This window comes from Gossypium raimondii, chromosome 5, assembly GCF_025698545.1.
Source record: "Gossypium raimondii isolate GPD5lz chromosome 5, ASM2569854v1, whole genome shotgun sequence".
Lineage (NCBI taxonomy): Eukaryota > Viridiplantae > Streptophyta > Magnoliopsida > Malvales > Malvaceae > Gossypium > Gossypium raimondii.
Genome location: NC_068569.1, coordinates 11,262,914 through 11,365,692, shown reverse-complemented (window position 1 = coordinate 11,365,692; position 102,779 = coordinate 11,262,914). Strand labels below are relative to the sequence as shown.

The window sequence follows — 102,779 nt, the reverse complement described above, 5'->3', positions numbered from 1 at the left end:
TTTGTATGATTGAATTAAAATTAGAGTTTTATGTGTATGTATCGGATCAAAGTTCATATATCAAATTGTATATTGAATCAAAATTCAAGTATAATTTGAGATTTATTAAAAACGTAAAAATATTTTTATTTAAAATAGTGAAAATAATTTTAAAATGTTACAAATTTTTTAAAATATTAATATTATATAATAGTTATTGAATATTATTATTCTTTGGAAAAATTTCAAATAATTAAAAAATTAAAAACTTACCAAATAATATAAAAAATTAAAATTTTCAATTCATCAAAATAAAATCTAAAGCTCAAATAAATTAGTATGACAAAATTGAAATTTAAATCGAATTATCATCAAGGATTCAAAAATAAAAATAAAAAAACTCCATTAAACTTTATACGCAATCCTCACAACTGAAATTTGATTGCAAATTAAAATTGTATTTCAATCCAAGTCTTTTTGTTATTACATCCCAAACTTGATTTATTGTGGTATTTAAAATTAATAAATCTTGTGAGATATTCGAAAAAAAAATAAAGGGCTTATGTTTTGAAATGTACAAATCAGCATTAACCAGCCCAAAGCGACTCCAATCCAATGGACCACATTGTTTTTCCTTTCTTGCTCGTGTTTTTTAGGCGTGTGGGGATGTCTAGCACATGGGCCAAACTTCAAAAGAAAAACACCTTTTATCTTGTGACATGGAATTGAGTCAAGATATTAAAATATTGATTTTATTTATTTTTCTACAAATTATATTAAATTTTAAAAAAATATTTTATTAATTTTCAATATATCTATTTATTATCATTATTATTCCCATAATGTATTTATCTTTTATAATATTTATTCATTTAATATTCTGTAAATTCAATAAATAATCATTGGTTTTGATCATTGTTATTCCATCCATAATACCATTCAAGCTATTTGTCCAACACTACTAACTTATGTGGTGCAAATTGAGATTAATCAATAATTCAATCAATAACACTTTTGGGCTGCAAGTATTAGTTCACTCACGAGTCATGTTTTCTCTATAACCTTACTTCTTTAATTGTTTTGTTATAAAATTATTTCGTTGACTTAAATATCAAATATAAATTTTATCATTTTCTAATTTACTTTCACTTTACGAATTCTAAAATATTTTAATCTATTTCCAAACCCGATCCATAAACACCAAAAGGAAAGATAAATATAATAATAGATTTTTTTATCAAAATGAACACTTTGATAATTAACTACTCAACTTTATATTGCTTGCAAGAAAGAGTATTAATATGAGTAAAATCTAAATTTAAGATCTTAACCTAAATTTTATGTCACAATCATCATTTCTAATATAAAACTGCATACCCTTATTTATGTCACAATCATCGTTTTCAATATAAAATTGAATATCTCTTACTGATACTAAATACAAAACATAAAAATAAATAAAAGAGTTAATTGCATCAGACATCTTTAAATTTAAACTTTAAAATATTTTAATTATACTTTAAGCTATCAATGATATATTAAAATCGTTAATTTAACCATTAAATGACACGTAAAAATTATATGACATAATTTAAAATGAATATTTTGAAAAAGTAAAATGTTGCCGCATAACTTTTAAAATTAATAACTAAAAATAAAGTAAACCGAAAAAACAGTGTGAATGATATTTTCTATAAAAGTTTTGAAAACCACAACCAAAAATTTACAACATCCATTTTACAATATTCATTTTCTTTAAAGTTTTCATTTAAATTATGTCGTGTGAGATTGACATATTATTTAATGGTACATTAACAATTTTAATAACGGAAGGACATTATTGATATAACATCGATAGTTTTAGAATGAAATTAAAATAATTTAAAGTTTGAAGACCAATTTAAAATGAAGATCGTAGTATAGGGATGTTTGGTGCAATTAACTCAAAGAAAGAAAATATGTAACACCCCTACCCTAACCCGTATCCATTGCCAGAACAGGGTTATGGAGTATTACCAGAATAAACAGATTAAATACAAACATTTCATATTATTATTTAACATTCATGCCAGATACTATTCATAAAGTCCCTTATGAGAGCCCTCGAGGCTCAATTTTCACTTTAGAATCGAATCGGGACTAAATCGGAAACTCAGAGAATTTTTCACGAAATTTCAAAATTTTCCAATGTGCACGGGGCACACGCCTGTGCGGTCAAGCCGTGTGGCTCACACGGCCGAGTGACGCACCCGTGTCTCAGGCCGTGTGGTGTTTGAAATAGAGCCCACAGCCGTATCCCCAGCCAGTGTAACTCTCTAACTTGCAATTCATTTTGGTGCAAAAGTCAAACGGCCAAGCCACACTCTTGTGTGCCAAGCCGTGTGAAAATTTCTGAGCATTCTGTTTTAAATTTTTAAGTTGCAGGGGACACACGGCCTGTGTAACAGCCCAATTTTTAGTGGTATCAAAAACAGTGATTTGGGATCACTAAATTCGACAAGTAAGCTTGAAAATTTAATAAATTAATAATTATGGGTCAAGTTTGAATTTAGAATAATTTTTGAATTAGTGAATTTTGTGATTTAAAAAGAATTTAATTGGTAAATTGGGTCTAAAACGAGGTATCGAGACCTCGAATTCATAAGTCGAGCCATAAATATTTTTACAAATATTTATGGAGTGTCATTGAGTTAGTATAAAAGTTTCGTTAGAAAATTTTAACGTTTGGATAGTCAATTAATTGAAAATGATTAAATTGAAAATAGTACAAAATTTGTTAAATTGTGATTAAATAGTTTAAGTGACTAATAAGGAGGGATTTAAAAGGCAATTAGGCCTAAAGTATATGGGCTGGACGGTTTGGGCAAGAAAATCAATAAGAAAACAAGGAGAAATAAGGGCAAAATTGGAAATTTTGCAAATTAAACATATAAAATAAAGACAATATTGAAAAATCTAGAGATATCATCATTTTTCTTCAGCCAAAATGCCATAGGAGAGATTTTTAAAGCTGGTTTTTCATATTTTTCATCATGTAAGTTCAATTCTTGCTTTTTCTTTGTAATTTTTCATGTTTTGTGACTTTTACAATTAAGTCCAACTATTGAATTGATTTGTTTTGATTCTCTGAATGATTTTGAAAGTTACCATGAGTGAGTACTGGAATTTCATGATGAATTATCACAGATTTGAAGCTTTAATTTTATTATATTATGATTTTATTAAGTGATTTTAGTAGAAAATGATTTTAGGACTTAATTGTGAAAAAGCTAGGAATTGGGGTTTTGTACTGAAATTATGAATATCAAAGGTTGTATAATAGCCTAAAATTATTAGATAAAGTGTTATTTGAGGAAAAAATTAGTTCAATTCAAGTGTTAAATGAGTAGGGACTAGATTGTAAAATTGTAAGTTTGGGGTAAAAGTGTAATTTCAAAATTGAAGGGCATAAATTGTGAAGTGAATTAGTATTGAGTTATATGCTAATGAATGGAAAAATTTATATTATAGATCGGGAATCTGAAGATAAATGCGGAAAAGAGAAAGTATTAAAATAGTCTTTGAACTTTTGCAAATCCTACAAATTGGCCCATGTAAGTTCATACGGCTGAATTTTTATGATTAATTGTTAATATGGGAATGATATATTGTATCAATTCGTATATTTTTTTTGAATTATGATTATGGTAAAAATGAGAGAAAAAAATGAGATTGTTAGTTTAAATTAAGGGATACGCAAGATTGAGTACATACATTCTGTAATCAGTGATGAATTAACGAATAAGCCCATGGTGAATCCATGGAAAATTGTGAAATGTAGGCATAGTGTTTCAGTGAAGAAAACCATACTGAGTTGTGAAAAGTAGGTATGGTATTTCAGTGAAGGAAACCATATTGAGTTATAGCACTGTAAAATATTCAAGCAAATCGTGGCACCGGGCAAACGATGTACTCAAATCCGTAAGACGATCCTTAATTTGACAAGTATTTGTAAGTTCAGTTGAAGCTAAATGTTGGAATATAAGTTGATATTTGATATTGAGCTCAATTGAGTAAATTCATTGTTTGAGATTGTGGTTGGCAGGAAATGTTGTATTATACTTTGAAATTTCATGAATGCTATGGTATGTTATTTTATATGAATGTTATTAAACTGAAATAATTGTGAAAATATAAATGTTTGAATAAAAGTTCTAATTTAGTGGAACATTGGATTGAAATTTCATGAATGCTATGGTATGTTATTTTACCATACCTGCTTTTCACAACTCAGTATGGTTTTCTTCACTGAAACACCATACCTACTTTGCACAACTCAGTATGGCTTTCTTCACTGAAACACCATACCTACTTTTCACAAATTTCCATGGATTCACCATGGGCTTATTCGTCAATTCATCACTGATTACAGAACGTATGTACTCAATCCTGCGTATCCATTAATTTAAACTAACAATCTCATTTTTTTTTCTCATTTTTACCATAATCATAATTCAACAACAATATACGTATTGATACAATATATCATTCTCATATTAAAATTTAATCATAAAAATTCAGCCGTATGAACTTACCTGGGCAAATTTGCAGGATTTGTAAAAGTTCAGAGCTTATTTTGATACTTTCTCTTTTCCGCATTTATCTTCAGATTCCCGATCTATAATATAATTTTTTTTTCATTCATTAAAATCTAACTCAATACAAATTCACTTCACAATTTATGCCCTTTAATTTTTGAAATTACACTTTTACCCCAAAACTTATAATTTTTACAATCTAGTCCCTACTCAATTAACACTTTACTTGAACTAATTTTTTTATAAAAATATTTATGGCTTAGTTTATGAACTCGAGGTCTCGATACCTCATTTTAGGCCCAATTTACCAATTAAATTCTTTTTAAATCACAAAATTCACTAAATCACAGAATTCACTAATTCAAAAATTCTTCTAAATTCACACTTGACCCATAATTATTAATTTATTAAATATTCAAGCTTACTTGTTAGATTTAGTGATCCCAAATCACTGTTTCCGATACCACTAAAAATTGGGCTGTTACAAAAACATATCATTTAATAGACATTCCAATAGCTACTTTTAACCAACATTAAATTGCCATCATTGGTAACAGTAAACCTATACATGTCATTATTACCAAAATTAGTTTACTATTTACATATATACTAAAAAAAATTTGGGGGATAGTGTGATGTAGCTCCGACCAGCTTCCAACCTTTATAAGCCTCCGAATACTATAAAACAGAGGAAATAAGAAAGAGTAAGCACTTAATGCTTAGTAAGTTCGTATAATGGGAAATTAACTTACCATTCATTTACTTATATAATGTACATGCATAATACATCCAAAGCAATTTGGTAATTAGCCTAACACATATAACCTCAACAAACATGTTAGTCATGTATTTCATGTGAATAACAAGAACAAGGAAGAGCTCATCAGGTATCGAGTTTCCAAGTATTTCATGCATATACAGATAATAGTTTCATTTTGATTTCACATGTTCTCATGTCAGAATTTCACCCGTTGAATCATTTGAAATCTCGATGGATACTGGGGTAGTACACTTGAAGTGTACAATACTATAAATCCATCAATTCATATCCGGGAGTGCTTTTATGAGCACTTAAACAGAAAGTGTAACAGCCTAATTTTCAGTGGTGTCGGAAACAGTGATTCGAGATCACTAAATCCGACCAATGAGTCTTAAAATTTAATAAACTAATAATTATGGGTCAAGTGTGAATTTAGAAGAATTTTTGAATTAGTGAATTTGGTGTTTTATTGAATTTTGTGATTTAAAAAGAATTTAATAGGTAAATTGGGTCTAAAATGAGGTATCGAGACCTCGAGTTCATAAACCAAGCCATAAATATTTTTATAAATATTTATGGAGTGTCATTGAGTTAGTATAAAAGTTTAGTTAGAAAATTTTAACGTTTGGATAGTCAATTAATTAAAAAGAACTAAATTGAAAATAGTGCAAAATTAGTTAAATTGTGATTAAATAGCTTAAGTAACTAATAAGGAGGGATTTAAAAGGCAATTAGGCCCAAATTATATAGGCTGGACGGTTGGAGAAAAATCAGCAAGAAAGTAAGGAGAAACAAGGGCAAAATTGGAAATTTTACAAATTAAATATTTTAAAACAAAGATAAAAGTGAAAAATATAGAGATTTCATAATTTATCAGAAAAAACGCCATAGGAGGTCTGAAACAAGCTGGTTTCTCATATTTTTATACCATGTGAGTTCAATTCTTGCTTTTTTTCTTTGAAATTTTTATGTTTTGTGACTTTTACAACTAGGTCCAACTATTGAATTCATTAGTTCTTGATTCCATGGGTGATTTTGTAAGTTAATATGAATAATTTCTGGAATTTTATGATGAATTAATATATGTTTTAAGTTTTAATTTCATTATATTATAATTTTATTAAGTGATTTTAGCATAAAATGATTTTAGGACCTAATTGTAAAAGAGTTAGGAATTGGGGTTTTGTACTGAAATTATGAATATCAAAGGATGTATTGTATTCCAAAATGGTTGGATAAGGTTTTAATTGAGAAGAATTAGATCAATTGAAGGGTTAATTGAGTAGGGACCAAATTGTAAAAATTGTAAATTTTGGGGTAAAAGTGTAATTTCAAAAATTGAAAGGCATAAATTGTGAAGTAAATTAGTATTGAATTAGATGCTAATGAATGGAAAATTTTATATTATAGATCGGGAATCTGAAGATAAACGCGGAAAAGAGAAAGTATCGAACTAGTTTTTAAACTTTTACAACTTTTACGAATTGGCTCAGGTAAGTTCATACGGCTGAACTTTTATGATTAATTGTTAATGTGGGAATGATATGTTGTATCAATTCGTATATTGTTGTTGAATTATGATTATGGTAAAAATGAGAAAAAAAAATGAAATTGTTAGTTTAATTTAAGGGATACGTAGGATTGAGTACATACGTTCTGTAATCAGTGATGAATTGATGAATAAGCCCATGGTGGATCCATGGCAAGGTGTGAAACATAGGTATGATATTCCAGTTAAGAAAACCATACTGAGTTGTGAAAAGTTGATATGGTATTTCGGTAAAGAAAACCATATTGAGTTGTGAAAAGTAGGTATGGTATTTCCGTGAAGAAAACCATACTGAGTTATAGCCTTGTGAAATATTCAAGCAAATTGTGGCACCGGGCAAACGATGTACTCAATTCCGTAAGACGATCCTTAATTTGACAGGTATTTGTAAGTGCAATTGAAGCTAAATGTCGGAATAGAAGTTGACATCTGATATTGAGCTCGATTGGATAGATTCATTGTTTGAGATTGTGGTTGGTAGGAAATGTTGAATTTTTATTTGTTTATTAATGTTGTTAGTGAAATTTTGGTAAGATTTTATTATGAGCCTATGAACTTGCTAAGCTTTCTGTAAGCTTACTTGTGTGTGTTTATTGTTTCTTGTAGATTGACATATATATTTATTTTTGGAGGATCGGATCTACATCAACGATCACACTATCCAGATTTACTCCGGTAGATTTTGTTAAACAACTTTTTAATTTATATGGCATGTATAGGGAGTTGGTCAGTTTGTGTGTATTCTTATGATATGGCTAAGAAGTAGCAAGTAAATATTTTATAATGATTAAATATTGAATTGACTATATAAGAATGTGTTTTGGTATTGTGTATGCTTAAATGATAGTTAATGCAAAGAAATTATAAAAGAGTAAAATTTGCAATGGAGCAGTTTTTGGACAGCAACATTGATATGATTTTGAAAAATCACTAAAAATGGTGGAAATTGAATTAGAAGTTGAGTGAGATATGAAATTAAATATGAATGAGTTTATTTCACATGAAAGAAATAGAGTAAGCAAAAGCGTTGTATATTTTAGATATTTTAATTTTAGTGAGACAGAGTCAAAATAGTTTTTAAATCCCTTGTTCTGAATTTAGAAAATAATTAAAATTGTACAGAAAGAATTGAGAGTTATAATTTATATTTCTAGAATCCTTAGTGAGTCTATTTTCAATAGAAACAAATTATAATGTTATCCAAATTTTTAGAATGAGATAATTAATTTTTAGTGAAGAGGGTCAGAGCTGTCGAATAGTGAAATAGGGAGACTTTAAAGAATAAAATGTACTAATTGGCTAAACCAAAAATTCTGAAAATTTTATGGTAAGAATATATATGTGTCTAGTTTTAGGAAAAATTTACGGATCTAAATTTCAAGTTTCGTAACTTGTGTTATAATTAAATTAGTGACTATTGCGCAGGTGGACAGTTTTATTGTGAATAATGAAATGAACTGTTTTAATTTGTTTTAGTATTTGAAAAATTATTAATGTTCCCGGTTTGGACTCGAACTGTTTCTATTGCATGATTTAGGGTCTCGAGATTCCTTTTTAGGGACATATTGAATGAACGTGAGTGAATTATTTTTTTTAAAAGCAAATTTTTATGCTCCGAACTAGTAAGTTAAGTTAGGTAATGCCTCGTGCTCGACTCCGGCAATGGTCTCGGGTAAGGGGTGTTATAGAAAGCTCTCTCTCAAACATTATAACTCGAAGATCATTGAGACTTGTAATGGGAAGCTTATTCGGGAAATATAACGAGAAGCTCACAAAGAGCCTATAACGGGTAGCTCAAAAGAGCAATTAACGGGTAGCTCCGAAGAGCAATTAACGGGAAGCATCGGATAACCATATAGCGGGAAGTTCAAGCGAGCACTAACAGGAAGCTCACAAAGAGCCTTTAATCGAGAAGCTAATGAAGAGCCATATAACGTGACGCTCATAAGAGTTGCAGTGTGCCCACAACACATGTAGGGTCACAACCGATCGGGATGCTCTGAATAACATTTAAAGGGAAGCTCACAAGAACACTATAACGGGAAGCTTGAAAGGGCTTGTAACGAGATGCTCTTTCAAGCTACGGTACGTCCTCAACATCTGCATGAACACTACCATTTCGGGAAACGGAATCCTGTATCCATCGAATATCGTTATCCAAACGGGACTTATTTATTTATCAGGAATTTTCAGTTAGGAAATCAATGACATACACATATATGAAATTTACAAAATTTACATATTCAACACTCAATATAAGCGTATAAATATACACAATTAAGTTACACGAACTTACCTCGACAATTGTTCGTGACTTATAAACTACTAATCTGATACTTTTTCTTTTCCACGATCTAACTCCATTTTTGATCTATCCGGATCTATACAAGTAAATTTAACATCAATTTAATATAATGTACATTCAATTCAATCCAACTCACATCTTAGGCAAAATTACCAATTGCCCCTATACTTTTAATTAATGATAATTTCGTCCCTAGGCTCGGAAAATGAAATTTATGCAATTTAATCATTATTCCAAGCCTAGATATTTTCATATATATATCAATAGCAGCCCATGAATTCCATGAAATTTCATAATCTTCCATGAATTCAACAACTTTTCAATTTAATCCCTAAATCATGATTTCATCCAAATTCCTTTAATAAAATACCTTTAAATATCCATCAACATCTCAATTTCATCATCTAATAACTAAAATTATATAAAATTATCAATGGTGTCTTCCAAAACTTTCAACAAAATAAAAACTAATAAAATGGTTAGTTGGACCTAATTGTAAAAGTCCCAAAACATAAAAATTTCAAGGAAAGAGCAAGAATTAAACTTACATGAACCAAATATTGAAAAAACAGCTTAAAACCTCTTCAATGGCTGTTTTATAATTGAAAAATGATGATGAAAATGCCTAGAATTTCAATTTCCCTTTTATTTCATTTAAATTTGGCAAAATTTATAATTTTGCCCTTATTTCACATCAATTCCTTGATTTTCTAAGCTTATGCTGCCTCAGCCATCCCATGTGGGTCCAATTGCCCTTTTAGTCCTCCTTTATTAACTATTTAGGCTATTTAATCACTATTTCTTTAATTAGCAAGTTTTGTACAATTTTCAATTTAGTCCTTTTTAATTAATTAACTACCAAAACGTTAAAATTTTTTAACGAAGCTTTAATACTACCTTAACGACACCCCGTAAATATTTATAAAAATATTTACGGCTCAGTTTATAGGATCGAGATCTCGATACCTCTTTTCTAAATCACTTGACCTAATAAAGCCTTATAAAACACAAATTACTAATTCCAAAATATTTTAAAAACCACATTTGGCTCGTAAATATTAAATAATAAAAATTTACGAGCTTATTTTCTAGATTTGGTGGTCTCGAACCACAGTTTCTGACATCACTAAAAATCGGGCTATTACAAAATATGGTAGAATATATTAGGATTATAAATTGAAATACAAATATTGAATTGAGACATTCTGATAATGTAACTTAATTAATCTGGATTACGTTGTAAGAATTGCCAAATCTTCAACAAAATCCCTCAAAGTGAACTACACCTAATGTCATCAAACAAATAGTAAGTTTACGTTGTGGTTATTTATCTTTAAAAAATTATAAAATGTTCATTGAACTATTTGAAAGTTTCCATTTAAGTCACTAACTATTTGAAAGTTATTGTTTAAATCACGAGGTGGTTAAGTTATTTTTCTTATAAAGTCTAGCTAACGAGCTCTAAGCGACAATTTGATAATGAATATATTGGATTAGTACCCATTAACAAGTAGGAGAGCATACCTTAGATTTGAGTCAATTTGACGATTAGTGTTGAAGGTCAGATGAAGAAAGTTGTTTGGATTTTGATTTGCAGATTTGTGACATTAAAAAATGTTTCATGAAAAAAAAATAAACTATATAAGAGAAGGAGAATGAGAGTTTTTTTATTAGTATAGGCAGTGTAAACAAAGAATACCATATAATAGCAGTTTTAATAGCTCAGTGAGTTAAATGAAAACCTTTAAATATTTTAGTGACCATTTTGTAAATTTTTAAAATTATGTGATCAAAATATAAAGCTACTAATAGTCTAGTGAGCTTTAGTGTAATTTATCCTCATAAGAACTTTTCAAATTGCCTTTTGCGCCGCTGTGGTTTTGACTTTTGACCCGAGAAACTTTTTTTGCTTTTAACGTTTTCTACCGCTTTTTCTTTTTATTTATCTATTATTTATTTACTTATTTCCAACTAATAGCTCTTTAATTGAACAAACCTAGAAATCTAAAGATTAGATTTGAAATTAGGATCTCCTTTCATGATGTAAAATGGTGGGTTCTAAAGATGAAAGGTAAATAGTAGATTTTGTTATTGAAAATAATATAAGTTTTAGTTTTATAAAGTAAATAAAAATATGTTAAACATTTTATTGTAAAATTGGAAATTTATAATAAAGAATAAATATAGAATTTTTATAAGATAATATGATAGAATTCTATAAGCGAATTAAAAAAAATCAGGTCAATTCTTATTATTTTACGCATAATTCATAATTATATTTTAAAAACGATCCGTTTATCCACGTCAGTATTTGTGTTTTACAACTTGATGTCATCGATTGGTCATGATGAGGAGGAAAATCATTGGTGGTTCATCATATTGTCTAGCCTTAATTTTCATTATTTTTGGGTATTCTAAAATGTTGAAAGTTTAAAAGCCCCAAATCGTGGACAAATCATGGTGATTACTAGATTGTTTCGATGTGGCAACAGCGGTTAATTGCACGCCGAACGCTCTTAATACTTTCCTCTTCTACAAACAAAAAACTAAACCAATTTTCTAGATGTTGGAATGGTTTTGGAACTTGATTGGTTTCAGGTCCCATTCCTAAATTTGTTTACAGTTTATTAACCCCCAAGACAACATCATGGCCTTAGCTGTTATTACACTGTTCTGGAGGTGGAGTATTTAAAAAAAATAATCATTTTGGATACATATATATAAGCAAGTAAGTTGAGTTTTTAAATTTAAAAGCTAAACATCATTTAGATCAAGTAATTTCAATTCCTGAATTTTATGATATGCTTAAAGATATCATACAACAACAAATTTATTAGTTGAACCTTCAAAATAAAGTTTGAAGGGTGGCTAGAGATCTAGATTTTAGTTGTAAGATGGTGCTTAACATTGTATTTCAAGTCAATGGAATTCAAGTTTGATGAATTAGAAAAGTCAAATTAAAACTAAGCATGCCAACTTAGGTTGGCTGAACATCTTTGATTGTTCTTGGCTGGGAGAAAATGAATTGAAACTCCATTTGCATAATTTTCGTAACCCATGTGGACCATACGAGTAACCAAGTTTCAGGGTAGTTATTTTATTACTCTGTGTAGTTCACCATTTACTCTTTTTTGTTGGCGCCCATGCACCGGAGTAGAATTCTATTAATTTACTGCTGGCTTTTGAGTTAACAAATCTTTAAAACAAGTTATAATTATAACTGTATATCAATAATACATTCAAATCACTAATGCTATGCTAGAAGAAAACATTATCAAATATGGTATAAATTTTAATATAATATATATATATATATATATGATGGGATTTGAGAAAAAATAAAATTCAAGAGGTTAATATCCATGCATGATTTACTCAAAATAAATTTTGCACTTTAAATTTTAAAATTTTGGAAGCCTCAAAATTTTTTTAGTATTTTTCATGTCTCATTATTCGAAGGTTTATGATTGTCCTCTTAATAATAGTGTTTTAAAATTAAAATCCGATTTAATATTTGCTATTTCATCCAAAATTAATTTGTATATTAAACAGAAAAGAACTGCCCTTTTATGGTTTTTTATTTTTCTGTTGAACGAACTTATGTTGACATGTGGGATAAGATATTTTGTTGGCGAACTAATTGCTCCGAAAAAATAGGGTTCAAAAATGCAATAATTTTGAGTGATAGTTGACCGAGTTAATTGTTGCCCTAAAATTGACTGATTCAACTGGTGAAGCCATAGGATGAGGGTCGGCGCTGCCCCTGAGAAGGGTCGTCGCAGTCATAGTCGTGAGTCAAGTCTTGCACTTCAAGTTGGGGTTTAAGACTTTAAGGTTGTTAACTGTTAGTTCACCAATGCTCCAATTATGAAGTTTTTTTTTCTTTATATATATAAATAAAATAAAATAAAATAAAAAGTGATTGTAATTGGAGGATAAATAAATTAGTTAATTAAATTTGGGTTTACAAATCAAATAGATTATATTTAGATTTGACAAAAGACTGTATTGTTTACTAGTCAATGACACAAACAGAGTCAAAATTTCTTTGTTCATAGACAAAAAACAGGAAGAAGAAGAAGGAGAAGAAGAAAACGCTGACCGTGGCTTTTCTTGTAAAACTTGTGGACGTTATTTGTTTAAAATCACATAAACAAATTACTTTTTGGTTTCTCCATTGTAAAAATCAATGGTTGGTGCGCATAAATTTGACTTTGAGTCCTACCCACTTTTTATGTTCGCCATGACTCACGTAAAATGGATTTGCTTAGACGAATCGTAAAATGGAATTTGATTCTATATATAAACTAAATAGTATTAAGGTGAAGGAAAAAATGGTACCCTTTTAATTGAGCATTAACTATACTTGAGAAAATGAAGAATGTGAGATAAGAGGGTGAAGAGATGATGGAGAGGCAGTTTCCCAGAAATTGACTTTGATGTATGGAATTGACATATGATACTAGTAAAGTTGAAAAGAATGAGAGAAAGGTAAGATGTAAATAGAAATGGAAATTTTGTTGGTGGGAAAGAGGATCCATTGTCAAAAGAACCAGTAACCGTGGTGAAGTTTCTTCTTGTTTTGGATTATTCCCCAAAACAAATGAGTAGTAGTTTGATGACCTTTCTCAACACCAAAAGTTTGAAAAATATTTTAAGTCACAACAAGAACAGGGATTTTTGAAACTTTGAAACTTGGGGTGTCATGTAATGGCATGAAATTTCTTTAAAATGTGATTAAAGCTTTGATAAAGACAGGATTACAGTAATTTAGGGAATACTTTATTGTTCTACCCGAAAAGGAAAAAAATAAAAAAAGAGGAAATGGTAGAATACAAGTGCCTCATACGAAGCCAATCATGTTTAAAGGTCATTAACAAGAGTCATAAAGTTGGACCGAAGAAGCGTCATCTTCTTCACTTGTTGCAGCTCAACGCCCTCTGCCCAACTTCTCTTTAGAAGGCAAACTTTTTTTTTTCCTCTTCTTCTTTGATTCTTTCAGCATCAACTAGTCCCTAAAGTGGACGTTTTCTTTTGGGGATCCCTTCTTTGAATTCTCTTCAAACTTGTATCTACATTTTCCTTAACCCTCTTTTAAAACCCCACTTCTCCAAGTTGCTCTCCATTGCCTCTATTGGTTTCAGAATTTGAGCCCATTTTTTTTTCTGATTTGTAGTTTCCCTCATCTTTCTTTCATTTCTCTATTATATATTTGATTACTTTGTTTACTTGTTTAAACCCAGTTTGATTAAGAAAGTTTATACCTTTTCCCATCTGGGTTTCCTTTCCTTTGCTCAGAAAACAAAATCTCAGTTGAGTTCTGCAGTTTTGGACTCTCATCTTTCTTTTTTAGGCAAAATTTTACTTAAAACTCTCGTTTGGGTATCTCTCATTTTCCCCAGGAAACAAAAATCTCACTTCGATTCTTCAATTCTTTACTGTTTCTTTTATAGTTGGATCTTTTTCGTTTGCTTAGTAGAAGCAGAAAAACCAGTTTTTTTTTTCTTTTTTGCAGAATTTCACTCAAATTCTCATCTTATATACTCTCATTTCCTGGAAAGTTAAAAGCTTTTTCGTTTTTTTTTCAAGTCATGGATAAACCCGGGTTTAATGAATCAGCAGCGGTGGCAATAACAGGGAAAATCATGATCATAGCCATAATAATTCTCTTCGTAGTGGTGGTTTTCGTGCTCTTCCTTCACCTTTATGCTAAATGGTTTTGGTGGCGCATCGAGGAACCAACTCCTCCTTCGGCTTCACGCCGCCGACGTCGTTTCGTTTTTGCTCCGGGGCAAGATACTGCTCATCCTCTGCGAGCAACAAAAGGCCTTGATCCCGCAATCCTTGCTTCCCTTCCCGTTTTAATGTTCCGCCAAGAAGACTTCAAAGACGGGCTCGAATGCGCGGTCTGCTTGTGTGAGGTTGTAGAAGGAGAGAAAGCAAGGCTGCTCCCTAAATGCAACCATGGCTTCCATGTTGAGTGCATTGATATGTGGTTCAAATCGCACGCCACTTGTCCTCTTTGTAGAAACTCTGTTGTTAATGCTGAGGCTGAGAATTCTAGTTCTGTCATGTCGAGAGATGAAGCTGTTAATGCTCATCATCTTCAGTCTCCTTCACATGATGGTTTGGGTTCTGGGTATTCGACAGATTCTCCTAGTTTTCCGACAAATGTGTTGTTTTGGGGTGATCATCAAGGTCAGGTCAGCAGCGGCGGTGCCAACGTGGAAGAGGGTTCATCGGCATCAGCATCAGCATCAGCTTCTGGTGCTTTCGCTTCGTCTTCAGTGGCATCGGGTAGTGGCAGGCAAGAAGGCATGCTGGTGATTGACATTCCAACGAATGTGAACGAGAATTTCCCAGAGGAGGAATCAAAGTCACCAATGCCAACAAGATTGAGGTCTTTAAAAAGGCTTTTAAGCAGGGAGAAAAGGACGATCCCTAGCAGTTCAGGAAGCAGTTCCATTGATGTTTAAAGTCACAAAATTAGATGATCAGAATGGAATCGAGCATCCCTTAAGAGTGTTGGAGGTCTCTAGGGAACCAATGGCTTTGCTCAATGATGTGCATTTTGAAGCATTGAAACTAGTGTACAAAATGTTGATAATTTTTGTTACTTACTGAATGTTTAGAATAGGTGGTGGGTGTTAATGAAGAAAAGAGTGGGGGGCTTTTTCTGCATTTGAAGGTGAAAGAATTGATCTTCTCCGGTCAAAAAACAATTTCTTCTGTTGGTGAAGACTTTGTTTTCAGTTTGAATTCTTCTACTGTAAAGCTATTAATCCAATTTCTCAATATATTTTTTTGTTGCTTATTTATTGTCCTAGTATTGATTTTCTTCTTAAGATTTACCGACTATTGGATAGAATGTTAATATAAAAATGAGGTGGGAACTGGAAGTTCAGCTCAATCGATTAATTGAGGAAACAGGAGAGAGGGGTCAATGGTTTTACATGATCGGCTGAGTTGCTGAAAGTCCTAGGGATCTCAAGTTTGGTATGGAGTAGTGCAATTGACTTATGTGATGGACAAAGGCTTATAAAATTAACGAATGCCTGGTTTCATGGGATAAGGTTTGAAAACCAGTGTAGCAACTCAATTAAGTTAAAGGCTCTAATGTCTCATTCTGGTAGACATATACCGACATTTTTTTTAAGGCTGTTTTCAGTCACAACACCAACTCAAACTTTCCCTTTTACATTCCTACAATATCATGTGCTTTGGTTTAAGACACCCTTTCTTTTTTTAGTATTACCTTTTATTAGTTTTTGATGAACAGTCTGCATGAAGGCAGAGTAAACTTATGTTATAGGCATATTATATTATAATTAAGGCATTTTTTTTGTTTCGAGATTTATGATTATTTTTTCAATAATAGAAAATGTGATTGTGTCTAATACGTAGGTTGGAGACAGGGGCGAAGTTAGAAAATCTTTTTTAGGGGTCGAAATTAAATTATAATTTTTAATAGTCTATATTTTTATAATTTTTAAAAGATTAAATTAAATTTTTATCATTTTTAAGGGCGGTCAAAAGTAATTTTAACTTTATTAAATTTAAATTTTAAAATTTTTAAAAGACGTAAATGAATAATTTTTCATTTTAAAAGGGTCGGGCTCTCCCACCCCCTAATACGCCACTGCTTGGAGGATAGTGTAAGTTAGGTGAAAGTAAATTGAGAGCTCCTTTATCATAGTGAACTGATCAAATTAGTCCTACTATTAAACAAGATAAATTTAGTCTATATAATATTAAAAAGAATCAAATAATACCAAATTTTAAAATAGTGAACCATTATTGTTCTGAAAAAATGTCATTTACTGATCAACATAGTAAATGTTTTTAATGTTTTTATAGTTTTATAAATGAAATATTTTGTTTGGAGTTGAATTGCAATTGAAAAAAATAATTCTTTATGTTATTTTTAAACAGAGAATAATAACTCTATTAAAATTGGACTTATTTGATTCTTTCTAATATTACATGGGCTAAATTGATAGATTTAATAATAGAGGACTAATTTGATCAGGTCCCAATAACAAAGGGACCTCCCCGGCAAGTTCTAAATTACCAAACACAGAAACGTATACAAGAACCAGTTTAGGCAGGTGGGGCGAGATTTTGTTGGCGAATCTAAAGCGGAAGCCCCAAGGTCAAATCTTGTGTAATTGATACACTATGTCACCAAATAGACAAAGTCCATGGTCGTTGATATGATAAAAGATGGTAGGCTGGTGAGTAAGTTACCTCAGTCTCTACTTGTGGGGTTTGAGAAAGATGGAGAGTGGCCCTGATGATGGACGCCGGGGGCGGTGTATCGGCTCCCCTGGTGGAATCACAACCTTTAGTTGGCTTGGAAATATTATGACCATCCACAGGATGGGAACTTGTTTTGTTCCCAGTCCCACCATGACAAGACACTACTTTTCCATGATCTCCTTTGCTTAAATCCTCGGATCATGAAGATGACCGCTGGAAGTTTATCCATTCTTTGAATGTTGTGTTCTCTTTTAGAAACTGATCAATGAGGTCAAAGGAAGCTAAAACCAGATAAAAGATAACCGACAAACACATATGACAACTTCTATTGGCAGACAACAAATCCTATAAAGATCATTATATAGGAGTTGTGATTCTGAAGCATCTTAATTCAGAACAAATATGGTTTTTTGTTCCTTCTTTCAGTAAGTAGTGAAAGATTCGTCTTCTGTCAAAATCAGGGTAGTTTTTTTGTTGCCAAAGAAAACTGTTGTGTTTTTTTACCTGTGAAAAAATCAGCAAGCATTTATGAAGGATCGAATTCACAGCAAGCATTTATGTATCACATGTACTGGAGATTTGCTTATGGTTTCCTACAAGTTTAAAGGGATTAATCCATTTAGATCATCTCAAACCTGTTATTTGGTTGAATACTATAAAAGCATAAATGAACAATTTATGAAGGCCAGAAAACAAGGAAAGGTGAAATGGTATAATATGCCCACCGACAACCATGTGATTTGTTGGTAAAATGCTGAATTCTTAGTTACATTGTTCAAGGATCAAATTCAGCAAAGAAAACAAATTTACTATATGTCAATCTCTAAAAAGAAAAGTCAGAAGCATTTACATGCGATTGCCATGTAAAGTACAGCAGTGGGGTAGATTTACCCCCTGTATTAAATTTTGTAACCTGTTAGGTAATACCAAAATCTTAAAATGATGCTGCAAAAAAGAAGGTAGCTCGCCAGTCAGCTGTGCTAACCAACTTTTTAACCAAAGAGGAAAAACAGATCTAATGAACGGAATGAAATCATAAGGCCTTGCCCCTAATTGAACCTACTCATCAAGGGTGAGGTAAATTGGTTTTCAGGTACATTTGAAGAGGGGATATTTACATTTCATTGCACCTGAAACAGACCATTACGTGACAGATTTATTTACATAATCTAAACTTGAAACCCCAAAGAGCGGCTACATTCTTTTTTAAGGGTTTTAGTCACCATTTTAGCTGAAAAACCATCCAAAACGGAACTTAAAGAATCATGTAATGGAGAAAATGGAAAACGGAAAATGTAAACTGAGTCCAGAGAAAACATACTACATTTTAAAAATGATTAAACGAGCAAACTCTGGGTTCCAACTTGGGAGAGACCTCCCAAGCTATTCAAACCCTATACAGAACAAGTAAATTTTATAATTCACGTAAACAGTTCATGCCTTCGTACCAATCGCAACCCTCCACTTTTAAGGAGATAAATGAAGAAGATAACAGGATCTCTAAATCATTAATTCTTTTTCTATTTAAATAATTTCTTGTTGCATTGGCTACTAATAAGAGTCATAGCTTAAAGAGAAACATGTATTGAAACCCCCAAAAGAAAAGAAAACAGTTTTGGTACCGTAATCTGTCAATTTCTATTGCCAAACTGCCATAATTTGGTATAAAATGATAGGATACAACAAGAAAGGTTCCCACTTTCCCAGGAAGGTTTATGTTTTCTACCCTAGCCAAAATGCTTGGCACACCCAAAATTTATCTCAACTTGGAGAATGTAAACAGAAACAAAATAACTTTCAGTCTTAGCCTATAACATGATGCAGCTCAAGTCGGCTATCAGAAACCGTCAGCAAAACGCATTGTATCCTAAACGTTCAAATTTTCAGTCTCTGGTTTGAAGCATTGTGCCGTTTCTTATCTGGTGTACTGGATGAGAGAAAATTCTTTACAGCCTTTTCTATTGCCCTGTTAGAACCAACTGCATCCTCAGAGGCCACATCTCTTTTTCTCTTCTTTCTTCCTTTCTTCTCTGAAGAGGTATCATCAACCACGGAAGTGGAAATGAGAGACCCGTCTATATCTTTCTTTATGTTCAATTCTTCATGCTCTGATGTGTCCATAGAAGCATTATAAAGGAGTTTGTTACTTTTTGTTGATTTAGACTCGCTAGAGCCAAAGGCAACAAAGAATTCATTATAGGCTGATTGTTTTGATGCTTGTTTTGACCTCCACTGATCAGGTTTGGTAGCATATCTGTCATGATGGAGCAAAGATGATGAAACGTATGATAAAAATAAAACACAAACGGCAACATTTCTTTAAGAATGTAGCATATAGATGGGACAACATTTTACCATGGAGCAAACAAATATGTGACACAGATGAATCAAACCTCTAATTCAGTAATCTAAATAAACAAATTAAAACATGAACAAACAATTGAAATTTATTTTGTTTTTCCTATCAAACTTGAGCCCAAACTAGTCTAAGCTTCAGCATGCATTACATTTTAGCCTGTGACATAACAAAAGAATTAATCTCAGATTACCAGACCAGCAAACTGAAATTTACTTACCTGTCAATATCTAATGTCCTAAGCAGATGCGGGCCTTGTTTGGTCTTGGAGAGTTCAGTTCGTACAGCTAATAGTTCAGAAGCTATGGCTTCCCTTAGTGACAAGTTACCAGCATTGAAGCATCTTTCAACAGTAAAAGAACCAGATAGGTTCATTGCAAGCTCCCCAAAATGTCCACGTAACCTTCATAGTTAACAGAAGCACTGGGGTCATTTACATTTGATCATGCAACAAAATAACAGTTGGAATCTCAGGAGAGTAGAATATTATTCCATTTAGAAAAAAAAAGGGCCAGGAGGCCAGAGTTTTTTTTTTTTTGGTGCAGACAAGTTCCATTGATGTCACATTAAAACAATGGACCAAATGAAACAAACACCGAGAACTTCCATAAAAAAAATAAAACAGCCAAAGCAGTAGCTTGACATACTTCACAACTAATCTGCGCTTCTGCTTTGTTGAAGCATCTGAAGCAAGAAATGCTTCAATAACCCGCGCTCCTCGAGCATCTTGAGCTGCCTCAAGAACATGCTCAGCGTCCATGGATGTAATACTCAGAATATAAGGCTGTATCCATTCCTGTAAACAAGAAACAAGAGATAGCATACTAAAGTTAGAAGCCAGATATTCACACTTTTGTTTTAAGTAACCCCAACATCATAAAGATTTCTCAAGTTCCAAAAACAATCAAGATACAGATGAACTGATCATAACTAAAGTATCACATCTCTCCTCTGTAATGCCAGATCATATTTCTCACTAGAATATCTTGTTCGTCATTTATGATCAAACTAAAAACACCAACATATAGGACATTGGTTTAGAACTGAGAAATTTTAGTGAGTAATATCCATTCAATTCAAGAATTCAAACTACAACCTCTAATCAGTCAATCATCCGGCATTTCACCTTTCAGAAAATTTCATTTAAAGATGATCAAATCTGCTTGAGTATCAGGCTATAAGCTATATAAATAATTTCCTGCACTTACTGTTTAGATATTGCTACACTAATAAAAAAAACTCAGCTTAAATTTTGCAGTACTATTACCATATACACACATCTTAATCAGAAGCTTGAAGCTCACAACTTTAGTTTAGTTAATGCAAGGCAGAAACTTACTGATAGCGCATGATATATCTGAGGCCAATAATTTAATTGGATAGAAACAGAATGATACAACATATTCAAGAAAAGAAACATACACTTTGGAATTTAAAAATAGCCTGCAGAATCAAAGAACCCATAACATGCATCTTAGCACCGCCAGGCCAGCTCCAACTAGACTTATCGTCATAGCTGAAGTAACTGTCAAGAAACAGTATCCGAGGAACAATGAACTTGGAAGTCTCATTTTTTGAACCAACAGCGGTAGCAAGTGCCTCGCAACACTGAAAAAAAAAGAGGGAAAAGTAAACAAGGGTTAGGACAAGACATCTACATCAAAGGGAAGTTTTAGTATGATATAATTTCCATTTAAGAGTTCTTGCCCAGCTGTTTCAGACTCACATGTACAGAATTACTAAACAGCAAGCATTAAAGGAATGAATCTAACTACTAAACCTTATATTCATGAGTTTGAAACCTTTGACAAGCAGCAATAAGGGAAGCAATAACTCCTGATCTCCCCATTCTGAGAAGATCTGCAAATTTCAACCCAAGCTCTTCCCAGATCAGCTCCATCTAATAGACAAAATCAAGGGAGGTTTTTTTCAAATGTCAGAACAGAGCTTAGCAACACATCTAGCACCAGAATAACCTCCACAAACTGAAGAATTAAACAGCAGTCAAGGAGTAAAACAATGAGTAAATATATACCAATAACAGAAATTCATAGATGGAACACTAGCATCAATTGCAGTACCTTATTTCAACAAATAAGCATTAACCTAGAATCTTGTAACGCAAATAAAGAATACGTACTTGATCTTTTGTTCTTGCATGGGAAATTAATGCTTGAACAACAAAGTTTCCACAAGGATGGGATGAAAGCTCAAACAATGAATTCTTCAAAAGCTTTGTCAACATATTATTATACAGGCTTTCAGGTGCGACCTCCAGAATTACCTGCATTTTGCAGAAAAAGGAGCTAAGACCATGAAATAAACAAAAAAGAAAAAGCGTAAAGCAGATTATTTAACAGCAACAAGCAAAATAAATGATGAAGTAAGGAATCAACTGCTTTTTTCTCTGCTTCATCTTTTATCCAGTTGTGCTTCCAAAAGAACAAGACTGTTTGGAGAATAGATATCACAGTGGTAGCAGCTCTTGAATCTTATGTGAAATTAGTATAGCAGGAGTGATGAAAATATCCCACTTCACTGCCAACTTTAATCATCGATTAAGGGGATTTAACTAAAAGAAAAGGAAAATTTGACTCATCTAGAACAGTGTCCAGACAGTTCTAACTACAAGAGTTAACCTGTAGCCTTGCAATTACGAGCAGAAGACATCTCTTGGAATGTACTTTATAACAAGCGACAACATTAATGACAACCAGAGGTTTATGAATAATATAATTATGAGGCTACAAAGGAAATTAGGTGCAAAATTTTATGTTTGTCTCTTGTTTTTTTAAGACTAAGTCTAAGATAGCATTGTTATTTGGGTTCATATCCTTGAGGAGCTAATCAAATGGCTGCCTTCCAAATTGCATTTTTATGACAATGGTTCAATTCAAATGCAGTAACACCTCAAACATATAGAGATACGAACAATATTATGATACAGAAAAAGAAAATGTTTCATAGGATAAAATATAAAGTACTGCATAAATAAACTATAATCTATTAGAAGCTGCTTACTTCCATTAAATGGCTAAATGCGGGTTCTTTCATTGATTCTACAGTTTCACCAGCAATGATCATGTCAATGAACTTTCCTTCAGCTAAATTTTCCTTGTTGCAGCCAAGAAGAACTGGAATTATGTGCAGCAATTCTTGATCATTCCCGCCTAATAACTTCAAAGCTGTCTGCCAAGTGAGAAGAACTAAAAGTTCAGTGGCACGTCAATTCATTACATTAAAACCTCATTTAGAGAAAAAAACCCTTCAAGGACAAGGATAAGAACTTGAAAACTCATGGAAAGGCTACAAACACCCAGCAATCCATCCCCTAAATTACAACACTCCACATCGCATAAAAAGAGAATAAACAAATTAGTCATATGTAATAGACAATGTTTGTCAGAATCTACAAGCACAATCAAAAGAAGTAGACAAATTAAATGAGAAATTACCCGAAAAATGAGAAGTGTCATTAAGTAGAATGCAAATAATGAAGTTTCAATAAACCAATTAATCCAGGAATTAGTTATCATCTTCTGCAACTCAATACATGGTTGCATGATCCAATAATAGATGGAATATCTTAATACTTATCTAACTGTGCTCGTCAACAGTGCAAAAAGCCATAAGGCAAGGGAGTCTACACTTACAGTGCTTTTGCATACCTGACACTATATAGTAGTGACAAAATTAAATAATATAAAATAACTGGAGAAACAAAAACATGCCTGCAGAACCAAACTGCTATACTGATCAACTTGTAGGGTCTTCATATCTTCTTTTGTACAGTTCATCATCCCTGATACAAGAAATTTCAATAAACTTGGAAATCCTTGCTGGAGGTGCTGGGAATCATTCCCATCCAGGTGAGATACTTTTAAATTTAACCGCTCTGCTAGAACTTTCGATCCCTTTGCTCCATGAAACTCTGGGGAGTCCAGTGGTACTCCTTTACAGAGACAAAGAAGACTTCGAAGAACGTGAGATCCATAGCAATTGCACATTAAATCAAGGGGATTGACAACAATAACCTGAAATGGATCAAGGAAAGATTCAGGGCTAAGTAGCAAAATTTAGCACATTATCTTAGTTTGCCTCCAAATAAAGTCTCTTGAAATATTTAGTTGTATCTGCTAATACACTGAAAAGAAGGGTATGTCAGGCAGGCAAGGCCTCCAGAAGTCCTATAACAAGAATATGCGACAGAGTTTGTTTCATTTGCCATTAGAGTACAAATCAAATACTTGATACCTTGCATATCATTTTCAGAGTCTCTTCAATAATGGTGTAGGCTTCTGTGTCCTGAACATGCCTGGCTAATGACTTAAAAGCTGTCTCAGCTACATGAGAACCAGACCTGTCCATTGCAATAGCAGGAATGATATTTGCACAGCCTCGAAGGAAACTGCATAGATTGTCCAAATTACAGCCGTCGAGTAGAGTCTGAAGAGTATTGCTTATGATATAATCTGTTGCTAGTTCAAATTCCTTTCCCCTAGCTTCTTCAAGAGCATTACCACATATAACTGATCGCTCCTCCACATCCACTCCTTGGCTTTCAAAAAGGTTTGCAATCTCCGAAAAGTACTTTGCTGTTTCAGGCTCAACCTGTTTCCTAAAAGGGTAATCATATCAGTTAAACATTCCAAAACACAACTTAAAATTTTTTAACTTGGATCACAAAGTAATGATACCTGATAACTGGTGCTTGTGAGTCCGAATTCTGGTGATGCTTGAAAGATTTCTTAAATTTCCCAGTCCCATCAGTCACCTGGCTCGTTGCATTCTTTTTATAACCATTATCATCAAAACCACTATTTCCTTTCTTTGCTTTTTTCCCCATTTTCATTTGCTTCCAAAGCCTATAATAGTTATATAATATTTAGGGACTTTTCAGGTCCTCTAGCCAGTAAAGCTATCCAAAGTCCAAACCATAAAAATTAAAAAAAAATAAAAAAAACTATACCTTCCTCAATGCTTTTCTAATGAAAAAAAAATTATTAAGAAATTTTCAACACAAACAATAGTTTTAACAACTAAATTCACAGTTAATTCACTTCATATATGAGAGATAACCAAAAAAAAAAGCAAACACTGTCCAACGCAAGTTAGAACTGTCTCAGCTATATCATTTTACGTGTACGATAACATTAATAACAACGGACTACAAAAAAAAAAAAAAGGAGAAGAGAATTATTTAGCTTAGCTTACTTCGACTTACAGTGAGAGGCTAATTTCCGGTGCTGAAACCTAACAGCAACAGAGAGCGAGCTAGAGAGAGAGACTTTAGTCGTGCTCCAAAAACTAATATATATATATTTGGTGGGTTTTGATCTGTTGTTTCCGGCCATTTGGATAAAAGATGTTGCAACACCCAATGGCTGGATCAGGCTTTGGAATAACGAAGTCCTATGGGTTCTAATAGGCCAGATCTATAAGCCCATATTGCCTCGGTGCATTCTCAAATCTCAATTCCAATATATTTTTAATTAACAACTGCTCCTGTTCTCCATAAATAGAGCTGATTTGTGCGTTAAATTAACATAGCTTGATATTAAAATATTTGGAATCATTTCATCCCACTTTTAGCTCCAATTACTCTACACGGATGTAAGTAATGTTAGCTAAAGGATACATATGCGGCATTGTTGTAAACAAAGGTAGCTACATTACTACACAAAGCCAGCTATGGTTTCCAGATCCTTGACTCAATTTCACTCATATCCATAATCTATAACTATATATTAATTAAACCAAGATACAAAGCGTGCCGTAAAATTTAGGCTTCTAAATGCTGACACATTTTCACCTTCTTCTTCTTTTTTTTCTTTTCGGAACGTAGGGGAGGAGAAAAAGTATAATTACCCGCCACTCCCTATACTTTTTTAACTTTTATGATTTAGTCATTTTATTTGCTTTTAGTTTTAAGAATTTAGTCCCTCTATTTGTTGAAAATTAAAGTTCAATTGATAACATTGTTAACTGACTTCTATAAATTTGAATATGAGTTATCAATTTAACTGTTAACTTTAAGAATTTAGTTCCTCTATTTGTTAAAAATTAAAGTTCAATTAATAAACTTTTATAAATTTGAATATAAGTTATCATCAAAATTGATAGAAGTCTAACAAAATGCTATCAATCATAAAGGAGTTAAATTCCTAAAATTAAATTTCAAAGGTTGGAAGAGTATATGACCGAAAAGAAAAAGGAAAGCAATGTTCAATTTTTTCTAAAATATTTATATGCTTTTTTTGTTAAATAATGTGTTTAAAAGTGATTAGTTTGGATGTTAAATTGATTTAAATTTGATATGTGTTAAATTATTTAAATATTTTTTTGAATAAAGTATTTTTAATAATTTTGTTTGTGCATCTACTTTTAAGTCATGAAATACACATTCGATTTGCTTGTTTGTTCTTAAGATTATTATTAGTCTAATTTTAAGATTTCTAATTTCACAAACAAAATTCTATATCTAATATAATCCTTACAAAAATCTAAATCATGTATCGATCGAAATAGATATTGTGTTGATGTATCAAGTTGAATTTATTTGGGAAGAATTTCGTTCTACATTATGACTTAAAGATTAAGTAGATGGTTTATTTAAAATGATTCTCTTTTTTGTGATGGAATGGATTTAACAGTTATTTTAACTTGATATTAGAATGATGATTCCGTTTCAAACATTTTCTCTTTTCATCCATAATCTTTTGTAATTCATCTGAATTTATTTTTCATGGCATTAACTACTGTAGAGATTGTTTGGTTTTTGGGACCACTAAAAGTAAATTGGAGTTAAGAAGATGAGACTCGTCAAATTGCATTTTCACACTCAAACAACAAAACAATTTGCATGTATGAGAGAAGACAGCACAACAAGATTGACTGACATATTTGATAAGGGAGACCGTTGATGAAGGGCCTACTCAGACACATCATGTCGCTTCAAGAAACACTTGGCGGAAATTATGAACATAGTAGTTCTAATAATCCTCTAATTCACTTCAATTAAAACTACTATCGGGTAAAAAAGGTGTTCCAAAAATCCACAATGGATATATCTTTTTCACTACTAATACACAATAAAGCAGTTGCTTTTCTAAAAAAAAAAAAAAATCTGCTTGCCGCCCCTCCATACAACTCAATAATTGCTATTATTAGAACATTAGTTATTAAAATAAAATATAAAGAAAATTAAAATGGGACACTGTAATGATGATGATCCAACTGGTTAAAGAAAAAGCAACATACTTTTTTTTTAAGGAGAAATAAAAGCTTTAAATTTTTCTACATGAATGCTAGTACACCTTTTTTGGTAAAACTACATTTAATATCATAGTAAATTTATATTTTAGTTATTAATTTTAAAAAGTTATAACGATTTGTGACGTTTAATTTTAGTTATTAATTTTAAGATCTAAGTCGATATAACGATTAATGTCAGAAATCAAAGAAAAAAACTGTTTGGATTTTGGTTTGTAGATTTGTGACGTTCAAATGTATTTCATGGAAAAAATAAGTTGTAGAAGAGAAGGGGGATAAGAGCTTTTAATTGGTGCTCGTTGACAAAACTTAAAAGAAAGAAAAAATTGGCAATCCCATAATTTAAATTAAAACTTTTGAATAATTTAGTAACTTAAGTAAAAACTTTTAAAAAATTTAGTAACTAAATTATAACTTTTTAATTAAGTGATCGATATAAAATTTTACCCATAATTTAATGATCAATAGTGAATTTACCCTAAAATATACTTACACTTTGATTTTTTTTTTTTAAATTTAAAACCTTGTGTTCCGTATCATTTGCCAATTCGGACCAAAGACTATTGAGAAGAAAAAAACAAAGCGTGATTTGCGATGAGAATATGAACGGTGTCTATTTTTTTATTTTTTATTGGTGAAATGAATGGTGTCTATTTAGTTAACAACGAAGCCGGCAATCCACACTTAACTGTCTATTGATTTTGATTTTTTTTTTTTGCTTTAAAATTATGCTCAATGACTCGAAAAGGTTTCTAGCATTTAAAATATAGGGTAAACTATTAAAATAGTCACTTTTATTCGACTCAGATTATATTTTAGTTACTTATGTTTGAAATGTTACATTTTAGTCACTTACGTTATCGTGTTGTAACATTTTAGTCACTGAGTCGTTAATTGTCGATAATGGTGTAACGGAAAGTTCATGTGGCACGTTAAATCATCATTTCAAACAAAAATTTTAGGTTAAATTCTACAATTGGTTCCTATATCTTTTCATTTTCAACAATTTAAAATTTTTCTTTTATGTTCTTCTAACTTTTTTTTTCCATTCTCTTATGCTTCTCCCTCTATTTTCCTCCCTTCCTCATTTCTTTTAACATAGTTTTTCTATGTTTTCCATTTGTAACTTGTCCACAAGCTCGCCTCACTCTAAAAAATTAAATTGTTCAAAAAAATAAAACATAGAAAAACTACGTTGAAAGAAATGGAGAAGGGAGGAAAACAAAGGGAGAAGCATAAGAGAATGGAAAAGAAAGAAAGTTAAAAAAACATAAAAGAAAAAATTAAATTACTCCAAATGAAAAATATGGGGACCGATTGTATAAATTAACCTAGAATTTTGTTTGAAATGATGATTTAACGTCCACATCGCCATCGTTACAGAGCTAATGTAAACTAACTCTGTGACTAAAATGTTACAACATGATAACATAAGTGACTAAAATGTAACTTGAGTCAAACAAAAGTGACTATTTTAATAGTTTACCCTAAAATATATTATATTAATATTTATATATTTTATAAATAAATATAAATATAAATAATTTTATTTATTATATATTTATTTTGATCCGATTCCATATTTAACTAGGCTTGACTCAATTTAACTAGAAATAATTCATAGAATCGAATGAATTATTGGATATGGTTATTACAAGTAAGATTATTTTGATGAATTTTGTTATATCAATAAATTCAAATGTTTCTCATGAAAAGCTAGAGTAAATTATGTAAATATATCCTGTTTTGATCACACAATTTTAAAATTTTCAATTTAGGTATTAATGTTTGAATTTGTTCCCATTAAGTTGACAACAAGAAACTTTTCTCTAACTAATATAGTAACACATTTAATCCTCAATACTTATATATTCTATCAATTTGATCCTAATTCTATATAATTCAATAAATTAAACCTTTCACATTTACAAATTTTATCAATTTAATCCTTAAACTTCTTAACCAAAGTTTTCAACCTTTAATTAAAACAGAGACATTCCACATCTTATTAGCTAAAACTTCTATTTAATTATTTTATTTATGATTTAAATTATTCAATTCAAGACATAACCCTTTTTGCTTATATTTTAAGAAGTTATAGTTAGAAGTTAACTAAAAACTTTAAAATAATAGCAAATGTAAATTTTAAAATTCAAATATATAATAAAACTATATAAATAATTTAATATTTGTAAAAATATTAATTTTTCATTATGATTAGCATAATTTTAGTTTTTAATTAATTTGACAAATGATTTAACACTAAATCAGATTGTTAGTGATATGTATTGTTGATTAAAAATTAAAACAGATAATTAAAATTAAATAGAACACATAATAATCTCTTACTTGAAAAGTTAGAAATTTTTTAAGTTGAGTAACCAAAAGAAACATGAACATAGTTGGATGATCATTTTAAAGTTTACCCAAAAACTAAAATTAACAATTTTATTTTAAAACTAGAATCAACCCCACTTCGCTAGGGTTTTTATTTTATTAATTAATATTTTTAAATTAAATTTTATTTAAAAATTAAAATTAAAATTACAATAATCATTTTTCATATTTTTGTGTTACAAATCTATATTATTTATGTGAATCTTTTGATATATATATATATATAAATATTATTGTTTAACATATATATATTTTACAAGAGGTAAAAAAAAAGATTGAAAATATTTGTTCACATAAGTACTTGTAAGTAAATTTTGTTTCTAAATTTTTGAGCTGATTAGGTATGAACAGCTCAAGATGTGCACAAACTCATTTAAATATATTGTCTAAAAGTAAAAATAAAATATTTAATATTATAATTTGATTTTAGAGTTTTCTACTATGAAGGCTTAGTATGGATGCTAAACCGTTGTGCATGTAAATGTTCAAATCACTCTCACAATAGTGAACTTTTAGAATTTAAAAATAAAATAAAAATCTATATTTTTTTTCAAAGAGATTGAGTATGAATTCCAACCAATATATGATTTAATTTGAAAATAAAATAAAATAATTTAAATTTTAAAATTAAAAGAATAATTTTAATTTTATATTTTCCAGCGAATACGACAGATACCTAAAAATCAACTAGAGTGTATCATTTAAAATACATAATTTTAAAATAAAATATATGTGATATATATAAAAAGTAAAGTAAAATAGACTAAATAATAATAATAATAATAATAGATCGGATACACAAATTAAAAATCAGCTTGAAAATAAATATAAAATAAATTAAAAAATATGGCATTGTATTAAATTTTAAAACAAATAAAAGAAACCTCAAAAATATGTGTCCAGCATTTATCCCATTAGGAGATTTTTTCAATATAAGGTATAGATGATGGAGGTTTATTTTATATTTATTTTATAAAAATATCATTTTAGTTTTATTTAATTTTATAATATTTTAAAAACAATAACAATTTTTTGAATTACTTAAAATTTTAATTAATTATTGATGTGACATTCACGTGATAGTCCACATCGGTGATTTGACGTTTGTTAACTTTTTATCCATGTAAAGTGATTTGACAAAAAAATAAATTTAAATGTAAAAAAGAAAAATTAAATAAAATAATATTTTTATAAAATTAGAGGACTAAATAAGTCATTATACAAAAAAAAAACCAATGTTTATTGATTTTGAAAGATTTTGTTTGTATTTCTTATTGGTGTATGTCTTTTGTAATTGAAACGGAGGTAAATAGCTAAGCAATGTATACTTTTTAAAGGCTTAAAATGGATGTAATTCAAATGTATTCTAACACCTATGCATGTCATTACAAAAGAACAAATAAATTAGAGTACAGGCACCTGCTGAATGATAAAAATTTACATATAAAAAATTAAAATGATAAAATTAAAGGTTTAAATTTAATTATGTTACAAGTTTAATTTAAGTAATTTGTAATTTTATTAATTAATAAAATAAAAATAACAAAACACTCTTCAAATAATCTAACTTATTTTATAAAATAAATAGATTTTTAATAAATTTTAACTGAATTAATACTTAATTGACTCGTAACACCATCTCCACCAAAACTTAGATATAAGTATTAGTTCTATAACACGTGGTGAAAAATAAAAATCTATAAAAGATATATTTATACTTAGTAATGTTAATGGATTCACTCATAATACAAGTAAACTTCGCAATTATGATTTGCCTTATTGGTAATGATAAGTTGTGTTATGTATATATAGATTCAATTTTCTAAGAAGTTGTGTAAATATAAATACAATATAAGTTATTAAATTAATAAATATAAATATTTTATTTGTATTAAAGATATTGTATTAATTAATCGTGATGGAATAAGTGGACTCATGTTTATTAACTTATTATAATGTTTTACTTCGGACTTGACCCTTCATTACGTAAAGTGTCAACTACAGCTTAGATAATCCTTTTGTCTAAACTCAGAGAGAGCATACATAAAATTAGCTGAAAAGCAAGATGCTAAAATTCCTCTTTCTTTTAGCCGAGACAAGTCCCTTTCCCACTTATCTTTTAATTATACGAAGCAACGAATATATACACACATGAATTCATTTTTATTACACTTTAAAATTTTTGTAATGAAATTCAAACATTAGCACGTGTCTTTCTTATGTTTTGATTAGTTCTTTTTTTTCCATTTATTTTAATATTTTAAAATTTTACATCATGATATTAGCGTGGTTTATGGAATTTAAGAACCCTACTTGTGGTGGTAACGTTTTTTTCTTTTTATGAATTATTTATACGGACAAGAATGAAATATCCAGTTCATGGTGTAGGTTTCGTGTCTTTTAGCTTTTGTCCCCTTCTCTGGCACAAACCGACGTGGGATTTTTTTTAAAAACGTTTTCTTGTTTGACATCCAATAAGGTATCATTATAACAAAGTTTTGGATAATATTTTGGGTTATTATTCTATCCAATAGAATTTTCTCACTCCACAATTTTTAATTACACATCACAATATTTAAATATGATCAATAACCTAAAAGAGTAAGTGATTTTAAGATTTAAAATTGTAATTTTAATTTCACAAATAAAAATTCAAATACTATTATATATTCCATTATATTTTTATTATTTTCTGTCACTTTAAAAGGATATGTATCACTCATTTAATATTGTTACAATATATGAAATGATTTTTGGTAGGGAAACAAATGATGATGCATAGATTTTATTAAAAGGTCAAAAAAAAAAACCGTGATTAATTAACTTAAAAGTAATATGGGTTTGATGTATTTAATTCAATGCTTGAATTGGCAACGGAACGAGATTATCTGTCGTGGTATAAAAAAACAAAAGACATTCTACCTACTACTTTGGGAAAAATAAATGAGGAGTAGATTATTTAAAATTAATGTTTTGATTTATTTAATTGAGATCAGGGATATGAAATCTATTTATTTAAAACTGCGAACGGCTGGCCACGTTCCCTTTGTCTACGTTGTTCTGATCTCTTTAGGGCAAGTTGTGTTGTAGTTTTGTTCCTTCCAGAATCCATGGCTGCGCTGCTTTTGTTTGACTCATTTGGAAATTTAAGGCTGGTTCAATCAATCAATCAATTCAGGCGCTAAGCAGTTTGGATTTAATTAGTACTATAATCTTCTTTTTGTTGACATTAACGTATAATCTTAATTAAGAGAATCGAATATACATAATTGAAGATGTTAAAAAACTTTTTTATCACCGATATGGAAAGTAGGATAAGATGAAAGGGTGATTAGGGGGGGTCATGTTAAAATGAGAGTGAAAGAGAAAAGTGGAGAAAAAGAGACGAGTGGATTATTTTTAAAAAAAAAAGGTAAGAATCGTACAAATAGTTATTAGCACCGACACTCTTGAAAGAGGCATACATGACCCTAATCTGGTAACATGTTGGTTTCTTTGCAAGACTACTTCAAACGGAAATCATGTAATTCAAGGGTTAAATTAGAAATCTAAAAGGGTTTTTGAGCCTGAGTGAAATTAGTAAATAAAATATTTTTCATTTTTTAGGAAATGGGCGAGAAATCAGATACTACTTATCCAAGGACAATCAAAGTTCTCTGCCATTCCAGTAACCCATAAAAATCACGTTAAAAAAAGGAAAGAAAACCACGTGAATGTGATGCAAGAAAAAAAGAAAGGGACAAAAGTACCAATGAATTTTTACTTTAATATTTCAGGCATCCGTTTGTTTGTTCTTTTGTAAATAAAATCATAATTGCAAGTTGACAGTATAAAACCATTGCAAGTTGTGTCCGAGACTTTATTATTGGAAAAAAAGAGAGAGAATTTAGTAGTTTAAGGAAAAAAGTGAAAAAAGTAAAAGATAGAGTACCGAAATTAAATAATAATAGATTACTAGGAAGTCGATAGTTACAAATTTTGGAGAAAGGGGAGTGTAGAAGAAGAGACTTATAAAGTAGTAAAAGAAGAGAATCCTACATTTCTTTCCAAGAGAACTTAATGGTCAATTAATGAAGTAATTGAAGAAGACAAGAGATGCATTCAACCCTTCGGAGTGAAATGAGTAAAGGAACGTAGAAGAAATTTCTTCATCTTTCTTTATGACCGAAAATGTGCAATGCATAATATTTTCTTTCTCAGAGATTCCCAGTAAAATGACAAGTTTTCTAGTATCTTACAGCAGCCTATCCAAAAAGATAAATAAATAAATATAATGAAAAAGAAAACCAATAAAACTAATCATTAATAAGAAGAGAAATTATCTCAGTTAGGGTTTTAAGATTTCGTTCCGGTGGTTATTTGGAGTGAAAAAACTTATGTTCAGATTTGAATGCATTTTATTAATCATTATTTTAAACAAATCTCGAAGGAAACTATTTATAATTCCCAACCAATATTATATAACAAGGATAACGAATCTTTCAGCCATTGAATTTGGTAAGTAGCTTCAAATTTGTTCTTGAATTTTTATTATCTATGTTTACCTTTGAATTTGAAAACCATTATTTATTCAAGTCTATTTTGTTAATGACCGTGAAAAAGAAATGAAATGATGTAACTTTTGGCCATTGAATTTAGCATGTAATTTTTTGTACTTGATAATTAGATTCACTTTGGTACTTGTAATTTTTTGTTCACTTTAGCACCTGAACTTGACAGTTAGGTCCGTTATAATCCTTGAACTTAAAAACTCTAAAAGTTTGATGATGTGACACTCTAAGTTCGAAAAATAATTTTTTTAGATGATGATATGATGCAATATCAAAGTGTTATATATTCAATGTCTTAATAACCGAATTGATTGTTGAACATGTTAGACCACCAGTTCAACCGTTAAACCAATAATAATTAATTAAATAATTGAAATTTTATAAAAATCTAAAAAGATAAGTAAAACTGAATTTATATATATTTTTTTACTTTTTTAAATTTTTATGAATTTTTAATTATTGTTGGTTCGACAATCGAACTAGTTGAATTGAAAACTGATGGTCTTGTTCAACCATGGGTTTGGTTGTTAAAACATTAAATATGATATTCTAAGATTTTACCACATCATCATCTATTTTTTTTTAACTTAAAGCGTTACATTATCAAACTTTTAAAATTTTCTAAGTTTAGTGATTAAAATGGGCGTAATTGTTAACTTCAAGTGTTAAAGTGAAAAAAAATACAAGTACCAAAATGAACATAAATGTCAAGTTTAAGGATGTGAAACTTAAGGACCAAAATTTTTTATTTTTTATTTTTTTACGATATTCAAAAAGTTACATTATCCCTATATCATATAGATTTATAAACGATATCTAAGACATCCCCTGATCCCCTCCTAGTTTTAAAAATTTTGCAAGTTGCAAATATTGTAAAAAATTTCATGTTGCATCATGTGTGTCTGAAGCTTTGGGAGTGAAAAAAAGAGAGTGAAAAAGTAAAAAAGAAAAATAAAAGACATGTGGACTTATTAATCATTGAAAATTGCAAATAATTGAAATGCAAAAAAGAATATGCGAATTACCTGTGCTGAGTGTGCACTCAAAGCTCTTTAAATCCTCCAACCAGGCTGCCGCTTCTCTTCACAGTTCACCCTTCCAACTTCTCTTCTTTGTAGCCAAAAAGAAAATATGAGCCGAATTAAAGAAACTTTATCCAACATTTCTGATTCTGCCAAACACATTTCCTTCACCAAGAAACACAAGAAAATTTTCTTGGCACTATTTGCATCTTTAGTCATTGTTGCTGCTATAATCGGCATTGTTGCTGGAGTGAGCTCACGGAATAACTCCGATGAGTCCGATACTTCCCATCATGCCATTGTGAAATCAGCTTGTAGTGGTACGTTCTACCCTGATTTATGTTTCTCGGCTGTTACTACCGTCCCTGCTGGTACTGCCAAAAAGGTGAGGAGCCAAAAGGATGTTATCGAATTGTCTCTTAACATCACCACCACTGCTGTCGAACACAATTACTTCAAGATTAAGAAGCTGTTGGCTCGAAAGGACTTGACGACGCGTGAAAAGACGGCTCTCCATGATTGTTTGGAGACTATTGACGAGACCCTCGACGAGCTCCACGAAGCTGTTGAGGATCTTCATGAGTACCCCAACAAGAAATCTTTGACCCAGCACGCGGATGACCTCAAGACCCTGATGAGTGCCGCAATGACCAACCAGGAAACTTGCTTGGACGGGTTTTCTCACGAGGGTGCCGACAAGAAAATCCGTGAGGTCCTGATCGATGGCGAGAAGTACGTCGAAAAGATGTGCAGTAATGCGCTTGCCATGATCAAGAACATGACGGACACTGATATAGCAAACGAGATGATGCTCAAGTCATCGAACAGGAAGCTGAAGGAGGACGAAAGCGGCATTGCCTGGCCAGAGTGGTTGTCCGCTGGCGACAGGCGCCTGCTTCAGTCTTCTTCGGTGACCCCTAACGTAGTTGTGGCGGCCGATGGTAGCGGGAACTTCAAAACGCTGTCGGAAGCGGTGGCCAAAGCACCGGAGAAAAGCAGCAAAAGGTATATTATAAGAATCAAAGCAGGCGTCTACAGAGAAAACGTGGAAGTCCCAAAGAAGAAGAGCAACATAATGTTCATCGGAGACGGGAGAACTAAAACAATCATCACCGGCAGCAGGAATGTGGTCGACGGAAGCACCACTTTCCACTCTGCCACAGTTGGTAAGTCTATTTTCATTTCCTATATTTACATGAATTTACCTTTTCTTTTTCAATTAAATTTCATTATATTAATTTTTCAATAAATTCTCTAAAGTTCCCGGCCACCATTAATGGATCGTCGGTTGAACTACTACTGGCCAAACTGATCATTTACTGGCCTCAGATTATTAATTTAGCTGGGTTGAAGAGAGTTTGTTTTCTTTTTAAAAAAATGGTTAAAATATGCCTGTAATTCCTGTACTTTTCAAAAACTAGGAATTTAGCCCATATATTTGTATTTCTATAAATTTAGTTCCTCCACTTTTCAAATTTTAAAATTTAGGTCAAACCATTAATACCTTTAAATTATCCGTGTTAACAGTTGAATTTAAAATTTGAAATATGAAAATTAGAGAATTTAAATTTCTAAAAATACAAATATATGGACTAAATTCCTAGTTTTTGAAAACTACAGGGATTGTTAACCTAAAATATTGATAATCAACTCGGTTAAGTACGAAATATCTCGAGTCAGTCCCTGATCACACTGGAGCCGAAGCTTGGGCCCCTGCTTATCTCTTCTCAGTGATTCATGTTGTCAAATCATATTGGTTGAGCTTTCCTACATTATCTCATTAGATTTTGGGAGCACATGGCCCGGATTACTAAAGGTCAATTATTCAAACAGGATATTCTATTTTATATACAATATTTGAATATAAAAGATATCATTAGCAAAATGGACAAATAATCCTACGATTGACTAGTTGTCAGGTTACAACGTATGCTCCTCGTTTTGCCCATCGTTATTGGAATAGATCATAATCAACCCCGCCATGACATTTTTCAAATAAATCCTTTCTCCTTAATTTCGTAGATAGATGGATAAATAGAGAGGCATTGAGTTAACTGAACACTCCACTTCCTGTTTTCACCCAAAATAACAACAGGGAGGTTAATTTACAGCTGACCCTGGAATTTTCTTTTTCTAGATAAGCTTTTCATCTATTATTATGTTCAATGAAATTTAATTGTGGGGATTTGGTGGCTTCCCTCTTGTTTCATCTACTTGTCTCATTGGGTCATATAACAACTTTTTCCAGTTTCCTTTCGTGGATGGTAGCTATTATTTTGACTAATTATCATGCATTCAACATCGCACCAGGCACGCCAACCCAACGTGCAAATAAATTTGATTCTTTTATTTATACAATTTTAACCCATCCTAGTAAGGGGTGTTGAGCTCCAATGACTGATGTTTGAAGGGCCCAACACATGCTTGGACGAAGGGAATCGACCAACCGATTTCCAGTTTTTGGCGATGTTACTGTACACTTATTGTGCACAGTTGAGCAGCTCCGTACTGCATCATAGCAATAGCTTTTCTAAATTCCTTTTGATTGGTCCCCAACTAAATAGTGTCGTCCTTTGCTGATGCGTAAGGGTCGGTGTTGGTTTACATAAAGCAGCTGCCTTTTCCAAAAGATACCAAATAGTTTTACTTTCGTTGCAAATTGGAATAGTTCAAGCCTTCATAGGAGTAGCTAGCTTCGCTCCCCTCGTAGTCCTGTTGCCGCTGAAATCATAAAGTTCAATAAATTGATTTGGTGCTTACCAATATTTTCTTAATTAGGCAGCTAGCGTCATTAAATAATAGAAACAAGTGTTGTTGAGCCAATTTATAGTTGTACATTACATAATGCAGAATCACATGGGTGCTCATTAGGTATTATACGCCAGATAAAACGTTGAATTATTACATTGGTAGTTTAATGTTATATATTTGAAGTTTGAACTTTATGCTGAACATGCTTAATATAATACATGTTCCCATGTGGTTGGTTGCAGCTGTGGTTGGTGAAAAGTTCCTTGCCCGAGATATAACCTTCCAAAACACAGCAGGCCCCTCCAAGCATCAAGCTGTTGCCCTCCGTGTTGGCTCTGATCTCTCAGCATTCTACAATTGTGACATGCTAGCATACCAAGACACTCTCTACGTCCACTCCAATCGTCAATTTTACGTTAACTGCCTCGTAGCAGGAACAGTTGACTTCATCTTCGGAAATGCCGCAGCCGTGTTCCAAAACTGCGACATCCATGCTCGGAAACCAAACTCAGGGCAGAAAAACATGGTGACAGCCCAAGGCAGGACCGACCCTAACCAAAACACAGGCATTGTGATCCAGAAATGTAGGATAGGTGCCACTTCTGATTTACAGCCTGTTCGTAAAAACTTCCCAACATATCTTGGCAGGCCCTGGAAGGAGTACTCGAGGACTGTGGTAATGCAATCAACAATCAGTGACGTGATTCAACCTGCTGGTTGGCACGAGTGGAGCGGGAGTTTCGCCCTGAAAACACTGTTTTATGCCGAGTACCAGAACACCGGGGCTGGTGCCTCAACTTCTGCGAGAGTGAAATGGGGAGGGTACAAGGTGATCACTAGTGCAAGTGAAGCTCAGGCTTTTACTCCTGGCAGGTTCATTGCTGGAGGAAGTTGGTTAAGCTCTACAGGCTTTCCTTTCGCTCTTGGGTTGTAATAATTTTAAAGATTGTATTGTCAATGTAGCCACCTGCCGACTTCATTGTTTGGTTTGAGATTTGCTTTGCGGCCATGTATCTGTTAAATTATTACTAAATTAATAGTAATAAGCGAATGCCAAGGTTTTCTTCAAATTTATCTGGTGACACAGTTTGGTTTCATGTCAATTAATAATCATCGTCCAAAAAAGAAATCAATAGATCATCAGCCCTTGGGAATGTCGGCAATGAGTTAAGGGCTTGACGTTAAGTTCGCGAATGGGATGGCTACGAATTCGGCCATTGTCAGAAAGAGAGATCGAATACCCGAGGTATCTGGTTCAATGTCGACACTTGGCCCAATGCTGGCACCTGGTTTTCAGTAGGGGATTTCCAAATAAAATTCAAGGGAATCAAAAGCTAATTTAAGATGGAAACGACACTTGGGAAGGACAAAATGTTAAATCCCAATTGGCTATTATTTTCATAAAACCAACCATTTGTCAAAGGAATTGATGCCCCACAGTTGCCCACAAATCTGAGTACAAAGCATCCCTCGAGATAGACTTTATTCAAAAGTCCATATGTTCATTACACTGTTTGCAGGTTATTTCTTTCTTTTGAGGAGCACTTTCATTGGTCGGGGCTATTTTCCAGCTATGGAGTTTTGAATAACTCAAAAAAAATTTATCGGAAACGCTTAATCATATTGACAAATGGAACGTTGAAATGCTGCCAACGTCTACATTCCGAAAATCATGCCGGAAAAAACACATTTTAATTTTTTTAATATTCGCTTGGAAGAGTGAGCTCATGTTCATACATTTTATATACCTTATTCAAACAAAAATTAAGTAAAAAAATTGATAACGCCATTTTAAAAAATTACTTATCATGAGAAAAGAATATTCCTTTTGGCCAAAGAAAAAAAAAATTATTGAGAAAAAATGTTGGCGCAATCAATGGCATAGCAACGCGTCATGATGTTTCACATTGTATAGCACATGGTAGACCTGTCCATGGGCCGGGCGGCTCGACCCGACCCGACGGCCCGCCCGAAATATAAGAGGGTTTGGGTAAAAATATAGGCCCGAAATATGGGCTTTGGCAAAAATTTAGGCCCGTTTTAAAAATGGGCCAGGCCTCGGGCAAGGTTTTTTGGCCTGGGCCCGGGCCCAGCCCGAAAATATTAAATATATATATTTTTATTTTTAAAATATAATAGTTTTTTATTTTAAGTTTATTTACTTTTATTTCCTTGACTAGTGTTACAAAATAATAATAAAACATCAAGTTTGTTTTACTAATCAAATGTTAGATTTTGTTACAACAATTAATACAATTAATACAATTAATAATTTGATAAATTTACTAATCAAATGTTAGATTTTATTACAACAATTAACACAATTAACAATTAATAATTTGATAATTTTACTAACAATTAATTTTAATAACAATTAGTTTTAATTTTATTAAAAAAATAATTTTAATTTTAATTAAAAACGGGCCCATATTTCGGGCCGGGCCGGGCCGGGCCCGGGCCTAGTAAACGGGCTGAAAATTTTTTGTAGGGCCCGGCACGGCCCATAGACAGGTCTAGCACATGGTAATCACCTTTAAATACGTCCAAGTGAGCAGGACAGGCGGACGGACGAACCCAACCCAACACGTAATAAAAATCTTTTTGATATATAAATTTTGATTTGGAGTAATTATATATATATATATATATGATATTTTGATTATGATTCAAATATATATATGAAATTTTAATTTTAATTCAATTATATAAATTTTAAAAAATAAATATATCAATTTATTTTTATATTGGATAAACATAATTATTTGTGTATGTAATATATAAATATAAGATAATGTTATATCAATAATTGTGTTAATAATTTGTGAGAATTTAATCAAATCAATATTTCATGTACAAAATTGCACAAAATTAAAGTTTATGTATAAACGCACATTAAACCAAAGTTTATATATAGTTTTGAGATTTATCTCATTGTATTAAATAAAATTAGGGCAAACTACACTAGTATCATCCAACTATTAGTAAATTTCTCTTTTATCACCAAACCATGAAAAGTTACAAAATGATTACTCAATTATTCAATTGTCTTTTTGTCACAAGTGACTAACAGTGGCAATTTTAAAATTGGCATAATATCAATTTTAACCCCAACATTTATAAATTATGTAAATTTAATCTTGATTCTAAAAATTAACTCTCAACATTTACACATTGTGTAAATTGGTCTCTCTCTCTATAGTTTTAATTTTTTGTGACATTGAAGGTTAATTTTAAAAGAATGAGAAAGAATAAAATTATTATCTTGCATTTTGGGTGTTTCTATTTTTTGTATATTTATGATCAATTTTAGTTGATGATTTTGTTTCTTTAGCTTTTTAGGTGAAAGGGTCACAAAGAAAAACAAAACTACAAAAAGATCACATTAGACAATGTGTAAATGTTGAGGTTAGATTAATTAGAATCAATACTAAATTGACAAATTGTATAAATATCAAAGGTGAAAATTGCTATTATCCCAATTTTAGAAGTTGTCATTGTTAGCCAATTGATGACCAAAAGATAAAATTGTATAATTGAGTAACCATTTTGTTATTTTTATAGCTAAATGACTAAACAAATTATCAATAATTAGGTGACTATTAGTGGAATTTACCCATAAAATTGTATATAGTTTGACCTTGGGGAAATTAGTGCCATCCAACTACTACTAATAAATTTATAGTAATTTGATGAAAGGGAAAAAGAAAATTTAATTAGTTTGATCCAACAAAAATAATGAGAGTTCACATGCTCCAAGTGGTGATTATGGGGGCTGACTAATTAGAGGTTCACATTACATTTGCAGCTGAAGCTTCCTTGCATATCAAGTTTCTGTCCTTTTCTAATGGGATTTTGTTAGGGTTAATCAAAACTTGTAAGAAATCTTTTGAGCAGGAAAGAGGGGCTGTTACCTCATGATTAAAGTATTTGAGTAGTAGTTATTGTCTTTAAATTGATTTAAAATTTCTTTCACTTTTTAACTTCACATCCACATATTTTAAAAGTATCTATTAAGTATTAAAAAAAGAATCAAATTATTCATAGTTTTCAAGTTTAAGTATATGATTTTTGGCTCTTAAATTTGGTAAGGAGGTTCACTTTGATCGCATGACTTGAAAAATATAAAAAATTTGATGATGCACATTTTAAGATCGTGTCACATAATTCCTTAAAAATAAACAATATATATAAAATTTCAGGTGATCATATGGTATAATTTTAGAAGATCACATCTAGTGTCTTAATAATCGGACCGGTGGTTATAACAGCTAGACCACCCATTCCTGATTCAACCGGTGTGACCAATTCGACTACTAGATCAATAATAATTAAATAATTAATTAAAATTTCATAAAAATTATTAAATCGCTTGTTCAATTTCCGATTTTTGTACCAATTTTTATTTTTATTTTATCAATTTCAAACATTTTCCGATTTAATCAATTCAATCTCTTTGTTCGAACTATTATATTAATCAATTCTCCATCCAATTGATTGATTTGATCCTATTCTAGTAATATTGGTCATATTATGTTACTAGATTTAAGTACCAAAATACACACAAAAGAGTACAGATACAAAAGTGAATTTAATTAACAAATTCCAAAATTTGTACTACAGTTTTAATTACATTTTCCACCTCATTTCTCCTCCAAAATGATGAATCAAAGTAACATGTTGGTAATAAGATGACAACTGCCAACAGTTTTGATGATTAAAAAAATGGGATACTTGCAACTTTAAATATTAAGAATAAAATTACAAAGTATGATGTACAGTATGAGATTGAAAGTTGAATCTCTATAAAATGAAATATATTTGATAAACAATTTACGTCAAGAAATGGTAAACTTGATGTGTAATTATGGCAGAAGCAATTTAAATGCCAGATGTGTAATTATGGCGGAAGGAAAATAATGATGTTGATTGTATAATAAAATAAAACAATTTATTTAAATAAAGATCATTAGTACTCTTCCCATTTGATCGATTATAATTGTCATATTTTAACAAAGAAGCATCGAAGAGAGGTCCTATCTTTTCATCTCGTTGAGCAATGGATTCAATCAAGTCTTTCAAGGGCTATGGCAAAGTAGACGAGGCTGAAGAACGAGCTTTCAAGCGAAAGACACGAAGGCGTCTCATCATCCTCGTCATCTCCATTATCGTGCTGTTAGCTGTTATCATTGGCGCAGTTGCGGGTACTTTGATACATAAGAGAAACAACTCGTCTCCCGATACTGCATCCCCAACCGAGCTTACTCCAGCAGCTTCATTGAAGGCGGTTTGCGAAGTGACTCAGTACCCATCTTCCTGCTTCTCCAGCATATCCTCTATTGCATCGTCGAACGCAAATGACCCAAAGATCCTCTTCAAGCTGTCTTTGAAAGTAGCTATCGACGAGCTCTCTGGGTTGTCACAGTATCCCAAGAAGTTACAAGCTGAAACCAATAACAGCCAAGTGAAACACGCTCTAGATGTATGTGGAACCGTGTTTGATGACGCGTTGGATCGACTCAATGACTCGGCAACTTCCCTCGAAGTTGGGGAAGGAGAGAGCTTGTTGTCGGATTCCAAGATCGATGACTTGAAGACATGGTTAAGCACAGTCATAACTGATCAAGAAACATGTTTAGACGCCCTGGAGGAACTGAACACCACAAAGAACTTCAACGCCACACTGTTCGAAGAACTGAAAGCCGCCATGCAGAACTCAAGTGAGTATGCCAGCAACAGTTTGGCCATCGCTGCTAAATTCTTGGGTTTGTTGACCAATTTCCGTATCCCGATTCACCGGAGGTTGCTTGGGTTCCAAAAAGCTGCACCTTCAGAGTTCCCAGCTTGGGTTAGTCCCACTGAAAGGAGACTGTTGCAGGAGTCCAAGCCTACCCCAAATGTAATTGTGGCTAAAGACGGTTCCGGCCATTTCAAGACGATTAACGAGGCGGTGCAATTGGTGGGAAAGAAGAACCAATCGAGATTCGTGATCTATGTGAAGGAAGGCAAGTATGTTGAGAATGTGAATCTCGATAAACACAAGTGGAATGTCATGATTTACGGTGATGGCAAAACTAAGACTACAATTTCCGGTAGCCGCAACTTTGTTGATGGAACTGCCACCTTTGATACAGCAACTTTCAGTAAGTAATTTTTCAATCTTCATTTACCATGATACTATTTAGATCCTTAGTTTCAATTAGATTTGATCATCTTTATTGTCCTTGAAAGACATTAATCGATATCCAAAAGCAAACCCTCAATTTCTTAAACTTTATAAACCATGATGAAGCTTAAATCAGCAGACTGTGTGGTAGATTATGAATAAGATTCAAAACACACACATACACACACATTGTGCTTGCGTGTTATCATGTGGAATTGTTGGGTTACACTTCCCAAAAAAATTCTGCTTTTCCCACTTTAAAGTTGGTTGCACACCACCATGTGCCTGTCTGGACTGTGATTTACAAAGATCTGGCCATGTGGTCCCAGTGATCTAAATAATTTAAAAGGCCTGCAACTGATACATTCTACCGTATGACTAGGTCTTGGTGTATTTAAAGATAATTGACTAGGGTATTGGTGTACCTAATGTTGATTTTTCTTCAATGCTCCCCTCAGGTCCCATCCATTAGATAGAAGATCTAAACTGATCAATTTGTCTTATTTTGATAGCCAATTGCTCACTTTAAATGATGTCATTGGAAGCCTGAAAAAGGTTTTGAATAGCTTGCTTTTAATTAGATGAATGAAGAATATGATAGCTCTTGTTTGAATCACCAGCTGTGGCAGGAAGGGGATTCATTGCAAAGGATATAAAGTTCGAAAACACAGCAGGTGCAGCGAAGCACCAAGCAGTGGCTATGCGGTCCGGTTCCGACCGCTCGGTATTCTACAGCTGTGCATTCGATGCCTACCAGGACACTCTCTATGCTCATTCCAATCGTCAGTTTTATAGAGAATGTGACATTTTGGGTACAATTGACTTCATTTTTGGGAATGCAGCTGTTGTCTTCCAAAACTGCAACATCCAGCCCAGGCAGCCTTTGCCTAACCAGTTCAACACCATCACAGCTCAAGGCAAAAAAGACCCTAACCAAAACACTGGCATCTCAATTCAGAAGTGTACAATAACTCCATTTGGCAACCTTACTGCCAATACTTACCTCGGCAGGCCCTGGAAAGAATTCTCCACCACTGTTATTATGCAGTCCAACATTGGGGCGTTCTTGAACCCTGTGGGCTGGAGAGAATGGGTCACTAATGTTGATCCACCCAGCACAATTTTCTATGCAGAATATCAAAACACTGGACCTGGATCAACCGTGGATCAAAGGGTGAAATGGGCTGGTTATAGGTCCTCTCTCACAGAAGCTGATGCTGGAAAGTTCACGGTGGCTAACTTTATACAAGGTCAAGATTGGCTGCCTGCTGCCACTGTAGCGTATGAACCTGCTTTCTGATTTTCATAATGATTCAAGGGTAGGGTTGTGAAAAGGTCGAAGATCAAATATTAAGATGTTGTTTTTATTTACCCTTTTTTTGACATTAAAATTGCTCTGTAAGACCGATATATTATATGTATAACTCAAATGACACGAAGAGGAGGTTTACATACCATAAATTTGCAATATATTGAACCATAAAGATTGAACAAAGCATTTTGGGATAAGGATACATGGATGGATGAGCTAGCTGAGTTAGCAGCCTTTGTTCATTGTACTGAACCAAGTAATAACAACTTTCATATTTAACTGTGAACATGGATGATGAAAATTTTTGTCCCCGAAATGCAAAATCAATGCCCACTCTGTAAACTTTCTTTGTGGAAAAAGGAAGCAAAGCCAAATGAGGGTTGTAGTTTGGGGATGAGGTGGAAGGTTAAAGCTACGTGATAGAATGAAATTCCTCTCTGAGATGCAATTGGCATATTGTGCATACGTAGGATGGAGAGTGGAATGACTTTGTCAAACCAATCAATATTATAATAAATTTTCGTTAGAGAAAGTAGTTAATTGATAGGATAAACTATTAAAATAGTTATTTTTGTTTATTTTAGATTATATTTTAGTCATTTATATTTGAAATATCATGTTTTAGTCACTCATGTTAACGTGTTGTAATATTTTAGTTACTGAGCCTTTAATTGCCGTTAACAGTGTAACGGTAAGCTGACGTGGCACGTTAAATTATCATTTTAAACAAAAATTTTAGCTCTTTTAACTTTTCTTTTTTTTTCTTTATGTTCTCTTTATTTTCCATTCTTTTCTGCTTCTCCCTTTGTTTTCCTTCATTCTCCGTCTCTTTTAAGGTAGTTTTTTTTTATGTTTTCTATTTATTAAAACTAGTCCCTATACTTTTATTTTTAAACAATTTAATTGTTTTTTTATTTTCTTTTCTTCTTCCCTTTAGTTTTAACAAATAGAAAATATAGAAAACTACATTAAAAGAGATGGAGAAGGAGGAAAAGAGGGAGAAGCATAAGAGAATGAAAAAAAAAAGAAAAAAAAAGTTAAAAGAACATAAAAGGAAAAATTAAATTGCTCAAAATAAAAAAATATGAGGACAAATTGTATAATTTAACCTATTTTTTTAATGATGATTTAACGTGCCACATCAGCTTACCGTTACACTATTAACGACAATTAACAGTTCAGTGACTAAAATGCTACAACACGTTAACGTAAGTGACTAAAATGTAACATTTCAAACATAAGTGACTAAAATGTAACTTGAGTTAAACAAAAATGACTATTTTGATAGTTTACCCTAATTTTTAATGTGTTCTTAAATAATGCTTTTATTAAGGGTTTTTTTTTAAATAAATAAAGATTTATCTTATTATGCATAGCAAACGTAATACATCCTAATTCATGACCAAGAAAAAAGAAGCATTTCCCTTAAACAGATGCATCAACGCTAATTGATACTTACATTTATTTGATATCGAAGTTGCAAAATTAGAATCCAGCGTGTCTGGAACCTAATCCGAACATTGATAATCCTTCCTCCTTTGTAATCTATACAAAAAGGCTATGACATCAGATAAGATTTTAAAGCTGAATAGATTAATATTTGGACACCATATCATAAATTCTCAAGAATGACTCGGGCAAAAGATAGAATTGTCCTAAAAAGATTTAGTTGTTTATTCACTTTGTTCTTATCTCATTCCTTAGTTTGTTTTTTTAATTAAGAGTTTATCTTCTTATGTGGATCTGGCAAATAAATACATCCTAATCCGTTTCCAACTACGGCTAAAACAATTTCATCCATTTTATATCTTTAATCTGTCAAAGCTAAGATGTTAGGCATGTCAAGAGTGACGAGCTTTACAACTTGGGTAAAAGGTCTTTGCATTTATTGAATAAAAAAAGGAAAAATAAAAACGAACCTTAAATCTCTAGTTCATCGTCCACATGATTAATGCATTTCCTAGCTATTTGTAATAATGATATTGGACTTGTCAAAAAGATTGGCTGCAAGGACCAAAGAAAAGCTTGCTCAGTTTTTGGTCGTGTTGATAACATTGATGCTCTGCAATATTCCATACCACAAATTCAAGGATTATTTCTTCTGATTCACAATGGGAAGTTGAGGATTAGGCCGGATAAAATAAATGCCTTGGACTTGCATTCTTATTCTAACTCAATAAAACAGATCATCAGCCTTCGTTACTTTAATTCTAAGTAGAGTCAAATTTACCATGTGCTATCAGTTCTTATTAAATTTGGTAAATGGTAAAAAAATAAGCCAACTCGAACGAGCTACTTGGGCTCAGGGAGAATCAAAATTCTCTAACCGTGGGCGAAACGGAAAGTTTAACTATAGTTTCGATTCTTTCGAAAAAAGTTGCCCCAAATTGCTCATAGAAGGACAGCATAAAATCTCTATATCTCTTTCCCTACTTCCAAAAAGTAACTCTACCATTTTTTGCCTCGTCTCTGATTTTGTTGACGAGTGTGGATTTGTCTATATAAATAGACAGATATGCGGAGATTTGTGATTGGCAGTGCTAGAAACCTCATTGAAAGTTCGCGTCAAAAGTATCAGTTTGAACGGTCTATACTCTCTTCTCCATATCGTTTCTTATCCTCCTCTCCTGCTGCTGATTCCCCTTCTTCTTCTTCTTCTTCCTCTTCAACAATGGCTCATCCAGTTTCTCTTAATACTATTAACCCCAAGGTATACTCTCTTTTTAACCTTTTTTTTATTTCATTTTGGAGCGGTTCTGAATCTGGGTTTCTTTCTTTCTTTTGTTTGATTTGATTGATGTTGGGTATTGATTTTTTTTCTTCTTTTCGTGTTTCTGAATCTGGGTTTTATGCTTTGTATATTGTGTTTATCATGTTATTTCAAAAAGTCTATATCTTTGACCGTGAAGACCGGGCTTTGTATTTGTTTCATTCCTATCCCATTCTCAGCTCTTCTTTCTTTTTGGTATCTGTTAACTAAGAGGCAGCAATCGAGTTGCTTAAGGAGTCAGGGGAGTTTTCCCTTTCTAATCACTGGTTTCTTATAGCCATCTTTTAGTACTCAAACGATGATATTAATGTTGTGCTTGTTTATTCGTTTCCTTTATTATTGAGTATTGATGTGCAAGTATCCTTTAATTCCTCTTCCTCTTGTAGTATTTGTCTTTCAAAGGAATGGTTCATTTTTTTTTTCTTTCTCTTGCATGCAATATGATGGTTGCTTTACAATGAGCAGGGATCTATTTTTTGTACATGCACTGAATTGATGTACTCCTTTTGAGTTCAAATCAATCTTTATAGTGTCTATTTAGCACGCCAATTTGGTTAAAGCTCACCATTTGCATATTAGAAATGGATTTGCTAATTTTTGTGATTTTAAGAAAAAAAAAAGTAATGGCATTAAGTGGAGAATTCGAGTTTCTTAACACTTCTGTGTTTTCGTTTAGGATATAGAATATTCTCGTTCTAGTATGAGCGAGCTTCATACTTTTTTTATGGTCGGTCTTTTCTTATGGCTAATTTTCTCTTTATCATCAGGTCATAGAGTGCGAGTATGCTGTCCGTGGTGAGATTGTCACCCTTGCACAGGTAGTTTGCTAATCTGCTTCATCTTTGATGTATTTTTACAATTTATTTCTTGAAAGATATATTCTCATGCTTGTGTTCACATCCGAGTATAATTGGAGAATGGATTAAAAGGTGACTTTTGGGTAATTAGCCATTGGTGTTAATGTTGATTGACTGTTTTCATTACGTTTTTAGAGAATTTTATGTAAATGCTGCTGATTTAGTCTTGTATATAAGCTGGATGTATTTAGTGTAAAATGTATGGCATAGTGCTTTAATTATATTTTCTTAATACCTTTTTCAGAAATTGCAAGAAGAGATACAGACTAAGCCAGATGCTCATCCCTTTGAAGAGGTATATTTTTTTAATTCCTTGACAGTTTTGTAGTGGACACTTGGAGAATCAATCTCATTTATACTTTCTTTGAGACAATATTCTCCTCCACTTTACTTTTGTTCTCCATGGTTGAATAGCAATGTCATGCTGATATCGTATTACCATTTGTGAATGATGGATTCTGCAAAGGTTTGCTACAGTTGCAGTACTATAAAGAGACTTCTTATGTTGGTGTTTTGGATTTCATCTGGCCAACATAGATGGTTGTGGAACTCTGTTGGCTGGATGGTGTTCTCACAAAGAAGTAATTACGTGTATCTGAACACCTCTTGTCTAAAAGAGGCACAATAAAGGTCCTGTAGAGAAGTGGAAATTGGGGGGGGGGGTTGATTGTAATACAAGAACGTTTATTTGACACTTCTAGTTTTATTATTTTATTTATTTGGCATTAAATGTTTATCATCTGTTACAGATACTGTACTGCAACATTGGAAATCCACAATCTCTTGGTCAGCAGCCGATAACTTTTTTCCGAGAGGTTGTTTTTTGTTAGTAGGTGATATTCATTACAATAAAGTTGCATGTTAATGAAGCCATTCTAACTAGGGCATCTCTGCAATAGGTTCTTGCATTATGCGACCATCCAGCCATTTTGGACAAAAGTGAGACACAGGGTTTATTCAGGTACAGAGAATTACTATTGGCCATCAGCTTTGTGGTTGTTTCTTTTAAATTCTATTATTGTTTCATTTGTTTTCTTTGACCTGATAAAGATTTCAGGTTTGTGTTGGGTGTTTAATTTGGCTTATCCATGGCTTTAGTTACTCTTAATTTGGCTTATTCATTAAGCCCAGTGAAAAGGCAAAATATAAAGCGATGGTCTCTTTTGCTAACTGTAGAATCTTTACTTTGGCAGACTATAAGTTTTCTTTGACTATTGTTCCTTTGCCTCATGTAATTTGGCTTGTGGCCTTTTGCAGTGCTGACTCCATTGAACGTGCTTGGCAAATTCTTGATCAAATTCCTGGAAGGGCAACTGGTGCCTACAGTCATAGCCAGGTTGTGATCATTGCTCACATTTTGGAACTTTGACAATTTATGCTTGCATGTTATTCATAATTTTCCATTTTTTCGCTGTCAGGGTATCAAGGGATTACGAGATACTATTGCTGCTGGAATTGAGGCTCGTGATGGTTTTCCTGCTGATCCAAATGATATTTTCTTGACAGATGGTGCGAGCCCTGCAGTAAGTTTCTATCTCAAAGCTGAATGATGAGTTTTTCATGAAAACTTGTATAACGGAATGGATTTTATCTCATCTACAGGTGCACATGATGATGCAACTGCTGATAAGATCTGAGAAGGATGGAATTCTCTGTCCCATCCCTCAGTATCCTCTATACTCTGCTTCAATTGCTCTGCATGGTGGAACTTTGGTATGCATATCATATGTCCATGTATTGTTTAGAATTTTAGGTATTTATAAGCTATCTGGATTTAGCTGTCACTGAAGTACTTTTTGCTGGTTATTGGCCAAGCTTTAATTGACCAAAATCAAGTTGCTTTATGTTTCTTGAGGATTAGTTTTTATCTGCCTTTCTTTGTAGGACTTGTACAATACTTGGAAATAGAGAATCTTTTATTATTCAAAGATTTGTTGTTGATCGGCAAGTTCTTGTGTTTATAGCTTTCTTTTGGCTTGTGCAGGTTCCATACTATCTTGATGAAGCCACAGGATGGGGTTTGGAAGTATCTGAGCTAAAGAAACAACTTGAGACTTCTAGGTCCAAGGGCATCACTGTTAGGGCCTTGGTTGTAATCAATCCTGGCAACCCAACAGGACAGGTAACAGATAACATGTTTTTCAAAATTATATTTAGATGAAGAAGAGTCCTAAGTTTCATTTTTACTTGATTTTATTCTCATTGTGGTTGCAGGTTCTTGCTGAGGAAAACCAGAAGGCAATTGTGGAGTTCTGTAAACAAGAAGGTCTTGTTCTGCTGGCAGATGAGGTAGATCAATTTCCATATATTCTGGCTTTGCCATTTCTTGCCAATGGCTTTTCTTTCTAGGTTTGAGTCCCAAGGGTGATATTAACCACCTATGGTTTTACAGGTTTATCAGGAAAATGTCTATGTACCTGAAAAGAAATTCCATTCTTTTAAGAAGGTTTCCCGGTCCATGGGTTATGGTGAGAAGGATATAGCCTTAGTATCTTTTCAGTCAGTCTCCAAAGGTAAAATTTTGTTTTGTCTTACTTCTATTATCGCAGTTATAGAAGGTAAGAGAGCTTATGCAAAATTTGGACTTTTGACATAATGAATATACAATTTTTTACTGCCTCCAGGTTACTACGGAGAGTGTGGAAAAAGGGGAGGTTATATGGAAGTAACTGGGTTTGGAGCTGATGTCAGGGAGCAAATATACAAAGTGGCATCTGTGAATCTGTGTTCCAACATCTCGGGTCAAATTCTTGCCAGTCTTGTCATGAGTCCACCAAAGGTCAATCTTTTGCCATTTAAAATCAATTTTCTGTGTTTATTCCAATAACATTGGATGTTTGGCATAAATATAAGAATATAAGATGCCATTGGTAGGACGAATTGAGAACTTTGCCTTGCTGCTTGTAAGCATTGGTTCTTATAGAAGAAACACATACTTGCCAATAACATTAAGTCTTTGAACTGGTATCCTTTATCGTGGTTGGTTGGTAATTTGGAGGCTGTGTGGTACACAATTTGGGCTTTAGGGAAGGGCTTTCCTTGGATAATGGAGTGAAATATTATGTTTAGATGGGTGGAATGTAAAAGCTCGTGTTGATTGAACTATGTCATGCATGCCTTGTATATGCATGTGATATTTGTAGCCAATGATAAAGCAAATGACACTTGCAGGTTGGAGATGAATCCTATGAATCATACAGTGCTGAAAGAGATGGAATCCTCTCATCTTTAGCCAGGCGTGCAAAGGTTAGGCCTCTCTTAGGTTTGATTCGTTTAATTTATATGAGCAAAGGGGCATTAATATTTAATTGTAGCAAAAGTGAATGCAAAATTCCACATTCTTACATGGTGCTTTACCAACAAATTTTGGAAACTTGAAGTTGATAGCCATTGTAGCAGAGTCTGATCTAAATTATATTACTAACAAAATTATTTCAATTAAGTCATACTCAAATGAAATAGTTGGCATTTTTTCTATTCATCGTCCCTTTTCACCCGTTCCTCAATTCCATCCATTCATATCAGCTTGATATGTTTTTGTTACAACGGTTGTTATTCCAATTGCAGACACTGGAAGATGCATTCAGCAAATTGGAAGGTGTAACATGCAACAAGGCAGAAGGTGCAATGTATCTGTTTCCCAGAATTGACCTTCCTGAAAAGGCAATCAAAGCTGCCGAAGCTGCAAAAAAAGCACCTGATGCATACTACTGCCAGCGCCTCCTCGCTGCTACTGGAATTGTTTTTGTTCCTGGTTCTGGCTTTGGGCAGGTGAGTTGGTTATTGCAATTACATTGCCTTTATCCGGTTAGGTGCTTTGTGGACACTTAAAATTGCAGTTGTTTTCTGCTTTCAGAAGTTAACAAATCTTTTAAGGCTCCTCGACGTCTCTATTACTTGATAATTATCATTATTTCTTTGGTTCATCAAGAATTTATTTTATTTTACTTTTTAATGCCAGTTGATATGCCCTTTTTGTTATTTGTTCCATAGGTTCCTGGCACTTGGCATTTTAGGTGCACAATACTCCCACAAGAAGAAAAGATTCCAGCAATCGTCACCCGTCTAACAGATTTCCATAAAAGTTTCATGGATGAATTCAGAGGCTGAGTCTAAGGGAAAGAATTCAGCTGAATCAGACGTGTCTCTTTTCCTTTTCATACAGAATAAATCGACCGTGTTAATGCTTGTACACCCAAGTCTTCAATTGTAGCTGGAACTGTTGTTGCTATCTAGGGGTCAATATGTCAAAATATGCTATTTGTTGCTGCTCATGCTGAAAGTAGAAGTTCTAATTTAATGCAAATGCTGAAAGGTGATGTTTGATGCCATAAAAACATTAAAAGGTATTCTGAGTAGGAGACTGCGTTGAACCATCAAACGAATCTACATAATTATGACCCTATAACATTGATATCTCATATATGAGATTGGACTGACATCAAGGCTATTAGATTTAATCCCTAATAAAACTCAGTATGACATTACATACATCCCTAACAAAACCATCAAAGCTGTTGAGAATTGGTACCGTCACTTTGTTTTAAAAAAAAACCCTCTTTGAATTAAGTAGATTTTAGTTAAACAAAATTTTACAGTTTAATATTAAATAAAAATTAAGTAAAAATAAAAAACGAAAGGTCGAAAAGATGATGGAGGAAATGGAGAGAGAGAATGAGTAAATGGCAGCACAAGGAGATATGCATCCCTATCAGTACCATGGCAGCCAAAATTTTGAATTGAGTTTACCAGGAGCCGTATGCTGCTTTCTCACGTGTTTTCTATAACTTACAAGCTTGGGATCAATTATCCCTACACATGTTTAACAGAAATGTCAGTCCTAAAGGTTTAACCATTTATCTTTCTCGTGTTGTTAAATAATTGCATACTTACAAGCTTGGCCCATTCTCATCATGACCAGCAATGAGAGGAGATACCCCGAATGGTCGAGACTGCAAAGAAAAATGTTATTGTATGTGAATTAAGTATTTTCAGATAAAGCTATTGAAACAACCCTATATTAAATGGCAAAAGACACTGAATGCATACAAATAGATGTCATACGGGGAGTAGCCCCGTCTTTATTGGTTGCTAAGGTGAGCAAAAAAGAGCATAGACCAAAAAATCAAAATAGCTGCAACCATACAGAGAAAAAGATATGCAGCTGCACCATGGATTCTTCATCTCGAAGGGCCAGATCACAACGAGCTTTGTGTTGGGTCATTGGTCCACCATATGAGAATCTATGGTTCCGTGTGAATCAAAGAGGTATCAGCATAAAGGTTCATTGAATTACAAATAAAAGGATAACGGCAATAACAACAACTATAGTACCTGAGTCTCGACTAGTGCATCAGTAATTAACCTACTCATAGCACATCCTATATACTCTTATCAATTTCCATAATCTTCTCAACAATGCTGGGTTCCTGAAATAGAATCCAGTACCTAAGAGGTCTGAGATAAGTTGCAACAACTACATTCCCACAAAATCTAATATGCATGAACATGCTTCATACTGAAAGAGATTTCAGTACCTAGAGGTCTGGGCTAAGTTTCAATCCTAGAGTATTGACCCAACCACTCAAATGTTTGCAACTGAGGTCTTAGTAATTTGTTAAAACAAACCCCCTAAGACCCTAACAGCTAATCATCATTTCATTATTATTCATGGAACTCTACATCTTAAAAACGCTTCCTTTATAGTAAATGAATAACATTAGATAAAAGTAAAGAGTGCAGACCAACAGGGGTGAAGTACTGCGCTTCTCGACGGCCAGAACGACACCGTCTTTGGTCTTTATTCCAATTGCAGTTGAACCCAGCTGCAGTTCTTTAAAAAAAAAAAAAAACCATTTACATTAAAACACGAGTAAAAGCAAAAGACTACACTTAGCTAGCTGACATAAATATGATAATAAAAACAAAATTTTCCCTTGAGAGAACTTTAATCAGTAAAGTGATTTTCCAAAGAAACAAATAGAAAAAAAAAAAAAGTAATTTTACATTGATGGCCTCCATAGCATATTCCACCTTCCCTACTCACTCCTTCAGTTCAGAGAACAATTACCAAAAGAAATTTATGAAAATTTAACAGTAAATAAATATGCTTTTATTTGGTGAGAAACATGTCGGATCGACTAGATTTATACCTAATCCAACGAAAAACTACTACGTGCCCATACAAAGAGAGAGACATTCGTGCTTGCTTTTGTCGTGAAAACAAGCCAGGTTAAAGCCGGCACCGTTTTAATGTAGTAATTTCTACGTTGATATACTAACGGAGAAATGTACCGGTTTAACTAATAAGTGGGTAAGGGTTGAAAAAATATGTTGGCAGAAGTCATTTTCTTTCCATCTTTTAACGGAAAATCAACTAACCTTATTTATACATTATAGAGAATTTAATTATATTATATAACCACCTAATTAAATACTAGGAAATTTTGGTTATTATAGTTTAAGAGTAAATTTGACGGAAATGATTTAAAATTTGATAAATTTATTATTAAAAGTAATATTCAAAACAGAAATTAATAAATAAAATATTATATAATAGATTAAGTGTTAACTTTTCTCAATTTATAATATAATAAACAAATATATAATTAAAAATATATGACTCGAATAATTTAATTCATTAAGATTGATCATTATTATTTTATTTTGGTTGGAATTAATTTCATTAAAATGAGTTAAAATTATGAATATCACATTATCACCCGAACGTATAATTACTTAAGCAAATAAGCTTACTAACTTAAGAAAATGTTACAAATCTCATATTAGAAAACCTTACATTCCTGGGATTAAACACAACCTTAAAACAAACTAACTAAAAATACATATAATTACAAGCAATTCTAAACGGCAGAAAGAGAAACAAATATAATTTATTGTGATAATTGAGTTGCAAAATAATTTGATTAAAAATATTTATTATTAGGCCTTCGAATTCCACCTTTCAGTTGATCTCTACTAAATTCAGAAGTTTGAAGACATTTTCCTTGTTTATAAATAATAAAAACATGAGGTGGGTTTAAGACGGACTTCAAATATATAAAATCTGTTGAACCTATCAACCTTAATGATAATGGATTAAAGTTTATTATCTTCAAACCCTGACCTAATTAATGCCGCTTGATGATGGCCACGGTCGTGGAGCAATGCCTTGTTGCGATCTCTAATCATCATAACCACGTACTTAGGGTTTAATTAATTAATCAATTTAATGAGGTAATGCTGCAAGGTTTCAGGTAAGGGATGAAGTCGAAGCGTGATTCACATTCCTCTGTTCTTTTTTGGCTACTACATTATTCTTCTTATTGTTAGTATTAAAAAATGGACATAGGATTTCAGACAAAGATTCTACTGTTTTTTTGGCAGTATCAGATGATAAACTTGGTTAACACAGCAAGTACGAGTACGCTTTATTCCCCCCTCTAAATGCTGATTGAGGTGTAACGCACTTCTGCTTTTAATCTTAAGTTTTGGGATTAGGAGTTAGTTTCCAAAATGTTTTTCTTTTGGGTAAATATCACATACGGTCATCCAACTATCAAAAGTTTCATTTTAGGCACCAAAAGTAAAAAAGTTTGTAATTTGAGCACCCACATTACATAGTTTGATCATTTTAGCCACTCATGTTAAAATCACATGCGGCAAGCTGATGTGGCAGTAAAAAAAGTTGGTATAATAACAAATTTAGCCTTCACCTTTTATATATTATATCAATTTAGTCATAATTTTATAAAATTAGCCCTCAAAAATTATAAATATTCTCAATTTGATCCTAATTCTAAAAAATTCAAGAAAAATACATGAATATTTTCCATAAATATAATAATAAATTTAAATTTTATATTTATATTAATGTTAAAAAAATAAAATAAAAATATTCTCACTCCTTCCCCCTCCCCCGCCGAACCTCCTCCAAGCATCCAAACATAAGAAAGAAAAATTAAAGTCAAATAAAGCATAAAGTTTTACAATTCGAAGCAAAGTTTTTTTTTTTATCTTCATTCCTCTTCAAATATGAAACAACCAACATTACAAATCGTGTCTCATTTCCACCCCTTCTTTTTCCCATTCACAATCTTCAATGCCCCAACAATATCGACTTTTGTAATGGCAATTCTAACCATTGCCTCGGCGCAGGTTAGTGAGGCGCCATCACCGTCGTTGGATGCTGGAGCTGGACTCTCCGTCGGCATTTCTACAGCCGCCATTGGCTTCTGTTTGATCATTTATTTTCTTGCTTTCTTCAAGTATTAAATTTATGGGCTTGTTTGGCTCTCCTCTCCAGTGGCGGAGCCACTAAGAGACCCGGGGACGATGGCCCCGAAGTCTAAGATTTTTCAATTTCTCCATTTATATACATATTATAACCCTCCCAAATATAGAAGTAGACCCTTCAATAATTTTATACTATTAAAAGAATTATCCTTTAATAAAAATAAAGAGAATCTTTTTGAAGAAGTTAAAATTGGGGAGTAAAAATTAGAATACGAAAAGAGCCATTTCACTCTTGGCACTCAAACTATTTCTCTCGTCCCTTCTCTTTGTAGCTGTCTCCACTTGCAAGTTGTGGAGATTTCGTTCCCACCTTAGTCCTCTCAAAGTTAACATTCTAGTTCCGCCACTGCTTATTTTATGTGATTTTCATATTTATGATACTAATTTTTTAGTTGGTTAGATTTATTGTAATGAAGTTGATTCTTTGAATGAAATGTTTACGTTATCATTTATGTTATTTTTGTTGAATTTCTTTATTTTTGCAACGTGAAAGAATTTATTCTCATTTAGCGCAATAAAAGCAGAAATTTAAATAAAAGCAAGATTCCATAATGAGAGTAGATTGACGAGGGCGAGAGACGCTGGTGGGGAGTTCGGAAGGGGATTCTTATTTTATTTTATATTAATATAATTATATTTATTTAATATTTATATAAATTTTAATATAAAATTTAAATTTATTATTATAATTTTTTAAAATATTTATATATTTTTAAAATTATTAGAATTAAGATTAAATTAAAAATATTTGTAAATTTTGAGAGTTAATTTTTAAAATTATGACTAAATCAATATAATATGTAAAAGTTAAGAGCTAAAATTATTATTATATTGATTTTTAACGCCATGTAACTTTATCGTTTGTGATTTTTAACCGGAGTGACCAAAATGATCTAATTATATAATGTGGATGCTCAAGTTATAAATTTTTATTTTGAGTGTCTAAAATAATTTTTTTATAATTAAATGATTATCTGTATATTTTACTCTTTTATTTTACAATTATAATTCCAAGTAAAGGTTTTCTTGAAAGGTGAATATTCAATTAATAAATTAAATACTCCAGGTTCTTAAATTTTTAAATGTTTGAATAGAATGAATGGTTGATAAAATTTTACATGAATTTAAATATATAAAATAAAAATTATTAGAGTTGTAATAGAAACATTAAATAAAAAATAATTCGATTCAATTAAATTTTTTGATATAATAAATTTAGTAATTAATTTAAATATTTCAATTGAGGAATTTTGACAGTTGTCTAAGTTCATTTTCAAGATAAAATAGTGAAAACGCTACCTTTATGAAATTCAATGCAACTGTGAAAAGTAATATTATTTGAATCGGACCGAACCGATAAGTTAATTCAAGAATCGGTCGGAGTATTAATCTAAAATGTACTTTTAAACTGACTAGATCAATAATTGACATGAAACGATTAAACCAATTAAAAGTAAGTTCAATTAGTAAAATATTCTAAAATTAATTAAACTAAAATATTTTAATTTTTTAATTCAACGGATGGGACCAAAAACTCAATAACTTCGACTAGTTGAAGAAACATGAGTGAAAAGAATAAAATATATATATGTCAACATTCATGAAGCTTAATTATATCACATTTTTCGAAGCTTTATCTCTTAAATGTTTAAAGAATATAAGTCAAGAAACACAAAAACAATCTCTGAAATTTAATATACTTGATATGGCAAAGTTGAGTTTTAACTCAAATCATTTATATATATATTTTAAAAGATACTTGCATTTTTTGAAACTATATATAGGTATTTTTCTATAGAATAAACATTACCCCCACGAACTAGTGCTCTAAAACGTCGAGAGGTTTTTAGGACAGAAAGTCCAAACCAGTAAATTTATTGCAGATGTTAAAGATCCATCCCCAACATGTCCCATATGTTCCTTTCACCACATCAACGGAAGAAACTTTCACGATTTGGATGAAATCTCTGATTCTTAGCGGCAAAGGCTGCACCGTGTTCGACTCAAACGGCCGGATCGTTTATCGTGTTGATAATTACAATCGCAAGTACTGCGATGAAGTTTACCTAATGGATTCTACCGGAAAAGTTTTGTTCACCATTCGAAGAAAGGTGAAGCATTATTTTATCAGAATCATATAATGATTTTCTGAAAACTATATATAATATGGAAATCAATTAAGTTATTTCTTTATGGGTTGCAGAAATTTAGGTTGATTAAATTCTGGGAAGGATTTAGAACATTCAGTGGAAGAGTTAACGATGAAGATAAAAACCCAGGTTTTGAAGTACGAAAAAGTTGCAGGATTTTAAGATGCGACTCCATCTGTGAAGTTATTGTCAGGTTACATGGGGATCAACCGTGTCAACATTACCGGATTGAAAGCTGTCCAGGCAAATCAACGTTCAAGATTGTAGACAAGCTCGGCAGGCTTATTACGGAGGTAAAACTGATAACAATAGCTATAATTATTGAATGCTTTAAAGTATTGTTGATTAAATGGTGTTATTGCATGACGATGAAACAGGTGAAAAGAAAGCAATCTAAAAGTGGAGTTAGTTTAGGAGAAGATGTATTGACAATGGTGGTGGAACCCCATATCGATCACTCTCTTGTAATGGGCCTTGTTGTAGTTTATAGTCTCATCAATGGTACAATATTGTGAAGTAGTCAAAACCCTTGTTCATGTACATCTTACTAATGTTTTATATATCTAAATCAAATCCAAACTACAGTGGTTATTGTGATTAAAATGTTGATAATCACTTAATCTTCTATTATTCTATCCAAATCTACCTTTTGTTTAAAATTATGTAATAATTACTAATGCTAGCGAATTATCATACTTTAATTTTAAATCTATTAATAACATAAATAATCGCCTGATTACCTTTCCTAAACAGTAAACAGGCGCATAATCAGTCTCTCTCGCTGCCTTTACCGATAAGAGAGCCTAGTTTTTTTTTCCTTAAATCTCCCTAATTTTCCTTCAAATTTTCCGGAGAAACTAACGCTTCCAAATACCAAAAAGAAAAGGAAAAAAACTCAAAGTAACGGCCTTAAAAATACGTATCGAACAGAACACACGAATTTTATTCAATGTGGTGGAGATCGGCTTCTTTCATTCTGGACAGACAGCAACATCAAAACCGCACCGTTGCACCGAGTCCCGAATCCTTCCTCCTGTCATCTCCTCCTCCCATGGCTGATTCTCCCCTAAATCCTAAATCTAACATTTCTGCCTATTACCAGACCCGTGCCGCCCACCACGCCGTTGTAACGACCGATTGGCTTGCTCAGGCCCAGGCGGCTGTCGGCCGTCATTCCGACGACGATGGTTCGCTGGGAGGTGATAAGGGAGCTGCCCGGATTGGAGGAGGAGGAGGAGGAGAAGAAGAAGGAAGCGGGAAGGCGTTTAGTGTTATTGATGAGTTCAATAGCTGGAGGAAACAGCCTGCTTTGGCTGAGGCTGTGGCGGCTATTCGCGCCCTTGCGGCGGTTATTAGGACGAGTGGGGCTGCCACTATGATGGAGCTTGAAATTGAGCTTAAAAAGGCTTCTGATTCGCTTAAAGTGAGTATTTTGGTTATTGTTTTCATTTTTTAAAAATGCCTTAGAGAGTGGCCATTGTTTTGATCATGTCTGATGGATTTAATTATATTGCGAAATTTCGTGAAATGATAAATTTTAGTTTAGCTTTGCTTGTTTGAATAATTTTTAAGCTTATTATATTTGTCATGCTTTTATAAATCTTTCAGTGGCATTTTTTATTATTTCGTCATCGATAGGTACATTAGGATCTTAAGAGAATTATATGTATATTTATGTTCCTCGTGGAGGTACAGTCAACATTGATTTTATCCGTTGGCACATGAATCCGTAGACAGTTTTCACTCATAATTTCTATGTAAAGGAAGGTGTGCTTTTTGCTAGTTTTCCGTGTCTATTGTTTATTCTATTTTCAGGAGTTAGGACGCTGAAATTTGCAAGAGCCACAATTTTTTTTTGTGCGTTTCTACTTCCCAAAGCAATAAAATGGTAACACCATGATGCAGTATGCTTGTCAAGGCCTAATAATTGTACATTTTTGAGTTTATTCTTGAGTTCCCCATGGACATTATGAGTTGTATTGGCACCCTAGTTTCAGAAGTATATTATAAGTTTGTGTTTCTTGATACAAAAGCATTTCTCTTTGTGATTTTTTTTTACCTTTGGCAATAGGCTTAAGTCCTTTAGAGTGGCTGGATAGATCTGGTACTGTTTGGCCAAAAGGATATGCATGTGACTAGTCCGGAAGCAATTCTTTTATGCTACTTCCAATTCTTAAATAATTGTTTGCTTAATCATATTGTTAATTATCCAGTTAAAGAATGCCTTTTTAGGTGTTGAGCATTATCAAGTGTTGAAGGGATGTTTTTGGTGGCATGCCATATCTATGAGGAAGTTTTGCACACATCTGTTGCCAATACTTGTAGTTATGAGTTATTGTATGCCATTGAATTTGTGTTAGATACATGTTATATGCTAACTCACTATGTTTTGGAGAATTTTAATGTCATGGTAATCAAAGAAGCAAAGCATTTTAATGGCATCAGCTTTTTTACAATTAAAATGTCCACAAGCTAATGTGTATGAACTTGGGATGTGGAGTTCAGCTTATTGGGATGTGGAAACTAAATAGTAAAATGTTGAAATTGTCCCAGTTAATACCACATTACGGTTGGTTTCCATGTTACAATACGAAATCCGATGGGAAAATTGAATTGCTGTCTGCTAATCATTTTCATTTAGTTTGCTGTTTAAATAATGTTGCCTCACTCTCAAGCTTATGTTTGCTTTGCCAGTCGTGGGACACAACCTCTATCTCGTTGACAGCTGGTTGTGATCTCTTCATGTTGTATGTAACAAGAACATCAGCTTTAGAGTATGAGGACTTTAATTCAGCTAAGTCTCGCCTGATCGAACGTGCAGAGAAGTTTGGGGAAATATCTTGTAAGGTATTTCAGATAAATTGTGGCTTTTCTAGTAAATTGCTTCTCTACTGTTTCATTTCATTTTAATTATACTTGAAGCATTCCTGTTGTTGAAAGACATTATTGCCAAACATTGTAGGCTCGCAGGATTATTGCAATGCTAAGTCAAGATTTTTTTTTTGATGGTTGTACCATTTTGGTACATGGTTTCTCTAGAGTTGTTCTCGAAGTATTGAAGACAGCAGCTGAAAACAAGAAACACTTTAGAGTTCTCTGCACAGGTTTTACTTTCTATGTACCTTGTCATGTGCATGCAACTATTTCTTAACAGGATTAAACCAAATGTGCTGTCATAAAAAAAGAAGTCTAGTCATTTTATCTTTTTTTTTGCAAATGTTCTACTAAGTCATATCAGATGGCGGTGTTTATGAAAGAGTTCACATTGTTTTAATACAGAAGGAAGGCCAGACAGAACTGGATTACGATTTTCTAATGAGCTGGCCAAGCTTGATGTTCCCGTAAAGCTTTTAATAGACTCTGCTGTGGCATACACTATGGATGAGGTGGACGTGGTACTCTTTGGAGCTGATGGAGTGGTTGAAAGTGGAGGTATCATTAACATGATGGGGACATTCCAGATTGCATTGGTGGCACATAGCATGAACAAGCCTGTTTATGTGGCTGCAGAAAGCTACAAGGTAACTAAAAAGCTTCATTTCTTGCTCTTAAGTATTTGAATCCGAACAAATAAATACGCTACATACAACGAACCTAGAAAGAAGGGTTCAGACTACCGCCTAGCATAACTCAGTTGTGAATTTCTTCTTCCTTGTAGTTTGCTCGACATTATCCTTTGGACCAAAAAGATATGAGTCCTGCGCGACGCCCCATTGATTTTGGGGTACCAATCCCATCCAAGGTTGAGGTAGAAACATCGGCTCGAGATTACACTCCTCCTCAATATCTTACTCTACTCTTTACAGATTTGGGTGTGCTTACTCCTTCCGTGATTAGTGATGAGCTCATTCAACTATATTTATAGTGGCGCTTCAATGTAACTTCTTATTCTCAATGTGAATGTCTGTATTCAATGCTTTAGAATTCATTTTGGGGCTTTTATTTTTTTTATGTATTTGTCGATTGTATTTTGAGCAAAACAGTAAAAATTTTGTTTAATCCTTATAATATTGACAATTTTATTTTGGTTTTCTATGAAAATTAGTTTTGTACGTGTTAAGTGAAAAAAAGAAGTCTAGGTTCATGTCAGTGGTTTTAATATCTTTTATTAATTTTTAATGATTTTAATAACTTATAATTATTAAAAAGTTTCTTTTATATATATTTTTAATTTTTAGTAATTATCAAAGGAATCAAGTTCGGGATGAGTCCGGATAAATGGTTGTCTAGATTCAAATGAATGTGGATAGTTGTTTATTCAGTTCATTCTAGATATATTATTTTAAATAAATTTTTTTAAAATGTATCTATTTGTCAACGATTTTTTAAATATTTGCTTGATGCCGCAAAAATGCCATGTCAATATGCAGTCCATGTGATATGTTATGTATCACTATTTTAGTCAAGTTAATAAAAATGTCACGATCAACATTAGTTAAAGATTTCATTGATTAATTTTTTCAGGTACAAGAGTTGAATTGAAAGTTGAATTGATATTTTTATTTCTTATTGATGGTTTTTTTTTTAACGATTATCCCATACTATCTTTGAGGGGTGATTAGACCAGAAGAAATAGTAAAGGTGGTATTTTAAAATGATGCTCTAAAGCTGCCGGGATTGATAGCATGTTCTGGAATATTGTAGGTCCTCTCATAACTGAAGCATGTTTTGGTTTTTTATTGAAAGAATTTAAGATCGTAGATCACCCGTATCTTGAGGATGAAGGTAATGTCCAATTGCCTCTATAATGTGGTTTATAAAATTTTAACAAAAGTTGTAGTGAGTGAGTAGATTGAAGGGGCTAGTCAAGATTGATTACACCATAAGGGAGACGTATTATTGATAATATTTTCTTAGGGGTTGAACTTATGCATGCAATTAGGATACAAAATAAGGGAAGGGAATTTTGGAGGAATATCAAGTTTGTCCATCAATTATAGAAAATCTTTATTTATATCTTAGTCCATTAAGTAGGAATCAATAAAAGCGGTGGTTTTCGAATATGTAAGAATCAAAAGCGTAAAGCGACCCCAAAACTCTTGGAATCTAGTTGGGATCCCTTTGTAACAAGAAAGTTTTTCCAACCCCTATTGATATATTGCAAAAATAAATGAGCACATTGGAAACCTTTATGCTTAAGGCAATGGTTGTAAGACCTTGCACCCGACCCGGTCGTTGGGTCCGAAACATGAAATGTCACATTTGTTGCCGAAGCAATTATGACTCGTTTTAATATCTAATCGACGATTCATACAAGCAAATAGGTTTCCAAAACTTAATTAAAATACATTAATTAAAACTCTTTTCAAATTAATGGTTAAATAACCATTTGGTCCTTTGACTAATTGTTAATTTGGTCTTCAAGCATTTTTCAATTTAAAATTCAACAACGATTGCAATTTAACCCCTGAGCTTTAATTAATAATTTTCTCGGTTAAATTAATTAACCGATCTTTAATATATTTTTTATAAACTCCATAAAAATTACAATTTTATCATTTCGGACTCAGTTTACGGAAATAGAGTTTCGAAACCGTATTTTCTGACATTGACTAATGTCAGGCCGTTACAATGGTATACTCCCAATTTGCATCTCTCCCTTTATATTGATTGTCTTATGTTAAAGTCCCATGGTGTATCAATCAAAGTGCTTAGACTGGTTAGGGTAAGGAACTAAGTACTCTCCTAGTGAAGGGAAAGATGAATTCATTTGAACACATTCATTGATATTCCTTGTGAATTCATATGAAGTCAGTGTATGCAAGCTTAGACAACTTCCCTAAACCCTAAATTCCTTATGAATTCATATGAAGGCATAGAAACTACAGTAAACTTTGATTGGAAGTGGTTGTGGAATAGTGATATTCCTTTATGAAATTGTGATTTTTCTTTAGCACTTCTTTCAAAATATAATACTTATTTGTCAACTATGTAAGCAGAATCACTTTAATAAAGGTTTGTTCGCACGCTGTATAGTTTGGACTGGGTTTAGGCATTAGAATGGGAAGTATAAACGTAGGCAATGTAAAGAATTGGATGCTAAACTGAAAACAATGGAAAGGGGTAGACGATGCAACTTGTATATATAGTATCGGTGCGAAGACTATGTGGTTGATATGGAAATGCGGAATGAGGTGATATTTAAAGGTGCGAAACTTGATCTTTATAAACAAGGAATGAGGTTCAGAAATTGTCTACAACAGCTATGGAGGTATTTCAAAATAGAAGTAGTAGAAAAAAGAAGGTAGTTTGGTTATAAAAGGATGCTCTAGTCATAGCAACTCCAGTATAGATTGGTCAGGAATGACTAATGAGTAGTAGTGATATTTGTTTAGTTGGCAAGAGTAAGATGGTACTACGGTAGGGATATATAGTAATTGCTCTTAGAGATTTTATGGATCATGTAATAGTTTGTCTGTCTTTTACTAGTATATAAATCCAATTCATAGTCCCTTCTTGTTTTTTGAGAGCTATTAATTAAGAATAAAAAACTTAACGTTGATTGCTGTGTTTGTTATGATTTTCACAATTGATGAGGAGGGTTTTATTGAGCAAGTGTCAAGGTACAGTGGAAGTTAGAGCCGATTAGCTTGGATGTTTGCCAACTTAGTCAACAATTAAGGGTTGTGATATAATAAAGACAACATCCATTATCGGAGTCTATGTACGGTTTAACCTCTTTCACAATCGATAAAAAATATGTTTTTCTAATCTACCTGTTTATTACTATCTATTGCATACTTCTATCTTTTTTATAAAAAAAAAATCAAAATTATAACTGATTGTGGAATCTAAATGTTAGATCAAGGAATTCCATCTCCCTGATGCCATTGAAATACGGAACATTTGACCTTTTTAGTTGTTAATTAAGTTGGAAAATGGTGAATTATACAACAATTGAAGGAAAGATTACTATATAGACAGCTTTTGTCTCTTCAATGTTCAGACAATCTAAAAATAACACTGTCATTTCAAAAGGTGTAGCTCTAGGGATAAGACCATGACCATGCAAATAATATAAATTTAAAAGCAAGATTTGTCTTAATCATAAGCTTATGAAATGCTTTTAGGTTGCGTTAATTTAGATTCATAACAAAACCCCTTTTTGACTTGAGGCCCATAACCCACATTCGTCTCCCTTTTTTACACTAATATGTTGAAGTTAATAATAATAATTGCATTTGCATGTGATGTTTACCAAACCCCACTTCTCTCAACCTCGTTTCAAATTGGGGCCTCAATGCCTCTCATTTATCCCTTGTTTATGGCAATTAAGATGCACGTAGCCGACATGCTTTATCCAAAATCAATAACACTACTCAGCTCATGGACTGGGTAAACACCCACATCCTCAGTAATTAAACCTTTATTAAAAGACTAAACTTAAGTTGTTATATAGAGTAAGTGAACACGTGGAATGCCACTTTATTAATTTTTGCATTTCATTATTACTGTAGATGGGAAAGAGAGAGGGCATATAAAAATAGAAAAAGTGGGGTTGGAATTGAAACCAGAAATATTGAAATAATGGAAACTTTGTCTTGTGCACTGAAGAGAGTCAGATGAGTCCCCACCCAATGCCTTGGCTGTGCTGTGCTGTGCTGTGCTTCACAGAATATGCATTTCACCACTCCCTCAACTATCCATAGATTTCAATTCATAACGCAACAAAAAAGTTTTGGTTTCATTATATTTGTATTTTTCATTATGATATCACACTGTCACTGACCTTTGATTAAAGGCATAAAAGCAATGATTCCAGATCCACTCACTTGCCTTTCTTTTTTATTTTCAAAATATTTACATTCATCTACATTTTGATTCATTTCATCAATATCTTAAAAGTGCAGATTTGTTAAAGTACATTTAAATTACATTTGCTGTATCAGGCTGTAGCATGAACAAGGCGTAACCTATAATCTCCCCACGTATGTCTATCAGCTTTTAAAGAGGAAAACCAAAACAAAAACTTTAAGCTACTATATGAAAGCAATTTAATTAATAGTTATCGGAAAGTGTGAGGTTTATTAGTAAAATAAAAGAAATTCGTTCATTCATTCGGATTATACAATTTGGGAGAAGCAAATAGTAAGTTTTTGTCATTAGCTCTATCTACATATGATCAAGGACTGTCCAAAGAAGGCCGCTCTCAAGGCGATGGAAGCGAAGGGGGAGTTCGATGAGGAGGATAACAACCTTGGATCGATACTAGGGGGTGTCGAAGATAGAATGAGCCATGGTTTGATGTTTGTAGACATCATTGTGGCCGGCAGAAAATTGAATGCGCTCGTTGACACAGGCGCTTCCGATTTATTCATGTCTGAGGAGGCTGCTTGTAAACTGGGCCTCAAGATAGATAATGATAGGGGTCGAATCAAAACAGTGAACTCGGAAAGTGTTCCAATCAAGGGGGTTGCAAAGGGAGTGGATCTTCAGCTCGGCAATTGGTCAGGGAAGGTATCCATTAAGGTAATACCACTTGACGACTATGATTTTATGGTGGGACTAAGCTTCCTTGATCAGGTTAAAGCTCTTATTGCCCCTTCGAGCAATTACTTGGTGATCTCGGATGCGAAACATCAATGCATGGTGAAAGTGACAAGGAAGAGAAGCTTTGAGGAAAAACAACATCATAATTCAGTTTGCTAAAGGTGTACGGAGAAATGAAGTATCATATTTAGCCACCTTGAAGATCGAAGAGACCGCTGAGTCTGTTAGTGAGACCCCGAAAGAAGTGGGACAATTGTTGCAATCATTCCGAGATGTAATGCCTGCTCAGTTGCCTAAACGTTTGCCACCCAAGAGGGAGGTGGACCACAAAATCGAGTTAGCGTCCAATGTGGTGCCGCCAGCAAGGGCCCCCTATCGTATGTCTCCGCCAGAATTAGAAGAGTTGCGGAAACAATTGAAGGAACTTTTGGATGCGGGATTCATTAGACCATCTAAATCCCCATATGGTGCGCCAGTGTTGTTCCAAAAGAAACACGATGGGTCTTTGAGAATGTGCATTGATTATCGAGCTCTAAACAAGATCACTGTGAAGAATAGGTACCCTATTCCTCTTATTGCAGATTTGTTCGATCAGCTTGGTAGTGCAAGATGGTTTACCAAGTTAGATTTGAGATCGGGTATCATCAAGTTCGAGATAGCCAGGGGGACGAACCAAAGGCGACTTGTGTGACACGGTACGGTTCATATGAGTTCCTTGTGATGCCTTTCGGACTCACGAATGCTCCAGCTACATTCTGCACCCTAATGAATAAGGTACTTCAACCCTTTCTTGATCGTTTTGTGGTTGTTTACCTTGACGATATTGTGGTGTATAGCAAGTCGCTCGAAGAGCACATAAAACACTTGAGGGAGGTGTTCCAGACTTTGAGGGAAAATAAGCTGTTCGTCAAGGAGGAGAAATGCTCATTTGCCCAACAAGAGGTGTCATTCCTAGGCCACATTGTAGGAAGTGGTAAGATCCGAATGGACAAGAGCTAGGTTCGAGCCATTTCAGAGTGGGAGCCTCCAGCCAAGGTAACGGAGCTGAGATCTTTCCTTGGGTTGGCAAATTACTATCGACGCTTCGTCGAAGGCTACTCCAGAATTGCCACTCCCTTGACAGACCTGTTGAAAAAAGGGAACGTATGGGATTGGAATCCGGAATGTGAGAAGGCATTCAATCAATTGAAGCAAGAAATGACGAGGGAACCTGTACTTGCCTTGCCAGATTTTGCAAAGCCTTATGAAGTACGCACAGATGCATCAAATTATGCTATTGGGGGAGTATTGATGCAAGATGGGCACCCCAATTGCTTTCGAGAGTCGAAAGCTTAATGAGACGGAGCGTAGATATACGGTCCAAGAGAAAGAGATGACTGCGGTAGTACACTGCTTGCGCACATGGAGGCACTATCTATTGGGTTTCAGGTTTGTGGTCCTTACCGATAATGTTGCCAACAGTTATTTCCTAACTCAGAAAAAGTTGTCTCCCAAGCAGGCTCGTTGGCAGGTTTTACTAGCGGAGTTTGATTTTACAATGGAATATAAACCAGGAAGTGCCAACATTGTGGCTGATGCACTCAGTCGCAAGATGGAATTTGCAGCAATTAGTCAACCTGAGGGTTCTTTGCTGGAACGCATTCGAGAGGAATTGTCCCATGATCCCACGGCCAAAAATTTGAGTGAGCTTGCCAAGGAGGGAAAAACGAGAAGATTTTGGCTTGATGGGGAGCTATTATACACTCATGGACACCGCCTCTATGTGCCCTATTATGGGAAACTCCGTAAGGAAGTAATGAAGGAGTGTCATGACTCGAAATGGGCAGGCCATCCAGGGATGCATCGCACTTTGGCCCTTTTGGAGGATCGTTATTACTGGCCTCATATGGGTGCTGATGTAGAATCCTATGTGAAAACTTGTCTAGTGTGCCAACAAGACAAGGTTGAGTTAAAGACTCCAGCCGGCTTGCTTCAACCCCTGCCAGTTCCAGAAAGGCCATGGGAGAGTTTATCCATGGATTTTATTGTTGGTTTGCCTAAGTCTGACGGGTTTGCTAGTATTCTTGTTGTGGTGGACAAGTTTTCAAAGTATGCGACTTTTATTCCGGCGACCAAAGAGTGCCCTGCTGAGGAGGCAGCTCGGTTGTTCCTTAGACACGTGGTGAAATATTGGGGAGTGCCACTGTCTATTATCAGCGATCGAGATGGGCGATTCATGGCGGTTACAGACGAGTTGTTCAAGTCAATGGGCTCGATTTGAACTTCTCCACAAGCATGCATCCACAAACCGATGGGCAAACCGAACGAGTAAATGCTTTGTTGGAGACGTATCTTGACACTATGTGAGTGCCACACAAAGGATTGGCCAAAGTTCTGGATGTGGCCCAATTTTCATACAACTTGCGACAAAGTGGGGCCACGAATCAAAGTCCATTTGAAATAGTGACGGGTCAATGACCACTCACACCCAACGTTGTTGTGACCAAAGATCTGAGACCAAATCCGTGACCTATCGATTCGCAAAAGATTGGCAAGAGAAGAATGACTTGGCTAGAGCTTGTTTACATAAGGCAAGTAAGCGTAGCAAGAAGTGGGCCGATCGAACCAGAAGGATGTACAATTTCAAGTGGGTGACTCATCCTTGCTAAACTACACTTGATTTTACGATATCTTGGCTTGCATAAGGGTCTTGTGCGAAGGTATGAAGTAGTTTAAAATTGTGAAGAGAGTGGGCAAGGTGGCCTACAAGCTGGAGTTGCCACCAAAACTTAAAGTACACTCAGTCTTCCATGTAAGCATGCTTAAGCCGTTTCATGGAGATCAAGAGGATCCAAATCGAGGCAAGTCTGAACGAGCACCGATGGGGGTAAAGGTGTCGTACGATCGTAAAGTTGAAAACATTGAGGCGGATCGGATAATTAGACAAAAGTACCACCGACCACGGCATGAGTACTTAGTTCGATGGAAGGGACTTCCTGATAGTGAAGCAAGTTGGGAACTTGCCGAGGCATTATGGCAGTTCCAAGAGAAGATTGACCAGTTCCACAAAGAAGATGCGATGAGGGCGTCGCTAGAACAAGTGGGGGAGAATGTCATGGGTTGCGCATGGGAACACGCAACCATGACGAACTTGTGCGATCCATCGTATTTGAAGGAGGTCATTTGGCCCAACCAAACTGGCCCGTTGCCTGAAGAGATTAAAAGCCCATCCCAAGAGTCTGATAAATAAGGGAAGAGACCCAAGAAGATATGATTATTTAATCTTAGAGTTCTAATTGTATACAGCTTCTAATTATGTCTTAGAGTTCTAATTGTATACAGCTTTTAATTATAGCCTTTGATGTACTTTGAGGCTCAACTATAAATAGAGACCTCTTTACTCATTGCAACTCACTCAGTTATTAATAAGAATTTTGAGAGTATTCCCTCAAACTTTTCTCTCAAGTGTTCTTGCTTTTGTTCATCTTTCAAGGCTCGTTCTTACTTCATTCTTCTGCTGTTCTTAGCGAAAATCTTAAGGGAATTCTATTGAATCCTTTATTGTTGTGAGTTAAGTTGACTTGGGCGTTTTTGCTGTTGAATCCTTTTTCTTTGCAAGTTAGGCTGACTTAGGCGTTTTAAGCAGAGAATCTGCCTAAGGCCGCACGGATCGCGTGGGAAAGCTCTAAGTCCGTGACAGTTGCTTCAGTCTCAAAATTAAATGAATATTATAACACGTTGATAATTGGTTTTGTCACAACTCAAGCACGATATATTTAGAGTGATTGCAAGCATTTAATACGATAAGAAAATCAACCTCAAATGGTTCAAGATGGTGGAAAGAAACAGCAAAAGAACCGAGCATCTACTAAACTGGAAAGGACAACGACAAAACCATCCTAAAATCATTTGTAAAAAGAAGACTACATGCATAAGCAAGATTAAGAAACGTGCTACATGAGCAGACAAAAGCTTCTAAAAATAAATATTTATTAAACAATGAAAAATTTTAAAAATATAAAATTTAAGAAAACATGAGTCAAAACTGACTTATGAAATCATTTATTATTCTAAAATATTCTTAAAACAGAAACATATTATGAGATGGACGGAGAGCTTTCCAAGAGAAATTATTGGTAATCAATGATGACAGACATCATCATTTATCTATTACAATTTGTGAAGACAGTAAATATATCTACAAAATAGAATTGTAAAACGAAAAGAGAAAAATCACATGAAGTGAATGAAAAAAAGAAAGAAAGAAAGAATTGGTGGAAGAAAAAGACGAGTAATAGGTAACGGGGACTAAGACCGCGGTTGGGAAAAACAAAAGTGAAGAAAAAAAGAAAAAGGGTTTTAGAAATGGTATTAATTAACATTATATATTAGTTTACCTACCTAGTGTCACGGACCAAACTTGTGTTTTCGTTACTAAATAAAAATTATGAAGAAAATTTGAATATTTTATATTGAAAGTTAAGTAATACCAAGCAAGCAAGGTGGGTGAAATATAAGGGGACTGTGAAGTCACGTTAACATAGTATATGATGACATGTAAAATGCGGGTCATTCTTAAATCTTAATACAATGCAACATTATTAATTGCATTTTTATTTGTATCTGATTTTAATTTCTTTTTCAGAAAATACAACCAATTAGACTTATTTAATAAGAATTTGAATAAAATATAGTGATAGAAAATAATGAAATTAATTTATTTTTCTTGGCAAGAAATCAATAAAATTTTGTCGGATTTATCTCAAAACGTCTATGGCATTACGAAGATTTGTCATTGTTTTTGTAGTAAGGACATTGGAATGTCGAAGTTTACCGACAAAACAACCATAGCACCACAGCACAGCAAAGCCAAACCCCACCTCCATTACTGTTTCTCCTTCTACTCACTGCTTGCCCTACTGGACTCTGCATAGTAACGGCCACACAGTTCAAATCTCTCTCCTTTTTATGTAAGTTTTTGGTCCTCCCTCACTCTCCCCACTTCTCCATTAACGGACGGTCTCAAAGCTCCAACCTTTCGCCCACCAAATGGGGTTCTTTCTTTTCTTTTTCCTTTCGCTTCTCTCTTTAGCTTCTTCAGCTTCCAGAGTGGATCAGAAAACTTTCATCGTTAGAGTCCAAAACGAAGCCAAGCCTTCCGTTTTCACCACTCACAAGCACTGGTATGAATCTTCACTTTCCTCTGTTCTCTCCCCATCAACTCCTATCCAACTTCTTCACGTCTACGACAGCGTTTTCCACGGTTTCTCGGCTAAGCTTTCGCCGACTGAAGCCCTCAAGCTTCAAACGCTTCCCCATTTCATCGCCGTCATACCCGAACAAGTCCGGCACTTGCAAACCACGCGTTCTCCTCTCTTCTTAGGTCTCAAAACCACCGACAGTGCTGGCCTTTTGAAAGAATCCGACTTTGGGTCGGATCTTGTTATCGGAGTCATCGACACGGGTATTTGGCCCGAGCGTCAAAGCTTCAACGACCGTAACTTGGGTCCTATTAATTCTAAATGGAAAGGCCAATGTGTTACGACAAATGATTTCGGCTCCAATTCTTGTAATAAAAAGCTTATTGGAGCAAGGTATTTTTGCAGTGGTTACGAAGCAAGTAACGGCAAAATGAATGAGACCTCGGAGTTTCGTTCCCCACGAGACTCGGACGGCCACGGGACCCACACTGCTTCCATTGCCGCTGGAAGGTATGTGTTTCCAGCTTCTACATTAGGTTATGCTAAAGGAGTGGCTGCAGGGATGGCACCTAAGGCAAGGCTTGCAGCTTACAAAGTATGCTGGAATGCTGGTTGTTATGACTCTGATATTCTCGCCGCCTTTGATTCCGCCGTGGCTGATGGCGTTGATGTGATTTCGTTGAGTGTTGGTGGTGCTGTGGTGCCTTATTATCTTGACGCCATTGCGATTGGTGCTTACGGTGCTGCTGAGAAAGGGATTTTTGTGTCGGCCTCTGCTGGCAATGGAGGTCCTGGTGGACTGACTGTTACCAATGTGGCTCCATGGGTGGCTACCGTTGGTGCTGGGACGATTGATCGGGATTTTCCTGCTGATGTTAAGCTTGGAAATGGGAAAGTTGTGACTGGAGCCGGGGTTTACAATGGGCGGGGCTTGTCTCCGGGTCGGATGTACCCGTTGGTTTATGCCGGATCCGGTGGTGGTGGTGGGTATTCTTCTTCTTTGTGTTTGGAAGGTTCTTTGGATCCCGACTTTGTGAAAGGCAAAATCGTTTTGTGTGATAGAGGGATTAATTCCAGGGCTGCCAAAGGGGAAGTTGTAAAGAAAGCTGGAGGGGTTGGAATGATTTTGGCTAATGGGGTTTTCGACGGTGAAGGCCTAGTTGTCGATTGCCATGTGTTGCCAGCTACTGCTGTTGGTGCATCAAATGCAGATGAGATTAGACAATACATTGATTCCGCATCGAAGTCCAAATCATCAGCCACTGCCACTATTCTCTTTAAAGGGACTCGGTTAGGTGTGAGGCCAGCTCCTGTTGTGGCCTCATTTTCAGCTCGAGGGCCTAATCCCGAGACCCCAGAAATTTTAAAGCCTGATGTGATTGCTCCTGGATTGAACATCCTTGCTGCCTGGCCTGATAAAGTTGGTCCTGCTGGGATTCCATCAGATAACCGAAGGACAGAGTTTAATATTCTTTCAGGCACTTCAATGGCTTGCCCTCATGTTTCAGGATTGGCTGCTTTGTTGAAGGCAGCTCATCCTGATTGGAGCCCTGCAGCCATTAAGTCTGCCCTCATGACCACTGCTTACACAGTTGATAACCGTGGGGAAACTATGGTTGATGAATCCAACGGGAATACTTCAACAGTTTTGGATTTTGGATCAGGTCATGTTCACCCCACAAAGGCTATGAATCCTGGTCTGGTTTACGATGTAACTCCGATGAATTACGTGGACTTCTTGTGCAATTCAAACTATACGATTAACAACATTCAAGTGATCACCAGGAGGAATGCAGATTGCAGTGGGGCAAAAAGAGCTGGCCATGTTGGGAATCTTAATTACCCATCATTTTCTGCTGTTTTCCAACAATATGGCAAGCACACGATGTCGACACATTTCATTAGGCAAGTGACTAATGTTGGGGACCCAAATTCAGTGTACAAAGTTACAGTTAGGCCACCTAGTGGCACACTGGTGACGGTAGAACCAAAGCAACTTGTTTTTAGGAGGGGAGGCCAGAAATTGAATTTCCTTGTAAGAGTGGAGGCCACGGCAGTGAAGCTCGCTCCTGGAAGCACTAACATGAAAAGCGGTTCAATTGTGTGGTCTGATGGGAAGCACAATGTCACTAGTCCCATAGTCGTGACAATGCAGCAACCTCTATAGTAATGAGATTGTGCTGCCGTTTTCCTTCTATAGAACTCTCTCTATATAAATATGTAATGAGACTGCTGTCTTTTGCCTTATCACAAAACGGGTGGTGCTTGCATGTAATGCAAAGGAGAAGTTATAATCTGCACAGTCTACTGGACGGTGCAGGTCTAATATATATATATATATATATATATATATATATCTTTATTGTCGATCCAGAAGAAAGAATGTTTTGTAGAAATCGTGTCTTGAGAAGATGCCGAGGATAGTGTATGAAAGAAGTTTCCTTCTTTTTTCATATTTGGGACTCAATTCAGTTTTTTAGTTTGATGTAAATTTGTGTATTGCTTACGTTGGTGAATGCACGTGGGAAGTGGGGGAAGGTGTGTCTAGGTAGGTAATTGTCATGTACTGTTGCCGGTCAAAAGTAATATAATGCATGTAAATTTTAACCGCTCTACAGAAAGGCCATCATAACAATGACAATGGTTAAGACAAAAATCATGTGGGTGGTTTTGAGCATATAGGTTTGTCTGCAGGTATTGGTGGGGGTGTAATTTGAAACCAAAGAAGATGATGAGCAAAAACGAAACATCCTTCTCAAACTGACACCGCCTTTAGCTGCTCATCATATTTCAATCATTATCAATTGAAATTAGAAAGCATTGCAGTTGAACTATTTGGGAAATTTTCTGTTTTAAATGTTATGCATTAGTGGCACGCATGGAGCAAACCAAAAATGTGGAAACAAGCAAGTGTATTTGCCAAATATAGGAAGATCAAAACCAATTACTTGGGGAAGAGTGTTTCTTCTTCTTCTTTAAACAAAGTAATAAGGTGTGTTGTTGAATTTGTCAAAATCCATGGTGTTAAATTGGCTGCACGATCTATTAGGCTGCCTTTCTAAAAGCTCACATAGTTCAGAGGATGTTCTTAACGCAATCGGGCTTTTAGAAACATCATAATTCTATATACCATTAAAATGAAAAAATTACACTGATGCAACTCAAATACACTAATGAATGGTGAGACCTATCAAAATAGAAACCGATCAGCTTAGATGGTGGAGGTATAACCATGACCGGATGCATGAAACAGTCAACAAGTACAAAACAAGGTCCACACTCACATCCGTTAATTTAGAAATTTAAATTTTATAAAAATCATAATCTGTAATCGTGATGTCTGAGTTTTCACCCTTCAATTCCATTTTCACAATAACAATGGATGGGGAAGATTTTGAACCAGACTTAGCATTATAGTTATAAAGTAGGCTGCTTAATGTAAAACCAAGCCCATGCAGAGCCTACATTGCTCCAATATCCCAATGATTGAATGCCTCTTGGAACGTAAATAATTGAATCCACCATATCACTTTACATCTAAATTGGGCCAAATCCAAGCGATTGGCTATTTTTCTAATCTTCATATCTATTCTTTTTCAAATGATACCTAGATTACTTTTTTTTTTCTTTAAGTCGGTATTTTCGTTAATTAAATCTATTCCTTTTAAAAAAGATTAACCAATAAACTGATATTTAAATTATATATTTTTTCTTATTTTGGTACCTAAATCTTTTTATCATAATTGGTACCTAAATTATATTTTTTTCCAAATTGATACTTTTATTAATTCAATCGATTGTTACTTATAAGACTTTTTTTAAAAAAAATAATCAAATAAAAATTGACATGTAGCAAACAAGACAAAAAATATTATTTTCTCTTAGATATATTCTTTTTTTCTTTCTTCAAAACTAGACTGATGGTCAAACCAGTCAGGCCACCAATTCCTGACTTGATCTATTCACTCAATTTAATCAAATAAATTATATAAAAATTCATAAAAATAAAAATAAATATTTAAAAAAAATAGAAAAATCGGTTCAACTGATTTTTTAAGTTTGGTTCAATCAGTCTACACTAGTTCGCAAGTCAATCAGTTAGGCAAGAATTTTTCTCAACGATATAACATTTTGATGAAAAATGAATAATGGAAGAATAATTAAAGTACCAACTTGGGAAAAAAAAATATAATCTAGGTACTAATTTGTGAGTTAAAACATTTTTAAAATAGATTTAACGGTCTGATTAACAATTGAACTAACAAATGTATCAACTTGAAAAAATTAGTTTAAGTGCTACTTGTGACAAAAAAAAATAGATTGACAATAAATATCGTAATTTTAACCCAAAAAAGAAGAAAAAAGTCTAATTTATGATTTAAGCCTTTTATTAAAAAATGCATCCAATAAATATAAATTCAAATTTATCAAATAAACATCAGTGAAAAGGCTTGGAATGGTGTAGTTTTCCGCTTCTCATCAATTGGACTTGGGGAAATCGCTTTGAAAACAGCAACGAAAGTTGCATCATACCATGCATTTTTGTCTGTTTAAGTAGATATTTTCCTCGTATATATCAATACTTTGGTGTTGCAAAGCCGCCTGACGGCCGATCCTTTTGCCCAATTACTGTAAAAGAGTTTGAAGAAAACAAGTTGAATGCAAATTCTAGAGCTTGGTTTAATCAGTCAAGCGGGTATATATTTAGCAACGCATGGCAACTTTTTTTTATTTAATATTAATATTTATTTATTTTATATATATATTTGAAGTTTTAGAATTAGGATTAAATTTTAAAATTAATTTTTAAAATTACGATTAAATTGATATAATATGTAAAAGTTTAGAACTAAATTTGTTACTACACCGATTTTCTTTAATAGTCACGTCAATTTACCATTTGTGATTTTAATAAAAGTGATCAAAATAATTAAATTATATAATGTGTGTTTAAATTATAAAATTTTATTTTAAGTGTCTAAAATAAAAGTTTTAATAGTTGAGTGATTATTTATAATTAAACTATATTGTCGAAAAAGTTTGTAAAATATATAATTTTAAATTTAAATGAATACTAGTTTTAAAAGTTGTGTTTGAAACTATTTAATCTTCTATAAGAAAAATGGGATACATTAAACAACACAAATACTCTATAATTAATAATTTATAGAAAAAATAGTTTTGAGCTCTGAATTTGTGTCGGTTAATTGGTTGATACTAAACTGAATCAAAAGCTTAAAAATATTTAGAGTGCACTCATTTAATAAAATTCATATTTATGGAAGCAACAATGGGAACGAAAACTTGAAGAAATAAACTAAAACCCGTAGTTTGACATGTGAAGAAGATTCAGCAGTCTTATCCATCCAGATGTTAGATAAGATCAAAGGGAATACTAATCATGTCGTCATGCCAAGAGACAGCTCCAAAAGCGATAACCCACCCTGGTCTGGTCCTACCTAAAACACTAAAAAACAAATTGATGAAGTCATTTCTTTAGCTGTCGATTGGTCATTTCTTTGCTGCAACTTGGGTTTTAATTCATTGTATCATTAATCAAGAATAAAATATGGGTCACGTATTGGTTATGTACTTTTTTCTTTAACCAATATTAACAATACTTCTTTTGTTAAAGTGAAGCATTAGGTAACAAGCTTTGCTCAAACTATTCCTTTCAACTTTTTAATTAAGGTTGTTAATTGGATTAAGTTACTTGAAAGGATAATCTACCCGTGGTAGATCAACGAAGAGGAAGACTTCATGGCTATTAAGCCTTTTGAAAGGTCACTCCTCATTATGACTAGTCTGTTAATTAATAATAAAGAATTGAAACAACTTGTGTTCAGTGGCTGAACTCTTTCTTTCGACATGAAGAAGGAAAATATTGTTTTGTTGAGAAAATAATATCAATTAGCAATAAGGATAAGAAAAATAAGATGTTGATTACGGATAATATATAATCGGGTCGGATGATAACAAATATTGAATTACAACTGCCGTATGATGAAAAGATTTTGTTTTTTTTTTTTTGTAGAATTTAATTGGTTGATATAGAAATGAGGGTGCTTATTTTGCAAAATAGAAACTATGGGCTAAAATAATGCTTGAAACTGTGACCACAGTTTCAATCACAAAATCAAAAGTGTGTAAAAGATAAAGATGAACACTGAGATTCCTTATGCAATTTAACCTCAATTTACATTTGCAGGGCCTTACCCAGAACAATGATTCACTATCTTTCTCTTAGTATAATCAATTATTTAAGTTTTAACACGGTCTAAACTTAGCGACTTCACCATTGTATAAAGACTAGACCAATCTCCCACTAAGCTTCCCCCTCGAAAGCTTAGTTTTGCAACTCAAGAGACTCTTGGTTGCTTACAAAAACAATACGCACATATGCGTTCCTAACTTGAATAAATTTGTGCTCTCTCAAATTTTAGGTCTCTTGGTTACTCTCTATATTCACATCAACCTAAACAAAACTTAAGTTTATATACTACTAAAGTTTTACTTACAAAAGAGTTATAATCTAATCAATTTTCTATAAAGTAAAGCTAAAATCAGCATAAGATAATATTTTCATAAGAGTCCTGATGTGATCCAATGTTTTCAACTATAAAAAGTGATTTTACTAGTTCAGCAAGTGACTTAACTTAATCCGCAAGAAATCAATTTTCAAGTCTTCAATTTCAACTCAATTGGTCTTCATGTTAGGGGTTCTAATTTTTCCAAATAATTCCACAACATGTAGTTCAATACTTTTTTTTTTCTAAAATCTGTTAACTTTGAATAATAGGCAAGCTTGGCAATGAAACATTGCCTGAAGTTGTGGCCACTGTTTCAGCCACAGAAACAGCCTCATAATTAACCTTGCCTTCAAATGTGTCGACAATCTTCCCCTTTGACAATTTTTGAACAATACATATACAGGGAAAATAAAACATCACAATCACATATTTCCCTCTAAGTAACTCTCCCTTGGCAAAAACAATCTTTAATTATTAAAATAAGTATTAAGTACAAACTTGTTAATGTGATCCAAAACATGTAAGGGTAGGTGTACGAGATTATTGGACTGAGTGAACATTTGAACAGACAAAAGAAGAATCATCATACCAAATTAACGAGAATTGAAACCCTAAGTTTGTGGTTATTGTTGCCCAAAAAACCATCATACCACCACCACCACCACCATCATCACCATACGACCACAACATTACTCCTCCCTTTTTGTTCAATTATTGCAAAAGGATCACTGAAATTGCCTGGCTAAAATATCTAGCTTCATGGCCAATAGTTTGTTGTTGCGAGCTTTGAGGTCTTTGATCTATCTCTCATTGGCAGCAATCACATCAGAAAGCAAATTGAGGATCCTTTGAACAATAACAGTTGATATGCTTGAAGAACGAGAAAATGTGTCAATATTTACGCCAACGGTTTCAAGCACTATTGTGTCTTTAGTAGAGGCTTCTTCCTCTTCCACATTCCCAAGGTCTAAGGGAGCATTTTTACTTCTAATCACTTCTATGAGAACTTCAACTTAGGAGGTAGCTTCTTATACTTCTTAGTAGATTTAACAATTTTGTTATTTTGCAAAAACATGATTTGAAATATGAGAGATGGATAAGGAAACTAAGCTTACTATAAACCTTCTCAGCATGTTGATATATCTTAGTAAAGATCAAGTCTCCAACATCGAATTGGATTCCAACTCCCACCTTCTTCAATAGGGCAATTATCTTCTTTGTCATATTATGCCTTTGACTGTTGGGAAGCCAATTCCTCGTGGCTTTGGCATAGAGGGCAACATAGGTTGGTTCCAGGGTAGAAGAGTGAAGTTTGGAACCAAAAGTCATGTGAGAGGGACACCATTTGTAATCTGGGCAGCAATAGGTTAGGACATTAACGTGATTTCTCGAACGGGGTTAAGACTCGGTTGATGAGTGACATCAACTCGATAAATGACTTTATAAATAGTATAAATTATTAAAATAATACTAAAAATCTTATCACATATGTATACAAATAGAAAATAAAAAATCTAAATACAAATGAAATATTGTATTTTTAATAATAGATTATAAAAAATTGATCCAAATTTTTTGTTTCTATATTTCAAAACTATATATTTTAATTAAAATAATATAAAATCGATCATTGTTAAAAGGAACTGAACGGATAAATTCCAAAATTCTTATCCAAAGCTTGAACCTTCAACAAGTGGATTCTTTTCTTTTCTTTTAAGTTTTGGATTCCCGTATGTTGTTATTATTTTATTATTATTTAGTCATTTTCTTTTATTTGAATACATTATTATTAAGATTGATATTAAAGTTAATGAAATTTATCTTGTTTACGACAAATATTTATTATTATTTTCTTAAATTACATGATTCAATTCATAAGAAATTTCATTTTAAAATTTTGGAAACTCTTTTAGATTATATGCAAGATAAAAGGTTGGATCCTTTTCACCAACGAAGTTGCTGATTCATTAGGTTTTTCTTTTATTATGTTAAATAAGAAATTTAAAACGTTAAATAATAAAAGTTTAAACACGTGTCTGCATAAATAGAGTTCATGACTAATTTGGATCTTAAGTAGTTAAGTTCAAGACATTTTTATAATTTCATAATTGAATTGATAGTTAAGTTAAAATGATATAAACAAATTAAAGTACTTAAATATATATATATATATATATATATATATAATTGAGTCGGACACTAATTAAGAGCGAGTGTTTAAATATTTTAATATTATTTATTTTAAATTTAACTTTTCTTGTCCAAAAAAAGAAAAACAAGCCATAAATTATAAATACTATGAAAATATTGCATGATATTTGTGACATCATTCTCGAAATGATTAAAATCAGATCATGAATTCAAATGAAATACTGATATAGTCAAATCTGGTGTCGAAAATTCTATAGGTAGAGTGTAAACACCAGCCTTTGAAATCAGAAGCTTCTCAAGACAACTAAATTTTGATAATTGAAAGAGATTGTCATGTTTATAACATACAATAAATAATAAAATTAAAATTAAAGTAGTAACATATGCACTCCAATTACATTTCAATTTGTAGAATCATGCTTTTATAAATAAAATGGTTAATTATATAAATATTTAGGATTAGATGTGAGAAACGTAGAAACCCAGATTTTAATTGTTTTGTAATTACCACATTCCCAGTCCCACATGCAGTTTTAAAATATGAAATTTACCTGCTCCTTAAGACTAGAGGATTAATCCAAATAAATAAAGGAAAAGTCATGTTTTTGCAACTGCAACCTCCCTTTGACTACCAGATCTCACCAAAATTTTCCTTCATCTGCTTTTATGGATATTATAATTTTCTATTTTCTTTATCCATTGTTTATTCATACAGTCGTTTTAAATATCCGATGTTCAAATATCAGCCATTACTAAATTCTTTTATTTATTCACATGTTATATATATATATATATATATATTGAAAATGACTTATTTTTCTAGAAAAACTAATATTTTCTAATGCTTGAATGAATCATGTAAAATATTTTCTATTATTTGCAGATTTCTTGAAAATATTTCATAAAATTTGTTTTCAACGAAACAAACATTCATTTGAGATTTATGATAAAGAGTTTAAATGAAGTAGTGAATTGATTACAAAGTGACGTTAATGTGAAATTATAGTAAATAATGAATCTTCATTATGTTAAAGATTAAATTGTAAACTTTGTGAAATTTATAATCGAAACAAGAGAAGTGATATGCATGAAAATTTGTTATGCGAAATAAGATATTATAATGAGTTATTTGATTAAAGTGCTTATATGATGAAAAATAAATTACATGGCGGTAGGGACTAAATTGAAAATTGTACAAAAGTTTAAGTGTGAAACAATTTAATATGTGAATAATGAAATTATGCTAAAAATTTTAATAAATGTGTTATATATGAGATGACGAAGTATGCATAAAGTATTGTAAAAGTGAATTTGTGGAAAAATATGAAATTTTTATGATGATAAGGACTAAATTGTTAAACTTGAGAAAATATGTGGATGGAATAATAGAAGTTGAGATAAATTATGTGATCAAAGTGTAACAAGAAAGAAAATTGATTTAATATGATTAATTAGTGAATATTGAACTTTTAAGACAAAAATAGACTAAATTGAAAAGTTATGAAAATTTATAAGAAAATATTTGATAAGTGAAGAATGTAATGGAGAAAGTAACATTCCGGTGTTTTGGCCTGATGTTCGAGTTGGGATGGGGGTATTACAGTGAGCAGAGCCTTATCAGTTTGGAAAATATCTTACGAATTTTTTTTTGGTAGGATATTTTATGGGAATACTAATGTAATTTTACGTTGAGTAGAAAACTTTTTACATGAAATAAACATAGAAAAAAAGCAGAGAATATTTTTCGTAACATTTTTTATATTAAAACAAATGGAGCTTAAATATCATAAATAACAATGTAATAACTGAATTTCTCTTTTTTTATTTTATTTAAATTTTGTTCTTAAAAGTTGATTGTGGGTTTGGCTGTTGTTGATTAAGTTAAATAATTAATTGATAATGACAAATAGTTGTTTCTTTCAATTTGTTGGTTCCTCGAGGGTAGTAATTTGACGGCTGAATCTGTGGGCTGCCTTGGTTGTCAAGTAAATATAATATGGGATTTGGGACCTATACTTGTCCTAAAAGGGGATGCCGTTTTATTTTTGTTGGTTAATTTTATATTTACTCCGCTGGCCAATAAAACCTTAATGGAGGATTCTTTTTTCTGGCAGAAAATGGAATTTTTTTTACTTGAATATAGTATTTTTAAAATAAATTTCTATATAAAAGTTACTTTTTAAAATAAGTTTTCTTTTTCATATTTGTTGGTAGGGGTGTGCATAATTCGGGTAAAACCGAAAAAATTCGGTTAACCGACCGAATTCGGTTAATTGGTCCGTTAACCGAATTTTTTCGGTCGGGGGTCGATTAATTTTTTTATGATTTTTCGGTTAACGGTTAATTCGGTTCGAAACCGGTCGGTTAACCGAAAATTTTCGGTTAACCGAAAAAATTAATAAATAAAATTATCCAACCCAACCCAAACTCAATTACCCAACCCAATAAAACTAAAGTTTACCCAATTACCCAATCCAATAAAACTAAAACTAAAAGACAACCCAATTTACTAAAGTCTAAAACCCAATTTACTTTAATAATTTATAAATTTTTAAATTTTAAAATAAAAATTAAAAAATTCGGTAATTCGGTATTTTTCGTAATTCGTTAATTCGTTAATTCGGTTAATTCGGTAATTCGGTAATTGGGTAATTTTAACCAAAAATAAAATACATAATTTTGGTTAATTCGTTAATCGACCTTATTAACGAAAAAATTTCGGTTCGGTTAATTTTTTAAAAAAATCGGTTCGTTAACGGTTAAAATTTTTGGAAGGTCGGTTAATTCGGTTATAGTAATTTCGGGTCGGTTAACCGGTCGGTTAACCGAATGAACACCCCTATTTGTTGGTGTCTAGATTTACGTTGGATAAAAAATATATTTTTTGATCTAAACATCCATGAATATAAAAAAAGTTTTAGGATTTGTTGAAAAATTTTATACTTTGTTGTTACATATAAAAATTTGATATGAAAAAACAAAAACTTTGCTCTTATAAATGTCGAATTCATACACTTTGTTAGCTATAAGATTGGCACCTATAAATGTCTAAATTTATTAAGCATTACCTAATAATGAGAGTAAAATTTTGTGGCACAAGACAAACAGCTCAACACCCATTGTCGATGTAGTCTTTCCAAGAAAAAACAATCTGCTTATAATTGAAGTGTTAGTTGTAACTTGTAAGTTGGCGATTGAAGTTATGAGTAAGGATTTGTTCGAATGGAAATACAAAGTTTTGAGTTATAGTTAAACAAAAATCTCTAAACTAAATTAATATTGTTTTTATAAATATTGAAAAAGAATATTTTTTTATTTAACGAAAGACAAAAATGTTAAATTAAGAGTTATTTGGTTACATCGTTGGTGAGTAACTTAACTCCCGTTTTCTAGTTTATAATATATCAAAAATAAAATTCACTTTTACTAATTATTATTGTTGAGGAAAAGAAAGTGTAAAAAAGAAGAAGATTCACAAGAGATTTCATGCCCAGAATTATGTTCAAGTTTAGTGAAGGGTACAATAGTTATAGGTAAGGCATGTGGCCAGCTATCCCCAAGCTTGGACACGTATCCGCGTGGGTCTGACTTGGTATGCCATGTAAGTGGCATGATAGCTTCCCACTCATATAACGTAGGCTTTCTTGTTATCGAGATGCAGATAATGGGTAAAACCAAAAAATATTTTTGGAATAGATTGAAATTAAATTATAATTTTCTTTATGAAATATAAAAATAGGATAAAGTTTGAATTTAGGTTATATTTGAGGTAATAAATATATTAATCTTAAATTGTTATATTAATTTATATATTTGTAATTTTTTAAAGAATTAAACTACAATCTAATATTTTTGGATCAAAGTACAATTTCCTCATCTCAAATTTGTAAATTTCACAAAAAGTATGGACGTAAAAGTAAAGTTACAACTCATACACGCCTCTGCATGAAATATAAATCGCCCACCATTGGAAACCAAGGCATCCATTTCAGTTCACTACCCCAACAACCCAAACAAACAAACAAAAAAGGAATCGCCTCTACTTCTACTTTTTACATAATTCTCACTTTCAATTCCCTCACTCTGATCAAGCCGCCATGTGTGGAGGTGCTATAATCTCTGATTTTATTGCTCCGGTGCGGTCGCGTCGGCTGACGGCTGACTACTTGTGGCCCGATCTGAGAAAATCGCAATCGAAAAAGGCTTCCAGTAATAGGTACTCGAAGCCGGCGATCGATTTCACCGATAACTTCGAGGCCGACTTTCAAGACTTCAAGGATGATAAATCCGATATCGAAGACTATGATGTTGATGATGTTTTGGCTGATGCCAAGCCCTTTGCGTTCTCTGCCGCAAAGAAAGCATCTTCTACTGTTTCTCATGGTAAGCAATGACAGCAATAATGATCTCTTCTTCTTTTTTTTGACCTTTGATTTTTTTTAAATTCTTTTGTAAGAAATAAGTCCTTTTGCTTTGTTGTAATTTTTTTTCTAGATTCTACTCGTTGCAGGATATTTTTTGAAAAAAGTTGAAACTTAAAATTTTATAATTTTTTTGAAAAGCTCTTTTTTTTTTTTTTACTGATTTTTTCCAGTTGCTGGTAGGTTTCGTCTCTGGCTATGTGTATGCGATTTTCCCTTTTTCCTGCTGTATTTCTGTGTTTTATCTGCTTTAGAAAGTAATTATTTTCATTTGCTGTTTAAGATTTGTTTGTAAGCAGAAAGGCATGAGGAAGAAAAAAATTATTAGTAGTTGGATCATAAATCTTAGCAACTTAACGTTTATTCAACTTGAAAAAAAAGGAGGCCAAAAAAGAAATTTGAATAATTAAAGATCTGCAAGAACAGTGTCTTTTACCATAAAGCCCAAACCAGCTGAGTTTGAAGTTTCTCTGTTGAGAATGATATTCCCTTTATAATTCTGGATGTTTTGGTTCTTGGGAATCTAGTTCGTTTTTCATTGTGCTGTTTGTTTTTGGTCATTATTGTTACCTTTCCTCGAGGGGTTAAAAAGAGGAAACTGTAATCTTATGTTTTTCAACCATTAGTCGTTTTTTGGACCTTTTACTGAAATTAACTTCTAATTTATATTAAAAATGGAATTTAAACTGTGCTTCTTTCTTATTGTTTTAGTCTGACCGATCTGTATGGTTCTTAGATATCTACTTCCCTTTTGTCTTTTGGCGTTTGAAGTCATTTTTTTGTGCCTAAAATTTGTAGGAAATTGAGTTTCAAACCTCAAGTAATAGTTTTGTGGATCATAATTTCAAAAATATTTTTCTCATGATGTCCTTACTCTTGAAGTTCCTATGTTTTGTTGCCTGGTGGAAGTTTTCTTATGATTTATTGTTTTCATCAACCATAACATGTATTATAAGGTTCATGCATGTGTGTATTAGTCTTGAAACTTTTTGTTTTCAATTGTGAAGTTTCTAACTCTGTAAAATCTGTGGAATTCAAAGCTCAAGCTGAGAAGTCTGCAAAAAGAAAGAGGAAGAGCCAATATCGAGGAATTCGACAGCGTCCATGGGGTAAATGGGCTGCTGAGATCCGAGACCCGAGGAAAGGGGTTAGGGTCTGGCTAGGAACTTTCAATACTGCTGAAGAAGCTGCAAGAGCTTATGATTCTGAGGCACGAAGAATTCGGGGTAAGAAAGCAAAGGTGAACTTCCCTGATGAGATGCCACGCACCTCTCCAAAACGTGTGATTAAGACAAATGATGAGAAACCACTTCCCATGTCAAATTTGAGCCCTGTTGAACCAAATATCAACCAGAATTTCAATTGCTTGAACAAACCAGAGCAGGTCTTTTATGATACCATGGGTTTCGTTGAAGAGAAGGCACCAATGGATCCATTTGCTTATGTGGACACTGTTCCTGCTGCTGTTGATGTTGGATTGAAACCCTTTGGCCAATCTGACAATACCCCCTTGTATTTCAGCTCAGACCAGGGAAGTACTTCCTTCGACTGTTCTGACTTCGGCTGGGGAGAACATGGTGCAAAGACTCCGGAAATATCATCTGCTCTTGAAGCTACTATGGAGGGTGATGATTTTCTGGTGGATGCAAACCCTAAGAAGAAGCTGAAACCAAGCTCTGAGAATGTTATGCCTATTGAGGACAATTCAGCAGAGAGTTTGTCTGATGAGCTACTGGCTTTGGGCGATCAGATGAAGTACCCATTTCTTGAGGGCAACTGGGATGCCACCCTTGATGCGTTACTCAATGGAGATGCAAGTCAGTATGGTGGAGCTCTAACGGATCTTTGGAGCTTTGGGGACTTCCCTGCCGTGGCTGGTGGTCATTTCTGAGAACATTTTCTCTTACTAGTTTTTGTAAATAAGGCATGTTAGCCGGTTTTATCAATTGTGTTGATCTCTAACAACTTTTCATTTTTCTGGACAAATTTTCAGTAATTTATATCTTACTTTTTTTTTTCTTGTTTATTGTACTTAGGAATTGGTCAATCTGCTATGGAGTAAAACAGCTATACAATGCTTGACCCAATTTAGTATAGACTTTAAATTTTGAGTGACTATCAGTGACCATGTGTGATTTAGGATGAAAGACTGAAAGCAGATGAAGGTGTAACCCTTGCTATTTGTTTCTCCCATAGTCCCGTTCGGGTACATTAAAATCGATCCTTGTAGATTTGGCATCACATATATGTACATGTATATAAAAAACTACGAAAATATGGCATATAAATTTAGAGCTTTGTTAAATTTGGAATCTAGTAGTAAGAAATTTCGTGTAGAATAGCCACGTGAAGCAGGAAAAATTGGGCAAAAAGGGGGAAATTATTCAATCTTCGGCTCTTTCTATCTCTCTTGCATGTGGGGAGCATAGCCAGTTTATTCTCTACATGGAACGTGTCGACACGATAGGGTCAATAATCTGTCATGGGATTTTGTTGGGTAGCTGAAGGTCAAGGGATTTAGCTATAAATTTTGTTTATTTAATTTAGCTATCATTGTGAGGTCAGCTTTGCTGGTGAGCTGGGTCCCAGTATCATGGGTTTATAGGGGGTGGCAACCCTAGGAAGATGAGCCCCCACTTCCCTGCCTGCATAGCAGGAATACTTTGTGAAGGACATGGTGAAAAAGGACAAGAATGAAAGTAAGCTTGTAAGATGTCTCGTGATTTTCCATAACAATGGCTGCAGAAGCAGCCCAGTAGCACACCACCACCACGCACCAGCATCCCCGGCCCTTTTTGCCCATACCAATCAATACCCACTAAACAAACAAACAAACAAAAAAACGTGGCCTAGTTCAAGTGCCTATGGGGATATTGTTTAGTCATTACATTTCAGCTCCCTAGACTTCAACAATGGAGGCTGTACGGAATCAACATGTCTAATTATTAAGTTCATGCGGGAGGGAAACTTCAATAAAAGGATATACTTAAGTCTGAATTTTTATTTTTGAGTCATTTCTTTGCATTCAATCTACCTCTGAAATCTATTCGAGGCTTTGGGATCCCATTAAGAAAGGAATAATAGAATGCTATAGTTAAAAGGAAAACATCAAATTCCTTCTTAATCTCCAAGCAGCAACAATAAACTAAAGGTTAAATCACCACTTAAACTGTTCCATTAGTTTAACATAGTCCAAAAATGCAGGCTTATCATGCATGCACCAATGAACCATTCAGGTTGTTTACATTTCCGCCAACCATTGAAACAAGAGCGTTTTCTCAGAAGCTGCTGTTTCTTTCTCTCCGTATATCTTCTAATCATAGTTTCCACCGTAGGTTTGGGTGGATTGCTTGTCGTATTCGTTTTGAAGCCTCAAAAGCCGGTGTTTTCGATCCAAACTGTAAGATTAGATGCGTACCAGTTGAACGTTTATTCCAACACAACCCTGTTTGTCTCGGCTGTTGCATCCATGGTTCTAAATGCTAGCAATCCTAACAAAATTGGCCTCAGATACAGCCCTTCAAGGCTTCAACTCTACTCGGAAGGACTTCCGATGGCGGTTATCCGAGTTCCCGGGTTCTTTCAACCCGCTCATAGTAACAATGTCAGTTTGACAGCAAGGGTTTTGATTCCTTGTGTGAATGTTACCCAAATTCTGGGCGGGGCTTGGTTGCAAGACCAGCAGGGGCACAACATTGTTCCAATGAAACTATCAGGTGACATTAGAGTGAACCTCCATTTTACACAGACAACCCTGCCAAAGATCAAGGTTTGTACTTGTAAATCTTTCACCTTGGATGATCATTTTACCTTATGAATTTCTTGTTTCTCAAGTCATTCAAATGAGATGAAACTTAAATTTGCGAACCCTAAATCTTTTTTTTCTGACGTAGTGATTATGCATTATCATGTTACAGGTGGCCTTGGATTGTGACATAAGTTTCGAGTATAAGGAATTGGCCTTCTTAAACGAAGCTTACATCAAGAAACCACCTAAAGATCTACTTGTAAGTGTTGCTTCAGATATAAAATTAATTACCCAGTTTCCCTTCATTAACCACAAGCTCTCTTGGATGCTATTTTGTAAAACAAAATTCTCGACTTTGCAGGCACCTTTTTCAAATGATTCCAACTCCTTTCTCAAGAAATGTGCTTTGGCTATCTATGTATAAAAGAAATCGGCAGTTTACTTGATAAGGAAGTTTCTTTTTTTTCCCCCTGAATGTATAGAAGCTTTAGACAATATGAGGATGTGTATAATATTATATTAAGCCAAGAACGATGTTGGGCAGAATGAAGGAATAAAAAGTTGTGTTGAAAGTCATTTAAAGAGTTTGGCATTAATTTTAAGGAGGTTTGTATAATTAAGATCGCATGATTTCGCACACAATTAATTTAGAATAAATTTAGTGTTAATGGTAAATTTGTTTAATTTTATATTTAATTTATCAAATATAACTCCATGGATGTGATTTAATTGAGTTTTAATGTTGATTTTATAAAATTTAATTGCTAATATTATTAGTTAATTATGAATTTTATTAAAATAATTATAAAACTTGAATTAAACATTAAAAAGTTAGTACTCTTAATTTCAGATACCAAAACATATAACTTTTTGTTAAATACAAGTGCCACATTGGACTAAAAATAAACACATATACAAGATTTAAAAAAAGTATCAAACTCATGTGCCAAATAATGTATTAAATCTAATAATAAAAATAGAACCCATCTCTTAAATTCCACTATAACTGAAAAAGGAAAACATTCTAAATAAATTTAAATTTTGACTACATTATTTGGTATTTGAAAATTATATATATATATTTATATATATATATATATTCTAAAATGTAATTGAGGTTTTTATTCAATATATTATTTGGAATTTTCGAAAATTACATATTTTTTATACAATATTAATGATAAGAGATGAGATAATACGATATGAATCAGTATTAAATATGTCCGACAAAAACTTTAATTACCGTTCTATTTAAATCAAGACCAAATATTACACATATTAATCCGAATAATTGATGCCAACATATTATTCCAATTTGACTTAGGGTTTAAGAGAGAAAATATAAAAGAAAAAAGTATTCACTTTAAATGGAAGTTACTCAAAATTTATTAAAAGAAAATCATTTACTTAAATTAATAATATGCTGACACCAATTTTGAGGTGCTTATATTTTTAATTGCCATCCCCTAGGGAACCTTCCTCTTCTATTTTTTCCTTTTGCAAAATTTTTAAGATTTATTAGTGAATCTTTATTTTTAATATTCATTTTTTATATCATTCATGTCTATTTTACAATCCATTTTCGATGTCTATTGTATCTAACCTTTTCTCTTTGATCTCAATTGTTTGTCATGTATACACAAATTTAAATTGACCAATCATATTATCAATTAAAGACGTCTTATATCAGTTCATTACATCAAGGCTCTCCACTTCAAACTCAAAAATGCTTCACTAAACCTCTGATCTATTATAAAACCTAAGTTATTTCTGTTCTTATCACACATGTCATCAACTCTAAGTTGTTTCTTAAAACTTGTGTCTAGATCAACAACTACCATTTTATGAATATTATGAGGGAGCTCGAGGTATTTATAATGCTTTCCAAGATCCATAACTCCATTATTAGAGCCTTCAAACTACCATGGTAGTAAATAGAGTATCCTTTTCCATATCATCAGATAAAATAGTGGCCTATACCACTACTTATTTAGCATTTCATCGTCGACAATTGCATTACAGGATCTTGGCCTTAGACTAGATTTTATTAACTTCTAAAGCATGCTTTATTAAACCCTCATCACTACTCACTAGTGCCTGTTGTTGCTTTACCAGTAGGTTCTACAGATAGAACTTGTTTGTAAGTTATGGAGTTACCATCTTTCTCCGTAGGCACTCTTATGTACATCCCCAAGAACCCTCCTAAAAAATGAAGATCTTTATCCATATAGGGTCACAGGTTAACACCAACTCGATAATATAAAAACCATATACTATTGAGATTATGAACTACTCTCATTACATTAGATAATATTTGGCACCTCATGGAGTCGAATTTCAACTCATGGTACTCCTCTTTTTGGGTATGAAATGGTCAACAACATTCCCATGGATATTACACGTACTCTTCAACCATTAATGAACTTTGGACAGAATGTTATTAACAAACGGGTAGTGGTGGAGAGAAGATCAGAGGAAATTCATGGGGTTGGAACATGAAAACAAGAGGAGGCAAAACCATTTGAATTGATGATGAAGATGTAGTGATTCATGAACTTGAGGGTTGAAGGGAGTAATAAGAGAAATGAGAGGGGGGAGGGAAAGGTTTTAACTTTCAATGGTTAGTGTCAATGAACAAAGAATGACTTAAACATTCGTTTTACAAGTGGATTTTACTCAGAATCTTTTGAGGTAGATGGAATTGAGCAAATATTGTGTAAAAATAGAACGTCGATAATGAAAATATATTGCAAATAAAAAGAGAAATAAAAATAAAGAACACACAGGTTTTTATGTGGAAACTCTTTCGGGGAATTAGAATATGATTTTACAAGCCTATAAATAGACATAATCTACTCCTCTTGTAATCATTCGAATTTGACGTAGTGAACTTTCTTCTCCTCCGTCCGTGGTTTTTTCCCCGAAAGAGTTTCCACATAAAAACCACGGACAGAGGAGAAGAAAGTTCACTACGTCAAATTCGAATGATTACAAGAGGAGTAGATTATGTTTATTTATAGGCTTGTAAAATCATATTCTAATAGGAGTGTAGTAAGATTGAAACACCTTATTCTAATCAATATCAAATAGATGGAGTTTAATAAGGTTTAAAAAACTTTATTCTAAAATAAAATAAAAGAAGTCTAGTTCTATAGGGATTTTACTTTTATTTTATTTTACCACTATATTTTATTTAAATAAGGATTCAAGTCACTTAATTCTAATAATCTCCACCTTGGCACGAATTCTCAATGAACAAGTTCTTCGTCGCGAACTCTCAACGAACAAGTTCTCCACCTCTTTCATAAAACCCCTTAAGGGTTTAACTTTAACAATGAACACCAATCAAGTCTAAGCAATGCTCAAACTTGGTTATAGGAAGTGACTTAGTCATCATATCTGGAGGATTTTCATAAGTACTAATTTTGCTCACAACAATATCACCACGAGCAATAATATCACGAACAAAATGATACCGAATATCAATGTGTTTTGTTCTCTCATGAAACATTTAATCTTTTGTAAGGAAGATGACACTCTGACTGTCACAAAATATTGTATTGATTTGAAGGTCTTCATTGAGTTCACTAAAGAGTCCCTTTAACCAAATAGCTTTTTTACAAGCCTTAGTAATCCCCATGTACTCAACTTCAGTGGTAGACAAAGCGACTGTAGTTTACAAAGTGGCTTTCCAACTGATTGTATAACCTCTGATTGTAAAGACATGACCTGTGAGAGATCTTCTTCTATTAAGGTCTCCAGCAAAATTAGCATCAATATACCCAATGACTCCATCTATAGTTCTTCCAAACTGTAAGCAAACATCAGTAGTACCTCATAAGTATCTTAAAATTCACTGAACTGCCTAATATTATTTACCAGGATTCACCATGTATTTACTAACTACACTGACTGTATATGATAAATCTAGACGTGAACAAACCATAGCATACATGAGAGATCCCACTGCACTAGAGTATGAAACATGTGACATATACTCAATCTCATCATCTGATAGTGGAGACAAAGTTGATGAAAGTCTGAAATAGGCTGCTAAAAGAGTACAAACATAGTCCTCTTTTTCTGAAACTGTAAAACCCTTTGGTTGTTGCATATAAATATCCTCCTCAAGTTCTTCATGCAAAAATATAGTTTTTACATCTAACTGCTCAAGCTCCAAATCATGCATGGCCACAATACAAAACAAAGCTCGAATCGAACTATGCTTCACAACTAGCGAGATCACATCTGTGAAGTCCACTCCTGGAATTTGACTGTAATGCTTTGCAACAAGTATTGCTTTATATCTAGGTTCTTCAACTACTAGAGTCTCTTTTTTCTTTTTAAACACTCATTTACAACTAACAACCTTTTTACCTTTAGGAAGTTTCACAAGATCCCATGTTCTGTTTTTGTGGAGTGATTCCATCTCCTCTTGCATAGCAAACATCCACTTTTCCGAGTCTTCACAGCTAACCGTCTTAAAATAATTAGATGGCTCTTGGTTTGTATCTATATCTTCAGCCACAATTAAAGCATAAGCAATTAGATCAGCCTCGGTATACTTCTTTGGAGGTTTAATTTCTCTTTTATTTCTGTCTTTAGCGATGGAGTATTGTGGTAAAGAAGCAACTTTATTCTGAATTTTTGTACTAGCTTGAGGAGTCGACTCTGTTGTAGATTCTAGATTAATCTGATACTCCACCTGCTTTTGATTTTATTTATTGGAAGAGTATTTAAGAGATAAGTTAGGTAGCATAGCAGTTTCATCAAAAACAACATCTCTACTAATCACAACTTTTCTATTTTCAAGACACCATAACTTATTCCCTTTTACACCAGCTTTATAACCAAGAAAAACACATTTAATGGATCTCGGTTCCAATTTTTCATTATCAACATGAGCATACGTAGGACACCTAAAGATCTTTAAATTAGAATAGTCAGCAGGATTACCAGACCGTACCTCTTATGGAGTCTTTTTCTCAATGGCAACGGATGGAGATCGGTTGATCAAAAAATATTCAGTAGAGGCTATTTCGGCCCAAAACGACTTTGGTAAATTGGCATATGACAACATACATTGAACCTTCTCCATGATCGTTCTGTTCATTCGTTCTGCAACGCCGTTTTGCTGTGGAGTATGACGAACTGTCAAGTGTCTTACGATCCCTCTAACTTGCACAATTTATTAAACTCATCAAAACAGAACTCTAAGCCATTGTCTGTGCGAAGATATTTGATTTGTTTTCCCCTATATTTTTCAATCATAGTTTTTCGAGACTTAAATGCGGAAAACACATCACTTTTCTGCTTCAGGAAGAATGCCCAAACTTTTCTGGAAAAATCATTAATAAAAGTTAGCATATAATTAGCTCCACCTCTCGAAGGCACTCTAGATGGCCCCCACAGATCAGAATGAATATACTCCAACGTTCCCTTCGTGTTATGGATTTCTCTAGTGAATCGAACTCTCTTTTGCTTTCCAAAAACATAGTGCTTACAAAACTTTAGCTTGCAAATTCCTTGCCCATCAAGAAGTCCTCTTTTGCTTAATTCTGCCATGTCATTCTCACTCATATGCCCTAGGCGCATATGCCAAAGTTTAGTAATATTATCATCTGACAAGGAAGAGGAAGCGGCAGCTGCATCACCAGTAATAGTAGAACCCTGCAAAACATATAACTTGGCAAACTTTCTCTGCCCTTTCATCAAAACGAGGGAACATTTAGAAATCTTCAAAACCCCACTTTCAATTGTGTATCTGTACCATTTTGAATCAAGAGTACTCAACGAAATTAAATTTCTCTTCAATTCTAGAACATGTAGCACGTCACTAAATGTTCTGACAACTCCGTCAAATATATTAACTTTAATCGTTCCAATACCTGCAATTTTACACAAAGCATTATTTCCCATCAAAACAACACCTTCAGACACTGTTTCGTAAGTTGTAAACCAATCCCGATTGGGACTCATTTGGAATGTGCAGCTCGATTAAACTATCCACTCACTGCTCACTTTAGAATTGTTGATAGAAGCGACTAGAAGTCCACCATCGCTGTAGTCTTCTACAACATCAGCTTCACCGGAAATTTCTGGTTCTTTTTCCCTTTTGATTCCAACCTCCCTTTTGATCTTGTTATGTAGCTTATAACAATCAGATTTAATGTGCCATTTCTTCTTGTAGAAGTTACAAGTTTTTGACATACATATTTGTTCCAGCCTCTTCCATAATGCAGCGGCGGTCTTTTCCTTCATCACATCCTACAAAATTTCTTTAGACAAATGTAGATGTAATTGTGTTAACGCCTTTCGATCTTTACGCTTCTTCTCTTCATCCGTTAATGTCGAAGGCATCTTATCTATCCCTAGCAGGGCATCCTCCAGATCCATCTGCGCAAGAACTACTTGTATCTTAATCTGCCACAACGCAAATCTGGTGTTGCGATCCAATAGCAGAATTTCATACTTCAAAGACACCATTACCGTGATCGAGATGAACAACCCGGAAGCTCTCATACCAATTTGTAAAAATAGAATGTCAGTAATGACAATATCTTGCAAAGAAAAAAGAGAAATAAAAATAAAGAACACATAGATTTTTACGTGGAAACCTTTTCAGAAAAAAAACCACGGGCAGAGGAGAAGAAATTCACTATGTCAAATTCGAATGATTACAAGAGGAGTAGATTATGTCTATTTATAGGCTTGTAAAACCATATTTTAATAGGAGTGTAGTAAGATTGAAACACCTTATTCTAATCAATATCAAATAGATGAAGTTTAATAAGGTTTAAAATACTTTATTCTAAAATAAAATAAAAGAAGTGTAGTTTTATAGGAATTTTACTTTTATTTTATTTTACCATTGTATTTTATTTAAATAAGAATTCAGGTATCTTAATTCTAACATATTATATGGCAAAGACCCCTAGATTTCATCAACTATGGTACCTCGCTTGATGGCTAAGGGATGGTCGAAATTATAGTTGTGTGCAGAGTTGGTTGGTGGCTTACTAGTATTATAGATGAAAATTGGCAATTTCTCTCTACTCATCATTTGTTGCTAACAAACTAGCTGCTAGAGTTGCTAAATGTAAAAGCAGAAGATGTAAATTTTCTTTGAGGTATCCAGAGCAAGTGTATTTGGACGGGAATGGCCATATTTCATCCATTTTAAAAAATAAATAAATTATGAGTTTACTTTTGAAAACCCCTTAAATACGGAATATTATTTTAATTTAAAATACCCCTTTTGTCTCGCTTTCAATAACATGGCCAAAAAATAAAAAAGTCAATATATAAACATGACTGCCTTCAAAATATTCATTACTTTTATTAGTCAAAATTTGGAGCTGGCATTTTATTTTTTTAAAATTATTTCCCCCTTCTTCTTTTTTCACCTAAGAGTAGGTCATAATTCGTAAAGATGCAAAACCATGATTGTTCACACAGTGGGCTAAATGTGAATTTTTTTGTTCACTGCAATCTAATGATGTTTTCCTGGGGTTTTAATTCATTTTAATGTGAATTCCTTGGAAGAATATGTTCTAATTTATCAGAGTCCATAAAAACAATTTACCCATTTATTTCAATTTGAAGTTTAAATCTAAAAGGAAAAACCTATTAATATGTATGCTGTAGTATCTTTTTCTTTATCAAACTCACCAAAATGCAAACAGATATTATTATTATTATTATGCATCTCATTTGAAAATTATGGTCTACCCCTTGCTATCACGCACACACATATATATATATAGTTTAGTCATTTTCATACATCAAACAGAGACAAAGGCGATATAATTTAAAGACGGGAACTGCGTGATTCATGAAGCCAAGGGGAAGGCTTTAATCATGGCGAGACTTAGCTCTTTCTTCATCTTCAGCTTCTTCCTTCAAGTAGCACTCTTTGCAACATGTTGCAGAGGGGAATCAAAGGAGCAGCAGCATCAGCTTCCAAAGAAACACGTGCCTTTCTTCATCTTCGGTGATTCAATCCTCGATGCCGGAAACAACAACTATATCAACACTTCAACTCTTGACCAAGCTAATTTCTGGCCTTATGGACTAACTTTTTTCAACTACCCCACCGGAAGGTTCTCTGATGGCCGTTTAATACCTGACTTTATTGGTGAGTGAGAATATCGAATTCTCCTTTTTCTTTCCCTTTGTTTTTGTTGTTTGTAAACATGGTCAGTTTGGTTAACTAACAAATATTCTTTTTGCCTAACATGATCTTCTTTCTTGTCTCATCTTGAGTGTCTGCATTTTCTTCATTTTTTTAATACATATATGTTTGTTTTGTATTGCAGCTAAATATGCAAAGTTGCCATTGATTCCACCATTTCTGCAACCGGGTTTTCGACAATATTACCTTGGGGTCAATTTTGCTTCTGCTGGAGCTGGAGCTCTTGTTGAAACATTTCAAGGATTCGTACGTCTTATCTTCTTCCTTATATTCCCTTTACTACTGCATTTCAATTGCATATAACAGTCTTATACATTTAGCTATTTTCTTAAACATTTAAAGATCGATCTGCTATGATATATATAAGTAGAAGACATAAATCTATATTATTGTAATGAAATTTTAGGAATCAAAATCAATGATACCCACAGGTTTGAATGTATAGAAACTGGAGATAGTCCTGACAAAAAACCTTATGGTGATAGTGAAATCATTTACTTTAGTTGGCTGGATGCACCAACTGGCTTAGGGTCCACTAACCAATCCATTGATTTGCCAAAGTGAGGTCCAAAGATAACTTATTGGTACCCTGTCCCATCTTTACAAACACATCAAAATAGAAACTTTGATTGTACATACAATTCCGAGGTCAACTTGTATGTATATGCACACCAGCTGAGAGGCTCAGTGATGTGTCAAACGTATGGCCATTAATTTTGTGAAAGATTTTGATTGCAGGGTTGAAAAAAGTTTTTTTTTTTTTTTCTGCTGTCCTTTATTTGGTAAATGGTTACTTCATTTTCACTTTTTCAGGTCATCGATCTTAAGACACAGTTAAGGTACTATTACAAAGTAGATAGTTGGTTTAGACATAAACTAGGAAATGATGAAGCGAAGGCGACCATGTCAAGAGCTGTTCACTTGTTCAGCATCGGAACCAATGATTACGCGAGCCCTTTCTTGACCAATTCTACTATCTTAAACAACTACAATAAGTCCACTTATGTTGGGATGGTAATCGGCAACATTACAACAGTCATTAATGTAAGTAATTCTTCTTTGTCTCAATTGGATATGGTAGATGTTGTCCAAAATCAACATGGTTAACAAAGTTGTCTACCTTTTCGGGGTTATCATCCATCATGTTGTTTTCTTTTAAAAGTGATTGCATGAATTCAAAAACTGCAGAAAAGCTGTAAGCATCTTTGGTACTTAAATTGATAGGGAATATATAAAAGAGGAGGTCGGAAATTCGCGTTCATCAACTTACCGGATTTAGGTTGTGTTCCGGGGATGAGGATAATGAAGTCCGGAAACAACGGAAGCTGCTTCGAAGAAGCGACGAGACTTGCAAGTTTGCATAACAAAGCTCTTTCCAAGCTCCTCTATGATTTAGAAAAACAATTGAAGGGGTTCAAGTATTCGCTTTTTGACCTAAACAGTAATCTCAGACAGAGAATGGAACATCCTTCTAAATATGGTACGTACGGAACAGACATAAACATGCAAATTAAAGCAAACATTGCTTATTAAAAGCTATAGATTTTGCCTAAATTCTAAAAGGGCTTGATCATAGGGGGACCATCAATTAACATACATCTATGGTTTTCATGATTATATGTTTTTAAGTTTGAACATGCTGTCAAAAAATTAAATTAAAAAGGCATTGAACATTCATTATTGACACCTAAAAGAAGATATGATGATTGGTCAAAAGAAATTTTCTAGAGGGGAAAAAGGCATAATTTATCAGCTTATTTGAAACCTCGAGATCTTGCGAAAGCTTGAGAGCTTATATATAGCCCAAAGCTCAAGGGGTAAATCATAATTTGGTAACCTTTTTCTAAAGGGTTCTTCATAAAGAGCCTATAGTAAAACCTTTTTTAATTATCATAATTAATTTTGGACTGCATGCATTACACAGTATATGTTTGTTTCCCGAGAAAAATTTTCTTACTGATTTCATAGAAATATAGAAAACTGCAAGTAATATTAGGTGGAAAATTTTTGTTGTGTGATGAAGGTTTCAAGGAAGGGGAGACAGCATGCTGTGGAACTGGGGAATATAGAGGAGTACTCAGCTGTGGGGGAAAAAGGCCAGTGAAGGAGTTTCAACTTTGTAAGCATCCCCAAAAGTATGTGTTTTGGGACTCTTTGCATCTCACTGAAAGAACTTACAAACAATTGGCAGATCAAATGTGGGGTGGAGCAACAAGTGATTCTCATGATGTTGGACCTTACAATATCAAGCAACTATTTTCGAATTCCTTAAACCACAGATATAATTAATTCTATATATAAATTATTGGGTTCATTTCATCAAATAAAATGTTCACTTCGGTCAGCATTTTTTTTTGACATATTAAAGATCTGTCTTTGCATTTTTTACAGCTTTTTTTTTTTTGGTCAAATTCACCTTTTTTTTTTCTTTATTGGTTAATTTCAGAGAAGAGGTTTAGACTTGGGAGTCTAGTAATATTATTATTAACTAGAAAGGCATATTCCATGAAGTTGAGATTCATGTATAGCGTACCTTCAAATACTTAACGATAATGTACCATTAACCAAATAATTAAATATATTAGGTACATTTATGTGCAGTGTTTATCACTTTGCTTCCCAGTTATAGGCTCTCCTCTGTGGAGAACAAGGCCTGCATGATGTGTTATTGGCAGCCTTAAAACCCAATTCGGTGCCTAACTTTCGATAATTGTGAGAGTTGCAACTCCCAACTACTAATGCCGAGGATAAATTTTCAAGTATATCTCTTAACGCTATCACTTATGGTTAAAACTATGAAAGATGAGTTGTATATGTAGAAAATAAGCAATCAATTTTTTTATTCTATATTTTTATCATCAACAATTAAATAGTTAACTATCACCAACACTTAAATAGTTAATAAAAAGATGACGTGATAACTTTTAAAATTAGGATAATAATAAGTTTAGCACATCATTTAAAAATTGTTTCAATTAATCTTAGTTCTAAAATAAATTCGCTATCAACGTTTACATATTTACCAATTTGGTCCTTTGTTATAGTTTTGCTTTTCTTTGAGACCTTTTTACCTAAAAAGTAAATAAAATAAAATAAAAACACCAAAAAACTTAATATCATATTTTCACATTTTCGCATGATACTCTCGTTTCTCCATCATTAGATTGAAAACTAACGACTAAGATGACTTAGTCCTTACTAGCTTACTCTTAACCAATTTCACAATATTTGCGTTTGTATTTTTCGACATAGGTTATGTGAGATGCTCTTGTTATTGTTGTTGTTGTAATCATCTTCGATAAATATACAAAGCCTCGTCGCTCATTCAATTACCCTACTATTAAAAGGAAAATGAAAGGCACTTTTGAAACCATCAACGTTCGAAGTTGGAGTCACAATAAACTTAGTCGAGTCCGAGGATTAAATAAGTTGACTGACTTGGGGAGTTGGAAGTTCAAACTGAGTCGTGAATTGAACTCACTTCGTCCCTTTACCATGCCGTCTTTATATTTGACTCCATGGTAAAATGAAGAACAACAACAAATATGTAGAAACAATGGGGTACTTGCTTTGCAAAACAAAAACTGTAACTGCAATAGTGCTTAGAACTATGGCCGTAGTTTTAACCACGAAACCAAAAGTGCAAAAACAATAAAGAAAAACATCAAAATTGTTTATGTAGTTCGATCTTAGCCTATGTCTGTGGATTTTTACTTAGAGTAATGACCCACTATCTTTCTCACAGTACAACCAATGATTTACGTCCTAACATTGGTCTAACACTTACCAATTTAGCGATCTCACAATTGTACAAAGACTAAATCACTCTCCCACTAAGCTTCCCCCTCGAAAGTTTAATTTTGCTACTCAAGAGACTTTTTTGATTGCATATAAAAATAATGCACACATACACATTCCTAACTTGAACAAATTGTGCTTATCAAACTCTCAAAGTCTCGGTTTACTTTTAACCTAGACAAAATTAAAGTCTATATACTACTTAAGTTTTGTTTACATAAGAATTATAATCTAATTACTTATTTATAAAGAAGGTTAAATTCAACAAAAGATACTACTTCCATAGGAGTCTCGATTTAATTCAATGCTTTCAAAGATAGAAAGTGATTTTACTTGTTCCGCAAGTAACCAATCTTCAATTCTTCAACTTCAACTCATTTAGTTTTCATATGACTCATCCAATATCATAAAAAATAAATAGCCCAAAGTTTTTATTTTAAAATTTGCAAACTCAAAAAATAGATAAATAAGGCAATGAACAGTGCATAGTACTTGAAAATATGACCACTGTTTCATCTATAGAAGCAACCACGAAAATTCGCTTGCTTTCAAATGTCTCGATAAAATAAAACAACTCAAATTTTAGAAAATGCCCAATTCAATTACTTGAAAATAAAAAGTTCCTACTTTGTTAATTCAACCTAATTTTAAGTCTAACAACTTCAATTTTTTCTAAGCTTTGATTTGTTTTATCAATGGTGGTTAACTCGAGCTAACAAAAAAATGAGATAATTGTCTTTGAGAGATATTAAATTCTCTTATATGAAAAACAACGAAGTTGGGGATTATCTAGTTTAATAATTTTTTCAAAAAATATTTGTTTTTTTACCTAATTTACAAATTATGAATTGAATTACATTTTCATGTAAAAATAGAATAAATTAAGGTAATGTGTAAATGTTAGGGGTTAAATTTTTAAAAAATTAAGACTTAATTGACACTA

General features: G+C 33.2%; 12 protein-coding genes and 1 long non-coding RNA gene across 16 annotated transcripts; 11 read left to right on the top strand and 2 right to left on the bottom strand.

The window, feature by feature from the left end:
- Window positions 1-14,045: 14,045 nt before the first annotated feature.
- On the top strand, window positions 14,046-15,984 carry LOC105770651 (RING-H2 finger protein ATL3). The gene has a single exon (XM_012591955.2). It carries the CDS (start codon window positions 14,762-14,764, stop codon window positions 15,644-15,646), a length of 885 nt encoding a protein of 294 aa, XP_012447409.1. The 5' UTR covers window positions 14,046-14,761; the 3' UTR covers window positions 15,647-15,984.
- Window positions 15,985-19,042: 3,058 nt separating this feature from the next.
- LOC105769417 (pumilio homolog 23) lies at window positions 19,043-25,102 on the bottom strand. Of its 3 annotated transcripts, none has more exons than XM_052631450.1 (11): window positions 25,010-25,102; window positions 24,483-24,650; window positions 24,040-24,403; window positions 23,513-23,819; window positions 22,807-22,970; window positions 21,926-22,069; window positions 21,566-21,685; window positions 21,208-21,393; window positions 20,433-20,581; window positions 20,006-20,188; window positions 19,043-19,683 (listed from the first exon to the last, which is right to left on the bottom strand). In XM_052631450.1, exons 2-11 carry the CDS (start codon window positions 24,635-24,637, stop codon window positions 19,305-19,307), a joined length of 2,151 nt encoding a protein of 716 aa, XP_052487410.1. In that variant the 5' UTR covers window positions 24,638-24,650; window positions 25,010-25,102; the 3' UTR covers window positions 19,043-19,304. The 3 variants fall into 3 exon arrangements, with proteins under 3 accessions (XP_052487410.1, XP_052487411.1, XP_052487409.1); XM_052631451.1 differs by having other exon boundaries at window positions 24,040-24,396; XM_052631449.1 differs by having other exon boundaries at window positions 25,000-25,091.
- A 9,972-nt stretch (window positions 25,103-35,074) lies between these two features.
- LOC105769342 (pectinesterase) lies at window positions 35,075-38,847 on the top strand. Its single transcript, XM_012589904.2, has 2 exons — window positions 35,075-36,192; window positions 38,020-38,847. The coding sequence occupies exons 1-2, from the start codon at window positions 35,136-35,138 to the stop codon at window positions 38,709-38,711; spliced, it is 1,749 nt and encodes a 582-aa protein (XP_012445358.1). The 5' UTR covers window positions 35,075-35,135; the 3' UTR covers window positions 38,712-38,847.
- Window positions 38,848-42,713: 3,866 nt separating this feature from the next.
- Window positions 42,714-45,401, top strand: LOC105770095 (pectinesterase 3). Its single transcript, XM_012591148.2, has 2 exons — window positions 42,714-43,917; window positions 44,561-45,401. The coding sequence occupies exons 1-2, from the start codon at window positions 42,834-42,836 to the stop codon at window positions 45,238-45,240; spliced, it is 1,764 nt and encodes a 587-aa protein (XP_012446602.1). The 5' UTR covers window positions 42,714-42,833; the 3' UTR covers window positions 45,241-45,401.
- A 2,190-nt stretch (window positions 45,402-47,591) lies between these two features.
- On the top strand, window positions 47,592-53,185 carry LOC105769400 (alanine aminotransferase 2, mitochondrial). The gene is made up of 15 exons (XM_012590009.2): window positions 47,592-47,962; window positions 48,790-48,840; window positions 49,124-49,174; window positions 49,629-49,694; window positions 49,779-49,840; window positions 50,137-50,215; window positions 50,298-50,402; window positions 50,482-50,592; window positions 50,864-51,001; window positions 51,094-51,168; window positions 51,272-51,392; window positions 51,504-51,658; window positions 52,051-52,125; window positions 52,447-52,650; window positions 52,873-53,185. The coding sequence occupies exons 1-15, from the start codon at window positions 47,768-47,770 to the stop codon at window positions 52,987-52,989; spliced, it is 1,605 nt and encodes a 534-aa protein (XP_012445463.1). The 5' UTR covers window positions 47,592-47,767; the 3' UTR covers window positions 52,990-53,185.
- Window positions 53,186-53,416: 231 nt separating this feature from the next.
- Window positions 53,417-54,724, bottom strand: LOC128041314 (uncharacterized). The gene is made up of 5 exons (XR_008196115.1): window positions 54,624-54,724; window positions 54,214-54,308; window positions 54,026-54,122; window positions 53,773-53,831; window positions 53,417-53,691 (listed from the first exon to the last, which is right to left on the bottom strand). It is a non-coding gene; the product is annotated as an uncharacterized LOC128041314 (long non-coding RNA).
- A 4,264-nt stretch (window positions 54,725-58,988) lies between these two features.
- LOC105770738 (protein LURP-one-related 11) lies at window positions 58,989-59,966 on the top strand. The gene is made up of 3 exons (XM_012592066.2): window positions 58,989-59,285; window positions 59,378-59,617; window positions 59,702-59,966. Exons 1-3 carry the CDS (start codon window positions 59,058-59,060, stop codon window positions 59,837-59,839), a joined length of 606 nt encoding a protein of 201 aa, XP_012447520.1. The 5' UTR covers window positions 58,989-59,057; the 3' UTR covers window positions 59,840-59,966.
- A 145-nt stretch (window positions 59,967-60,111) lies between these two features.
- LOC105770737 (uncharacterized) lies at window positions 60,112-63,365 on the top strand. Of its 2 annotated transcripts, none has more exons than XM_012592064.2 (5): window positions 60,112-60,747; window positions 62,019-62,171; window positions 62,287-62,428; window positions 62,607-62,845; window positions 62,983-63,365. In XM_012592064.2, the coding sequence occupies exons 1-5, from the start codon at window positions 60,274-60,276 to the stop codon at window positions 63,187-63,189; spliced, it is 1,215 nt and encodes a 404-aa protein (XP_012447518.1). In that variant the 5' UTR covers window positions 60,112-60,273; the 3' UTR covers window positions 63,190-63,365. The 2 variants fall into 2 exon arrangements, with proteins under 2 accessions (XP_012447518.1, XP_012447517.1); XM_012592063.2 differs by having other exon boundaries at window positions 62,604-62,845.
- Window positions 63,366-70,267: 6,902 nt separating this feature from the next.
- On the top strand, window positions 70,268-71,043 carry LOC128040981 (uncharacterized). Its single transcript, XM_052630192.1, has 2 exons — window positions 70,268-70,444; window positions 70,540-71,043. Exons 1-2 carry the CDS (start codon window positions 70,268-70,270, stop codon window positions 71,041-71,043), a joined length of 681 nt encoding a protein of 226 aa, XP_052486152.1.
- A 1,548-nt stretch (window positions 71,044-72,591) lies between these two features.
- On the top strand, window positions 72,592-75,615 carry LOC105769226 (subtilisin-like protease SBT1.5). The gene has a single exon (XM_012589711.2). It carries the CDS (start codon window positions 72,843-72,845, stop codon window positions 75,159-75,161), a length of 2,319 nt encoding a protein of 772 aa, XP_012445165.1. The 5' UTR covers window positions 72,592-72,842; the 3' UTR covers window positions 75,162-75,615.
- A 10,032-nt stretch (window positions 75,616-85,647) lies between these two features.
- Window positions 85,648-88,183, top strand: LOC105769289 (ethylene-responsive transcription factor RAP2-12). The gene is made up of 2 exons (XM_012589816.2): window positions 85,648-86,058; window positions 87,137-88,183. Exons 1-2 carry the CDS (start codon window positions 85,773-85,775, stop codon window positions 87,985-87,987), a joined length of 1,137 nt encoding a protein of 378 aa, XP_012445270.1. The 5' UTR covers window positions 85,648-85,772; the 3' UTR covers window positions 87,988-88,183.
- Window position 88,184: 1 nt separating this feature from the next.
- LOC105769290 (uncharacterized) lies at window positions 88,185-90,498 on the top strand. The gene is made up of 3 exons (XM_012589818.2): window positions 88,185-89,865; window positions 90,014-90,103; window positions 90,206-90,498. The coding sequence occupies exons 1-3, from the start codon at window positions 89,308-89,310 to the stop codon at window positions 90,266-90,268; spliced, it is 711 nt and encodes a 236-aa protein (XP_012445272.1). The 5' UTR covers window positions 88,185-89,307; the 3' UTR covers window positions 90,269-90,498.
- Window positions 90,499-97,624: 7,126 nt separating this feature from the next.
- On the top strand, window positions 97,625-100,382 carry LOC105770882 (GDSL esterase/lipase 5). Its single transcript, XM_012592242.2, has 5 exons — window positions 97,625-97,981; window positions 98,163-98,284; window positions 98,852-99,082; window positions 99,263-99,518; window positions 100,062-100,382. The coding sequence occupies exons 1-5, from the start codon at window positions 97,705-97,707 to the stop codon at window positions 100,325-100,327; spliced, it is 1,152 nt and encodes a 383-aa protein (XP_012447696.1). The 5' UTR covers window positions 97,625-97,704; the 3' UTR covers window positions 100,328-100,382.
- Window positions 100,383-102,779: the final 2,397 nt, after the last annotated feature.

Excerpts from the sequence above, each read along its gene's own strand:
- LOC105770651 (XM_012591955.2), top strand. The coding sequence starts at position 14,762 with ATGGATAAACCCGGGTTTAATGAATCAGCAGCGGTGGCAATAACAGGG.
- LOC105769417 (XM_052631450.1), bottom strand. The coding sequence starts at position 24,637 with ATGAAAATGGGGAAAAAAGCAAAGAAAGGAAATAGTGGTTTTGATGAT. Across the intron at positions 24,404-24,482 it reads TCACAAGCACCAGTTATCAG|GAAACAGGTTGAGCCTGAAA; the intron begins GTATCATTACTT and ends TTACCCTTTTAG. Across the intron at positions 22,070-22,806 it reads CATTTAGCCATTTAATGGAA|GTAATTCTGGAGGTCGCACC; the intron begins GTAAGCAGCTTC and ends TGCAAAATGCAG.
- LOC105769342 (XM_012589904.2), top strand. The coding sequence starts at position 35,136 with ATGAGCCGAATTAAAGAAACTTTATCCAACATTTCTGATTCTGCCAAA. Across the intron at positions 36,193-38,019 it reads TTTCCACTCTGCCACAGTTG|CTGTGGTTGGTGAAAAGTTC; the intron begins GTAAGTCTATTT and ends GGTTGGTTGCAG.
- LOC105770095 (XM_012591148.2), top strand. The coding sequence starts at position 42,834 with ATGGATTCAATCAAGTCTTTCAAGGGCTATGGCAAAGTAGACGAGGCT. Across the intron at positions 43,918-44,560 it reads CTTTGATACAGCAACTTTCA|CTGTGGCAGGAAGGGGATTC; the intron begins GTAAGTAATTTT and ends TTGAATCACCAG.
- LOC105769400 (XM_012590009.2), top strand. The coding sequence starts at position 47,768 with ATGCGGAGATTTGTGATTGGCAGTGCTAGAAACCTCATTGAAAGTTCG. Across the intron at positions 50,216-50,297 it reads GTGCCTACAGTCATAGCCAG|GGTATCAAGGGATTACGAGA; the intron begins GTTGTGATCATT and ends TTTCGCTGTCAG. Across the intron at positions 51,393-51,503 it reads TTTTCAGTCAGTCTCCAAAG|GTTACTACGGAGAGTGTGGA; the intron begins GTAAAATTTTGT and ends TACTGCCTCCAG.
- LOC105770738 (XM_012592066.2), top strand. The coding sequence starts at position 59,058 with ATGTTAAAGATCCATCCCCAACATGTCCCATATGTTCCTTTCACCACA. Across the intron at positions 59,286-59,377 it reads TGTTCACCATTCGAAGAAAG|AAATTTAGGTTGATTAAATT; the intron begins GTGAAGCATTAT and ends TATGGGTTGCAG. Across the intron at positions 59,618-59,701 it reads TCGGCAGGCTTATTACGGAG|GTGAAAAGAAAGCAATCTAA; the intron begins GTAAAACTGATA and ends ACGATGAAACAG.
- LOC105770737 (XM_012592063.2), top strand. The coding sequence starts at position 60,274 with ATGTGGTGGAGATCGGCTTCTTTCATTCTGGACAGACAGCAACATCAA. Across the intron at positions 60,748-62,018 it reads AGGCTTCTGATTCGCTTAAA|TCGTGGGACACAACCTCTAT; the intron begins GTGAGTATTTTG and ends TTGCTTTGCCAG. Across the intron at positions 62,846-62,982 it reads TGGCTGCAGAAAGCTACAAG|TTTGCTCGACATTATCCTTT; the intron begins GTAACTAAAAAG and ends TCTTCCTTGTAG.
- LOC128040981 (XM_052630192.1), top strand. The coding sequence starts at position 70,268 with ATGACCACTCACACCCAACGTTGTTGTGACCAAAGATCTGAGACCAAA. Across the intron at positions 70,445-70,539 it reads GGATGTACAATTTCAAGTGG|AGAGTGGGCAAGGTGGCCTA; the intron begins GTGACTCATCCT and ends AAAATTGTGAAG.
- LOC105769226 (XM_012589711.2), top strand. The coding sequence starts at position 72,843 with ATGGGGTTCTTTCTTTTCTTTTTCCTTTCGCTTCTCTCTTTAGCTTCT.
- LOC105769289 (XM_012589816.2), top strand. The coding sequence starts at position 85,773 with ATGTGTGGAGGTGCTATAATCTCTGATTTTATTGCTCCGGTGCGGTCG. Across the intron at positions 86,059-87,136 it reads ATCTTCTACTGTTTCTCATG|CTCAAGCTGAGAAGTCTGCA; the intron begins GTAAGCAATGAC and ends TGGAATTCAAAG.
- LOC105769290 (XM_012589818.2), top strand. The coding sequence starts at position 89,308 with ATGCATGCACCAATGAACCATTCAGGTTGTTTACATTTCCGCCAACCA. Across the intron at positions 89,866-90,013 it reads CAACCCTGCCAAAGATCAAG|GTGGCCTTGGATTGTGACAT; the intron begins GTTTGTACTTGT and ends ATCATGTTACAG. Across the intron at positions 90,104-90,205 it reads AACCACCTAAAGATCTACTT|GCACCTTTTTCAAATGATTC; the intron begins GTAAGTGTTGCT and ends TCGACTTTGCAG.
- LOC105770882 (XM_012592242.2), top strand. The coding sequence starts at position 97,705 with ATGGCGAGACTTAGCTCTTTCTTCATCTTCAGCTTCTTCCTTCAAGTA. Across the intron at positions 99,083-99,262 it reads ACATTACAACAGTCATTAAT|GGAATATATAAAAGAGGAGG; the intron begins GTAAGTAATTCT and ends TTAAATTGATAG. Across the intron at positions 99,519-100,061 it reads GGAACATCCTTCTAAATATG|GTTTCAAGGAAGGGGAGACA; the intron begins GTACGTACGGAA and ends TGTGTGATGAAG.